The following is a 126,188-nucleotide window of genomic DNA, read 5'->3' as shown; positions in this document are numbered from 1 at the left end:
CATGTGTCTCTCAGCATCCCTGAATGTATTTTCAATAGCCTTTTGGCTTACTTGTCCACTCAGTCAGCCCTGCTCCAGAGAGACATGCCATCTTGCAGAGTTGCAATCATGTTGCTGATATTTTCCACTAAACTACGAGACTGGACTGATTTAAATGAGTTTGGTTAAAGTTTGATGCTGGCTCTGGGAGAAGGTCAGGGCAGACGGTGGGCGGGTCCCAAAGGCGGCTTCAGCCAATCAGAGAGCAGTGATTGATTGCTCAGCTGTCAAGCGTCCTTCAGTGCGGCGCTGTTGAACTTCGCTGACCGCAAAACAAGCGAGAAAAACTCCCTCACCGCGACGAGCCCCACCGCGCGTGGATTTTACAAGAGCGGGAGACTGTACGATCCTTGGCAGTGTTCTGAGACTGTACAGTCACTTTCGCCCTGCGAGTGGACTCTGCTGCATTTTTCACGACCAGTTTTGCCTCCTTTTCTGTGATTTAAAGCGAGCGTCTGCGGGGGTCTGGAGCGCGTCCCGTCTGCGCAGAGATCGCACTGCTGTTGACCTGCGGGAATAACGAGGGGACAGAGAGATGACAGCGGAGAAGGAGAAGAAGAGGTGAGTTTGCTGTGAGGAATGTATTCTTCTGTAGACAGCGCAGTTTGGGTTTAATGGAGCTGCAGCAACAAGTGGATCTGTGTGAAACTCAAACGCGCTGCGCACAGCCAGAGACACTTCACTGCGCACTCCGACTAACAAGAAAGAAAGACAGAAAGAAAGAAAAGTGTCCTATATTCTTTGTCATGTCGAGTCTGAGAATGGTGCATCTTGTTAATGTTATATAGTCTACTTTTAATTCGAAAATAATGAACGAATCAACTAATATAGGCTACATGAGTTACTGCACGAAGACTATTAGGCTACACATTTCCTTACTGAATATTGAAAGTATTCAAAGTAGCATAATAATAATTTGTAGGAATGTGAGAAAACGTCATAAGGTTTATTTATTTATATTATGTTATATTTATTCGTGGATCCTTTATTATTATTATTATTATTATTATTATTATTATTATTATTATTTCAGAGATAAATAGTATAGTCCTGTTCTGAAATCAGTTGAAATCATTTACCTGTGACTTTATTTTTAAAATGCAGGAGCATAAAATTCTGTTAATATTCTCCTTTTTTATATATATATATAAATTTGAACCTTTTATAATACTAATACTAATAATTATTATTATTAATTATTATTGTTGTTCTTGATTATTATTATTATTATTATTATTATTGTTATTATTATTATTATTATTATTATTATTATTATTATTATTTATTAAATCAATTTTGAAATTGTTAATAATAGTACATTGTAAATACTTATAAATATCTTCATCGTTACATTATTTTTTTTAAGTCAATTTAACATATATAATTTGTTTAATATCTACAAAATTGTATGAGTTTTCAGTGAATTGTCTTTATTAGTAATTAAACAGAATCTGGAATTTATGACTTTGGCGCCACTTTCAATTTCAATTTCAATTTTTAAGGTAGCACCACATTTAAGGTAGCAATTAGCTAAACTTATTTTAAAAGTTTATATTTAGTAGGTTAAAGTTTATTACAGTGAGCAGGATTTAAACACTATTTATCAGGCACCATGTTAATAGGCTATAAAATGAGCTATATATAGTCTGGAAAACTCTGGTAACTTGGAGATGTCATGTAGAAATATATCTGTGAAGATTAAAGACCATCTGAGTGCTAATGAGAGAATAATAGAGAATGTGTTTGTGTGCGTGTGCAACGGCTCTGAGAGCGCCTTGAAGTCTGCCTCATCCTCGTGACAATTGTTCCCTAACAAGCTTTCTGCCCTTTATCTAATGAATCTCAGAGTGGCAGAACATAACCAAACATTGCTACTAAACTCAGATCAAGAGAATGTGTCTCTACATTAGCGTGGCTGATTCAGAAAGAGTGCAAAATCTTTAACCTCAAGACACAAGACGGTGTGTGTGTGTATTTGTTTGTCTGTCTATAACGATCCCATATGTTTTAGTGGTTTACTGTTGGTAGGAGAGAGATTAGATCAACCCCGACATGTTTTATATAAATTTTGGCATGTTTTGTATTCATGCATGTTGTGTAAGATAGCCAGAGTCCCCTTTCTTGGCCTCATCTGCATTTCATAAGCTTCAGTAGATTGTAATGATCCACCGAAAGGAATTTTTACAGAAACTGTTTTCGTTAGAAACATTCACTTTTCAAAGTTTTCACAAAACAGAAAGTAGCATATAAAATAGCAGTTATTCTAAATGAATTAATAATCAGCGCTCAATGTGACAGTGTGCTGTGCCATCAAAGAAGTGCGAATTAAACCTCACCATTCCAGTCAACGGTTTTTGGCTCCCTGTCTCAACCAGATTCATTCAAAAGTTGGTGCATCACTGATATGTTTTATCAGAAGTGCTTTGTTGTTTGTAACTGAAAGTTGCAACAGAATTAAGCAGGACTCTAATGAAGTCATTAGTGAAGTAGTCATCAATGTTTAGACTGAGTGTAAAGTATTTGTGTGCTTGTCAGTAGGGCCGAATTGATTGTTGTAGCATTATAATTCACGCAGGGTGGCTTTTTAATGGTCATTCTGGCTATTTTGGCTCATCATTTGTTGTAGTTCTCTATTTCGTCAGCCTGAATCACCAGGCTTTGTCTCCCTGATTCATTCTGTGCCTGAATTCGGTGCAGTGGCTCATTTACGAAGAGAAAGGCTGTGTTTTGTGATGGGCTCTGTTAACTCCCTCATGCTGAGAGCTGGCCATTAGCCTGATCTAACTTGTGTACTCTTTCAGAGCATTGTTCTGTGCCCTGCTGCAACATAACCGCTTACCTGCACCTAGTTACCTAACCTGAGATTGGAGTCTGAGGGACGAATTTACTAAATCGGGCCAATTAGCATGAGACCACAATATGCTTTTTCATTGCAAATTTTTAATCCCAAAAGAGGGTTTTCGCACACAAGCTGTTAGGAAATCTGCCCCTAAAAATCTTCATTCCAAGAAGAAAGTTGCTGACCTTGTATTGACAACTTCCAAACCAGACTCATTGGAAAAAAGTGGCTGTGATGAAACTTCTGCAAAATGATCTTGCTTCTGCGTTTGAAAACATCGTACGACACACACACAAAACTCTACCCTTTAATTTGCTAGTGTGAGCAAAAGCAAATGTTAAATAAAAAGAAATAAGAACTTATTTGTTGAAGCAGCTGTCATTTTAGCTTGCTTCCACAAGTGTTTGAGCCCTTGTATCGTGACTCGTGTTTCACGGCACAAGTGCAGTGCTTTACCAGGTGCGCTTTCAAGCAAGTTTACTATGTTACAAAAACCATATGTATCTGATTGTGTGATGCAAACATCAAAGTGCATTTGTTTACAAATCATGCACACTGGTAAATGTGTTTTAAGGTTATAACTTCATATTGTCTTTATTATCTTATTATCTATATTAATCATAATTGGTATGAAAGGGAATTAAAGGTTAGTGGTGTTTTACTGCTGCTGGTGCTCATTTCAGCTGGAAACTGCAGTGAATTGTATGTAGTGGTATGATTTTGAAGTTTTCTGAAGTGTGTTCAGGAAATGTTTTTCCAAGAGCCTCAAAGGTTGGTTTTGTTCCATCACTTACAGTTTCTGTCAGCCTCTGGCCATCGCCTCGAGTAGCTTCAGGGGTCTCACAGTATTTTGCAATGATTTTGGCTTGTTCTGTGTGTGAACTTTCAGAATGGATTCAGACCATCTTAGAAATGTGTTGTTTATAACATCCTTTGTGATGTGATACAACATGCTTGCGATTTTAATAATATGAATATATTTAGCCATTGTTATTATTATACTAAACAAATGGTTTACAAATACAATGAGACACACTTGACCCTCTTCCTGCTGTCACCATATACTGTACATCAACTTATACGACATTCAAAAATCTGTGATTAGTATTTAAAAAAAATAATTGGTAGATTTTTGAACAATCACATTTTTGTATTTTTTACAACACTTTGTAGGTTTTTGAACAGTCTCTTATGCTGAACAAGCTTTTTTGTGGAAACATGATGCAATTTTGTTAAAAGGTTCATAAGAACAGAATTTATTAGAAATTTTGTTGTTGTTTCAGAACAATTTATACATAAAGGTTTTAATGCATTTTTTATTTTTATGCATCCATGTGAATTAAAGTATTCCTTAAAAAGCCACCCTAAGTTAAAAAAGTGTAGTTTTCATTTATATATATACTTTTTGTCCATAGAATTGTTTCGAGTTCTTAAGTATGATGCTTTCTTACATTCAAACTCTTGTTAGTGGACTCAAACTCTTTAGTGCCATTACTGAAAAAAAATCCTTACAGAAGCCTCAATATTTTTCATATCAGAATGTTTTTTTAAAAGTAGGTCTATATGTAGATAACTACCGCTGTTTTGTATCAGCTGCGTTTTATTCATGTTCTTTTTTTAGTGCATTGCCATGATTGTAACCAACAATATTTACAATACTGCAAAGATGGTTCCTCTGAAGAATCAACATTTAATCCCTTTCAAGAGCATTTATATTGACATATTTATCAGATATCATCAAAAGGCTGCAGGCTTTAGCGCATGCTTTCTATCTTTTCCTCTTTGTGTCATTTGTTGGTATCAGCGATGGGTATTTGAGTAGGACTGATGTGGGCATTTAAGACCTTTGTTTTCACAGGAGAATCCAAGATATGAGACTTTGCTGGAGACATTAAAAGAGCCTCCCAGCTGTAGGACTTGTCTAAACAGAAATGTGCAGTTTATTGTGACAGGATCTCTAGAGAGGGTCTGAATGGAGACTTCACCGTCCCACCCTCGGCTAACGGCAGGGGTGCGAGGCACTGCTCTCGGTCTGGGAGCTTATTTTCTCCTTCTCTTTTTCTTGTTTTTCTCCCTCTTACTCCAATGGCTCGGCTTGCCTCTGATTCCGTATCGCTCCCATCTCTTCTTTCTTAAGGCATACTGATCTTTACCAGTGTTTTTCCACTCTTTAGCTCCTCCAGACCACTGTCTCCTGTCGCTTCCTGTTAGCCAACCCCGTTCTTCCTCTTGCTGCATACTTCACTCACATCAATTTCTAACATCAGCTGCTTCCAGATGAACTTTACTCTCATTACCCTTGGTTGGTCCCCATCACTTAACTACGTCATCGGCAATCACAGTAAACTTTGGCCCCGATTTCCTATAATTGCGTAGAATTCCTGAAAATTTGATCTATGAGTGAACATGAGTGTGGCAGAATTGGAGGCTCGTCTGAATGATCCGTGTGTAGTCGGCTCTCTCATTTAACCTGATGTTTTTTGTGTGTATAAATTTGATATCAGGCGATATTGTTTATAAAAATCGATTTACATTTCCGTCATTCCGATTGACATTGTAGCCAACGATGTTTGAAAAGCCACAAAAAATGGAAGATGTAACATGCAGTAAAAATCTGTGGCATGGTGATAAAAAGCAATATAAATCTACATTCATTTTCATTAAAGCATTTCAATATATGAACAGTGTTATGATGCTGAAGAGTTTGATTCACTGAAACTCTTTTAACTAAATGCATCAGACTTTTAAACTATTTCACAAACCCTAAAGAAATAGAGTCGCTGAGGCAATATTTGCAATAAAGTCAACTTTTGATCAAAATGGTCCACTTCTCAAAATTCATTGAATTCCTGATTGACCAAATAAAGTCTAGGCCATCGTAAATAATCAGGTTTTGGAAATATTATAATTTATACATATATTTCTGTAATTTTAATTTATATAATTACATCTAGAACCATACAGATTATTTTAAAGATTAATTATATAACAATTATTATTATTATTATAATTATTTTATACTAAAATTGTGTAATTGTCCAATAACAAATATGAATAATGTTTCAATTCCTGATCAATTTTGATAATTATAAAAACATAATTAATAAATATGAATAGTTATGTATTTATGTGTGTGAATATATATGTATGTATGTATGTGTGTTTGTGTGTGTGTATGTGTGTATGTGTGTATGTGTGTGTGTGTGTGTGTGTGTGGGTGTATGTGTGTGTGTATGTGTGTGTGTGTGTGTGTGTGTGTGTGTGTGTGTGTGTGTGTGTGTGTATGTGTGTGTGTGTGTGTGTGTGTGTGTGTGTGTGGGTGTCCACTTATGTTTTGTTTTGTAATATAAATATTTTAAAATATATAAAAGACAAAAAAAAGTGTTGAACAAGAGCATCTACTCAGTAAAGTGGAAATATTTGTAGATGGATCTTATCAAAGCAACATAATTTCATATCCAGACACTTGCACTTGATTTTCATATTTAAAAAGTTTTTTTTAAATGCTTAAAATGATACACATTGGATGCTATTTTTAGAAATCTGCCAAATGATGTCATTTATTATTAATACACTGTATATGAATATTACAAATATTTGAGTATTGTTAATTCTGAATCCTCTGGAGTGATGGTGAATGGATAAGACTGATGACGCTGTATTATTGAACCATGCGTTCAGTCTGTATTGTGAAAAGTGCTGTAAAAATGCACATGAATTGAATTGAAGCGTGTCGCGGTGTGGGCTGTGTCTGTGTGCGTATGTAAGTGTTGCCATCAGCCAACGTGGACCCCATCCATGATCTTCTGTCTCTGGTGGAGAGGGTTGTGCCGGCGATGCTTGTTTGGTTGAGTTGGAGAACGTTCTGTTCCAGACGATCAGAGATTAGCCTGGACCACATTGTTCTCTGTTTGTGTTTAGCAAGATGCCAAAACGACAGGAAAGCAGACTGTAAGCAAGCTTTGGTGTTTGTCATTAGAATGAGTGGTCAGGCACCTGCGCTTCACTTCTGTGTTATACATTAACAAAGCCAGACTGGACTTGTGTTTACAGCACATGCTATATCTCCATTGATTGTACTGAATTGAAAAAGGTAGCAAAATGCCATCCATCATCCAAATAATGAAGTCCAAGCTGCTTGTTTCATTACATCGGGACCAGATCTCTTCACTGATGTATTTACAAACAAGTAAAGGAGAGAGAAGCCAGGACAAAGACTACTTCTTGTGTTACAGTTTAACTAGATGAATTAGATTTAGAAACTTAAAGCAATCGCCAAATAAATCAAATGTTAAATAAAGTTTTTTAAAAAATGTACTACAAAATATACAGTACAAATTAATTTCTATGTTTTACTAATACAAAAATATATGAATAAAATATAACAAAATATATATTTTTAAAATGCATAATATATCTGAAATTTGTTATTATTATGTGTATAGTGTCCAATAACCAATATGCAATTTGTTTTTGTTGTTCACTTTTTTTATTCATGATTTTGACACTGTAATAAATGATCTTAAGTCTGTCAGAGAATGTGCTGACAGAATATCTTCTTTTTTGTGGGACTAGAGTAGACTCTCCCTTTAAAAGGTGAAATGAGCTTGCAGCGCTGCACCTTGCACCCTGTTACCCATCCACTGTTTGCTCTGTTCACAAACACTCCAGGGCCTGGGGGTTTGTGTCTGGACTTTTAGCATCTGGCTGCTGTGTCCTAAAGCATGAGCTGTTTGTTATGAAAATAGTTATGTGACAGGACAGCAGATGGCTGCGGCGACACTTCTAGTTCTACCTGAGGCTACACTGACATATACTCCCAATATGATTCAAATCAAGCACTGAGACTGCTGTACTACAGTACAGACCTGTTGTGACATTCAGTCAAACTACTCTTTTTTTCACTCATAAATAAAACTTCTGTCATCATTTTCCCTCATTTGATATAAATACTATAATTTTTTTGTCATTTAAATTTTTTAAATGTTTTTTTTTATTATTTTTTATTAGTTGTTTCTATTATTTTATTTTATTTCAGTTATTTTAGTACTTAAATTTAAATAAATATTTTAGTAGTAAATCTAAATGAAATTTAGAAATGTTAGCTTAAATACAAACAATGTAAAAATGGTTTTAATATATTTTATTTCAGTTAATGTTATTTTGTTTGTAATAAAAAATATTTCTGGTTTTAATTTAAGTTCACAAATATTATTTAAAATTAAACTGCATGAAAATTAAATAATTATTTTTCCGTTTATGTCAGTGCACCAGTGTTGTTAGCATCTAAAACTATAAAAATACTTTCTGGTAATAAAAAAAAAACAAAACAAAAAAAACAATTATGGAATAAAATAAAATAAAAAAAACAAAACAAACAAAAACAAAAACTAAACCTGCACCACTTCTAAAAAATGTTTTATTACTGTTAGTTGATGGGGCAACATTTCTAAAATACATTTTATGAAATGTATTTTATATGAAAGTACTAAAATGTAAGTTATATGAAAGTACTAAAACTGCGATAAAAATAAAACTACATTAATTAAAGCACATAACAATATTACTACCACTGCAACATTAACTCATATGAAAACTGAAAATCTAAACAAATAAATGCTAAATTCATAATTTTGATAAATACTGCAATAGCATATAAAACACCACTGTGCACTTTCAAACCAGACATATCACAAGTTTGTATTATTCATGTTCATTGAGAATCTGAATCTTGAAGTGAATTATCACAGATCATGTCTTGAATTTGATATTTATTGGCTGGTCAGAGATGTGCAGAAGGCCAGCGGTTAGCACATATGATCTGATACAATGTCCCGTTCTGCCTCTCTTTCATCACGTCCTGTCTTCTACACTGTCACCTGTAATGCAGTGAACTTAAATAAAATGAAAACGATTAGTGAACTGCATCACTAATCATTAGTTTTTTTTTACCTGTTGTTGGTTGTATTCTTAACTCTGATGTAATGCGATGTAAACATTTGTTTCTGTTGAATGTCAATTGCCGCTAAGAAACATATGCATGGTGTGCTTTACAGGGATCATTTGAAGTTACGTCTCGCTTCAGTCATGCACCATTAGTGTCTTGCAACTTTGAGTTTCAAAGTATGTTCTGATGCTGACTAAGATATGGTTGAGGTGAAGGTTGTATAATACACTGTTATGCTGATGGGAGAATCAGTTTTATGCATCAGGTCTCACATATGAGGAGTGGATTGTGATGATTCATTGTGCAAGTCTAACACTGCATCACTGCTGGATTATCTCATGCTAGGATTTCCTTGAGAAAAGACCTGCATCCACAGACTCGAGGGGGATTACTGTGACAGCTGTTCCTTTAAACTGGTCTTATGGTTTATTCTCTGCTTTCAACACATACTTAACCATTTTTAGGTTTTTAGGAATTTAATTATCATTACAAAGCCTCCTCAGTTCAATCCATATGAATGTGTTGTATTATTTAATCGTCTGCAAAATAATTTTGTTTATTACCAAATTTGATTCTGATTTAATTACAGTGTATAAATATATGCACAAATGTTCAAAAGTTTAGGGTTTGTGGTTTGTTTATTTTAAGAAATTAAGACTTATTTAGCAAGGATTTGTTAAATTAATCAAAACTTACTGTAAAGACATTATAGCTACAAAAGAAATACATTTCAAATAAATGCTGTTATTTTTTATGCATTCATTATCTATTAATCAAAGAACCCTAAAAAAAAATGTATCAGAAATTTCCCCAAAAATATCAAGCAGCACAACTGTTTTGAACATTTGATGATAATAAATATTTATTGGAAAAAAAAAACAGCTTTGAATCATGGGAATAAATTACATTTTAAAATATATTCACTTTTTTAAAATTGGTCATATTTTACAATATAATTTTTTCAAATATAACATTTTAAATTAAATCAGTTTTAATTAACAATTCCTGAAAGTCAGAAATTACAGACATTATTTATTAATTTTTTAAGCATAATGATTAAGGAGGTCAGAGGATGCGTTAACTGAAAATTTCATTAATGGAATTTTTTTTAGTAGTGACGGAACTTTGTCAGATTACACTGAGAGTGATCTATCGTGATTAATAACTGTAGTTCCCACCCCTGTCCAGTTGGTGGCGAGGGATCAAGGGATCATCAGCTCCAAAACAAAAAGAAAACTTTCCCGATACGCTTGCTCTGCGTTTGATTACGCACAGGCGAGTAGACACTAGCAAAGCGAAGGAGATGATCAGCTCACGTGCACTGCTGCGTGTCTACAGCGATCCATCACACCGCATTAAAGAGCGGCAAAACGGTCATTGCTTGAATTTCCTAATAAAATAGACAGAATTTGAAATCTGAGACTTTGTTTCACATCAGAAGAAACAACATACAAAGCGTAGCCTATTGCGATTTATTGGACGGGAGGTGCACTATTCATTCATTCATCAACAGCATCTATCTATCCATATATTGATATTAAAATTGATCTTATATGTAAAATGTTTTATTACTTGATATAAAACCCTGTATTTATCTTGTATCAGTATTTATGTACAGTAGGTTGCTGTCACAGAAGCGGTCTGGACAGTGAAGGGCCCGCTCAGTGTGAGGCTGGAATAGCTGGGGGGACAGCGCTTAATTTAGTGCATTTCATGCAAGGCAAACGACCATTCTTCCAGTCATAAGGTCGCGTGTCATTGTTTGCATGCTTGAAAAGGTCAAGACTGCTTCGTCAGGTTTCGTGTTTGTTTATGGCTGCTTCCGTGCCGTGCGACTGTTTTATCATTAACCACATCTGTGAGCGCGGCCCACTGCTCCACCTGCTCCGCTCACCTGCTAAACATAGTTCAAGTCAGTCGCTCCGTTACGTTTGTTAATCTGTTTATTTGTGGCTTTGTTCGGATCTGAAAGTAGCTCACATTTCAGCTTCAGCTGCGTGACTTCAGGAATCTCATACAGTAGATCATTTGTCAAACTGAAATACAGTAGATAAGGTCCTCCTGACAGGTTGACGTTGTGCGTTAAGTGACTTTGAATTCTTGGTTTGGTCGGGACGGTTCAACAGCATGGGAATCTCACACAAATTTGGGAATAGTTAAGTTCACTGAACAAACTTTAATTGTGATTATTTAATTCAATAAGCATTTGCTTGCAAATAATACTTTTTTAATTTGACATTTGTAAATTATTTTATTTACTTTATAACGGTCTCTTCATTTCAAGCCGGGATAGTAGAAATGATTTAAACATCCTTTAAATATGTCCTCAACTTTAATTACGTTCTGACCGGCTGTGATTGATTTGCAAGCTGCTGCATTTTTGCTTTCAGTGTGAACAGACACAATACTTGTTGCTTCATGCCTGCTTAACGTTGTTCAGATTGACCAAAAATAAATAATGAAAATGTACTCACCCTCAGGCCATCCAAGATGTAGATAAATTAGTTTCTTCATGGGAAGAGATTAGGAGAAATTCAGCATTACATCACTTGCTCAGCAACGAATCCTCTGCAGTGAATGGGTGCCGTCAGAATGAGAGTAAAAACAGCTGATTACAATAATCCACTTGTGACTGCAGTTCATCAAATAACATCTTGTGAAGCAAAAAAACTGCATGTTTGTAAAACAACTCCAATCCAGATGTTTTAACTTCACAAAAATGATTCCAGCTAAAATATGTGTCTGTCTATCCATAATATTGCTTTCTTCAGTGAATAAGTCAACTAATCTGAATCAGGATAGAAATATGAACAAGTCCAAAACAGTTCTAAGAAAATATTGTGATGTTTTCATCAGCTGTTTGGACTCTCATTCTGACGGCACCCATTCACTGCAAAGAATCCTCTGGAGAGCAAGTTCTCAAATTTTCTCCAAATCTGTTCTGTTGAAGAAACACACTTATCATCTTGGATGAGTACATTTTCAGCAAACTGTGAACGGTTCCTTTAAGGTGCTGGTACCCTGTATAAAAAATATAAAAAAACATCTTTGTGCCTTCTGTTACCCACATGCTACATATAAGTTCCTTGAAGGTACATGTTAGTACCTAAAGATTACATATATTATTAGTATCTTTTGTAGGTCCCTATGATTTCTGAAATGTGGAAAGGCCGATGGAATCACAGAATCAAATCATTAAAATTTAATTTACTGTATATAAATATGTTTCATGATTTCAGTTAATTAGAAATGCTTTTTGATTAATACAATTTAATTTAACCATTAAGTTAGGGTCTATAAAAAAAAACAAAAAAAAACATTGAATTTGAATGGAAAAATGGAAAAATAACTAAAATTGAATTTGGAAAAAATAAATCAGGTTTCTTTTTTGATAGGGAACCACCACAGAATGTATTGAGAACCACAAACAATAGAGGATTTTCATTACGTTTAATTTAACCGCTGAAACCTGACATCTGGGAAAACAAGTAGGAAATTGAAACTTTCACACTTTCACCATTTGCCATATTTAGCAGTCGAGGCGGCGGGTTACATGTAATCTTTGGTGTGACAAAACCTCTGACAATAGCTATTCTTCAGGTCACAACCTGTTTTCCATTGCTGGTGGTGGTTTGGTCGTGTAGGGTTCAATCAGAGCCTGTAGACATCCGCGTCTGCTAAAGAGGGTTCACTAGACGGTTTCAGGCCCTGAATGAGCGCTAGATCTCCATTATTCAATGTCCTGCAGGATCCTCTGGCTCTGTGCACTAACAATGAAGCAGACTGTCTGGACTTCAGAGACCTCTGAAGGAGGGAATGAATGATGCTCAAGACATTAACTTTGAGTGCATATGATTGAATAATGAATGTATGGACTGCTTTTGTAAATGAGATTGTGTATGACACACTTGTGCTCGCAGCATCTGTTGAGTGGTGCATCGTGAGCTCTTGCTCCAGCTTTGGCTGAGTATGGATCATCTCATCCTGTACGGTTCTATGAAGAGAAACTTTTAGAAAAAAACTTCGGTCATTGAATCAACTATCAAAACAGTTAGAGTTATATATCTGAACATTTGACCTCTCTCTATATATATATATATATATATATATATAGCTTTTTTATTCCAAATTCAGAATGAATAATTTTCTTGTAGCTATTACATCACATGAAAGTTGTGGCAATAAATTCCACTGTCCGAAACCGTCCTAAAGGTCAATTCAAAGATTTATCACAACTTTGTAATAATATTTTGTTTTTATGTATCACAAGTTATGGAAATAAATTCCACTTGTCTTGGCTGTGTGACCGTGGATTGATGAAAGGGTGACTTCTGAACATCTGTAATCAGAGAGTTGACAGAGTTTCCAACATTCAACAAGATAAATTATAGCTCGTCATGGAACAGATGTGCTCTAATTTGGGACAGTATTTTTGTTTATTAAATCCAGGATGTAGCTATAAGTGATCATTCCCATAAGCACTTGAACCAGCCAGGAATGTCCCACTTGAGACCCGTCTGCTTTACTGACAGCATGGGCAGACGAGAATAAACCAAGCAATACGATGTTATAAGAGCGGCTTTTGCTGTGTCATTATTATTGGTTCATTCAGTTTAGCAGTTAAAGTTGATCAAGACACATAACTGTTTTGTTTTAAGACAAAATGCATTACTGAAAGGATATCTGTGTGCTTTTGTGTGTGTGTGTGTGTGTGTGTGGACTGATTCGCACCTGCCGGACACTGGCTCTTCTCCACTGGCTCAGTTTTTGGGCCTGATGTCTGAATCTGCAAGAGTGACTTGAGTTGAATGAGAATAAGAGAATAAGAAAGAGAGTTAAAGGCACAAAGAGACTGTTATTCTCTGAAACCTCACGAGAAATGGGTTGGGCATGTCTGTGTTTGTATACAGCAATGGAAAATATCAGGGTGAGTGTCCCAAAACTTGTCAACAGCATGTCAAGGTTAGCTGAAAATGACACTTACCATATTTTCCGGACTATAAGTCGCACTTTTTATCATAGTTTGGCTGGTCCTGCGACTTATTTATCAAAATTAATTTGACATGAACCAAGAGAAATAAACCAAGAGAAAATATTACCGTCTACAGCCGTGAGAGGGCGCTCTGTGCTGCTCAGTGCTACTGTAGTCTACACTGAAGACATAGAGCGCCCCCTCTCGTGGCTGTAGACGGTACAGTTTTTCTTGGTTCTTGGTTCTAAATAAATGCGACTTATAGTCCAATGCGACTTATATATTTTTTTCTCATCATGACGTATTTTTGGACTGATGCGACTTATACTCAGGTGCGACATATAGTCTGAAAAATACGGTAGTAATTATCGGTGAATCTCAAAAAAACAGATTTTTAGAAGGAAATACAAGAGTAAACGATGTATCTGTGTTTAGGTCTTTAAAAGCTTTTCTTTGCCATTTTGTCCACAAAATTTTTTATTTTTTATCTGTGGAAGTATCTGCATATTGCACAATTTCACTATTTTCTTTTCTTAGATTTTATAGACACAAGAAGTAAGTGTGATTAATTCAGCCGGTATTTCCCTGTTGTTGTGTGTTGTAGGTGCACCTCGGAGAGGCGTAAGGAGAAATCTCGAGACGCGGCGCGCTGCAGGCGCAGTAAGGAGACGGAGGTGTTTTATGAGCTGGCCCGCCAGCTGCCTCTCCCACACAGCGTCAGCTCACATCTGGATAAAGCCTCCATCATGAGACTGGCCATCAGCTACCTGCGGACACGCAAACTCCTCACCTCAGGTACACACTCACTCATCCACATCTGAACTGGACTGGATATTAAAAACACACACATGAAAATCTATTAGGTTATTACATTTAGAATACATGCAAAACTTTGAACATCACAGCATCGACAAAAACAACTGATTTCCGTTTTACTGCACTATTTTTGGTGATAAAATATTATAGATTTTCTATAAATCTGCCATTAAATCTAACGTTTATCAGCAAAATAATGATAATTTTATCTGCATTCATGTTAATTTTAACATTTTGTGCATCGCTAGTTATGAAGACTTTGAAATGTTTTTCTTTCACTATGTGGTCAAACTCATACAAACAAACGGTTAAAATAAAAATAAATAAATGAAATTATTATTATTACCATTTAATGTTATTATTATTATAGTATTGATTTGGCATTGACAAAATGTATCGATTTTAGTTTTAATAGGCATCACATTTGTACATTTTTAGTATCTTCTATTTATCAGTCAGCAGCCAAAACATGAAAAATAAAATGTATCTGTTTCAACCATAATTTAGTACTAGTACTGCAAATATTCTGAAAATGCTTTAAATTTACTATGTGTTACAACTTAACCACTAAATAATAATGATGATGATGATTACAACAATTATTATTATTCCAAAATTGCATGCATACAACTTTACATGCATAAATATTTATCTATACTGGTGATTTCAAGCATTTAGATTCAAAATGAATAGTATTAAGAAATCATTGAATTGTTAACATACACCTGTTATAATGTAGGATACATATATTGCTTTGTTATTTCATATCAGTAAAGTAAAATTTTCATAATCGAATCTGGTGGATCACAAAACATAGAGCAAAATCCTATTACTGCATTGACTGGTGCTGCTCATTCTGCTGTTTTTATAGAGTTATATGTGTAATTTGATAAAGGTTATCGCATGGTGACTCCTGTGTTAGTACAACATCACAAACCACGTCATGTCAAAGAAAGAGCCGTGTTGCAAATACACACTCAGCTGATAATCAAATTCTGAAGCTCTTGTTTGATCTCTTATCTGGGCTCACTGTCATTAGCACTGCACTGTTATGAGGAAATGTTTTACTCGTGATGTCAGGCTACATTAAAGTTACTGTTGTATTATACAAATGAGGAGGCGCTTTATGTTAGGACATAATTGCGTTAGTGAATATTGGACCTGCTGTAACCATGTCCGGCTTAATTATGTTTAGCTGTAGGTGCTAATATAACAATTCAAAGACAGCATGGGACAAATACAGCAATTTAATCAAAACCTACAGAGTATGTTTAATAATGGATACGGCAAGCTTCTAGAGATATGAATGTGTGTGAGTGTTAAAGGGATGGTTCACTTAAAAGTGATTCAAGTGTTATTATTTCTTTCCCTTATGTTTTCTTCTGGAAAATTATGGTTTGCAAATTATGGAATGCCAAGGGAGAAGTTAAGCATAATGTTGACAATGCTCTGGATTGTGATTCAAGCTGTAAAAGCACAGAAAAGCAACATAAAAGTATCATAAAGTAGTGCATAAAAATTGTGTGCCATTGGTATTTAAGTATCATTGATATACTATAGTTTTTCTTAATATTTTGAATTATTATATATATATATATACAAATTTTTTACTGTTATTTTAGTCATTTTATTTAGCACTTCAGGTTAAATTATATGTGAAGAGGTTTTTTTGTTTCCTAAATATTTTATTTTATTTAACATTTTTCAAGTAATGATTTGTAGTTATTTATATATTAATTCAATGATTTATTTAATACAAATATTTATTTATTTAGTTGCATTTATTTAGTTAATAAAAATAACTTAAAAATAATAATAATTTAATTTAGAATTTATTGCTGAAAATATTTCCCTCCTCTATAGCATTCAAATCTCATGAAAACATTATGCAAAATATTATTTTTTGTGGAAATCGTATTGGTTTTGGGCGACATGAGGGTGAGTATTTGATGAGCGAGTGCTCCACTCCAGTTCTTGTGAAAGTTTCTCAGACTGGAGCAGGTACAGCGAGAGTATGTGAGCGCGTTCGTGTTGTTTGTGTGTCTTTATTATAAAATTAGAATCTCCGGAAGCTGGACAAAGGAGGCTCTGCATTCAACATTCCATTTTGTGTTTGCACAGACACTAAAGAGGACAGGGAACACAATTAGTAACGCAGTTAGAACACAGAATAGACCTCAGTCCGGAGCAGTTGAAACACATTGCACCGTTGGACTTGAAGTGACTTGACAGTTCGAATGTTCATGCTACATGCAGAAATGTAAAGAGGGAGGGAGGGGAAAGAGACATTGAAAAGCAGCCCTGTCAGTACGAGATGGCACATCAGATAGTGTTATCAGCAGGTCTGTGAGCTGTGTGTTGGAAGCATGATTGGTGCTTTCTCTAAGACTGGCGCTCTCCATCTCAAGCCAGCCAAAACACAGGCCAACCCTGGCGCCACACATCCATCCCTCCTCCTCCTCCTCCCGCCATCACCCTACCTATGCTGAGGGTGCATGAGAAACACCTTTTACATAAGATCCCCAGTCACTATCCACTGATGCTTGCAACTGATTCGCTTTTTTTAGTTCATGGGCGGCTCGGAAAAAATGTTATGAAATAATCGATGTAATCTTGTTGAAATCAATGACTCAACGCTGATGCTGCAATTATGATACTTTACAGACTCATACAAATAGGCCAAAACAAAACATGATGGTTTCGTGTCATTGTGGACTGTATGTCATTTTAAGCTTGAAAACTATAGGCATGTTTACCAGTAAGACGCTCCAAGATACAGTTTCCTCCAGTTCATTCAGTTCAAAGTTCAGAGATCTGAGGTCTGTAGATGTATGTCAAAACAAGTTTCTGTAAGCTTTTTGTTTTGATTTGGTTTGGTTTTGTTGTTGCGTTTGGTTTTGGTTTCGTTAGTTTTTTTTGTTTAGTGTTTTTTTGTTTTGGGTTGTTTTGTTTTTTTGGATCAAGTGTTTTGTTTTCTGCTATTTTGTGTTATGTGTGTGATGTGTTTTGTTTTGGATGTTGTGTTTTGTTTTTTAGTCTTTAATGTGTGTTTTGTTTTGTGTGTTTATGTTTTGTGGGTTTTTGTTTGTTTTTAATGTGTTTTGTTTTGGATTGTGCTTTTAGCTTTTGTTTTGTTTTTCTGTTGTGTTGTGTTTTTTAGTTTGTTTGTTTTTGTTTCATTGTGCTTTACATTATTAATAACACCCATTACTTTTAGCACATATTATGTAAAGCAGAACATCCTGTAATCTTGATGGGCAAAAGTGTTGCCAGATGTTCTGCATGACCTTGAGATATCAGTAGTCATTATTAAAGCAATAAGCCCGTGAATCTATGGTTTACAGTGAATTTATAACAGCTAAGGGGCGTTGGTTATGCACAATAGAAAGCGGCTTATTGCTTTTATAAAACGGTTATTCCATATATGTAGTAAGGTTTCAAAGACTAAAACAGAGCAAATAAAATGTAATGATATTAATAAAAACAGTATTCTTCCACCAAACAATGTAGTTCCTCAGAAACAGCTGTGGGTTCCAACAAAGTGGTTGCCGAGCAACGCATAGAAGTAAACAAAGGTGGATGTTTCTTGTGTAATTTAGAACAGCTTTGAACCAATCAGAATCAAGGACCGGAACGATCTGTTTTATAACAATATTTCTAGCTCAGGTGATCACATGTGCTTGTAGATGCATGTCTATCAGCAGCAGTTTTATTCAGATTAGTAGACTTCTCTTCCACATTATCAATTTCTGAAAACCAAAATTTGGGTGCAGTTTTGTTTCATCTCAGAATAAAAGCCACAGGGCAAGAACCCTTCAAAGACGTAACTCTTAATTCTCCTGGGACCGTGGTCTCTAGGCTCGGCCCAAATCCAGCCCTGGGCTCTCAATGGGCCTTGAGAAAGTTTCTTATCTGGAGGAAGCACACTGGAGCAATCACAGGCTTCCGACCCCCCAGCGTGGAGCCGCTCTGTTCTCCATGTCCTTGTCCAGTCCACCTCCCTCCTGAAGCTCTGCCAGATCTACTGCAGGACTCGACCGAAGTCTGGCACCCCCTCCATATTTCAGTGTGGCATCACCAACCGAGTGGGGATTTTGGTTTTTCCAAATGCTCACTTGACTTAATCAACTATTTGGTTTATTCTGCAATAATTATTTTACTACTTGAACGTAATGTGGTTTCAATCTTTCAGACCCCACTTTATTATTCAATGCTTTATGCATCAGAAGTTGAACATGCATGCATTAAACTGTATCTTTACATTGCCTTGCATAAGTTTATGTATTTTTCCATAAGAGCATGTGATCTTCATAGAAGCCTGACCAAAAATATTGGCCCCTTCCCATATGTTTCTCACAGATGTGTTTTTTCCACATAACAGCTGGCATTTGTTTCTTTAAATTGAAAGAGTGCACAGATTTAGTGCCGTCAAACAGCAGGGCATTGTGGGTGTCTGTGTGTCACTATATGTGGGTATGTAGTGTGTGACAGAAGGGAGGTCAGTGTTGTTGGGAGGGTTCAGAGTAGCAGGATGAAGTTGCTGTTGTTTATTTTGGACATCCGCCAGGGACTTAAGAGCCAGAACAAGACTAGCGAGTGTGTGCACACTCACATGCACACATGCATTCTCAAACTCTGGTGTTTGTGTCCCATTGCAGCTTGTGCTACTGCCACAGAGACGACAGACGGAGACAGACTGATGGACAGTTGGTATCTGAAATCACTGGGCGGCTTCATTAGCGTGGTAACATCAGACGGAGACATGGTCTTCTTGTCAGAGAACATCAACAAATTCATTGGTCTCACACAGGTGAGTACGAACACGGGCCCAGTAATGTACGCAGTGAAAGAATCACTATCCAGACAGATACTCACCTTTAGTCCTGTTATTATTAGCTGTTTGTCTATTTAGCACATGTTTTCTCTAGGTTCACTTAATCATAGGCAGACAAGATGCCATTATTAACCATAGCACAAGCCCGTTTCCTTCAAGCACTGTATGGGAGGAAGGATGTGTCACTTTTTTTGTACCCTTGCAGAAGCTCTTGGACTTATCTCATGCCTGCCAATTGCTTCCTTACACATGGCTGCGGTTTTGTAAAACTGTGGCCTGTTATCTATTTGTTATCTGATAAATTGCTGTTATGATAAAGATTAAAGATCCATAGCCTTTGTGAATCACAAGAACTTGTCCAGGTCACATTTTACTACAAAAAAATAATACAAAAGTGCATTTATGAAATGCTAAATATCATCAGTAATGGAATATTATATAAAAAAATAAATATTGGGAATTTTGGAGAAAATAATGTAAATTGTTTCTTTAAATCAGGATTTGTTTTCTTTATGCAAAATATAATTCATCTTATTTGCACAATTATTCAAACATTTGGGGTTGGTAAAAAATATATATATACTTGAAGTAAGTCTCTTATGCTCACCAAAGATGCAAAAAAAAGTAAGTAAAAATAAAAACCATATTTTTGCAATCTAATATAACTGTTTTCTATTTTAATATATTTAACATTTTCAGTGTCACATGATCCTTGAGAAATCATTCTAATATGCTGTTTTTCTGCTCAAGATATATTATTGTTATTATATTAAGTACTTTGAAGAAACTATGATGATTAAATAAGCAGCATTTATTTGAAATAGAACTCTTTTGTAACATTATGAAAGTCTTTACTGTCACTTCTGATCAATTTAATGCATTCTTGCTAAATAAAAGTATTCATTTCTTTAAACAAAAACAAATGTAATGCACATGTAATGCAGTGACAGCAGCTGCATGTGTTTCTCTGTAGGTGGAACTCACAGGGCACAGCATCTTTGATTTCACTCACCCCTGCGACCACGAGGAGATCCGCGAGAACCTCAGCCTCAAAGCCGGTACGTCACTTGTGTGTATTCAGCTTCACCAGCTTCAAATCCTGCTATATGTAGACAAAGCCTGTGAGAATGCCAGAGAACAGCCTAGAGAAAAACAGAGGAATCTGATATATTGCTCTGATGTTTTCGAGGGAAAGCCTGCATTTTAAAATGTGTTACACAGCTGAAAACATGATCACGCTAACAATTGAGTGCATGTACGACGTGAACCACAAGTTCCAATTGAAACTCTGAATTGCCTTGAAAAAGCATGCACAAGCATTTAACATTCATAACTCAGTTCAGCATGGTGTAAAGTGAAGATGAATTGGACTGTAGTGGATTTAGCCTTCGAGAAAGAGGAGATAGAGCCTCTCAAGAAATGTTCATATCGCTTCTACAAACAGACTTTCAGAAATACCAAACAAGTATGTGAGGCCTAATGTAAAGAAAACACATGGCTTCATAAGAGGAGGATTGGTTATTTGAAGAAATAACTGTCATGCCTTCAAAAACATGTACCCATAACCCCTTCTGCTTTCATTCTGCATCTCCTTTATTTGACCTCCACACTTTCAAATCTGCCTCTTTTAACCTCTGACCTCTTAAGGTCAAGTTTCATTGTGTTATTTCAGGTGGTTTCCTCCTTCACTGTAATAAAACGAGCTGCAGAGAGGGTCAGGTGGGCACCTGTGTCATGTGTCCGAAATAAGACTCACATAATGGTCTATATTCGGAATTGTTACATATTCATTTGATTGCATTTTAAAACATTATTAAAATAGTAATGTTTATTTGATAACCATCGTTTTTGATGAGAAATATGTATTAAATCATAAATCTGGAAAAAATTACGATGAAGAAAACATTTCCTATATATATATATATATATATATATATATATATATATATATATATATATATATATATATCTTTTTTTTTTTTTTTTTTTTTTTTTTATTAAACTTTAATAATATCCATTGAAACAGACGAGAAAAAATAAAAAGCATAATTTAGGAAAAAATCTAATGTATTTTTGAGGGCCCTATAAATGTAATTTTTCATTAATAATTTGTTAAATTTTATATGTTTAATGATTTCAATTTTTTAGACATGCTTTTTGATTATTTAAATTGAATGAAACCATTAAAATGGAATCTCCCTCAAAAAATTACAATAGGAACTGAAATCTTTAAATGATTTACAATTATTTTAAATAAATAAAAGTATTTTAATAAGGCCCTATTAATTAGTTGTATTAAATTGTTGTTAAATGATATGTTTTTTACTTTTTGATGACTTAAATTCAAATTAAACCATTACAATGGAATAAAAAATGCTCCGACTCTGTCATAAAAACTTTTTTTTATAAAATATTGAATTTAAAGTTAAGGCTTACCCAAAAATGAAAATTGATCCTCCTTTACCCAACCTCATGTCGTTTCAGTCCTGAATGACTTCCTTTCTTCCGTGGAACACAAACTGTTCTTTGAACGCTTGTCACTTCTGTGCAGAACATGAGGGAAAGCCTAATGGCAAACTGCTCGCTGAGAACAAGGCATGCATTAACTGTTCAAACACTCATGTTTTACTTCAGCTTGTAATTCTGCTTGGTTTTAGCTCACACGTTTATTTTTATAAAAGCGATCATATTGAAAGCTGAAAGTGCTGCAAGATCTTTTGGAATTTGATAACCCAAGAAAAATATTTGTGTTGAGTTTAGGCTTCCGTTTGCACGGAAGGAGAATGCTAGGAATGTTTTCCTGGGATTTTTGGCCCATGTCTAAACTGAGACACTCTTTACGTTTGTGTGTGTGTGTGTGTGTGTGAATCTGCAGGCATGGGAAAGAAGGGCAAGGAGCTGAGCACAGAGAGGGATTTCTTCATGAGAATGAAATGCACAGTCACAAATCGCGGGCGCACAGTCAACCTCAAGTCAGCCAACTGGAAGGTGAATAGGCTGTCTTTACCATAAGTGCTGACCTGGAGTGAGACGTCGGTCGTGTGGCTAATAACGGTGTGGGTTGTTCTTTCAGGTGCTGCACTGCACAGGGCACCTGAAGGTGTGTAACGGCTGTCCCGCACGAGTGCTGTGTGGATTCAAAGAGCCCCCGCTCGCCTGTGTGGTCATGATGTGTGAGCCCATCGCCCATCCATCAAACATCGACACACCCCTCGACAGCAAGACCTTCCTGAGTCGCCACAGCATGGACATGAAGTTTACTTACTGTGATGACAGGTACAAACACACAAACCCCTGGGGCTTCAGCAGGAGAACAATGATGACACTCATTAACATCGAACCTGTTGACAGTTCTGCTACTAAACGCCATCAATAGAGGGATAGGAATTACATTCATTGACACAAGTCAAGTTAAGTCAAGTTAAGTTAAGTCAAGTTAAGTTAAGTCAAGTTAAGTCAAGTTAAGTCAAGTCAAGTCAAGTCAAGTCAAGTTAAGCTTGTTTATTTTATTTTCAGTTTATATGAGATAATATATTTGAAACTCTGTATGCTCAATCATTTAAAATCCCTGTTTTGACGTTTTATTTTTTATAAATAAACATTAAATAAATTAAAATGATTAAAAGTAAGCAAAATATTAATGTATTGTTTTATTTACATCAAATAAAAATGGCAAATAAAAATAAAGCATTTTTTATGTTATTCCATATAATTTCATAGCATAACATTTTCAACATTTAACTAAATAAATAAATAATATATTAATAAACAAACCCTCTATAGATAGATAGATATATAGATAGATAGATAGATAGATAGATAGATAGATAGATAGATAGATAGATAGATAGATAGATAGATAGATAGATAGCTAGATAGATAGATAGCAGTTATTAATAATTTGAATTAACCTTTATATTAATTTTCATTTAAAGTTTAGTATATTTTTCATGTGCTTTTGCAATTTGTATTATTGTATTGTTATTATTTAATAGTTATATATATATATATATATATATATATATTTATTTTTTTTTTTTTTTTTTTTTAGTCATTTTACTTTGACCTTAACTTATTTTATTTCAGTTAGTTGCCAAGAAAACATTTACATTACATTTTATAATGTATATTTTATTTTATTTCAGCTTTATTTCAATTTAAAAGCTAAAAGGCTTAGTTAACAATAACAACACTAGTAGTAGGAAGAAAATGTCTTTAAAGCAAATGAGCCAAAATATAAAGGTCAGCAGCAGCAGCAGAAGGGTGAATATGTGAATGGGCACCACTTGAAATGACACTTAATTGGGCAAATAAAATGTGGTTGACACTCCATGCCCAAACAAACAGTGGCGCAGTGGAAATGTGTGACTCCCAGTGGCATCATTAAACCATCATTTACACCGTAACATTTCCTCTTGTCTCCTCTGACAAAGAGCTCGCTGTTCTCCACACAGTACACACACGGTTCAAAGTGTTCTCCGTCATGTTTTCTGTGATTAATGTCTCCACCCAGTGATCTCCAGGCCAGACCACAGCGCTAAACCTGCTTCCCTGCTAATCAAGTTACAGCACCAGAGATTCAGAATAAAATACTTACTATATTAGGATCCGAATAATATACACATTAAATGTCAAATATATTTAATATAAAATGAATATGAAATAAATGATAGTTAAAAAATTGTGAGAACCACTCCAAACACTTTTTTTTTAAGTAACACTGTTTTTAATGTTAAATTTAACTGATAATTGATATCAGAAATATAGTGCCACATCATTAACCTGCATACATGGCTAATGGCATGGCTAAGCTAGCATGAGAAACTGGAATAAAGGGAAAAACATTACATTAAAGTCCAGATGAGAAGTGTTTAATGGACATAATGATTGCTAAAATGCTGTCCTCAGTAGATGTTGAAAGCGTGCCCTGCTTTCTTCAAGAGACTTATGTCACCTTGAAGAATAAGAGAAAAGTAGAGTCATTTAATGTATTCCAGCTCCCATCTAATGGTAATTATGGTCATTATTGTGATGTCAGCTCACACAGATTCAGAGAAGATTGGTCTGAATCATGATTATTTCATTTTTGGAGCAGAGCGTCTATGGAAAGATCTAAGATCCAAGGCCTTCATTAAACAACCTCTGTGTATTTCAGAATTGTGTTTGTTCAGTTTTTCTCATTTTCTCAATGGTTTTTCTTTTTTTTCTCAAAAAAATAAAATAAAAAAACTGCCTTTTGATCAGTGCAGACTTTGCTCAGCCATTGGCTCAGATCCACCCCAGCCCCTAAACTGTGTGTGTGTGTGTGTGTGTGTGTGTGTGTGTGTGTGTGTGTGTGTGTGTGTGTGTGTCAGAGGTGGTTAGTTCAGTGACTGGTGAATAGAAGGCTCTTTAATGAACAGAGTCCTGCACACACACACACACACACACACACACACTCCTGCATACAGAGTCAGTGATCTGCAGCTGTCTGCTGTTATGTAACTTCAGTACAAGGATCAACTCAATGCACTAAACACACACTTTCAGAACTAACTAATACTGATGTAACATTCATTACACAAAAACACATAACATGACACAAATGACACATTATCACAGAAACTACAAATGTAATGTAGAAATATGTTATTTTTACATAACGAGAAAACATTTTCATAGTTGTTGTTGTTGTTGTTATTATTATTAGCAATGACTAACAATTTAACAATGTTTCTGTCAAAGCTACAAAAAGATTTTATTAAAAATAATAAATTGTATTATTTTATATCGATTTAATTGGATATTTATAGGATAGTTATGATAGCTGTTAGTATAGAGCTCACGTTCACTTCAGCATGTTTAATTTAATATTTAAAGTCGTCACAATTAACTACAATTATTCTGTACAATAATAAAATGTATTCATTATATGAAATGAATTCAATTTCAGTAAAGCGGCTGTAGGGGAGGATAGCATCAATATGGTTTGGTCTACATTTTTTTCAGCTAAATTGATTGTATTACTAAATATTGTAAATTTAAAAAGTGCCAGATTTTAAATATATAATTTTATGTTATGGCTCATAAGTTCTAATTATTCTCCCTCCGAAAACACGAGGTCTCTGAAACTCTTGATATCAGCCAAACAAATCACATGAAATGGATCATTATTAAATTGGCTTAAAAAATACTAAGCTTGTGCAGATTAAAGAACATAGCTGAGAGATTTGTACAAATGTGCGTGTGTGTGTATGTTTGTGTGTGTGTGTGCGTGTGTGTGTGTTTTAATGTTATTTGCTTCTCACCTCTTCCAGAGTCACTGAGTTGATGGGTTACAGTCCTGAAGATCTTCTGGGCCGATCGGCATATGAGTTCTATCATGCTCTGGACTCCGACAGCGTCACCAAAAGCCACCAGAACCGTACGTGTCTTTCATTTGCCCTCTTGTGTAAGAAAACCGGAAACCTTTCTTTCTTTCACGCTTCAAGCATGTGTTATTGGGAAATAATTGACCATATTTAAGAAAAGAAAATCACATCCACATGTATAATCATATGACTGCTACACACAACACACACTCCCAACATCACCTTGAATGCATAAAGATAGTGACCTCTTTACCCAGTGCTCTCATAATAATCTGAAGCCCATTCATTGTCTAATTGAACATCTTGTTGAAAAGCAGTTTAATCAGAATAACATGCATTAACTGTTCCTACTACATGACAGATATTACTGAAATAAGTGTCCAGATAGATTGTAAAACATAAAATAAAAACTTTCTTAGCCAATCCGAAATTGGCTTTGTCTAGCTTTGATCACAGGAATAACATTCATTTGAAAATATATTCAAATAAAAATATAATAATTATGTAATTATAATAATAATATGATTTTTTTGTTTTGTTTTTTGGTTGGATTTGGATTTAGTTTTTTGCATATTAAATATGTTTCTAAAAAATTAGAGAAAAGTATTTGTTTCCACAGTTTAGAATTATTTAACTCAACATAAATAGAATAGGAATTTTGCATTGACAAAAACTATTAAAGAAATAAAATCGTTATATTTTACCTTGTAATATATATTAGCACTTGTTTGCTGTTTTTCCTTCGTTATCCACTGATTATATTTAAAACACACTGCAAGCAGTATTTTTAGTTAATTAATATGAATAATAATAATAATAAATTATATTATATATTATTATTATTATATCCCAATATTACAATGAATTTAACATAACATAACAAACTTTAACACAAAGTATATATACATCAGTCATGATTGCTCTCCTCTCACTTTTTTTTTTTACCATCAACACACTGCTTGTACCTAATTGCTTTTTAGCTTTCATTTATCTGTCTCTTTCTTGTTAAGCAGAGGTGAAACCTAATATCTGTTGACGTCCACAAACACAGACTTGCCCACACACAGCAAACAACAATATATATATAAATATATATACTGAGGTCGCCTGCCCCCCTGAGTCAAATTGCATTTGAGACAAATTGCATTTCGCATGCATGTTTGAGTTATGAATACGATTCAAAAGAGCCTTATTGGATTGGTTCTATTAAGGATGAGCGGAGCAGCCATTAGGACATCTTGAACCCCATTAGGGGTGACAGAGGAGATAAGAACGCAGCTACGGTGCTCCTCAGCCGGGCCAGGTGTCCCAGATTGCTCCCTAATCAGATGCTGGATGTGGAGTGGCTTCTGTCCACCGTGACGCTAACATGTAATTAGACTCTTTTCAAAGTGTGTAGAGGAGAAAGAAGTGTTGATCTGGATTAGGCTTGTTGAGAGTGGAGCTGCCTCGTGACTGCATTCACCACTTATTTGTCTCTTTCTTTTCGAATCACTTGAACTTTTCTAAGAGCTTCCATCATTTATCAAACGACCATAAAAAATTACAAAAATAAAAAAAACATTTCCATATTTAAAGACACAGTCTTATAGATTGTATATTTCTCAGAGTGAACATGCACTCTTTGTTTAAGTGATTTTCTGCTCCCACTAACTGATGAGATACACTTTATTCTGCATTCATTTTATTACAAAATGTGCACCTGGTTACATCTACACTGCAACCCCCCCTCCCCTTTTTTGTCATATATGAAAGCAAAGAAGCAAGAAAAACAATAAACTAATAATACTAAGCACAAAAGTTTTAATGCTAAACACCTTCCCAAACTCTTTCTGTGTGCCAAGATCATCAAACATTTGTGCATTGTGTTGTGCAAAGCAAACTTCACTAATGGTGAATGCTTAGAGTTTAGTTGGCAATATGAACCTGCTCTATTAGTAGCATATCTATTGCTTCATAAATTAAAATAACAAGCATGTCAAGTCACTTTTACTTCTATAGCGCTTTATACAATAGAGACTGTGTCAAAGCAGCTTCACAGACGTAAACAGGAACAATAGCAGAATCAGTTATAGAAACTCGACTGCGGAGACAGTTTGTATTCTGCTGTACAGCAGCTCTGGAAGACAATAGTGTCAATATTTAGCTCAAGGCGGTTCAGGATGTACAGTACCATTCAACATTGTGGATTTTTTAAATCCTTTTATTCTGTAAGCATGCACTGAATTGATCAAATGTGACAATAAACAGTAAATATACATAAATTTAAATTTATGCATTTAGCAGACGCTTTTATCCAAAGCGACTTAAAGTGCATTCAGGCTATCAATTTTTACATATCATGTGTTCCCGGGAATCAAACCCACAACCTCTACCAGTTGAGCTACAGGACATTTTATTAAGATTTATATTTCAAATAAATGCTGTTCTTTTTAACAATATTTCTCAAAGAATCCTGAATAATAATTTTCTGCATGGTTTCGACAAAAATATTAATCAGCATAACAACATTTTCAACATTAAAAATAATAAGCAGCGAATCAGCATGATTTCTGAAGGATCACATGACTTGAAGACTGAGGTAATGATGCGGAAAATTCTGCTTTGCATTACAGAAATAAATCACATTTTAAAATATATTAAACTATTTAAGATAGTTTATTATTTCACAAGATTACTGTTTTTATTTTGCCTAGATGAGGTCTTTTAGAAACATCATGCAGATCCAACTTTTGAACAGTAGTGGATGTATAAAAATATCTTCCCACTATTAAAAAAAAAAGTGCATAAATATGAGAAAACATGGACTCTGTAGGAAGGAATACATGCAAATGTTTGAAATCGTTAGCGGGGCCTTTGAAAAGACCAAGCTTGTCGACACAAGGACACTGGCCTCGTCTAGAACCTGCGACTTCCTTTCCGACCGCTCGTATAAAGTCGCGAGGCTTTCTACCACAACGTGGCCGTCCTGCAGAGCAGCGCATGCACAGGCTGAGAGTGAACCGCTTGACCCCAAACCAATGCTTTCCCACGGCAGATCTGGACCGAGTCCAGGGCGAACGTGCCATGGAGACAGACTGTCAAAACTCAGATCAGCAATCCCTCATTGTCTGCGTCTCTCTGTTTGTCCTGTTGCTTATGTTAGCTTTCCCTTGATGGGTCCGGCTGTCTGTCCCAGTTTATGTTATAGCTACCCAAGACCCTCTTAGAGACCTTCAAAACAACATGTATAATGGCTGAGAAAACATTTGGAACGGCCGTTAAATCAAAATGTCAGTACAAAAGTCAGTTTTAGGAAATGCATGTGTTCTCAAGACCTTATTTTCTCTTTTTTCCCTCACTAGTGTGCACTAAGGGCCAGGCAGTGAGCGGTCAGTACAGGATGTTGGCTAAGAATGGAGGCTATGTGTGGGTGGAGACCCAGGGTACCGTCATCTACAACAGTCGCAACTCTCAGCCCCAGTGCATTGTGTGCGTGAACTACGTGCTGAGGTAAGGCGAAAAAAATGCAAGGTGACAGAGCTTGCGATGTGATGTTTGTACTGCATCTGCAGTCTGGAACTTTCTGTTCACTGCTCATCGACGCTTGTGATCCAATTAAAGACAAAAAATACAACTTAATGGGATAGTTCATCCAAAAATGTAGTCACCCTCGTGTCGTTCCAAACCATTTATGCCGTCATGTTTTCTGTGGGACACAAAGAGGAAACTGATGGATGTTCGCACAGCTCATGACTTTCTCTCTCAGCAGTGTTGTGTGTACAGCCATCAGTCGTACTCAACAGTCTCTCTTTTCTTAGTGATGTTGAGGAGAAGTCTATGATCTTCTCTGTGGACCAGACCGAGTCTCTGTTCAAGCCTCGGCACTTGAACTGTTTCTTCAGTCCATGCAAAGGAGGCCTGGGCAGTGAGCCAGGAGAAGTGCTCTTCACCAAACTCAAAGAGGAGCCTGAGGATCTCACCCAGCTGGCACCTACACCTGGTGACACCATCATCTCTCTTGACTTTGGTGAGAACGCTCGTCTTTTTTGTAGTTTGGACCGATATGTACCATTAAGGCCCGTTCACACCACCGAACGATATTGTCTGTGTATTCTAAGCGGACGCGCGTCTGCTACTTTAAATCCTCGAGCTCATTACAGCAGGATTGATTCTGATTGGTTGGCAATGTTTTTATCGTTCATCGAAAAAAAAAAAATAGTTCTGAAAGTGATTCCAACGATATCGTTTCTCTGTGCCTTTATCGTTATAGTTGTGGTGTGGACTCCGCTTTTATTTAATATTGATATTTTAGAGCTATATCTTTATCGTTATCTTTATAGTTATCGTGGTTGGTGTGAACGGGCCTTAAGTAAAAATATCTATGGAGCAGGGTGGAAGAAAGGAAATAAGACGTACACAACAGTTGAAAAGTGAAGGAACATACTGCAGTTTTCTTTTGTAGCGTTGTTTTATAGATGTATTTTTTTTCTTTTTCTCAAAGTCAAATGAAAATATAAACACTTAAACCACATAAAAACCACATTAAATTCATCGAAAGTGACAGGAAAGACATTTATATTGTTACAAAGGATTTCCATGTCAAATGCTGTTCGTATGAAATATGAAGCATATTACAGTTTCTTTAGCTGTAAATCAACACATTCAAATGGGTTTTCCTCTTTCTTTCAGGTAACCCCCAGTATGAGGAGCACCCGATGTACAGCAAAGTGTCTGCTGTCTCTCGCTCTGTTCATGATGGCCACAAGACGAGCTTCGCTGGAGACATGGCCAAGATGAGCAGCACTTTCTCTGTGCCTCAGGCTCCGCCGGCCAGCAGCTCAACTCCCAGCCTCAGCAGCTGCTCTACAGTAAATACAAATACTACATCTGCTCATTGCTACATTTTGTTTGCATAAACATTGATTACTGTACAGTATGTGGTCATAGAGTGTGTTATATATTGAACAGCCCAGCAGTCCTGGAGATTACTACACCTCAGTGGACAGTGACCTGAAGGTGGAGCTGACCGAGAAACTGTTTTCCTTGGACACACAAGAGACAAAGACTCCCTGCAACCAAGAGGTTTGCAAATATTCAAACTGTAACATCAAGAACGCTTTTATATTTCATATGAAGTACGTAGTACCTCTTTATATTTATATATACACATCTCACTGAAATTACAACTGGTTAAAATCTCTAAGAATTCTTAAATATGACAAGACAAATATTATTATTATAATTATTTTAATTGTCTGAATATACATATATAATATAATTATATAAGTGTTCCCACACAGAGCACTTGTTGGCGGCCTTTTCTTAATCCAGTCTCATCCATTAAATGAAATAATTTTATTGAATTAAAAAAATTATTATTATTATTTGCCTGCCAAAATTTCAAGCAAAGTTATGATAAGATCATGAGAAATGTAAATGCAGTCAAATATATATAAACACGTTTAAACACATACATATTTAATCAAATAAGAGTTTTTTTGTTTAGTTTTTTGTTTCAAAAAGTTTTTTTTTGTTTGATTTTTGTTTTGTTTTGTGTTTTGTTTTGTTTTCCTTTTTGTTTAAAAAAACTCCCTTTTTTGAAGGTCTTTTATCTTATCCAGAGATATTTTGTTTCCTCATGATCCTTTTAATGTCAACTGAAAAAGACCAGATCAGGTGTTGCATGCAGAATCCAGACTTGCTGACCTTTGACCTCTCTCTGTGACCTTCCAGACCGACCTGAGTGATCTGGACTTGGAGACTCTGGCCCCCTACATCCCCATGGATGGTGAGGACTTCCAGCTCAATCCCATCTGCCCGGAGGAGCCGTCATCTGAGATCGGGGCCCTGGGAACCAACCCGAAGAGCTTCAGCAACATCACAAGCCTCTTGCAGCCCTTGAGTTCCTCATCAGCAGCCCACTTCCAGCCCAACATGAGTTCAGGAGGAGACAAGCAGAGCATCAGCGGAGGCTCTGTGGAGTCCTGGCCATCTGTACCCTACAGCAGGGGTCCCATGCAGATGCCTCCCTACCATGATCCCGCCAGCACCCCGCTGTCCTCTATGGGAGGCCGTCAGAATCTGCAGTGGCCGCCTGACCCTCCGTTACACAGCAAGGCTGGGATGATGGATCCTTTAGCTGCAAAGCGCTCTTGCCAAACTGTGCCAGCAAATCGAATGCCGTCTTACATGCAAAGGTGATTCTGCGTATTACCGGGTGTTTCTCTTGGTTCGGTCTTATAAAATATCATTCGATATGCTGCAGTCTTTAGATTTGCATTGGATGACTCCTGTCTTTGTTTCACAGGCCCATGGAGAACTTTGTGCAGGACTACAGAGATATAAGTCCAGCTCGACTTGCTCTCGCTAACAGTTTCAAGCGCTCGTTCACACAGATGACAATGGTTTGTTCATATTCAACATTATTTTTAATTTTGATTTCTGAATGATCGTGTGACACTGGAGTAATGATGCTGAAAATTCAGTTTTGCATCACAGGAATAAGTTACGTTTAAAATATATTAAACAAGATGACATTATTTTAAATTGTAATGATATTTTGCAGCATTGTTGTTGCATTTATTGTATTTGTGATCAATAAATGCAGCTTTGGTGAGCATAAGAGACTTGATCGGTATAAATTATTAATCTTAACATTAATATATAATTATTGATTATATATAACAAAGGAAACTTGGTTGGTTCATTTGGATATTTTTTTTAGCATTTTACCAACCTAATGGTGAAGTACCTAATGTGAAGGTAATTGTATTACAATAATATTTTTTTAAATTAAAATCCAATAAGCAAAAAAATAAAAAGAAAGAAAGAGCTAGAGAAATCAAAAATATTTTCTGCTTACTGTCCGGAAAATAATGATCTATTAAATAAATAAAACGACATGGTTTGCTTATTTTTTCAAAGGCACACTTCCAGTCAAAACTTTGAATACTGCTTATTTTTTGTTAAATACTATTTTAGTAGTATTAATTTTTATTAGTACTTTATTTAGTACCGCATATGTTTAGCAAACATTTCGAATTTATAGTTTTACCTTTTTATTTTGGGTGATATTTATGTTTAAATTATAAGTGACCACATGCTCTCTGTATGTTTTAGAACGAGCCGCCTCCCACAAAATCCCAACACACAGTGTGGAAGAGACCTCATAACGAGAGCTGTGTCATGATGGACAGAAAATCACTCAGCACCAGCGCTTTGTCAGGTATGCTTTATTATTATTATTTCCCGATGGGAAGAAAAGTTTGGCCCATGGTTTTGCAGGGAAATCTACACCAATCAGAGCCAATCATGCCAAAAGAACACTTTGGCACCCACCAACAATCAATGCCTAGCATCTGTATTGCAGACAAAACCAATATCAATTGCTAATCAGATGAATTTATGTCTAGACAAAGGCATGGACCACGAGCACAGGAAGACCCAGTATTCAGGGAATTCAGCTGGACAAGTGACAAAGCGCTTTAGAGAAGAATGTTGTAACTACAGAGAGTTCAACATGCAGCCTTCCTCCAAGATGAATGGTGAGCTCTGAACCGACACAGACACACATCTGCTTTTACATACGTCATGCTCTGTGGATGCTGATTCTCAGAGCCGCTTGTGTTTGCAGGAATCGCCAGTCGTCTTATCGGGTCCTCCTTCGGGACCTACTCTCTGCCTGAACTGACGCGTTACGACTGCGAGGTCAACGTCCCGTTGCAAGGAAATCTTCATTTGCTGCAGGGTAGTGACCTCCTAAGAGCATTAGACCAGGCCACTTAGACCGGTTTCTACACAGAAATGCAGTCCCACTTTCCCCCCGACCCTAGCGCTCATCTCACACTCACCATCCCGACAATAAGCATCCCAGCTTCAGCACATCCCACAAACACCCTCTCACAGTCCTATCTACCTGAGCGCAAACATGACAAATGTAGCTTTGACTCTATTTTTATTGTCTACATCTTCATAAATTATACACATGTACTATTTTTTGTTTAGTTACAAGGTGGTTTCGGAATGAATTCAAGTATTTTTGGAGGAGTTGAAATGATGTTGCGTTGTGTCTCTGCTTGTCAGATCATTTCGGCGAAGCTGTTTTCAACATACTCTCCGCTTTTTTTCTCTCTCTCTCTATCAATGTCAGGACAAAAAAAGAAAAAGACAAAAAAAAAAGACTCTACTGTAAGCTACTTGTTTTAAAATGTTCTAATTTCTTTCATTTGTTCTAACTTTCCTACCTCTGACACATCATCAAAGACCCCATGAAATCAAAAGGCTAGTTTTGAGCTCATTTCTACACTAATGCAGTGGCTCCCAAAGACGTTTTATTAAATAATTCAATCAGCATTAACAATAGCTGCTCTTCATACATGTGCTGCTGTCTTTCCACTCGCACAAACACGTTCGCTCTGCATGAAGGGTTGCCAGATTTTACCAAAAAAAAACAAAAAGAACCTGGACTAATACAATGACCAAAACAAACCCTTTTAAAATGAATATGATATGCAGACATGGCAAAACAAATGTGAGAAAAATCAATTCAATTCAATTCGGTTACACTTTACTGAAAGCCCTTTATGTATAATGCATTATAAAAGTATCTTTAATGCATTAATTATACCTTGTAATGCACCTTGTGAAATCAAATGAATAATTGTAAGCACAGTTAAGACATTATAACACTTTCGGTTGTAATTATTTTCAACAAGATGTAATGTATTACAATGCACATTAACAATGCATTATACATTTTATAACCCTTTGTGATGCATTATGCATAAAGGCTTTAAGTAACGTGTTACCTTGAATTCTACTAAATAAAAAAGCAATTCAATTTATAACGAATGAATAAAATATTATTGAAAAAAGCAATAAAATGACATTGCATTATTATAATTTAACACATCAATTAGTTTTGCTTTTGATTAAAGTTTAATGATGCTTTGTTTAATTACACCTGTGCTGGCAACCAATGTGCTAGTGTACTCCTAAAAGCTAACAAAATGAATATTTGTCTTGTCACACATACTTTAAAATGATAATGCATTTAATGTTTTAATATTTGTTCAGTCAAATTATGAAATGAAAATGTCATTTTCTCTGCAGTCATTGTTGTAAATCATGATTAGCCTTTTAAAAAATCTAAAATAAATATGTGAAAGGATATAAAAAAACAATTTCATGGGGTCTTTATGCCTTGTCCTCACTGACCACTTTCAGTGTTCATGTTATTCATGTGCCTTTCTTTGTTTGATTAGTGGCAATACTGTGTTTCTGTCTCTGATCTCTGTTTATTGCCTTTTTGTGGAGACCACTTTAAAAACATATATATTTTTGTCAATTTAGCTGTAAGCATACATATTTAAAGAAAGATGCTCGAAGATTTCTACTATAGATTTCTACTTTGATGATAAAGTTAAGCATTTATCTGTCCTGGTACTTTGTCTTGTCTACTCAGTAGATGTGAATCAGAGTCCTTATCGAGTCTGCAGTGCTGGTGTCCTGAGCTCTTTCTTGGTGGCATTTTTTTTTCTTTTCTGGAAATATGCACAAATGCATATTACAATTATTGGCAGGCCAGTAGAGTTGGTTAAAAAATTGCAGTTTTTTTTTTTTTTTTTTTAATACAACAAAATTGTTTTAGATATGTTATGTAGCATATTGGATCTTTAAAAAGAGTTTAATCTTAGTGATTTTTAGCGTTGTTTAAAGATGGTGCTTCATGCATTCTGACCCATATGATTACTTGGATAATAACATTAACTCTCTTTTTATTTGAATTGCCTTTGAGGTTGTCTTTAAAGTTGAATCCTAAAGGATCTAAATAATTTCTTAAGGCTATTAGTTAAAACTGTGGCAATATGTAGTAATGTAGCGAAAACTGTGGATGACGATTCTTCTGCTTAAACACATATTCGCACTTTAGATCGGTTGAATTTTAATGTAAATCTTAACCCCTGGTGAAAAAAAAGATTAAAAGGTACAAAGATGAGGTCTGGCACACAGTCCAGTTTGTGAAGTGATGGTGTGTTTTGTGAGCAGACTGGAGATGTGTTGTCTAATGCTGGAGCCGCTGTGTGAGATGCTGTCGGACAGAGAGAGGCTGTGTACAACTAAGCAAAGCTAATTCAGCATAAGAGTAAATGCCACAAAACATGTCCAGGCCATATTTCACTTCAGAGGAAATTGAATCAAATTATATCCTAGGATAATAAGACAATTATGCATATTTTCAGCACTATTAAAATCTTATAGTGTTACTTTTGTTACAGTTACCCCCAAAACTCAAAACAAAAAAGACAAAAAATACCTAAAAATGGTGGTTTTATACGTAATTTTTAGTTTTGTTATTTAATATTTTATTATTTTGTTATATGAATTTAAATAAATACAGTTAAAAAAAACATTGTATTACAACAATGAGAGTAAGTAAAAAATTGAGACAATTATTTATTTTTATTGGTCACGTTTTACCTCCAAATAATATATATATATATATATATATATATATATATATATATATCTATATATCTATAGATATATATATATATATATATATATATATATATATATATATATATATATATATATATATATATATATATATATATATATATATATATAATTTTTATTTTGGGGTAAAATGTGACCAATGAAACAACAAGCATATATACACATATAATATATGATAAAGGTAAAAAAGCTTATTTTTATTTGTCACATTTACAAAATAAAATATATTTTGAATTTGTTATTGTAATTCTGTATAAAATTATAACAAATGTGGCAAATAAACACACACACAATATAATTTCTTTTTATTTTTATCTTGTGTGACTTTAATATTATCTACAGCAAATTTTAGCGCAACCGTCTTAACATGTCTTTTCTAAGTGTTTTAACTCCTTGAACAAACCAGATGTGAGAGAGAGGCACAGATTTCAAACTAGATCTCACAGACATTTCAATGCTTTCTATAGCTTTCGGTTTTAGTAAATGGCAATAATCCCATATTTAAACTCTTACAGGTGCCTTAACACCAGCAAATCTAGGTCACTGCCCATTGACTCATGTAGCATTCAACACTAAACTATAAAGCAATGCAGTTCTCCACTTATTCCTTGAATGTCCCGATGTTAATGCCAAAGGAGGAAATGGTGAACCCATATCGTTGTCAAAGCAGTGCAGCCATATGAAGATGTTTCCGTGAGAGTTGTGCATCTGAATGTGCAGAAAGCGCTGGTTCATGTATGTCTGTCTAATATCTACTGCTATGAAGGTCACTGACCAGACCAAGCCCCTGAACCCACTGAATTTCAGATAACGCTGCCCTTTTGTGCACCATTTTGTGGTTTTCTTCAACTTTAAAGACAACATTAGATAAATGCATAAAATTGGCAGTTTTTTATAAAACAAAAAATAAAGCAAGTACGTACTTATTTTAATATGTTAAAAGTATAGTGACATTATTATGATTATTGTTGACATTACTGTATGGGAAATTTTACCCAATAAAAGTTGTATCTCTGCACTGATATCATATTAAAGCTTATCAATCTTCTGCTGATGGTTTCTTGGTTTTCATTCATCACTTGTTTGTCTCTTCAACCTTACATACAAGTACAGTGCCGGTACCATGGTACAGTAATGGTATCAGCTGGTAATACTATGGTACTCCACAGTACAGGGGTCACCAAACTCAGTTTCAATTTTGCCTAGTAAGACCTTGATTAGCTGCTTCAGCTGTGTTTAATGAGGGTTGGAGCTCAAATCTGCAGGACACTGGCCCTCCAGGACCGATTTTGGTGTCCCCTGCCAGACAAAAAACTGGTATTACCCACATTTTGGTCTGTTTTTGCATAGCAATATTATTATATGTTTTACTGTGATTTTACCATGTTCTTAGGCAGAAGGCATAAAACTGATCCAATTACGTTTTACTCATAAGGTACAGGGCCTACTGTATTTTATTGATTACATTTTTTATTTTAAACCCAGATTTTCTTTTTTAACATTTTTAGAATGTAAGCTACTAATGATCAATAGTTAAACCGCTTTATATACAGTACAGACCAAAAGTTTGGAAACATTTCTATTTTTAATGTTTTTGAAAGAAGCTTCTTCTGCTCATCAAGCCTGCATTTATTTGATCAAAAATACAGAAAAACTGTAATATTGTTAAATATTATTACAACTTAATAATAGTTTTCTATTTGAATATACTTTTAAAAAAAAAAATATTCCTGTGATGCAAAGCTGAATTTTCAGCATCATTACTCCAGCCTTCAGTGTCACGTGTAACATCCAGTCTATCACATGATCATTTAGAAATCATTCTAATATTCTGATTTATTGGAGTGTTGGAAATAGTTCTGCTGTCTTATATATTTGATGAATAAAAGGTTAAAAAGAACTGCATTTATTAAAAAAAAAAAAAAAAATTCTAATAATATATTTTCTTTACTATCACTTTTTATCAATTTAACACATCCTTGCTGAATAAAAGTATTGATTTTATTTTAAAATAAGAAAGAAAAAAAATTACTGACCCAAAATTACTGACCAGTAGTGTATATTGTTATTACAAAATATTTATATTTTAAAAACATAGTTTCTTTTTTTTTTACTTTTCATTCATCAAAGTATCCTAAAAAAGTATCACATGTTCTGAAAAAATATTAAGCAGCAGAACTGTTTCCAACTTTGATAATGAATCATCATATTAGAATGATTTCTAAAGGATCATGTGATAATGATCCTAAAAATTCAGCTTTGCATCGCAGAAATAAATGATAATATAAATGATAATTTAAAGTATAATCAATTTAAAAACAATTATTTTAAATTGTAATAATATATCACAATATAACATTTTTTCTGTATTTTTGATCAAATAAATGCAGGCTTGATTTCATATTATGTATTTTTAAGTTAAGTTCATAGTTGAATTTTTGAGTGTGTAAGATACCAATGTTCAATAGACACATTTATTATTAATAATAAGCAACAAACAGTAATATAGTTTGTAAACTGTTTGCAGTCCCCGGAAACTCTAGCAACCTTTTTAAAAGACTTTTATTTTAATAATATTTATATAGTGTTATAGTATTTATTCATATTTAGAATTCTTTTATTTATATATTTTCATTCGCATTTTAGTTTGTTTTATTAATTTATTTTTATTAATTTATTAATTGTTTTTATTATTTATAATTTATTTGTCATTTTAGTCACATATTTCTCATTTTTGTTTTTCATTAATTTTTTCAACATTTTATTCCTTTATTTCGATTAATGAAAACACTTTTAATTGCTTTAGTTTTAGCTATTAGACAATAACGACTCTTCTTGAACGTGTCTCATCTCATTTCGAATTTAACGTCAGATCTTTTTCATCAAACCACCTTTTAGAAAAGACTCAACTCTCAGCCAACTATAACATGTACACACGTGTTAATGAAGTATAAAAGCCTTCAGTCCTTTCAATAAAGGGCCTCTGGCTTCTAAACAAATCTGCAGCTCAGCTATTCTAACAACAAACACGCCATCAATCAATCACCATTAAGCTGCGTGCGTTCGGCTCTGTCAGAGCGCAGCAGTATGTTATTTCTATCATCTCTATGGCATGTCATGGCTAAACCTGTTCAATTTTTGAAATAATGACAGGTGGACACACTTCCCCTCTTCTCAGAAATGACACAACATACAGCTATTAAAGTAACAGAGAATGTCAGACAAGTTTCATTAAAGTGCTGAGTCGATGGAGTTGGGAAAACTAGGCAAACCGCGTAACTCTTGGACCATGAAATGCAGGGGGGGAAACTGAAAAAGCCTGTTCTAAATGTCCCCACAAGCCCAGGAAAATGTCCTAACAGCCTCAGGACGTTTGCCAGTACAGACATGCTAATTAAAGGAACTTTCCATTAGCAAATTCTGTCCCTCTCGGCCATTACAACCAAAAGAGGCAGGGTTGAAGCCAAAGGGCATGATGGAGACTTTGTAAAAACCGCAGACAGAGAATGCAGATTAGATGCACAAGTTTTGTAACAGTAACCATCAGTAATGATCCTGTCAACCACTGCGGGATGCCAAAACAGATCGGAAGGCCAGTGCCAAACCAGTCGGTGTCCCTGGCTAACCCGCAAACGTTATCAGGCACACAAACACACCGAATGTCCCCCTCTTTCACCGCCTGTGGAGTCCCTTCTGTACTGAGATGTTTGCTGGACGTTCGCCTAGCCAAACCTCTCTCATTTATTTGTTATTGTCCTTGTTATTTCTGTTTGGAATATGACGCACATCCCTTCCTGGCTCTCCATCTTCCACAGACAAATGGACACAAATGGAGGCGGCCTCACGCAGCTTCCCGTCTTTGCACAGGTACTGCATCTGAGGCGGTGTATTAGCAAACACAAAATGTGGCAGAAAGAAGTCAACCTGAAATGTCTGTAATGGCAAATACATTAAGAACACCTCGCTTAATGTCCATCGATCCAGAATACACATGCAGAGAGCTGCCCCCTTCGATTTCACAGTTTCAAACCTCTGTGTGTGGACTTTTGCTGTTTATCCGAGAAAATGTTTTTGAAACTAGATTTGCGGTATTTTTCGAAGGATATTATAGTGTTTGCAAAGCAGCAAAGGAAATAATGTTCAAATGTTTTGGAGAAGCTTGTATTTTAAGCTAAATTAAATGTTAAGACGCTCAATATGCACTTTGTTTTCTGTGTATGTGAATTAACCTGCATTATGAAAACATCTTTGAAATGTAAATGAGGTTGCATGGTTAAAAAGATGCACAATGTGCAAATAGATGTAAGCAAAAATAATTCAGTGTGCAAATAGGGGATCATTGCTGGTGGGCAGAATTTTTGAGATTATTTTTTTTCTAGCTTTAAATCAGGCTCCTATCAGAGTAAAACCAAATTAAATGCACACCTCAGGTCAAATGTGTGCTATAATTATGAGTTTGTCCTTCACCAAGATTGCATTTATTTATTAAAAATTTTCTTCTAATTACTAATCACTAATATTGTGAAATATGACAAAAAATTTAAATAACTGTTTTCTATGTTAAATGCTTTTAAAATATAATTTATTCATGCAATTGCAAATCTGACATTGGTTTTATTTTTGTTTAGTTTTTTGACCCCAAGAATAAATTACATTTTAAAATATATTAAAAATAGAAAACAGTTATTTAAAAATCGTTACATTGCACAATATTGCTGTTTTTACTGCATCACATAAATGCAGCCTTGGTGAGCATAAGACAATTATTATTGAAAAAACATTTTTTTTTTTTTTTTTTTTTTATTATTTTACACTTTTGATCTGTATTGTATGTTTAGAATAAGGTACCATGTTATTACCATGGTAAAGTGTAGGCATCAGATGGTGGTAATACCAGTGTGATCTGATATACACCGTGATACTCTTTGATTACCACAATGTGATTTATTATATTAATGTATAAATACCCATTCGTTTTATGGTAGATCTCGAAAAAACCATGGTAAATACATTTGGTGAGTGTGAGATTGATTTCTTGTTTTTGGGAGAAACAGTGCAGGTCAGGCTTTGTGAAGGCTCTTATCTGGACACTGGCTTCAGTTGAAGGACACACACTGTAATGAGAGCAAACCCATGCTTAATCATTATTTATTCTGGAAACAATCACAGGCCAAAAGAAAAACACATGGGGGAAATTACAGAAAACAAGCAAAACAGCTTGGTGATGAGAGACTACTCTTCCTCTGCGTCTTCCCCGAGTCATTTTTTCCAGTGATGTGTTTCGGCGGTGCCACTGTTTAGAGCACAGACGCGAGCCCAAACTTCACCCTCCTCAGGTGCAAACGGGTGCATCTCAATCATAACAATCCCCTCCTGGAGGCTTTGTGTGTCTCTTCCTTCCCATGGACACAGGACCAGACTCCTTACGAAAGCCAGACTTCCACTCTTTCCCCAACTACAAAGATTTCATTTTTGGATCAGTTGATTCAGAGTTTTCTGATCCTATAGTGCACGAGAAAACAAAGTGCAGGAAAATGGGAGGGTCTGCCAATTCAGGCCATGGGACTTCCTCTTTCTTTAACAGTCCACAGCGGTGGCTACCAATAGTATTGCACATATGGCTGAGAAATAAGCCTTTTAATAAAGGTCATTTTCACACGCACACACCCAACCACGCACAAATTTCCAGTCAATTCACCTTAGTGGACTTAACAGTTACGCAAAGCATGGTTCATAGCATCATAGCTTTACTGTATTTAAGAACACCTTCATGCTGTTTCTGTCAAGGCACAAAATGGTAGCAAGGACCTTGTTAAAGTAGTGCATGTGACATTAGTGGTTCGACCTTATCAAACCACTTGAACCAATTGTTTAATAATGTCTTTATTAAACAATTTAGTACAGTGGAAGAGAAGAAATTGTTGAATAAAGTCATTATTTTTGTTTTCTTACTGTTGAAAAAGTTGTCACATAAACTATTTTAATGACATCCTTACTACCTTTCCGGGCCTTGAACGTGTCAGTTTTCCGAAGATGAGCGAAGGTCTTATTGTTTTGGAATGACATGAGGGTGAGTAATTAATGACAATTTTGTGGTGAACTATCCCTTTAAATTTCAGTCATTATTATGATTTGGAATATAGCATATAGACAAATTTTACGATAATTTTATTTATATTTTTTTATTATTATTCATTATAGCTGAGGGAAATGGGAAATTTTATTTCAATGCAATTTTAAAATCTAACATTTTCAAACTATAAATCTTACATTTCTAAAATGAATAAATAAAAGGAGTACTTTAAATATCAAATAGCAAATTAAAAGTCTTATTGTTTAAACCTCTTGACACACTGGCTCAACCAGTGGCATGAGTATATCTGTTTGTCCACACAATATCAGACACACCGTAAGTAAGAAATCCAAAGAAAAATGGATAACGTCAAGGCAGAAAATTACCAATATTTCTGTAAATTTACAGACATTTCCTTTAACCCTAAAACATTACACAATGGAATGTGTAATTCAACATTTTAGTAATACAGGCATTTCCTTCATATTAATACAGTACACTGGTCTGTCTTTTTATGAACTTTTCTTCAGAATACCTCAAACTACTCAGAAATGTCAAATCACAAGCATTTTTGTGAACTCAACAACCTCTCCTCTCTGACTGAGCTTTTACTAAGCTGTCTATCTTGTGTAATTGGACCATTACAAATAGTGCAGTCAGCTGGAGCGGTGTTAGCGGTGTTTGCCAGCATGTTGAGACACTGATAATTAGCTTAAGCAAGACGCCGAATTCCCTGTGCTCATTTGCAATGCAGTGTAATGGGTTTGGATTTATATAGAGCACTGTACCTAGTTCCACTTGTTACCATCTGCCCTGTTCTACCAGTGTTCAGAACACTCTGTCAGATGACTGGATGTGGAGGTGAAAGCATTGCTGAAATCACATATATAATTGTGTTAACAGTACCCTGTTGTAGTCCTTCTGGCATTTAGATCTGACGCCCAGTCAGCAGCACTGTATGCCACAAGTTTAAGTTTAAGTCCATCACTTTTCTTGTAAAATAGTTTGTGATCAATTGTCCCTTTCAAGTACCTCATTACATGTTTAACTGTAGATCAGTGTTGTTCGTTTAGGTCAGACTAATATTGAGACAGTTTATGACAACCCAACATAGATCAGGTCTAGTCAAGTCAAGTTCCCTTTATTTATATAGCGCTTTAAACAAAATACATTGCGTCAAAGCAACTGAACAACACTCATTAGGAAAACAGTGTGTCAATAATGCAAAATGATAGTTAAAGGCAGTTCATCATTTAATTTTTTGATGTCTTCTCTGTTCAGTTTAAATAGTATCTGTGCATTTATTTGCAATCAAGTCAATGATATCGCTGTAGATGAAGTGACCCCAACTAAGCAAGCCAGAGGCGACAGCGGCAAGGAACCGAAACTCCATCGGTGACAGAATGGAGAAAAAAAACCTTGGGAGAAACCAGGCTCAGTTGGGCGGCCAGTTCTCCTCTGACCAGAAGAAACCATTAGTTCAATTCCAGGCTGCAGCAGATTGTGCAGAAGAATCATCTGTTTCCTGTGGTCTTGTCCCGGTGCTCCTCTGAGACAAGGTCTTTACAGGGGATCTGTATCTGGGGCTCTAGTTGTCCTGGTCTCCACTGTCTTTCAGGGATGTCGAGGTGCTTACTAGGTGCTGATCCACCATCTGGTCTGGACACGTACTGGATCCGGGTGACTGCAGTGTCCCTCTGATCTGGACACAGACTGGATCTCATGGCCACGGTGACCTCGGAATAAGAGAGAAACAGACTAATATTAGCGTAGATGCCATTCTTCTAATGATGTAGCAAGTACATCGGGTGTTATGGGAAGTGTTCCCGGTTCCGGTTTACCTAATTAATGCAGCCTAAAAATCCTTTTATGGATTTGGATATTAAAAGCATATTAGTACGTTATGTGTAAGCCAGGTCAAAGAGATGGGTCTTTAATCTAGATTTAAACTGCAAGAGTGTGTCTGCCTCCCGAACAATGTTAGGTAGGTTAGTCCAGAGTTTAGGCGCCAAATAGGAAAAGGATCTAGTACATATCATCGGATGGATCAAACTACCTGCTCCCTCACAGTACCTCTTAGGATCAGCAGAATCACTATCACTGTTGTAATCCAGCTTTTGCTCACATGGTGTCGACCTGGGTTTACAATCTGACATACTGAATCTCTCCTCAAAATACACCTTTTCTGGTTCATTTTTACAGTTTACAGACTAGTTTATCACCACGTCTGACTTCACTTCAAATCCTTCTGGCTGTTCTGTGTAAATCTCACAGTCAACTGGAGCATGCAAGTAAGCCATTTTTTAAGTCATTTGGTGGTGGGCAAGATCATATTGAGCTGCCATTTGCATTAAGGCTCGTATTGAAGTCATATTTGCTGTTGGGGAGAAAGTCTCTTTTTAATCTACACCCATCACTTGACTTGAATGACTTGGTCTCATCTATATTCTTTTTTATAACATAGATGCATCTACCCCCTCACTGCACGTGTGGCTTATGGTAGAGTAGTTAGGGTAAATGTATCATTTTCTTGATGAGAGTTAATTTCCTCTTCCATGGCCTTAGTCCACATCTGTGACTCGTTTGAACTCATAGCTTCCTTGAATGTTTGTGGTACATCACACTCTGTAACAGCATTAAACATTAGTTAGAATGTGATCATCAAACTAAACATCATATTCATAATCTGTCAAATACTGATCAAGATCTGTAATGATATGCAATATCACACCATCAGTCCCTCCCACTGTATCTTGTAGGATTTGTAGTCACTTGCTTTAAAGACAAATGTGTGTCTGTCATTGTCATCTTTATCAGTGGGTTGTTTAACATTTTCTCTCTTTTTGCGCCTGCAGTTTTCATCTCTGTGCATTGAGCTTTTCCGATTTGAGGTCAGACACGCTTTATGACCTTTTTGGCCACAGTTGTAGCACATAATGTCTGAACATGCGATCTGTTCTCTTGCCCTCCGTGCCGGGGTCGAGGCATTCGCTCTGATCACATTATCTTCACAGGTGCTGTAGCAGAAGTTTTCGGTACTTTAAAAATTTCTAAACTTGGTTTTGAACTCTGCAAATGTTGTGTCTACATCACTTTGTGTGATATGTACAGTGAACGAGTCCAGCAGTCCTTTCAAAAGGCTTATTTTTCACAGCTTTCCATCACCAGCATAGTAGGCCCTCAATATCCATAGAGCTTTCCAACCGTTGTCTGTGGCATCTCTCATGATAAGAGACAAACTTTTGTCTTCTAGGTACTGAATACGCTCAGCATATGCCTCCCTGTTTTTGTTGGCAGCATCTTCATCTTCTTCTTCATCACCATGCTGTGTCTTTCAGTCCTAGTAAACGCATGTGACCTATACATTTTGTTTACCAAAGTTCATAGTTTTTTTCATCTCCGTCAACATACAGACTATTCCATCGTTACCCGCTGCTCTCCTGGGCCCAAGGCCAGTTGGCGCAGCCTTTTTTTGCATACAATAACTGGAAAATTATATTTAATTATACAGAGGAAAAAAATGCTTACTACTCTGTATTTTGATGAATCAGAACTGCCTTTATTTGCATATGTCCTTTTTTGGAAGACAGGTCACATGACATGAGCAGTGTGAGGGTACACCCAATACAAACCTTAACAGTGTGCTTATATCAGAAAAATATTAGCATCAGCATATTTCAAAATTGTTACTTTCTTTGTAAAATATATCATCAAATTCTTATATTAGTGCTACCAGTATTACAACATCAATATTGTAACTTATTTTTTTACATTTTTACACTTTTTATAACTGATGGTTTAAAACACACGATTCCAGCACAATATACATGATAATCAAAATCAAAAACATGTTTTTTAGCAGAGCATCTGAGGAACGAGCCGTAAAGGCACAACCCTATTCTGGAGAAGGGGCGGGGAGCAACAGCTCATTAAAGACACATGCACGAAAACAGTGTGTTTCTGCTTCCACTCAAAATAGGCATTTTCAAAATGATATGGGGTATTTTGAGCTGAGACTAAAATTACATATTGTAAAAAGGGACATAATAGGTCTCTTTTTGATATGCATCATACACTAAACAACTGAGGATCACACACTAGCAGACTTCACAAACACAACACATTCATTCAGAAACATGTTGCTAGAATACACATGACAAATGCATTCTAAAATCGTGCTCAATTATGTTTCATATCTGGATGGAGTCACAGTCTAAAGATAAAAAATTCATCTGGAAATCCTAAAAACATCTATGCCCTTCATACACTATGCAATTTTCTGCAAAAACTATCAACTGCCCAAAATGTGCAGACTGGCTCTGACTAGCATCAACTCATCCAGAATGTAAATTGGGGCAAAAATCTGGGCAAAAGTCATGTAGCTTATTCCAACCTTAAATTACGTGGAAAAACAACTAAATACTCCACATTATCATTTACAGATTTATGCTCCAATGCTATTTCTCTCCATTTTAAGCAAACTTGACCTTATTTTTGTCAACAAAATGTGTTTAAATTAGCAGGACTTTGACATGAGCAAGAGTGACTTTTGTTACAGTTAACATCTCTCAGCTGCGTGAACACATGCCAACAGCCAATCAGAAAGGAGGGCCTTGATCCTCTTCTGAGTGCAGTCAGTGGGCTGTTTAACTCTTCATGGTGTTACATCTCCTGCTGGGTTTCACAGGGCTTATGGGATTGCCTTGTGTCCCCCAGCATCACCTCGTGTCCACCGAGGCCCCCCTGTCCCAGACCCACAGTGCTTAGTGTCCCAGAAAACCCAGTGGTCTGTGGGCGACTCTGTCCTCATCCTCAATGAGAGCCAGTGTGTCCACTGAGAGTTTTCCAGTTTGAAACAAGCAGGGCGTCAGTAATTTAATTGGTCCTTATAAAGATGGCGTGGAGGGGCGAAGCACATTGGAGCATAGGGCTTTTAATTAATGTCAGCCTACAATGATGTCACAATTCATCTCCTCTCTAGGTTATATGCATTAGATACATCTAACTAAGTATCTAAGTCTCTTATTCTCACCAAGGCTGCATTTATTTGGTCAAAAACACAGTATAAACTAGTCATATTTTTTATAAACTAATATTTTTTTTAAAATAAAGTGCTACCATAATTTCTTATCAATGCGAAAAACGTAATATATTTTTGCGGAAACGGTGATACTTTTTTTTTTTTTTTTAAGATTCTTTGATTACACTACAAGTTTTTTTTTTGCACTCTGTGAGTCATATCCAAAGTTTGACAGAACACATTAGTCTTAATTAATGTGTATCCACTAATTGTTTTCACCGAGCAGCACAAAGAAATTATATAAGGCCGCCTACACCCTGTGCCTTCTTTCTCCAGTGCTCAGGCCTGTGTTTCAGGAAGAGGCCAAATATAAGTGACGAAAGCCAAAAGGTTACGCTCTATCAGTATAAAAACAGAAGAACGCAGAGAGGGAGGATATCCGCAAGGGATGAAAACGAAACAGATAGAAAAGAAAGACCTACAAAGATAACAAAATACACCATTTGTTTAAATGTATGAGAAAATGGCTCCCTTCCCATTTTGTCTAGTGGTTGTTACATAAGCAGCTGTCCGGTTAAAGAACAGACACAGACGGACAGTATCCCCTCAATGTTACCCTGTTTGCCACCTCCTCTTCCCTAAACTATCCTCAGTCAAAGTTCTGGACCCTCGAATGATGCCACTTCTCTCAGATATTGCAGATATTACCATCCATCATGTCCTCGGTTACTACACTCAGAAAGAAGAAACAGTAAATAGCATGAAGGAAATGGAAGAAAAAACTCAACTGAAGGCCTTTGGACATTCCTCACACTTCTGTGTCACTTTTCTGACGTGTGTAAAATCAGCCGAGACTTCCGTTCCAGAATCAGCACTTCCCCGACCTGTACTTTTGGCCTTGTCTCTGGACTCACCCTCGCCTCCTCTGCTATCCTCACCGAGGATCATCATTCACAATGCATTCCCACACAATGCTGACACAGACTTGTCATCTATTTATTCCTAATCTTGTTTAAGACTATCTAGGCAGAAACAAAAAGTCATCCTGTGACACCAGCTCCATATGCACTTCTTTTAAAGATACATATTTTTTTATTTTTGGTTTTCATTTTAATTATAAAGCTTTGGTATTTATTTCATTTTTATGTTATTTTACATTTGGTTAAAGAAAGTGAGAAATGCTATTAGCTACAATAAAATATGTTTATGGTTTTTAAGATTGCAAGTAACAATTTGTTTTTTAGTAGTTTTTAGTTGAACTTGAATTGAACTTGCAATCGACTGAACCCTAGTGAATAATAAATATACTAAAATTACATTTATTTCGTGCTAAGTATACTACTAATTCATTTACATATTATATACTTAATAAAAACACCCAATTTAAATTATGGTAGACTAAGCTGGTATACTTAAAGTTTGCTAAGTTGTAATTTTGTGCTTAATGCATTTTAACTGTGTGGAAATAGTGCTGAGGTACAATACTATATATATATATATATATATATATATATATATATATATATATATATATATATATATATATATATATATATATATATAGTATAATAAGTAAAGTATAGTTGATATGTATTAATATATTTAGACTATTTAGATATATATAGCCTATACAGCCTGTCTTCCTTCCATTTAAACCTGATAACATCCATTCATGTGTCCCAAATAATAGAAGGGCCACTTACTCCTAGGGCTCAACTAAAATAAGAGTTCTGTCCTGAGGCACTACTATCTTAAATCTAGAAAAATCTAAACTAAATCCATGCAGCCAACCTGTCTGCTATGATCTGCCTCCTCTGGTCTGCTAGCTCCCCCATCTGTCCACATGATTCATTTATGCCTTGCTCATGTCCAAAAGTATTCCCATTTTCCCCCCTCAGCAGAGAAATACACTCACCAATCATACAAGAACATAATCTTTAGTTCTTTAAGGCTAAAGATTAATTTATTCAGGGTTCACCTCCTCTGAGACACTAATCTAGTATGAAAAAACAATCCACAATCCCCTCATTTGGGCTGTACTCTATGCAAACAAATCTGAAATACTTGCTTAATGTGCCTTAAAAATGAATTTGACATTGTTTTTTTTTTTTTTTTTTTTTTTTTTTAAGCAAACAAAATCTAATCAGTTTGTTTTCAAAACAAGACATAACATGACATAATTTGGCATATTAGTAAGCTGTCAGTAACAAATTTTGTCCAGTAATTGTAATGGCACATGTGCAGCTATAAAATGTAAAAACAATTATAAACATTGTTTTCGCACATAGGCTACAATATCAGCTCTCAGAATCATTTTGGTATGTATTTTGTACCACTGAAGTTTTACGATCTTAATAGCAGGTTTACTTTTTGAAATGTTCACCAATGGTTTAAACAGATCTGGGGGGTTTTGTTGTGTTGTTGTTTTAGTTTAGTTTTTTAGTTTCTTTTGGAATATACCTAAGTAAAGCACAGAAAACCCCCATTGGGAAAAAAGACATTTAAAAAGGTCTACTGAAGTTGCATGCTGTTGTTGTTGTTGTAATAGTCTCTGGGTATAAACTGCAAAGTTTCACTTTTTAATGTGTGATACTCAGAGAGAGTTCAGAAAACAAAACACCCAGAATACTTAGAAATGATTAATGACTTGTTGGACCCAAAATGGTTCATTTTGTGAACTCAGAGACCTCTGTGAGAGCTTGTTCTGAACTGTCTATCTAATGTAAGTGGACCATTACAAATAGTGCCGTCAGATGGAGCGATCTCAGGTGTGTTTGCCAGCATTAGGACACTGGAAATAAGTCCATAAGAACCATATGGACCATAAGAAAGACACTAAATGTGAACATTTGTTAAGCAGTTTAATTATTTTCATAGACCACTGAACCTATTAATCTATCGATATTTTATAGTTTTGTATTGCTTTATTATGATGCCATTTTGAAACACGACTTATCGTGATACAGCTTAAAGTTAGTTTCAAAATATAATATTTCGATTAAAAAAAAAACGCAAACAAAATAAAACCATAAAATAAAACAAAAGCAAAACTGTTCGCCAGAAATCAAGTTTTTATTTTGTTACACGCTAGACTTTTATTTTGAAACATACATCATGCTTCCTGTCGAAACTCCTTTTGCTGCTGATTGCGGTTTTCTTTTTTCAAATAACTTGTATTTTTTTCTTAACTGTCTGTACTCACACCCTATACTGTGTACTTATAGTATGTTTAGTGTGTCCTAACTCATGTCTGGTGGCTGTGTTTCTATATTTAAAATGTTTATTTATACTTTATACTTATATCTTGATATTGCCTGATTTAAAGGGATACTTCACTCCAAATATATATATATTTAAAGATACTTTGAAGATTGACGATAACCAAATAACTGATGGTAGCCATTATGCTAAAATACTATGGAAGTCTATGGCTACCGTCAACTGTATGGTAAATGACGGCAGAATTAAAATTTAATTTATGACCGTGAAACCTTCTGAAGGATTTTTGGTTGTAAAATATAAATTAAATTATAAAAATAATTCATATTAATATAAACATTTCACAATATTTATATATATTAGAGTTTTTCTTAAATATTTATTAACAGTCCAAGACGGCTTGTTTTAGATGTAGTGAGTGTTAATGAATATCAATGCAAATATAATTATGTTAAAATAAAGAGAACATTAGATTAAATGGTGCATTTGAGCACATATTCTAGGGATCATTGTTTGTTGAAGTCTGGAAAATGTGCTGTTTTCAAAACTATTTATAAGATGTTTTATCCCATCTCTTCTGGACAGCGAGTGGTTTTGGACACTAGTAATATATGAAATTGTTCATTGGTTGGTTTAAGTACGTGTTGTTTTAGACTCTTGGGTAAAATCAATATTTTAGGAAATAAAAAAACACTCTTTTGTTTTTCAGTCCCTCACAGGCCAACCTGAAGTCTCCTAACATAAAGCTGATGCAGTCAGGACAGTGCACAGATTCCTTTGAACTGGTGTGTAAGATGTTTTATGTGAATGTGTATGAAACATGCCATGTTTTATTTATGTGAGATATCCTCAGGAGAAGAATAAGCTCACTAGTAAAGGAGCTGTGAAGATGCAGCCTAAAGATGCCCTCTGACACCCCTACACACACACATACACACAGACACCTCACCCCTCCTCATCACTACATCTGACTGATTTATTATTTATTTACAACAAGCAGAAAACCGTAAACTTGTTATTACATGCACTACTGTTCATCCAGAAACACAGAGTAATCCATTTGCACATTGTAATATTTTCTATGCACTTTACTGTCCATTGCAATAGTGTAAATGTTCATATGTTCATAGTTCTGCCTATAGTGTATACACTTTTACATAATCCATCTGTATAGTATGTTCATAGTACTATTGAAAATCTGTAAATTATGTCCATAATACTTAACTGTTGTACATATTGTAGACCTTGTATATTCTGCACTTACTGCTTATTGCACTTCTGGTTAGATGCTACCTGCATTTCGTTGCCTCGTACCTTACATGTGCAGTGGCAATAAAGTTGAATCTAATCTAATCTAATCTAATGCAGAGGAGCTGTGCTTCATGACCTGGACACATACACCCCACATCTGTCAACTTCTCCGTAACCATCTCGCCTAAACTACATCCACTCTGACTTGGCATCTAAATATGTATTTATTACTGAAAAAGCGTGTTTGATTTCACAGACATTTCCTAAAACGCAGAGTCCATACTGGACTATTATAGAAACAAGACAGCACGTGCATGAATCTTGAATGAGAGTATGAATTGTGCCAAATTAAAAAAGACAGGTATTGTGTATTTTGAATTAACTTCTATTATAATGTGGGACTACTATGAAAAGTCATATTTTTGCTAAAAGATGCAATATCAAGTGTATTTAAAAATAAATAAACAAACTGGGTCAAAAATAATGATTTTTTTTTTAATTAAACATTCTCCACAGTTATATTTGGGCAAATGATTCTAATGCGTTAACATATTTTTTTTGGAAATTTTAACATTTTACAGTTGTCTCATTACATGACTGCATTTTTTGGATAATGCTATTATGGTATTCATCTCAAAAAAATATAATTTGTAAAAAAAATTACAGGCTTTTTTTCTATTAGATGACATTAAAATGTATTATTACAAGCAAACCTTAATGTCAATTTGAACTTTAAGTAGTAATTGTGTTAGTGTAGGATTTATGACAGATATCCCCAACTAAAACAGAAAGCACAGTAGAAACACCATATCATGGTCTTAGAAGCAGTACATTATGTTGACCATCCAACCTTCAGCTATCAGCTGTTGTAAGAGTAAGCTTCACATGCTGATGTAGTTTCATAGCACTGAGAATGTGAAGCGTGTTGTGTGCGTGTACGTCTCTCCTTGCTTCAGCAGAGCATCAGGAAAATGAGGCTGAGAAGAGACAGAGACCTCTCATTAAGACACACTGTGAAAATCACATATGTAACAGTAAGACACTAAGTGATTATATTTTATGCATCTCGAAGTGTTCAAGAAAGTGTTCATTCAGAAACATTAGCTTTTTTATAAAGCAAAAACAGCTAGATAGATAGATATACAGACAAGTACACAGATATGGTCTGTATATGGTATAATGTATACTACAATTCAAAAGGTCTGGGTTTGAATGATTTTTTAATGTTTTACTAATTTACATCTCTTATGCACACCAAGGTTCTATTTATTTGACCGAAAATACAGTAAATTTTTTAAGCATTATTACAATTTAAAATACCTGTTTTCTATTTGAATATATTTTTAAATGTAATTTATTCCAGTGATGCAAAGCTGAATTTCCAGGATCATTACTCCAGTCTTCAGTGTCACATGATCCTTCAGAAATCATTCTAATATTCTGATTTGCTGCTCAAGACACATTTCCTGTTATTAATGCTTCATATTTCTGTGGAAGCCGTTACACAATTTTCAGGATTTTCTGACTTATAAAAAATTCAAAAGAACATTTTGCAACGTTTTATTTACTGTCAACTCTGGTAACCCAACAGAATAGCAGTATTAAAAATAATAACTTACGGACCTCAAACTTTTGAATAGTGTACATCTGAATTAAAATGCACTTTTATTTATTGTGTTCCCGTGGTTCAGTGGTTGGGCATTGCATTAGCAGCGCAAAAGTTTGTGGGTTCAATTCCCAGGGAACAGAAATACTGGTAGAAAATATAAATAGACTGAATGCACTGGAAGTCACACAAGTGTTTAATTTAATTTAATTTATTTTATTTATTTAATAATGTATTGAATTTACAGTACCTGGTTCACAGCGTCTGGCCAGTTTTGGGTCTCTAAACAGAAGGCACTGTGTTTGGAGTAAGCAGCTCCACCCTTTCCTTTCAACGTCCCGTCCAGGAAGTTAGAGGTGTAGAACTGAACCCCAGGCTGTGTAGTGCTCACCTCCAGAACACGACCTGTCCCAGGATGCACCACTCTACACAGACCAACACGTGCAGTAATATCAAGACACATCTAGAGTAATCACGCAGACTCAATAATCCAACTGGAACAGCAGGTTACCGAGCACATTTTCGTTCCAGTGGTGGATCCCCAGGTGAACACAGACAGAAGTTGTGATCAAAGCCTGGACCAGGCAGCTCTTTCAGTCTAGAGCCCAGGAGGACAGGCTTTCTCAGGTCAAACAGGGTCTTCTCCACAGGTTTCACCTCCCCTGTACAAAACAACACAAGACCATGCCTGACAGATTCTGGCTTTATAAGTTTAAAAGATCTCATTTTCTTTCAAATAATGTGATAACATACCTGTGGGGATCATCGTATCATCCACAGGCAGGTACGACTCTGCTGAGATGGTCACCTCATGGTCGTAAATGTCTGGAGTCCCCTGCAGATATGACAAAGCATTCATTAAGAGTATGAATACACCTGTTGTGTCCACACAGTGGAAGTGGAGGTTTATAAACTGCCGTGCCTGTCCAGCCAGGTTGAAGTATGAATGGTTGGTGAGGTTGATGGGTGTCGTACGGTCAGTCTGTGCGTGGTACTGCACACTCAGTGTGTTCTTCTCCAGCCTGTAGGTGACCGAGGCCTTTAGGTTCCCAGGATAACCCTCGTCACCATCTGGACTGAAGTGACTCAGCTTCACGCCGTTATCCACCGCCTCTGTGGTCCACACGGCCTACAACACACAAACCTCCTTCAAGAAGAGAAGTCTGCTGACGCACGATATCAAAGATTGTTTTGAGGAATGAGGATAGAGATGGTTTTCATTTCAGACTGACCTTATCAAAGCCATTCAGTCCTCCATGTAAAGCATTGGGTCCATTGTTAACAGCCAGTTCATATTCTTTCTCATCCACCACGAAGCGGCCCTTTGCAATGCGGTTTGCCACCCGGCCTATCACAGCTCCAAAGTAGCGAGGGTTTGAGAGATAACCTAGAGTGGAACAAAGGGAATTAAGCATTCAATATCTCTACAGTTAGGTCTAGTGATAGATATCATCGGCCCTTGAGTGACCATGTCTGCTTGGCTGATTACAGCAGTGCTTCTCATCCTTTGACTGCAACAATACACAAAGACAACACTCTCATGTCACGATTTCCCTGTGTCAGGCCACTTTATTACACAGAACTTAAATTCTGAACTTATTTGTTTTTTTTTTCTTTGTATGTATATATTACTTGGGTTGTTGTAACCAGCATCTGGTGAAGCTTTCAAGTCAACAGCACCTTTAGAAATATATGTATTGAGAAAAATGGTGACGTGTTCAATACTTATTTTACCCGCTGTACACTAAATCATTAAGTACAAATGATGTCTCCTACATCCCCTTGAGTGAAACAAGTAAATAAGCTTTAAGGAGAATCTGGTGACAAATGTCTTGACCACATACTGAAAAGTTTTACTAACAGGATGTTTAAAAATGTATTTATTTTTAAAATCTGAACTACAAAACCTTCCTTTGTTCTCCTTGTAATCGAATTGCTGTTTAAGAAAACCATCCGAGAAATTAAATAATCATTATTGGCCACATCTGGCAGGAAATAGTTAGAAAAGTAAAGAAATCATTCCTGGGGTCTCTAATCATCAAACACCAGTCACAAACACCTGCCATTCACAATAATTCAACTCTTTCCAACTCTGTTTTCCCAGAGACTGAGACTCGCCTTCTCCGTCATCGTATCCTAACACTATATCCGCAGTTTGTCCGCTGTGATCTGGTGTCCTGATGGACTGGATCACGCAGCCCAGAGAGAGGATCTCCACACTCACAGCGCCGGAGCGCAGGCTCCATCTCTCCGCCGGACCCTGCGCTGCGCCCCGCTCCTCTTTACACACCTCCGTCATTCCCAAACAAGCGTTCACTGCTCCAACACTCAAATCAGAGTCACAAGACGGGAGCACAGACGACTACACTTTGAGTTAATAAACTACAAAGTACCGCCCACAGTGTCAGAATCCCTTCCCTTCTGTCGGATTTTGAGTGTTATACTGCCACCCTCCGGATTGGGGCAGTACTGCGCATTTATAAACGTGGAAGTGTTTGGCCAGTGGTGCTGTGCTATGAGATAGTAATATGCATTTTAAAATGCTTTGTTAAACATAGAAGTAAAAATTCATTACTTAAATCTTTAATCAAATTTAGCACATTGCACATGAACAAAACAAAATTTAAAATTCTTCCGTCTTTATTTGACCCTCTAACTTTTGCACTCACTATTCTACACTATTCTATTCTATAAAAAAAACGATCTTTCTTATCTTTTTGTATTATATTTTCTTTTCATTTATTATACAACTATAAAAAACACTTATAACACTAGCTTGCTCTATTCTTTTTTCTTTTTATTTATTATATTATTTAAAAGCCCTTGCTATGTGTACTGCGTTTAAGACTGTGTACTTGTTATAGCACTTATATATATCATTGCTCTTTTGTTGTTTTTGATTGCTTCCATTGTCCTCATTTGTAAGTCGCTTTGGATAAAAGTGTCTGCTAAATGACTAAATGTAAATGTAAATATAAAAATAGATATTGCAAAACAAAAAATGTTCATCGCAAAATCAATTCCACAATAAATTATCTGTTGTCTTATAGAACTTGTCTAGATTGCAACAGTGATAGTACAAAATAAAGCAATATTTGTTGGAATCAGGACTTAAGACTGAAGATCTAATAATATCGGCTATTGATCTGGAATACTAATTATGATACGTTATAATATAACTACAATACAATAATAAAATGTTATTAATAATTATTAATTATTGCAATACAATTGCTATTTTATTCATATATAAATAAATAAATATATATTTATTATTCATTTGCTGACAGCTTTGTTAGTTCATATTCTCGTGAATTTCTATGCATTAGTCATTTATTAAGAATTATTTTGTGGCATTCTGACCCGAGAGTTATAAAACGGGTAACATGCAGATGGATTTTAAATGTGTCAGTCTAAAAATAGACCAGTCCTAGATATGCTGTGCCTCTGAGAGTCGCTCCTTTAAATCTTCACACCCTTTTTTGTTTCATACAGTTTAGTTTCTCTAGGAAAAATTGCATTATGGCATAAATCTAAGATCACTATAAATGTTTTTTTTTGTTTGTTTGTTTTTGTGAACTCCACACATAAAGACAGTTTTCTCCAAAACGACCCAAAGAGCATTCTGTTCTTCACTGCAAGAAATCTGACCATCTGAATTAAACTAGCTTGCTTTGTAAATGTTGGAATATTAGTCTTTTAAAACACAAATTTGGCTAACAATTACTGTAGGCTTTTTTTTTTTTTTTTTTTTTTGCAGATTTCCTATTGTAGTAGGCACAGTTGACGCGGTTTAATACATGACTATGATGTAGAACATTTATAATCAGATTCTAGTAATGGCTTTAGCCTACTGTACTGCATAGTGCATAGTGCTAAGTTCACTCTAAAGTTTTTTGAAGAGTGACATAAAGTGCAGAATATTCCTTCTTACGTAGACCTAGTTTTTGGTTTATATGTTTTTTTTTTTTTTGTACGAACTGTAGTTCTTTTTTGTTTTGTTATCAACATTGACAAACATCGCTGATATCTGGCTCAGCATGAGGGAAACTGGGGCTGTGTGACGTCACAGCAAAGTTTGAACAGAACCAAGATGGCGGAAGACAGCGGACCGAGGAATCGGCATTTCTCAGCGACGAAGCGTAAATACCACAACTTTGCTGAAGGTGACAACCTCGTTTCATATCGTGTGTGATCGGACAGCCGTTCTTCACAAACTCATTTAGTTTTACGAGTGCCTGTCTGTTAGTTTGCGTTCGTATGTGTTGTAACGACCGGTTAAAAGTTAAACGCGGTACTTGAGCTTGTGTTATATCTGTTCACGGTCAAACTCGAGCCAGTGGGAATCGGTTCACGGCAGAAAGCGGATCTCCTGGAGCAGTGAGAGCTGAAACAGAGTTTGAGTTTGAGACATTTAGCTGTTGTTGACTTGCGTCTCTGGCGTTAAAAGCCTCGTGCGAGTTCCGATACGTTACCTGTCACTGACGCCATAACGGTTTATGTGTGATATAAGTTACACACTCAGTGCGTTTATTGTTAAACGGCAGTGTTCTCGGTGAGTGTTTAACATTTTTATGCTTGCTATTATTAGATGGCTTGATTTACGACCTTGCAAACTTTGGAGCCAGGCTTTCTAAATGTCTCATTTTTTTTCATGGTCGTTCAGTGTGCGTTATGCAGTAAAATCCAATTCCAATGCTGTTTGTGAGTTGAAATGTTTTGGTAACTTAACATTACATTAAATAGCATAATTTCAGTATTTCACTGAATTCGCCAGCTGCTCTGTGATTGACGACTCCGCGCGCGGTCGGGTTTTCAAAGATCTCGCGCGCTGCTGCAAACTAATGACACTTTATCTACATTCACATCAAATGAGTTGTGCTTCGTGTATGCTCTCTTGAGCTTTTGGGTGGTGGATGTCCTGGACGCCTGTGTGTTTAGTCTCAGAACTCACCAGAGTAATTTGCCATGTAAATTTACTTTTACTTAGGGCTAGGCTGTTCCGTCCAGTAAATCAACATGTGGTGATGTCTAAGTTCACAGGGAGTTTATATAAAGGTATCTTTTATCTCTGCAATTATATTAGTCAGTTTATGAACTGATAAGATTTAAGCAAGTGGTTATTGTGTTAGATGTTCGTGTCTAATATATATAAATGCGCATACTATCTGCTAAATGAATAAATGTATGTGTGTGTGAGTGTGTATATTTATATACATCATATATATATATTTACACATATTTACACATTTCTAATCATACAATTTATATTGTACATAAATCTATTATAAACATTTTTCTATTCCTATTCGTTTTTAAAAATGGCAACATTTTGACATTGGAATTCTTAAAAAGGGTCATATTATGCTCTTTTACAAACTCTTGATTTTGTTTTGGGCGTGTACTAGAACATGCTCTCCTGTTTTGTGGTTTGAAAACACATTATTTTTCACATCATTTACATTATTGCAATACTTTTCACCCGATCACTAGCAATTATTTTCGGGTTTGATGAAGGCCTTCCTTCCGAAAGACGAAATGTGCTGTAATTGGTTAGCTGTCCTAGTGTGTTGGGATTGGTTAGCTGTCCCAGCGTTTTGTGATTGGTTAGCTGTCCCAGCGTGTTGTGATTGGTTAGCTGTCCCAGTGTGTTGCCATTAGGGCTGCACGTTCTCAAGTTTTTCATTAACCGTTAACCGAGGCCCTTAGCGGTTAATACTCGGTTAACCATAGTGTGCCATAGTAACCATAACCATAGTAATTTCCGGACATTGGCCGAGAAAAAAAAGGAATGTCCGACAAAATTTAATCTCTCCGGTCAAATTGTCCTATTAAAACTGTCTAATAATGCCGCCCATTAACACAATCTGAATTTGAGAATAAGCCTAAAATGTATAAGGCAAAAAGGTAACAAGCAGACTCCGCGGCCGCCTCGCTAAGGCTATGACTATGTTTGACACGTACAATATTTGAAAAGCGATAATTATTTATTTATTTATTTAAATTACATTTATATCTGAATTTATGTCAACCTATAGACTTTCAAATATCAAAATGTCATGAATTAATATGTATTTTTGTACAAAATGACATATAAACATTTTTCCTATTATACTTTGCCTGGAAACGCTTCCAACAAGGCGTCGGTTCTATTTCTAGCATGCACGCGTCGAGCCGCGCCTGAGCCGCGCGTCTCACGCAGGCAGTCGGCAAGCTATAACCTGTTAACATGAGAGCCGAATTAAAAACAGACACGCCACGCAGCTGAGATGCTTTCACGCATCCAGTGTGTCCTGACCGGCCTAATGATGCGCGGGTGTTGGCTGTTGAGATTACAACAACGAGGTTGTACTTGAAGTATATCTAAGCACTGTATTGCAATACTTGCATTTTGCCCCGTCACTCGTATTAGCCCGCTTCATATTAGAAAAATGACTTCTTCTTGTGGACATTACAAATGTCTGGGAGCGCTCTGGCGGTCTCTGGTGGTGCAAAAATGTATTACAACTAAATTCAATGCACGCCATTGACGTCACTTAACCGAGCAAAATGTTTCACTCGGTTACTTAATTTTTAACGGTTAATCGGTTAACCGGTTAACCATGGACACCCCTAGTTGCCATTGGTTAGCTGTCCCAGCGTGCTGTGATTAGCGAACAGATTAGAAAGTGTTTCAGTACTAGGGCTGTCACTTTTAGTTTGAAAATCAATTGCACAATCGATCGGACACAAAACAAAAAAAGTTTTGAAAACGAAAATAGGGAATCGATTAAAAACCAAATATGTGCAGTATTAATTTTAAAATAATTAAACTATAAAAAATATAGTGTAACTAAACTCACAAACAAGCAGAAAAAGAAAATAAAGAATTCCGAAAGTGCAGTATGCCTTGCGAAAGCTAGACAGAAACTACCAGCAATTTTACGTGCCTATAAGACCTCTTATGCTGCGTTGCGTTCACACCAAACGTGAATAGAGCGTCTGGCGCGAATGATTCAATGAACAGACGCGTTTTACGCACATCTGGAGGTCTCACGGCGTGGTAGACGCGAATTTGCGTCATTCGCGCATCTAGTTACAGGAAATTCTGAGTTATGAAAAGGCTGTTGCAAGCTGACAGCGACCGGCTTTTGTGATGGAAAATTGGCAGTAATACCCCCACCTTGCGCAGCTGTACTTGAGTGTCCCTGGGACATCAGTGCGGTCGGAGCGTGTCTTCTCGACAGCTGGACATATAGTGAATAGAAAAAAAACTGCTCTGGACCCCGAAAATGTTGATCGACTTGTTTTCCTGTCCAGTAAATTTGTAATGGCACTAGCCTTTTTGTGCATTTTATTATGCCTGCCTATTGCCGCCTAGCCTCAGTGTCGGTTACGTTTCATAAAAAAAAGTCAATTTAAAGTTGCAATTATTTTTTTATTTTTTTTAACAGTTGTTTGAAATGGATTGAATCATTATTTAAAATAATCTTGGAGATTTTTGAATTGCCTTAATCATAAATGCAGCCGGGTTGAAGCCTGCAGTGATGTTTTTCTTTTGTTATAGCAGCACTCCGATTCAATGAACAATTATGTCTTAAAAATCGAAAATGAATCTAAAATGATTTTTGATGCCCTATTCAGTACTGCCCCGCCCTTTGCCAAAGCAGCAATTTCCATCTGCTCTGGTATAGTTGTCGTCAGTATTGCCCAATCAATTGAGAGTTATTTCAGTAGATGACATTATTGTACTGTCAACAATTTATCATAAAAACGTTCTAATGGGCCACTTTGTGATATCACAAAATGGGAAAACAATGCTGTTGTCCAAAACAAGCCATTCATTTTAGTTCTTGAAAAGGGATAAAAAAAAAAAAAGAAATATCTCCCTCTAAAGTAGACTTTTATGCAAACTCACACAAAAAAAGAAAAAGCATAATAAGGCCCATTTAAGAATAAACAAAAAACAATATGACAGAATTATGTATGTTAGTAGCACCTTCAAGGAAAGGTTCACCCTGAAAATGTAAATCAGGTCATTAATCGCTCACCCTCATTTAGGGATGGGTATCATTAACATTTTACCGATACTGGTACTTGTCGATATTGTTACAATATCGATATTGATACAGTTGCTGGTTTTCCTACTATTAAATCAATGGGGACCAGCAGCTGTTTGGTTACCCACATTCATAAAAATATTTAACTGGCAAGGCTTTAAAGCGTGAGTAAATAATGTACTTTTGTGATTGCGAATAAGTGCAGTGTCTCGTGAGTGTAACTCTACCACTGAATCAACATTTGTTGTGAATGTGTCTCGTGAGTTGCATTTGGACCTGGAGTCTAATTATTATTATTTTTTTGGCAAGGCCAGTGAAAATGTTGGCAGGGCAAGGAAAAATGTAAACCACTGGCTCGACCGGGGTACACCGTAGCAGTACATCTCCCGGGCCAGTAGAGAAAATCCTCAGCATTGATCCCTGCTCATGTTAGCCAGTGCATTCACTAACAAATGCAGCCATGTTGTCCTATATCACTTTATGTCCTGACATAAGAAGTTAGTTTTAAAATTATAGTTTACTATAAACTATAATTTAATATTATAGTATTTTTAGTTGGCTCCTCTTTCTATACTTTACTCTTTGAGTTTAACAACATCACACAAACTCCTGTGAGTTGTATATCATCATGTAGTCATGCAACTTTTTAATGTATTATATCAATTATGGAGTGTAATCTAAGACAAAATCTGGATTGCTTATCAGATTCCAGAAATTAAGCACTTGTGAATTGATTACATATTGAAATGCTCATAATCAGATGACTGTTACTTTTTATGGATTACATATTCAGACAGTAGCAATATATTATGTTCATAATGTATTGATTTTCCTAATTCCCCCGTTTTTTCTTAAAAATGTTCTGTCTAAATGTACCTACCACTTATATACATGAGACTAATAATTATGCAACACTGCTGATGCATAGCTGTGAAATAATGTCTTCATCATATCCTGTGATCTTCATTAAATAGTCCTATTGGATGTCTGGACAAAAATATTTAAAACCTGGAAGACTTCAGTCATGTTTTCATGTTTACTAATGTTTGTTAATGTAATGCAGGGATTCCTAAATGTGTGTGTGTGTGTGTGTGTGAGAACAGAACCACTTTGGCCCATTTATAATTTATATTTAAACTCAGTATTATTCGGTCTGGCCAATACGAGTGTGGCACAAATCTGTATTGGCCTGTGCTTGAAGCAATTTTGATTGGACTATACCCTCTCCAGTGTGTCCTTGGTGTGTGTTTGCTCACACTGACACTTCTGCTCGGCTGGCCATGAGCCTGAGACCAGAGTGAAGGGGGAAAGAGTGTTTGTTTTGTAACATTGGTCTTAACCAGAGAACAAAAATGACCAAATTTAGCCCTGTGGCTGAAAGGATCTAGGATTATCGCAGCTCATGAATAAAGTGCATGGGGTTAAAACAGAGTCCCACACTCCTGGAACAGAAAGTGACCGCAGTAATGAGCTGCAGTTTTAGTTTTGGTTCAGTTTTTTTCAGTTAGTAATTATGATTCTTCAATTTAAACTAAATAGAAAATTAGAGAGTGAAATCTGAAAGTTTCAGAAAAAAACATTTTTTTTTATTGTGGCTTTATTGCAGTTATCAAAATGTTTGTAATAGTTGCGGCCAGTTAAATACCTTACAAATGACCCTGTTTTTCCCCTTCAGATATGACCGGTGTGGAAGATGTTCCTCTGTGCCGCCCCGTTGAGGCGTTGCGCTCACTGGAGGAGTTCAGCTCTGATACTAATGGAGTGGCACCGTGTGCTGTAGCAGAAGAGCTTGAGCCGGAGGACGACCCAGTCCCTGAGGGGGCTCGACCCATCCAAATTGTGGTTGCGAATGAGGATGATCATAAGTTTGAGTTGGATGCCGCTGCATTGGAAAAAATCCTGATGCAGGAACATGTGAAGGATCTTAATGTGGTTGTGGTGTCTGTCGCCGGGGCCTTTCGCAAGGGGAAGTCCTTCCTGCTGGACTTCATGCTGCGTTACATGCATAAAAAGGTAAGAACAAATACCCTTCCACTGATCTAATTAGTAGTTAATAATTGGACATAATTTACTTTTTTAAAATAAAATGTGTATATTTATAAAAGAGAAATACAACATCCCCATTTTATTCAAATGTTTAATCTACTTTACAGTGTCATGAAACCCCTCACGTTTCAGCACTGGTTTTTCATACCTTAGGTCTGAAAAAGACTCCAGAAATGGGCACGTAAATCTGGAAAATTAGGAATGTAGAGGTTGGGAAGAGGGGAGAAAACAACCAATAAAACACAGACCTACTACAACACACTCATTATACAGAGGAAGGAATATTAAGATCTCAGAAAAAAACAGAAAGAATAAAGGCAGTCACTTTTTAGTTACGCTTCTTTAAGTTTTCGGTCTACATATCATTCATTGTTTGCTGTGTGTCATAGTAATCCGTTGTGTCATGATCAGACACAGCGCTGTATCACCGCCCTTATTCGCGCACATTTAATTTGTAAAAGACTTGATTAGAGATCAACCGATAAGTGTTTTTAGACTGCTGATGCCGATATCTTGGAAAGCAAAAATGTATTTAAAATTTTGAATTATAATATATTTTAAAAGGAAGTAAACACTGTAACCAACAGGGCACTCAGTATTCTGGCAAGTTTGCGTACATTGAGAATTATATTTTTGAAAATTACATGAATATGACCGTGGGCAAATGCATAAATGTTTAAAGTTTAAAGCATTCAATTCTCTTCGACCGACCGTCACAGAGAACACACGGTCATGCTGGATAAAAATGCAAACTACACAGCTGGAGTCGACTAAGTTTGCGAGGTTTGTGAAATGAAATGTCGATTAGCCATTCAAAGATTTGTTTAAATTATATAAATGTGTATTTGCTTAATGCTGACGGCAAATGAGAAAGTATTATAATGTTTGCCTTTCTACTACTAATAATATAAAAGCAATCATTATAATACTTTGTATACATTAATTCCTTTGTTTAACAGTTCTGTCTGATTATTAGAAAGACTTCTATCCATATTAGACAGAAGTATTAACGACGACCGTGAACAAGAGAGAGAATGTGAGCTGTGTGTGCTTAAGCGCTGCCTTTCTCACTGCCGTCAAAATCAAAGTCCTACCTCGAACACATCGGCCCAGCAGAAAAACGTATTGGCTGATGCCGATATTTGAAAAATGCCAAACATCAGCCGATATATCGGTTGACCACTTTGACATATGTACGTGTATACGGTGAAAATGAAATCCACGCAATGAGTGTTGTTAAACTCAACTCATTCTCGCAGAAACTGCTCTCTCATGCAACTCGTATGCATATAAATATGTGAGGCACTAGAGCTTTCACATATCTGTTAAAAATAAGTCTATCAGAATTCCTGATGACTCCTATCATTGACATGTCTTTACTTGAGGGCCGCATCCTGCATGTATAAAACCAGCTAGGTCACATGGATATGAGCTTGCATGCTTTATTAAGTACATTTCAGAACCTTCACAAGAACAATGTCTTTTGTCTCTGTGTCTTTATAGTCTTCTGAGTCATGGATGGGAGGAGACGATGAGCCACTGACTGGTTTCTCTTGGAGGGGAGGCTGTGAGAGAGAGACTACAGGAATCCAGGCCTGGAATGAGGTGTTTGTTGTGGAAAAGGAAGATGGAACGAAGGTGGATGGGCGTTTACTTGAAACATTGTGAATTATCTCACTGTGAAGATATGTTGACCGTGTGATAAGACTCATCTGTGTGTGTGTCTGAAGGTGGCTGTTCTGCTGGTGGACACTCAGGGAGCCTTTGACAGTCAGTCCACCATCAAAGACTGTGCAACGGTTTTTGCTTTGAGCACCATGACCAGCTCTGTGCAGGTTTGTTAAAGCACATTAGTGATGCTCTGGACTTTAAATAATAATTTTAGCATGTTAAGCAACCTAACAATCTTGTTTGTTTTAGGTTTATAATCTTTCTCAGAATATCCAGGAAGATGATTTGCAACATCTCCAGGTAGCAGCTTTCTTTGTTGGTGTGCACTTTTAGTTAGTGTTAATAGTGTATGGGATCATAACCTCATTTGTCTCTCTTTTTTTTATAGCTGTTCACAGAATATGGTCGACTTGCAATGGAGGAGATATATGAGAAACCATTTCAGGTATAAAAGCTGATAATTTTCATACTGAGTACACAACATGGCTGCAAATCAACCCGTGCTTGGGACAAAAATTTACACCCATACCCCAGATATTAAAGGGATAGTTACCCATAAAGGTTTATCTGCTTACCCCCATGGCTTCCTAGATGTAGTTGTTTAGTTGTTTATTTGGATCCCCATTAGCCACTACCAAGGTAAAAGTACTGTACCATTAAATATTTCTTTGGTAGGTGACTGTTTCTTCAGTAGAACACAACCAAGATTTTTTACTCAAACCGTTGCAGTTTATCAGTCTTATAATGTAGGCAAGTGTTTTGTAACAGCAGAATGGAATGCAAATAGCATAAATTCACCTGAACTGAGATTTCTTTGCAAAAAAATATGCAATTATACAACCATTCGTTTAAAAGCAGAAGTCCAGTCAAGCTGCTGGCAGATACAATAACGTTTCTCGCCACTGTGGACTAAACCATTAAAATAAAAATAATAATAAAATCCCGTGTCAAGGGATTTTTTTCTTTTCTTCTTTTTTTTTTTGCCATGCATTGGTAATAGAGCTCATTGAAGCGGTGCCTCAGGTGTTGAGATATATTTGTTATACATTATACAGGTTCACACATACTCTGTCTGAAATGTGTAGTGTTACGCCCGTCTAGGGGTAAAGGCATAACATAAAAAGATATACAGTATGTGTATATGGTGCAGAATAAGCAGCGAGAGCGCATTATTGTAATGCAGACGCACATTAAAATAATGTTTGAATATATCTGCTCCCACGCAGATTTCCTTTGCTCTGTCACAACACAATGTGCACATGCTCGGATACACGCTGCTCTCTCACCGGAGTGCGTGCACTTTAAATGTGTCTCCTCTCTCTCTAACTGCGTCTTGTGCACTGACACGACTCTCTCTATGCTCATGTGCTACAGCAAAAGGAGTGCAACATTCTCAAAAAAATATATATGCAGAGGGGACGAAATCTCCAAGATTATTTTAAATAATGATTTAATCCATTTCAAACAACTGTTCAAAAAATGAAAGCTAGGCAGCACTAGGCAGGCATAATGAAATGCTCAAAAAGGCTAGGGCCTTTACAAATTTATTGGACAGGAAAACAAGTCGATCAACATTTTCGGGGTCCAGATGAGAGCGTTTTTTATTGACTATATTGATATGTCCAGCTGTTGAGAAGACGTGCTCCAACCGCACTGATGTCCCAGGTACAGCACTCAGGTACAGCTGCGAAAGGTGGGGGTATTACTGCCAATTTTCCATCAAAAAAGCCAGTTGCTGTAAGCTTGCAATGGTCTTTCATAACTCAGCATCTCCTGTAGCTAGATGCGCGAATGAGGCGAGTTCGCGTCTACCTCACCGCGAGACCTCCAGATGCGTCTTTGCATTGACTTAACATTTAAATAATTCGCGCCAGATGCTCTATTCTCGTTTGGTGTGAACGCAGCATAAGAGGTCGCTTTCGACGTCAATGGGTCTTATAGGCGCGTAAAATTGCTGGTATTTTCTGTGTAGCTCTCGCAACGCATACTGCACTTTTGGAATTCTTTATTTTCTTTTTCTGCTTGTTTGTGAGTTTTGTTACATCTATATTTTTAATTGTTATATTCTTTTAAAATTAATAGTGTACATATTTGGTTAAAATCGATGGCCTATTTTCATTTTCAAAACTTTTTTGGTTGGTCCGATCGATTGTGCAATCGATTTTCAAACTAAAATTGACAGCCCTATCACAGACAGTGTGTGAACCTGGAGTTACGTAGGCATATGCCCAGTCTGTTCTGTTCTCTCGCTCCATTTAGGCGCGCTGCATTGTGATTGGATCAGATAGCATACTGCGGGAGGTCGGGCCACAGAAAATCGTGCTATAAAGCAGTTTCGAAAGAGGCATGCTCAAATCGTGATTTTTAATCGCACAGCTCCAGTGTAAAGTTTGATGTGATTAAGCAATACATTTTTCTTAAAAGACTTATTAAATACTGTTGATACTGAGGGATCGAACGCTTCTCTGAAAACACGAATGAGCTGTTATCTGAATAAATTTTCACACTATTTTCAGTAAAAGAGCTCATTTAGGCATTTTGTTTAAAGGGTTTATTCATGTCTTTTGTTTTTCTAATTTGAGGGGAATACCTTAACTTTTCTTCTTTACTGTCTTCTAGAAACTAATGTTTCTGATAAGAGACTGGTGTTATCCCTATGAGCATGGATATGGGCTCAAAGGAGGGAACCGCTTCTTGGAACGGAGACTACAGGTGAGATGAAGCACAGAACAGATAAAGACTGATTCAGCATGTTGAACGGAGGATGAGTTTTGTATTATTTGTTCTGTATAGGTGAAACAGAATCAACATGAAGAGCTGCAGAACGTTAGGAAACATATTCACAGCTGTTTCTCCAGCATAGGCTGCTTTCTGCTGCCACATCCAGGTCTGAAGGTGGCCACCAACCCTCACTTTGATGGCAGACTGCGAGGTCGGTACAGTTTTTCCTCTCAGACACAGACATGCGCATGCACGTTTAAACTGTAGGCCCCTCATGTCATTATTTTACTTTTGCAGACATTGATGATGAGTTCAAGAAAGAGCTGCAGAAGCTAGTGCCTTTACTTCTGGCACCAGAGAACCTGGTAGAGAAAGAGATCGGTGGAGCTAAAGTCACGTGCAGAGACCTGCTGGAGTATTTCAAGGTCAGATTTTATAGCTGCAATGAGAGCTGTAAACACAAATCAGGTCAGGTGTTAATTGTGAGGATTGAAGCTGAAGAGGCTCTATACAAGTGTTCCTGTAGATTTAGTGCAGCAAATGATTCAGGTCTTTATTGCTACTAGAGCAATAAACTTATTTTTTCATCAAGTCAATTATTAATCACACTAAACAATAATTATGTCTATAAATATTGCCTGGCAATGGTCTGTTTGCAGTTGTCAAACAACATCAACATAGAATTGAGTTGTGAGATCACTGGTGTACTTTTTAAAGTGTCATCATTGAACATGTTTCATTCAATCAGATTGTATTTCCAGAACATCTTAAGGGCTGGTTGATTGCGATTTCACTTTTTTAACTTTAGTTACTGTGTAATGTTGCTGTTTGAGCATGAACAATATCTGCAAAGTTAAAAAGCTGAACGTTCAGTGCAAACGGAGATATTGTCTTTTTTTTTTTTTATTCTGGCAGTTTAATGCCTACAAAAACAGCTCGTAGAGACTACAAACGAGTTACTTCCCGGGTTTGTTACATCACAAACCCAGATAAACACTGCCCCCGGGAAAAGGCAGCAAAGGGGCCGAGGCCATGTTGTGCTGCTTTAGAGAAGAAGAGAAAACTAGAGGTTCAAGTAAAATATCAGTAATATCCTCTGCTTCTCAATGGGGCTCAAAATAAGCGATATTAATAATGCTGTTGTTTACAAAACAAAAAGAGCACATGCTGCTGAAGTGAGGGGTGGGATGTTTAGACGCTCACTAGAGGTGGTTTAGCCAATCACAACTCACTGGGCTAGCTAGCCAATCAGAGCCCATCGCCTGTTTCTGAGGGGGAGGGTCTTAATAAAAGCAGGAAATGATCAACGCGTTTATAAGAAGGACAAAGCGGTGTAGAACAAAGGTAAATTTTATGAAAAAATTTTTTAACACATGTTAGACTGCAGTCAACCACCCCTTTACTGCTTTATGAACATCCAAATGTTCTTTCCCCCCTGTTTTCAGGCATATATTAACATCTATCAAGGGGAGGAGCTTCCACATCCTAAATCCATGTTACAGGTGTGTTGCCCTCAATCTTTAATGTCAAAAACAGTAATATTATGAAACATTTAAAATGACTATGATATATTTTCTATTTGAATGTATTCTAAAATGTATTTTATTCCTATGGCAAACCTAAATTCAGCATCATTACTCCAGATTTCTGTCACATGTCAGAAATCATTTTAATATTTGTTGCTCGAGAAACATTTTTTGTTATCACTGGTGAAAACAATTGTACAGCTTTTGTGGAATCTGAACATTTTTCATGATTCTTTTGAATAGACAGAAAAAAATAGCAGCATTATATATATTTTTTAAAAACATGTCTGTCAAAGTGTAAATTACAAAAAAAAATGCTATTGCACGGTAGTCTATATCAAAGTGTTAAGTGCCAACTGTGCCTCTTTTACTCAGGCAACTGCTGAAGCGAACAACTTGACGGCTGTCGCTGGAGCGAAAGACACTTATAACAGAACCATGGAGCAGGTAGAGTTACTCTGAGCTGCTAATTTTGCATCTGCTTGACAGAAACATGCATGTAGACAAATTGCAAGTGGTGTGAGCAAAATGCATCCTGCATTTCAAGGTTCTTTATTTTCTAAATAGATCTTGGATGGAGAGGGACCTCATTTCTCTTTAAATATAGCAGGAGCGTGACGTGAGATGAGCTAGCCTATATAACTGAAAATAACTTGAGGCCATTGCTCTAAAATAGTAGGTTTGGCCTAGATAACTCAAAATACAGAGATGCCTGTAATGGTTTAATCATTTCTAGAATACATGCATCTGGCGATTAGGAAATGATTTTGAGCTTATGTTTTTGTTGCGTGTATGTCGCAGGTATGTGGAGGTGACAAGCCATACATCGCCCCTGTTGACCTTCAGCGCTATCACGAAGAGTTTAAGAAAACCTCCGTGCAACAGTTTAACGCGGTGAAGAAAATGGGCGGCGTGGAGTTCAGTCAGCGCTACCAGCAACATTTAGAGACGGAGCTGGATGAAGTGTACACGAATTTCGTGAAACACAATGAAAGCAAGAACATTTTCTATGCAGCAAGAACTCCAGCCACCTTGTTTGCCGTCATGTTTGTTACCTATATGGTCTCCACCGTAGCAGGGTTCATTGGGCTGTCAGTAATCTCGGCTCTGACCAGTCTGGTGATGGGGGTGTCGCTGCTGTCGTTGTGTGCCTGGGCTTATGTCAGATACTCAGGAGAGTATCGTGAAGTGGGTGTGGCCATAGACCTCATAGCAGAGGCCCTGTGGGAACAGGTGAGTTACGCTTCCTTGGATGGCTGGGCCAATTCTACAATATTGTTGTTTCAGTTGCTTTCCTGTGGACTTTTGTGTTCATCCTGTCCTATAAACCTTTCACTTCTAGTCCTGTCATAACCCACTTTTTCTAAAGCTGAGGAAGTCATTTGACTCCCTGTTGATAGCAGTTGTAAAGAGGGCAGCATTGTCCTGGGCCCTGACACAATGGGGGCCCATTAAACTCCTCTGTAGTATATCTTACTCATGGAGTCCAGACAAGAAAAGGCCCACCCAAAAAAACAAAAAACAGGCCCAGGACCTTTGCATTTTAGAACAAACCTTGATTCTAACGCCAGGTTTTCTTCCTGTTTCCTAATGGGAGTGTCAAGATTTAGCTTAATTTATATATTCTCAACTACGGTGCTTTGAGACCGCATTAGTCTTGCTATTAGACTTTAATAGTATGTTGAGATTTGTTTTTTGATTAACTTTTTGTATTACTATTGCTCTTACTTGGGGTTAAAGGGTTAGTTCGCCCACAACAGAAAACTGTTATTAACTAATTTACCCTCATGTCATTTCAAACCCATAAGATCTTTGAATAAGAAATGAGAAATAGTGATGGGTGCTTTCGAAGCACTGCTTTAATGATTCATTAAAAATCGTCATATAATAGTTGCAAATGACTGGAAAAGACATGAACATTCAAAACTTTGTGTGTTTGAAGTGAAGTTACTTCAATCAAGCTTTGATGAAGGTTAAAGGAGGTGTAAAAATATCCAGTCCATTCATGGGAAAGCCATATCTATGGATTTGTCTCCTGTGACCTGTAAACATTCACTCAGAACACACTAGCAACCACTTTGGCTACTGGCTAAAACCTGTTCAAGCCCCATTAAAGTTTTTGTTGTTTTTCCCAGGTGCTGAAGCCACTCACTGAGCAATACATGGAAGAAAATGTCCGACAGACTGTTGTGAACTCTATAAGAGCCACACTAACAGATCAGGTGACACAAGCTACAAAGTTGAAGACCAACTGACAGTTTGCTGTGCCTTATCTCCCCTCTGTTTGAACAATCACTGCTTTTATGTTTTTGTAGTTTCTGTGATATTTGGTCATGTAGACTCTAACCAAAGTTTACAGCATACTTTACCCTGACCAGTATACACACCGACAGGCTGACTGACACTGTAACAGCAACGGACTTAAGTACAGATGCTTAGAAATTCAGGTTTAAACATCAGGTATTACATGCAGCGTTGGATTTCTCTAGCTTTTAGGGATTATTGAGGGAGGCACTACAAATGTTTTACAATCTGAAAGTGAATTTCAACAGTAGATGTTTAAACGCTTATGTGCTTAACGGTTGATTTACTGCTCTCAGTGGATGATCCGTAGCATTTTCCATTTTTGCCTTCTAGCACAGTTAGTGTGAAAACGTAATCGCATTTTGCTGGATTTCTTGTGAGGTATTTTTTAGAGCCTTTAAGGAATGCTGAAGTTTTAAATCCATCCAAGACACCCCTCTATTGGGCCTCTTTTTGTACAGTGTTGTTTTTAGACCGTATCATAGCCTCATGCATGTCAATCATTGTACAAATATCAGCTGTAGAGCACAAGAATTTAATTTCCAATGTTTTGAGATGAGAATGAATGTGATTCTGTATTTGCCTTTTGTTGTGCTTCAGAGCACCTTCCATTGTGCACAGTCTTCTGACACAAGGCAGTGCTCACGGAAGACTTGATTTGTCAGTCTTTTAAGGTTATGCCATGTAATTTATTTTTTAAACAATTAAAATATGAAAAAAATTGTCTTTCTGGTTCCTTAAGAATTATTTAGGAAGCAATTGATTGTGTGGTTTATTAAAACTGCAAAAAAATAAACACTTCAGTAAGCTTTTATATGTTAATGTATAGATGTATAATTCTTTTTATTATCAAATTTGAATTTTAAATGAATGTAATCATGAATTTGGAATACACTGTAGTATATTTAACTATTAACATTTTTTTTTTCTATTTGAAAATAACTTTGGCACAAAATGCATTCAGTGATTGCATCTTTCACATTATGAAAGTTATTTTTTTCTCAGAAACAACCACCACCAAAACCGCCAATTTGCTATGCTACATTTCTACAGAAATACTGAAATCTATTACAAATCTAAAAATGAAATTCTATCAAAACTGATTTAGCCGAACACAGGTGTTACTCTTAATTACCGTTTATACAAAGGGGGAAAACTTAAGAACAATTTTGTACTGTAATATCAATATGGACCATGAAACATATGGTTGATTTTAGGCGTACGACATTTTTGGTAGTTTTAGTTCATTTTGTAATGAGACATTTACTGTTGGCCGAGATGAAAGTTGGTAAGTAACTGAAGAGTTTTGAAAAAGTGACCTACATTACGTATTCAGAAATAGGTCCTAGCGATTATAATAATAAATCAATTCCATATGAGTATTGTGTCATCCTGATGCATAAACTTATTCTCCCTTATCATAGTGTTAACTAAAAATGTTTATTAAATAAAACTGCACAATTCTAACCAATGGTGTGTGAGCGTATATATATATATATGTATTTGTCTTCGTTTTGTTTTTTTTATTGGATGGTTCATTAATTTTATTAAGTTTCCCAGGACAAACCAAAACTGCTGGCCAAGTTTGAGTTGAGCCTCAGTAGTGTGATAATAGCTGCTTTTGTTCTGGCGACGCAAACGTTACAGTCACTCAAGCAGAACCGGTTCGGTTCAAAACCATTTTTATAACGTCTTTTCCCAAGTGCTTACCGTTGCCAGCATTGGTACTGTTACTATGACGACAGACTTTTTAAAACGTTTTGAACAATGGGGATTGAGTGGCACAGTAGGCTTCCGTTGCAGTCCGTTTGGATGCTGGGGAGTAATGCAAGTAAGGTAAGGGCTCATTTAACATTTCATTTCAACATCTATTAACTGCTTATTTGAAGTAAATCTCGAACACCATTGCTTAAATTATTTGTCTGGATTTTTTACAGTCCAGACAAACTCCAATCACATGGAGCCAGACGTTAAACAGACTAGAAGATGTGTGCACAAGTGTAAACTTGACCGCATTCAAGACACGCAGCAGGACTGGGACAGACCAGCTCCTGATAAGTTGGACACCCATCAGCCAGAAGCCATCAGCAGTGAAATGCAATCAAATGACAAAGAGCTGCTTTTTAGTCGATGGAAGAAAGGAAAACATCTCGCTGCTAAATCCAAGCATGCTGCAGTGGATACAATAGAAAACAGGTTCTTGAAAGTGCGACAGAGTTTACTGCGAAACACCAATGAAAATGTCAGTCAAGATTTTAATGAGCAGGCAATTGAATCCCTGCAAACAATTCTAGCAGGAGCAGATCTGCTGCAAAAAGAAGAGGCTACGATGAGTGTCCTCGGGTCAAAATATGATTTCCACATGGATCATAAAGCCTTACATCTGCCCTTTGGTTACTTTATCAAGTCCAATTCAACAAGACCTGTTGAACGTTCCTCAAACCCATCCAAAGCCGTTTTGAAGGAAATATCAAAGAGCAGAGAAAGAAGCAGAGCTGATAAAAGTCCATCTTTGAAGATTAAACATCTTGACTTCTTTGAAGTCGTGAAGGAACAACTCCAGCAGAAGGACTTGGAGAATCAGCATCTTGTCCATTTGTTGTTGGTCAAGCGACAAGAACTGAAAGATATGAAAGAGACGTCCAAGCAAAAAGAGAAGGAAACCCAACTCATCACTGAAAAGCTGAAGTGTGAGGAACAGAAAAACACAGAAATCACCACCAGGTTTGAGCAAACCTCTGAAGATTTGAAGAAGGAACTCGCTGAAGCCAAAAGTAACAACAAAACGTCTATGAAGCAGCTTAAAGCACTGATGGAGAAATACGAGCGCCTCAAAACGCGCGCTAACACCATGAAGGACCAACTCAACGTGGAGCTCAGTGAGAAAAAGAGCTGTCAGAAATCACTGAGGAAGCTCCAGCAGATGTCTCAGGAGCTGCTGACCAAGCAGAAACTTCTGGAGGAGCAAAGAGATGTAGCAGATCGAGATCTGGTGTTGTGTAAAGAGACGCTGCAGATGATGGACGCCGAACACAAGAAGAACATCAGCATTCATCAGAGACTCGAGGAGGAGATATCAGCCACGAGAAGTGAATCTGCAAACCTCAGAGAACATTTACGTAAAGCTCAGGAGAAGAACAAGGAGCTCATGCAGGCGGCTCGTTCCAAAGAGTCTGACAATAAGAACAACGTGAAGGAATTTCAGGAGATGATTGAAAAACTGAACACGGAGTTGAAAAACTGCAAAACAGAAAGAGACCAAGCACTTCAACAAGTGGAGGCTGTGAAATATGAATCCAAACTGATTCACAACAAGCAGAGAGTGGAGATACTTCAGCTGCAGGAGCAGCAGAAAGCCTGTCTGCAGCAGTCTGACGGTTTGAGAAGGGAGTGCGAGACCTTGATGCAGATGGTCAGTAAACTCAAGAGAGACCAGCAAGTCTTGACAGAGAAGTTGGAAAGCGTTCATGAAGAAAAGATGGCAAGCACGAAGGAGGCAGCACGACTCAAAGAGGCCATCCGACTGTTGGAGCGAGAGAGAGAGGTGCTGTTAGCGGAGATGGAGGACTTGCGTAAGGATTACCTCGGCCTCAGCGACAAGATCACACAGAAAATGGTACACATGGATGCAGCTGATCCTCCCATGACCATCACGGACATCATTACAAGCCATCAGAGAGATGCTCAGAAGTTCTCACACACCGATGATGGAATGATTCCTGATGATGGTATGAGACCTGTGACTTACTAGTGAAATTCATGATGGTTTGCAGTTTTTATGCTTTAATGCTTAGTTTATTCAAATAATATTCTATTGGTGCCAAGATGAAAAATGAATGTATTTTTTAGCATTTTATTATTTGTTTTGGCCCTTTAATTACAGCAGCACTCATGCTGCATGAACTCTATTCTGAAATCTAACACTTTCTCAGTGTCACAAACTTGGGGAACAAATGGGCACCACCATTCAAAAGTTTGAGGATAGCAAGACTTTGACAAGAATGCATTAAATGAATCAAAAGGAGTCTTTCACTGGAGTAATGCTGGTGGAAACTCAGCTTTAAAGGGATAGTTCACCCAAAAATGAAAATGCTGTCATTAATTGCTCACCGTCATGTCAAGTCCTTTGTTCATCTTCAGAACACAAATGAAGATATTTCTGATGAAATTTGAGTTTTCAGATCCTGTGTAGACAGCAACACAACTGACAAGTTCAAGTTTCAGCCCAGAAAGGTAGTAAATACAGTTAAAATAGTCCATGTGACACACATACCACATGCTTGTATCATGATACTCTCCTGAATGCACAGCAAAAACTGACCCAGAAGAGAAAACATTATTTTTGTTCTTTGCACACAAAAAGTATACTAGTAGCTTCATAAAATTACCATTGAACCACCCATGTGACATGGACCATTTTAACAATATTCTTACTTCATTTCTGGGCCTTGAATGTGGTATTGCATTGCTGTCTATGGAGGGTTAGAAAGCTCTTGATTCCATTAAAAATCTTAAAGGAACAATATGAGGGTGAGTATTATGAATTGTTTTTATTTGTAAATAAATTAAATATTTCTATATTATGACATGGAATAAATGTTAATTTGATCAAGTGACTGCAGTATTGCTGCGTATGAGGATTTCTTTATTTTTACCAACCTCAATTTTTGAATGGAAGTGTACATATCTATTAGGTCACATGAAGGCATTCATTATAACTGCATGCATCCTGTCTTTGGAATGAAAATATAATCTTGCGGTTTTCTTCCCTGCAGTGATTCGGGACATAAGAAGAAAACTAGAAGAGGAGAACCAGCAAAAATGAAATTAATTGTTTATCTACCACCAGCTATTCACAACACTTTCTCCTGTAACGCCGTAATATTGCTGCATCAAGTTATTTGAAATGCAAAATTATAGACCATATTTAAATAAAAACCATCTGATGCTGTATAGACAATATTTATTATATTTTGAAAACATGAAACATAAAACAAAGCTTGTTCTACAGTATTCTAGAATGTCAAAGTGCTTTGAAGCGGTTTACATGTGCAATTCCTATTCAGTCAACTACATGTGAAATGTACAACAGTATTTACAAAGTAGCCAAAATGTGGTATTCCTGTTTTTTTGTGCTAATCCCCCCAAAAAAACTGACATGGGATTGAAAAAACAAAACGACATGTTAAATCTGATTAAAATCATAACCAAGGATGGACTTGTTAAAAGCAGCAGTGGTCAACCTAAAAGTCTAAAATAGAAAAGATTGAATAGAACCAGCAGGCAGCTTTTGGACCAGTTAATGTTGCTTGATCAGTCTGGCAATGATAAGTCAACTTTGGCCTAATGGCAGATTTCAAGTATCTATGCCCTCAAGACAGACTGATGTCACCACTATCATCTTTGGTCTCAATAACTTTAAACACACCGTCCTTCTCTCGTTTAACACGCTTCTTGGCTTGATCTGAAAAGGGAGATTTGATTCACATGAGGGGTTTTAAAATGTCAAAGCATTACTATGAAAATCAATATGCACTGGAACCTACATATTACAAAGACACATTGAGATCGGAGACAAAAAGAGCACTTACTCATTAAATCACTACGGTCCAGCAGGATTTCCAGATCTTTGTCACTGATGACCTTTCCTTTAGTGCCTTTCACTGCCCTGCAACAGCATGAAATCACATCAGAACAGTCATTGTGATGCAACTTACTACACAGAATTTAGCAATACTTTGTAATGGATTACAGTCTTGTGACAGTCAGATATACAGTATAATTATCTGTACCCGTCATAGTCTCTAGACTTCAGTAGTTCCACAAGCTCATTTACATCCACACAGCTCTTGGTCTGTTTGAGCTCTGCTTTAGAACCTTTAAACTTATCTAGAAAGACAAATGTAATGAGAAAAAGTCAATGGAGAGTCACAGCAAAAAAAAAAAAAGCAGGTCTTTTTTTTTTCTAATCAATTCATTAAATCTAAAGGTTGGTAATGTGGGATTTTCTGCAACAGCTACGTACTTTTGTGAATGACCATCTTCTCTAGCTTTCTCTTGGCAGAGGCTCTCTCCAGGATTTTCTCATCAATGGTGTTAGCTGTAATGAGGCGGTAAACCATCACAGGCTTCGTTTGTCCAATACGGTGACACCGATCCTGTGCCTGCAAATCTGCCTGGGGATTCTGAAGATGAAATCCATAAAATGTATGCTGATAATGAGGCTTTTCATTCAAATCGAGGCTTTATCCAACTCCACTTATTTTGCTTTTAAAGCCAACCAATTTAAAGTGGCCACAAATTAAGAATTCTTCCCATGGTTTAACTAAAACAATGGAACAAATTCTTAATTTCATCACCATAATAAATGCTTTTTTTTTTTTTATAATAAATACTTTGACTGTATATAATGTATGGGGCTTTATAACAAGTCACATATGAACAGGTTGCACAACTAAATTCATACCCAGTCACTGTCAAATATGATGACTGTGTCAGCAGCTGTGAGGTTGATCCCAAGACCACCAGCTCGAGTGCTCAGGAGGAAGAGGAACACCTCCGGGTCAGAAGAAAACTTCTTCATCTGCATGAAACAAATAAAAATCGTGTCAAATGAAGACTTGCACAAACTGTAAAGTAATGGCAATGTGTATAAACCAACAAACTGCAGCTCACATTCTCATCTCGGTCTGTGTAGCTCATTGACCCATCCAGTCGGCTGTATTCATAACCGCGGAGATAACAATAATCCATCAGAACATCTAATATAGAGGTCATCTGGCTGAAAATCAGCACCTTAAAAAAAAAAAAAAAAAAGATAATGGGTGAAATTAATAATAAAAATTAATTTTTTCAGTGTATTGTTCTGCCCCAAATATAACCATACATACAGATGTGTTATGCAGGCAATTAAATGAGAGAAAAAATTGGCTTATAACCACAGTGGAGTTTGACACTCACTGATAGAGCTGTTAATCATTCAAATGTATGCATAAGAGATTGTGAACTTTACCTTGTGCCCTCTTTTCTTCAGTTCAGGAAGCATTCGGTCCAGGATAAGAAACTTCCCTGATGCTTCCACTAACTGCTCATCAATCTGTAACATTGGGCTGATTACTGAACATGTTCTGTCGCCAATACCTTCATACCAAATCAGATCATTCCAACTATGTGTGAAGTACCTTAAATTCCCCAGTGGCAGGGTCCAGAGGATACTCTATCAAGTAAGCATGGTTGCAGCACCTCTTCAGCAGCATTAGTATGTTCTGCAGTTTCAGGTTGACTTGAGCATCAACTGGCATGGAAACATCCACCACTGGGCTGGAGCTAAGGAGAGAGTAACCACGTCACATCAAAAAACTCACAGCTGAGTTTAAAGCAAAGGTTAAACTGATAAATACAACAAGAGAGACAGACCTTGACTGACTTTCCATGTCTTTCTGAACCTTCTCTAGGTACCGCTCAAGATCTTTCACAGAGTCAGTGTTCGACTCAGAATAGTCCACCACCTTCCTGGTCCTGCGCTTTGGTCGGCCACTGGATGTGAGCGGCACAGGTGCCAAATCATCCTTGAGGAAGCGTCAAAAGATGATAATAATGAATAAATACTTCAACCACACTCCTCCTGCTATAACTTAATATCTTGGTCACACCAAGACAAATATCCAACGTGATAAACAGCAATTTGAATGAAAAGAATGTATCTGTTTTTATTTGGTTAACGCATCTTGTATTTGGTGCCATTTGATGAACACCAGACCAGATACAAAAATCTGAACAGCAGTAAATACTACATGTTGTTAGATCCTTCTTCATGACAAGCAGGTGTCAGAAAGTTAAGTTGCCCAGCGCTTTGCGTATAACAGTAGCTGGTATTTTTCTTTTAGATTAGTGCAACATACTGGTAAATAAACTGCATTTACATTTTTATTCAGGCCATCTGCCATTTTTACACACATTGATCTAAAGTTTTATGCAAAACATTTGTGTTGGTGCAAATAGGCCAGTCACCTTCTCCTGACCCAGCAGCTTTGCTATGGTCTTGTTAACAATGGCCATGTAAAAGGCCTCCTGTTTGTTGGTGAGGGGTGCGTACACTACGATCTCTTTCTTAGGTGGGACCTCCAGTGTGACGTCTGACTTCAGTCTTCTCAGAAGAAAGGGTGTGAGGATCTGAAAACATTAAATGTCATTAAAACCAAAAGCAGAGAAACAAATGCTTATAATACTCAGCCTATATCTAGCCAAATACCACTTAAATAAATTTGGAAAATGTATACAAAATAGTTACGTGATGAAGATACCTGATGAAGCATGTGAAGGATATTCTGTTCGCGCTCATTAGCCACAATGTTTTCTGCATCTGAAGTGATGGTGCTTATGTCAAACCATGACTCAAAACTGAGGGGAGAAAGAAAAATTTTTTTTTTAAAGAAAATCCTTTGTTCTTAAGACAAAATCAGTATAATATCCTCCCTTTGCATGTGCCTTCTTACCTCTTCAGGTCATCAAACACATCTGGGAGGAGGAAGTTGAGGAGAGACCACAGCTCGGACAGGTTATTCTGCAGAGGGGTTCCTGTCAGCAGCAGTTTGTTGTCGGTCATCAGCATCTTCAGTTCTTGCACCAGCCGACAGTTCAAGTTTTTAATCCTGTGGCCCTCATCCACAATCATATAGTTCCAGTGGAAACGCTGAGGAGAAAAACATGACAACAATCCATTCATGCACTTCAAAACTTGCTTTGTGCTTATCAGGATTAAATCTGATGTCTTTGCTTAAGTGGCTGAACTGGCACCATGCAATATTTGGATGAAAGGGTGAACATACAAAAACTATTTTCCTGATGAACTGCGCACAAGACAAGTAAAACAATACAACACCAGATCTGTTTACCTGTAGAAGCTTCCTGTCTCTCATGGCTATTTCAAAGGATGTCACAACCACAGGGCACATTTTGAGAGGACCCTGCACTTGACGGATCTTCTTCACCAGGTCCATCCTCTCTTTTTGGGGACCATGATACAGCAGGACCGACAGCTTAAACACAGAGCAAGAACAAAACTGTAGGAAACAGACTTAAATCATTAATTTCAATGAAGATGAACAAACGTTATTGTGTCACACCTCTGGGGTGAAGCGCTTGAATTCGGAGATCCAGTTGGGAAGAGTGGACAAAGGAGCCACAACTAGGAAGGGCCCAAGGACCTTCTTCTCAACCATCATCGCAATATGAGCGATGCACTGTATGGTTTTCCCAAGACCCATCTCATCAGCCAGGATACCATTGATACCATTCTCCCACAGCATCTGCAAAGCATACACAGCCATTCATTAGCTATTATACAAACAATACATTCACACAACATCCATGTTTGCAACTCACAAGTATTAGAGCATAAGACAGATGGGTGTTTGCTTATCCCTTTTTAGACAGTTCAGAGCATGCACACAACATTAAGAAAACAGAAATCCTGCTCTAATTCCAGACAATGTAGAGAATAAATATACTGCCCTCATTAGGTCATGTGTTTATTCGGATCTCACTCACCCTGAGCCACTCAATGCCTTCCACCTGGTACCACCTCATCACACCCCCAGTGAAGAGTTCGGGCTGCTGTGCGGGCACAGGCTGGCCATTCACGGTTCTCTCGGGATCCAGCATCTGCTTGCTGTTTTCCCGCAAAGTCTCAGACAGTCGGCCTTTAATATCGGAGTTGGTGTCACTCATCTTCTCTATATCCTCAGCTTCCAGTTTTACTGAGGAATGAGCCTCCTTCAGAAAAGAGGTCAAATCAAGTATTAAAACTTGAATGTTCAATAATTACATTATTAGATATTACAACAATAAACTGGAATGTAACTAAATCTTATTAAAGAGATTGAGTTCACCCAAAAATGATAATTCTGTCATGAATTACTCGCCCTCATGTCAAATAAAGTCATTATTTTTGTTTTCTTTGTGCACAAAAAGTAATTAGTAGCATCATAAAATTATGGTAGAACCACCAATGTCACATGCACTGTTTTAACGATGTATATGGTTGTCCAGACATGTAGCAACTTGGCATTAATAAAGAACATGAGCTTACATGTGTTTTATCAGCATTTTACAACAGTGTCAATACAGACAATACTGATTTCACAATGTCTGAAAGCACAATATACAAAGCAAAAAAAAAAAAAAAACACTTTACCTCTTCCAATTTAGGTTTTTTGGCTTTTGAAAGAATTTCCTAACAGAGAGAGAAATACATACAAGTTACACAACAGATATTAATTGTGTCGTTGGGAAAATAAATAAATTGAAGGCTCACCTCTTTGGTCATAACATCTGCGATTTTGTAATCCTCTTCCCTTTCACGCTTCTTTCTTTCAACTTCACAAAAAAAATGCGAAAAAAAAAAAGAAAGAAAAAGATCAGTATTATTGATTGCACATCAGACACATTTCTTATTTTAATATAACAGCATCATAATTAATACACTGTTGACATGCAATCTGTGAATCCTACCTTTTACAGTCTTTTTATCATTTCCCTGTAGAAAATAATACACAGAGAAATTTGATATAATACAACTTTTATTCATATTTTTCTACATGAAGATGTGATGGTGATAAAAGCATGAACCCAAACTTACCTTTTGCTTCTGACTAGCAGCTTTCTTTTCCAGTCTCTCTTTTTTTATTTTTTCCTGTAATAATAAATTGTAAAATATACATATCTATATATACACACACACATATTTTCTAACATTAATAAAGCACAGATTGAGAGCATGCTGCAACTGTCTATCACACATTAGATTTACAAAAAACATTGGATTTTGTAGCATTTGATTCATAACCCTCTGGCCACTAACATCTGCTTCCGTGCCACTTCACCGGGTTATAATTCATATCAGACCAAACATTCAAGAAAGAGTTACATCCGGAAATGATAAATCTCCTGGTAAGGCGGCTCTTTCCTGTCTTTCAAACACAATACTCACATCTTGCTGCTGCTGTTCCATCTTTGTGAGCAGAAACTTTGAGTAAATGTTGCTTTTCTCCAAAAGGTGCTGAAGTCGTCTGAAACGCATTTCTTGAGAATCCTTCTCCCTCGACTGTCTGGCCTGTTACACAGCATTCAGTATTAATAAACTGAATTCCAGACTCCATTACAAATTACATTTAATTTATAAAACTATTTTGTAAAACAATTTTACAAAAATAATGTATTACTTTTCCATAGTTATTACTGGCTAAAGATACAATTACATTTTGCAGTGATTGCATACATAAAGAACTAAGTTTTGCCTTATGGTTTTTCATGCATGTGAAAAAGCAGTACCTCTTCCATCATTTCTCTTTCTTTCTTCTCTCCCTCCTCCAATAAATGCTTCTCCTCCTCCTCCATCTCTTTTGTAATGACAATCTCTCCATGCTGGTTATTTTCTGTAACATGCAGGAGATTACTGAAGTTAAACTGAAGGTTGCATGGACTTGCACAGGCAGGCCTGCCATCATTTAACTTACGGTGAACACTTTTGACCTACCAATAGTGGTCTCCTCCATAGCAGTACCTTCTGGTTCTTCAGATTCGTTGGGTTTGGGGCAGTGAGGAGAAACACTGCGTGTCTCTTCTTTGACAATGCTGCAACATGTGAATGTGAAGTTAATAAAAGCATACGGCTCTGCAAACACCTCGTGGCTAATGCACATTAAAAACACTTACCCACTCATTTCTGTTGCGTTGTGTGTAACGTTAAACCGGCTGTAGAATTAAACGCTTTCGTGCACTTCTCTCAAACCTTATCAAACGTCTGCAGTGTAGTAGTGTGTTTAACTAAAGACGCAAACAGCTAACACACATTCATAGACACACGTGTTTTGTAACAGCGGAACGGAAGGCAAATAACATAAATGCACTGGAACTGAGATTATTTCTTTGCAAAAAAATAAACAATTATACAACCACTCGTTTAAAAGCAGAGGTCCAGTCACACTACCGGCAGATACAACAACCTCGCGCTTGTAACGTGAAACTTCTCTGTAGAGCGCGAGGCGTTTCGCGCCACTGTGGACTAAACCATTACAGCGAAAGTTTAAAGGGGCGCACGTTTAACTGTGTTCGTTTAACGATTCTTCTTATTACAGTAACATGTAAACATATTTATTAAGACCGTTAAATATCAATAGTTTTATAACAATGAAGGCTTCTCCTCACAAATATCTTTGCAAACTAGTCGAAAGGTTTGAGTACCATTAACATCCACCCCTTAAACTACGGTGCGTATGCAAAATGCCTAGTTGATATTTCCCGCGAAAGTATAGTTCATTCAGTTCAACAAAGTGGGGTTCTTTGATCTTTCCGCCACGTACGCGCGCACACACACACACACACAACACCCTAGCATTTGGGGTTAACGGGACTCTCCACGGGCTAAATGGTTTTTGTACTGTACAAGTTGTATTTTGTATCGCCCTACACGGAGTGGCGCCCCCAGAAAATTAACATAACTTACCCCTTACAGAAAACTACCGGCAATTTTGCATTTCATAAAACACCGAATTCTCTTTTGTTTCTTTTGTTTCACGGGGACACAGGGAGTTTCTTCATAAACCATGTTTACGTTGTAATACCCATAACATTATACACACATTTGTGTCCTCGACATAAGTACAAGCCAGTAAACACACACACACACACAGACAGAGAGAGAGAGAGAGTAGAGCTCGATGTACTGTTAACTTACCTGAATCACGTTATGTCAGCTCTCGCATTTCTCTCATCAGCTTTACTATAACGTACAAATGTAACTGATATAAGGAGAGCATGGCAAAGTATAATTAATTAGAGCAAAGAGTTGACACACCTTCCTCAAGTATAAAAATCACTGTTATGTACCGGTATGTCCCATTAACAGTCAATTTAATTTATAATAAATTATTGTTCCTCCCTTAATTTGTATATTCCAACGTAGTGATGACGTGAAGTGGGGTCATAAAATAATCTTATCCAATCAAAATTAAGAGTTGGGATTATTTATTGATTCATTTTAATAAAACTTATACATGTACAAATACACAAATAAGACACAAAATACAATTACAAAATAAAATAAAAAACAACTAGTATAAAAATTATACAAATCCGCTGTTGTGGAGTGCGAATTACATGACAGTTTACTAGCATGTGTGTGGATCTGAAGGCATTTGCGTGCGGATCAGCAAGGCGGAAAATTTGTGCCAAAAGTCACGTGACTGTTTTTCGTACTTGTAGAATTTTGTTTTGTACTTGAAGGATTTTGTTTTGTACTTGAAGGATTTTGTTTTGTACTTGAAGGATTTTGTTTTGTATTTGAAGGATTTTGTTTTGTACTTGAAAGATTTAAGTTTGTACTTGGAAGATATTTTTGTCATTGAAGACATACGTTTCTTTGTATATGTAAAACGTACTGTATTTGTTTGATAGCTACGTTTTTTATTTGCAGAACAAAATGCATTAGTTTGTGAGTGATGTTTTGTATTTGCAAACCACACTGAGTTTGTTTGTGAATTGTTGGGTGTGAGTAAAACACATTTTGTGTGTGTGTGAGGTTTTGGCATAAATCTCACTCGATATATTTACAGTTTAATGGATACGAATAAGTAAAATATATTTGTAAAATATAGCACTATAAATGGAGTAAGAAGGGCATTGAGAGATTGCAGAGGGGCTGAACTATCTGATTTTTTAATGTGTATCATATGTCTGAATGCTATGATCTGAACGAACCACAAGGTGTCAGCAAAGAGCTGCTTTTCTGTCATTTTTTGGTTCATATGACTAGTCGAGTTTAAATTAGGTGAAGCTTGGCTCTGCTATTGGCTACTGAACCCATGTGATGTGTACTGCATTGGACGTTTGTACAAGAAATACTATTATAAACATACTACTTATACTTCAGTTGTTTTATAATCTAATTAATTGTCTACACTTCTCATCTGTATTAATCGCAGGCTTTATTATTTTATTACCTATATTAATACTAGGCTACTCTACTTCTCACAACAGTTGTATTCAGGCATAATTTGAAGACTGTGCTTTACAATGTGCACTAAAGTGTGGATTTGGCTAATAAACATTACTTTATTCATTAGGTTAAATAATCATTTAAAAAATGCCATCTTAGTAATTCGTGATCAATGACTATAATTGAGCTTTGCTGAAAAACATGTCAGCTCATGCATTATGGCGTTTAATTTGATTTCGAGGGCACACTCGGTGGATTCTGAGCATAAGCCAGCAGCAGTGAAACAAAGGTGGCTCTGAAATTCTTCACGCTTGATAAGAGCAGATCCATTTACAAAACAGCTTTTCGTCAAAGGACAGGACTCCTGCGCACTGTCCCAGAGCACTCTTATCTTTGCTTTGGGAGAGTGTGTGCTCTGCGTCAAGTGTCTTCCTTCCTTCCTTTCTTTCTTCCATCTTGAAGAATGAACCGCTGCAGAAGCCACAAGAGCCTGAGGCCAGATCTGCCCAAATTATGCTTGAAATCCAATAGCCCCACATCCAGTAACGGAAAAGAATGTGTATGGGAACGTCTTTTATTCATTCAGCTCATTGCAAAATGTCAAAGACATCAAATAAATTACCTTAGGCATGGGGCTTTTAATCAGTTTACATTTCCCTTAACAGAAATCACCTTACAACAAGGTGTAGCATTACTTGATGCTTTAGCTAACACAAACTAACAATGAGCAGTCTATTTTTATACTCATTAATCTTTGTTAATAAAGATATACTTGTTCAACTTTTAATCATTTATCACTGAGGTTATCTAAGATTAGTAAGTGCTGTAAAGTAAAAAAAAAATTGTTTGTGTTAACTATAATGTTAACAAATGAAACCTGGTTGTAAAGTGTTTAAAAAAAAAAAAAAAACATTCTGAAAAACCATCTTTATTAAGAATAAAAACCAGTAGGTTTTTGGTGAGAGAACCATATTTGAAGATTTTTTTTGTGATGATATTGTCCTAACCAAACAAAGACAGATAAGATGTGTTATAAATAAAACTTAATTCGATAACTCAATATTGAAATAACTGAAATTTCAATATTCACTGAACAAACATGATTTATATATTTTGCTGTAAAAGAACTTGACAGTGTTGGAATATGTCTATGTTCACCTTAGCAAATGACTGACTTAAATATGCAGGAGTGCTGATAACAAAGAGGAGACTTTTCACTATAAATTATTTCATAATAACATGTATGGGTTGAAAAGCGGTGGTCATACATGTGCAGGGTGTGTTAAGGATACATCCGGGGTTATCAGGAAGGTTATCATGGACAGCTGTCTGCCTGTAAACATATGGAAATGACCTATTAACCCAGTTCCTCCATTGCAGCTCTCCGTCTGTTTAGGCTTTTAAGTGTGCCATATTATTTTACACTTCACTCACTGACATGTGTAATCATGACCTGTAATGTAACAATCTTTTTTCCTAACAGAAAAGTTCACTCAAAAAATTTACTCATCCCTGGACCGTTCTAAATGTACATGAGTTTGTTTATTCACAGCAGCAAATTTGGAGAAATTTAGTATAGATCACTTGCTCACCATTGGATCTGCAGCAGTGAATGGGTGCCGTCAGAATGAGAGTCCAAACATCTGCTAAAACATCACAATGATCCACACCACTCCAGTCCATCACTTAATGTATTGTGGAGTGAAAAGCTATGTTTTTGTAAGAAACAAATCCGTTATTAAAACATTTTTAACTTTAAACCATTGTTTCCAGAAAATACAAGTCCTGGAGTGTTTTCCTCAGTAAGAATATGCACAGATCAAAAATGAGATCAGAAATGGCACTTTAAAGTTAAAAATGGATTACTTGTGGATCATTGTGATGTTTTTATCAGTTGTTTGGACTCTCATTCTGACGGCACCCATTCACTGCAAAGGATCCATTGATGAACAAGTGACTAATTTCTCCAAATCTTTATTGTTGTTTGAAAATGTGGAGGTGTGGACCCACTGTAAGCTCACTTTGTTCCCTGTATTCTTTTTTCTACTCTATTGTCCCCTGCCCACATTGTTCTTCATTTTGTGGCAACAGTGAAGGAGTTCACATGAGGGAACCTGTCTGAGTCTTTGTCACAAACACTTCAAGGTTTCCTGTACTCATCATAAATCATCCTGCTTAAAGACCGGCTGTATTGTAGAGATACAAGATAAATATAGGTTTGTTCACTGTGTAACAGAGACATGTGTTGATGCTTGAGAAAATCCCCAGAGAATAAACATCCCACAGGTGTAGCCAGTGATGTCATCATTTTAAATCTGCAAAGACAGCGGGGAGATTTTCAGACAGAAGATATATTTTTATTTCTCCTCTCTTTGTTTTGTGAATGGGATATTGGAAAAACAGCTGCTCCTTCCTCATTCACATTCGGTGCTGTTGCCAACAAGGCTCAGCTTGTTACCTGATAAAAGCTTAAAAGTCCTGACAAACAGATGCTAATAAGAACTTTTTTTTTTCATCAGATAAAGACCCCCTAGAAATCGAGATTGAAGTTTTGAGGTCCAGTTCTCCTCTGAAAATAGACCAGACAAACAACAAACAGTGTGCTGTTCTGAACAGAATTGAGAATGTTTTTAAATTAGATTTAAATTCTTTAATTTAAATCAATCTAAACTTGAATTGAGGCATCAAACAGGATGCAATATTACAGTTCTGTGCTTATAACTGTCATTTTAAAGTAAAAAGTCTATACTTAATTTAAACTTTGAATGTCGGGTTCGAAAGTTTTAAAAAATGTTTAAAAAGCTTTGAAGTGTGAAGGTTTATGGCCTTACAAACCAACAGATGTACACATTTAAAAAAAAAATATGTACTTTTTATGCCTGTTTAAAAGGGTTTTATTTTATTATTTATTTTATTACTTTTAAAACGGTTGCACAATAAACCTTTCATTCAATGCAGTACGTCTTAAAAAACGTAAAATGATTAAATTATTTATATTAACAGCTAAAAATAAATTGGATGTAGAGAGTGGCACTGTCTCTGTCTAATTTAATCGTGTGGAAAAGAGCAGCTTGGACATTTTCTTTTGGTTTCCACCAAAAAAGAAAGTCTTACAGGTTTGACACGACATGAGGGTATACAAAAATGTCAACAAACAAATAAACAGCTAAGCAATGGTGAAAATCAGGATTATTATTATTATTATTATTAATAATAATAATCAAATATGTTTTCAGCATTTTCTCAGCTTTAAAGGTGCCATGTGTCATGTCTGGCAAAAAAATCAAGTCATACTCCAAATTCCATACGCGGTTGTTTCCCTGTAGCGGGTGGTGGTCTCTTGCCAAGGGCTTCAGCCATCCTTCCGCTCTCTTCCCTGAACTGAAATGAAGTACTGGGCTGTACTTTCCACATGACTGACATCAGGTTCAAGTACACGCCCACAAGCCTTGCGAGTTATAAGTGTATTGCAGGTAGGCTGGTGGTTATGTTGCCCGCATACCGCCTCCGAAACTGGTATTACGACACCTTTCGGGCCGTGGCCAGTAATGCTAATGCTAATTAAGGTTGATATCTCTGCAGCACTATAACTTGACATTTTTTTAATGACATCATCGCTCTTATTTCTTCTCATTCTTTTGATGCGTGTAGGTCATTTTTGGGATTTTTTACCTCAATTTTTACTCATGGCACCTTTAACAGAGACCTCTCAGTTTGGGGAGAATCTGTTTTTCAGTTTTTCCAGCGATGCACCCTGGAATGAAGAATTTAATGTCAAAGGTTTGGAAAACCTAATATGGTTTTACCCAGTCAAACACCATCAGAAAGGCATGCAGTCACATTTATTAAAAGTGCTCAGTGTTACTTAAGATAACATGAAGAATAATTTAATAACTAAGGTCAGAGATATCTGACAGAGTGTGTGAAGCCCCCACCCCTTCCAAGTCTGACCCAGTTCCTGCAGTACTCATGTAAACACTGACCTGAAGTAAAGTCAACACCTCTATATGGAGGAAAAGCCAAATGTAATCATTTCTGATTTAGGATGGCAGAAACACTGATAGCGCATGTGATTTTCTTAGGAAAAAACATCAAAACAACTATATTCCAGATCACACACAGTGTCAGGTCTTCTGGAAGTTACTACTACAAATGACTACTAATTTGGTTTTATTCTTGGTTTAGGCAACATCCACTTCTCTTTAATGTCAAGCACTTACACACGAATTGGACTGATCTGAGAAGTAGATAAGCATATAAACGGATGCCTACCCACAAAATAATAAAAAGGAAAACCCCAAATCTTGTAAACAAATCTCCAAAAAAGAAAAATGCCTCCTCTGAAGGACATGTCACTCGATGTAGGGAAAAATCCACTTTCAACTGATGCTCGCTTTTCTTTTGATGTCTTTGTTGCACGTCCTCAATTTGCGGAAATGAGATTAGGGAAAATGTTTGGGGAGTTTTGGGAAAATGGTGTTTGGGGTGTGACGGGGGGTCCGTCCGGCTTCACTGCAGCTGCAGGCTGAAAATACACTGCTCTGGCTGATCTCATCAAGGAAATTATGATTTTAAATCACGTGAGTGACAGAATATCAAACCGGGGGTGCTCTGGGGCTTGGTGACTGCAGGCTGTACGGATGTTGTTGTGGAACGTATATCTCTGGTTTTCATCAGAACCGCAGGGAACACCTCAGCCTCAACCATCAAAACCATCTGATATAAGACTAGAAAAATGGCAGTGTGTCAAACAGAATAAAAATGTGGACATCTGAACCAGATATGCCCTTACTATCAGCAAAAGTATTAATTCAAAAGATCTTTGTACGACTGGAAACCCATATGGTTCTGCTTACTTCAAATCGGCTTGGACTGTAATATTTAATAAATATGCCAAGATATACAGCTCTCCAGTCATTAATAAACATCTCTGCCAGTTTTGCTCCCTGAGATGTTAGTATCCCAGGAGAAGGACGGTCTTATACATGTGAGACGTGCATGATTTGGACAGAGAGATTATAATTTATGAGGACAAAATCCCAATTTAACGAAAATATATCAGTTAAAAAAATAAATAAATAAATGAACCAATGACCCATTCTCATAATGAAATGCTTATAAACATTTTGGTTCTTTGTTAGTACTAATAAAGCACATATTTTGCATTATTCTAAAAATCCTAATCCACCCAATACCTAAATTAAACAAGTAATAAGCAACAAATTAGGAGTTTATTGTGACAAAAATCGTAGTTAATATGTTTGTTATAAGTGAGAATCAACCCTTTAAATAAAGTCTGACCAGAACACAAAGGTAGGTTATTAAAAACTATAAAACTATTTTCAATTATTTCTTGTCTTACTATTAAGAGCTATTTTATGATGTCATATTAAGGTTATACACCTTACTGACAGAAATCATTAAAACAGTTCATAAAAATATAAAAACCACAGCATTTCAATGGATCACAAATTAGTTAAAAAGATAAAAAATAGTGAAAAACAGTACAATTACGACAAGCTATTTACAAAATTGGACTTTCGCTAAATTAATGCTTCATGAAAAAGAGAAGTTATCTTCATGAATTCTGTAATTTGCATTAACGCAGTTCTGTATGAAAATGTAAATGCTGTATTGTGAATATCAAAAGTCACTTCCTAAATTAAAAAAACATATATATACATTAAGGACACAAACATTCATTACAATTCTGAAGTAAATCTATTAAATATCTTTACAGAAAGTTATGTAAAAAGAAAAATCTATGCATATGTATATATAAGATATGAATAGGCTTTATGTTTTGCATCATAGTTCTTACTATATCTATACTATATAATATATACTACGACCCTGTATTGACCATCAGCATTTATTTGATACTTTTATATTTACTTATCGTCACACCTGCATATGAGTTGAACACAAAAGAAGATATTTTGAAGAATGTGTGTGATTTTGTATTTTTTTCATACTAGAAGTCAGTGGGGATCAACAACTCTTTGGCTTCCAACATTTCTCAAAAAAAATCTTCTTTTGTGTTCAGCAGAAGAAAGAAATTCATACAGGTTTGGAATAACACAAAGGTGAGAAAATGATGAACTATCCCTTAAAGTTTTACAGGGTTTGATTCAGAGGGGTTTTCAGGGTGGCTGGGCATGTTGAAACAAGAATTAAAGCTGACACTGACCCTCCCCTATAATTTGTAGCTCGCTCCCCCCTACAATCCACTGACCCATTTTCTCTCCCCCCTGTGATTACTCCAATAATAAGCATAATTCTAAAACAATGGGATCACACCTGTATCATGTATCGTCTTGTGATTTTCACATGATTTAGGAATCAGTGAATCAATGTTAGTGACATCACCATGGAAGCAAAACCAACAACTAAAGAAAATATTCAACACGTCACTGCCGCAGATCTGGAAATGATTAACTTCTCATTCTTCCACATGAACTTTATTCTACAGCAAACAATGGTATGAAAGTTACCAGAAATAAAGAACATATGTTGTTTATATGAATCTATTTATATTCATCTTCCGTTGAAGTTCATATTATGCCAAAACGCAAGAGAAATTCAGACAGCTGACCACTTGTGTATAGAATCTGAAGTGAAATTCAATATCGTTAATTGTGGAATGATACCTTAGCATTACCTAATCGCTGTGCCCTTCCTGGCTTTGAAAGGGCCCACCTGTTCACACTTTAGTTTCCATTAGGGAAATCTCACTCCTCTGCATATTTAAACTCCAAATAGATGACGTAACAAGATCACTGTTAAAACATTCCTCTCGTTTTCTTTTCAGTTCTCATTTACAAACTCTCTCTCAAGTGGACTGCTCCTGTACCTCCTTATGAGCCTTTGCGAAACTATGCGAAACACCCATGAAGCTCCAAAGCAGCATGAAATGTTCCACTACGATGCTTTTCAAAGGCAAGAGTTATATAACGATAAGAGATGCAGAACTTTAAATCTGGAGAGACAGGTGTCTGCACAATCCAAGACAAACAAGACATTGTAAAAATCACATCGGAGGTTCCCAAGTAAGCACCTTTGGCCAACCTTTCCTCATTGTTGTCCGTCCTATCTGTGTGTGCTTTCAAAAAACAACCAGATGTGTTTGTGCACAGTCTGCAGGGAACATCTCACTTGTGACTTTTCAGAGACGTGTTCCCATCATAGAACTGTTAGTAGTAGTAGTAGTAGTCATTTTATTTTATTTTAATATAGTTTAACATTTAGACATTACAATTTAATTAATTAAAATATAACACTTTATAGCAATGTAGTGTTATTTAAAAAAGTATTTCTAAAATTTGAAATGTTACACCGGGGAAAATGGTAACTGAAAAGTAACATATAAATGAACTAGTATTAAGTCAAGAAACAAAAACAACAACAAAATTTTTTATCACCAAATCTACTTTAAATTGGTTAAATCTTGTAATATTATGTATTTTAAAAAGCTATTTTAAGACCTTATTAACTGAGAAATCCTGGATTATTTGTGTTTAAAAATTATTCTGGTTTCGTTGTTGCAGTTGTTTCAGGGACTCTGCGTGGGGTCGGGAACTAAAAACAACATGTATACAGTTAAAAGTCAGATTTTGTGTGAAAGCATAACAAAGGTTTCTTGCAATCGAGTGGCAACTATGTAATCATATTCAACAGGCATCGCAAATCCAGGGAACCTGAGGCTTTCATGCTCTTCATTTGGTTTACAATGAGACCTCAGCATTGTCCAGGCCTGTTTGAGGTAATTACCAATTCTTAGCTTCATCTTCTAGCCCGGAGCCATCCCTAACCACTCGATAGTGTCTGTCTCCTCACTAATGTCCTCACCTGCTCTTTACCAAAACAACAGAGAACCAGAATGGCATCAGATGTCAGCAGTGTCTCAAAAAAACACACTGTATCTGTCCTCAGAGATATAATTAGGCCGTAATAAACATTAGAAAAACAAGTAAATGTGACAAATTACTGCATTGTTTTTTCCCCTCAGAACAATGGGACGCTTCATCCAATGTGTGTTACTTTTCAATCTTGCGTTCCCTCCCACGTCTGAACTGAGGAGCGGCTGAGAAAGTCTTGCACTGTGACCGTGAAAGCTGTAGTGTGTGGGTGCATCTGAATTCCATCTCTTTCAATGAACTGAAATATTTGTGCACTTTATTATTAAACAATGAAACATGAGCTTTTTGGTTTTTAATAAAAGGATACTGGGGTTAAAAGGTCTACGATTAATATATCTGTTTTGAGAGCTATTTGTTTTTGTTTTTTAGGTAAATCAGTTGTCTTTCATCTCAATGTCTGTAATATGCCTGGATTTGTTTGTCTGTTAGTGAGAAGATTTTATCAATTCCATACATTTATTTTCTTTTGGCATTGTCTCAAGACAATCTTTAAATGTTGGCTGACAAAATCTTGTCTAAAAGAAGTCCACTTTATACTTTTAAAAAGGATAATGCTTGCTTAACTGAGTGATATTTTCAGACGCTTAATACTTGTAAACTGCAATTAAATAAAAATGTATTATATTAAAATCTATACTGTGCAATTAGCTAAACTTTAAGGGATCCACTTACCGTAGTTTTTACCGTAGTCGCATCAGTCCAAAAATACGTCATGATGAGGAAAAAAAAAACATATGAGTCGCACTGGACTAAAGTCGCATTTATTTAGAACCAAGAACCAAGAGAAAACATTACCGTCTACAGCCGCGAGAGGGCGCTCTATGTCTTCAGTGTAGACTACAGGAGACTTGAGCAGCATACAGCGCCCTCTCGTGGCTGGAGACGGTAATGTTTTCTCTTAGTTAATTTATCTTGGTTCATGTCAAATTCATTTTGATAAATAAGTCCCACCTGACTATAAGTCGCAGGACCAGCCAAACTATGAAAAAAAGTGTGACTTATAGTCCGAAAAATACGGTAATAGGACATAAGTAATTTTTTATATGTAATTTCCTGATGACTTCCTGATGAATAATAATATTATTATTTAAATATGGTAAAAGAGTATTTCCGAATGTACTGATTATCATTTATGGTAAACTAAAATATACTTTAATGCCGTTTCTATTAAAACTTGTAAGTCATCTATTTAAATATTTATAATTACACATTTTTAATCATAATTTTGCAATTTAAAATATATTTGAATTTATATGTAATATGAAATAACACAGATAAATTGTAATAAAATATTTTTAGATGCGCTTTAGTATGTTAGTCAGCACATCAAAATAAATGTACTTTAAAAATGTCAAAGGATTATCAAATGTAATATACTTTCAAATTGAAATGATTGTAAAGTGCACTTAAGTGTGTTAAGAAACACACAGCTACATAAAAATGTCTCTCTAAGTATGGTTTGGTGGCTATTTATTTCATAAAATTATCTGCCAAAGCACTACAAGTGCACATTCAATACAATTAAGTACAAATCTTTTCATGAAAATAAGGCTAAATAAATATATAGAAAAAAAAGTCAGACTTTTGTACAAGGAGAATGGGGATTGAGTTTCTTCAGGAATTCTGATTGTAACTTTAGGAAAGCTACTATATGTCAAATTTAAAATAACAGAACAGAGTTTGGTGGATATAGTTTGACCTCAAACCCAAGTTTGTTCAGTGACAGTATGTTGGCTTTTAATGAGGTGGATTCCTCAAGGAATGCATTCTGAGAAGAACTTCTTATTCTCTGGCAAAACACATTTTCCAACATCTCCCACTATCTCTCTCCCCCTCTCTCTACACACAAAGGTTTTCTCCGAAGTCTTTCCCCTCCCTCTATCTGTCGATCCGTCACCCCTCCTCCAGCTGCTGATGGTCCTGCTGTAGGCAGTCTGCTCGTTCTCCTCAGTGTGAGGACAGCACACACTCCTTCACAACCAGCCTCTGTCTCTCTCACACACTCCTGAACTATTCTGACAACATGCTTAAAACTGGATATACTCCAAGCAGCACACCTTTGTGGAGCATTTGAACTAATTGAGCACTTTATTCAGCAGAAAAAACAGATCAATCAGCACTAAGGTATGAGGTGTGTTTGAATAAGCCAACAAGGAGGGTTTCTTCTTCTTGATACTGAAAACGACTGAAGTTTTGGACGTCCACCATGAGTCTTAAGAGGAGGAAACCAAGCACGGTGTTCAGCTGGCACAAGTCTTTCACCATCCTTGCCCCGTGGAGAAAAGGTAAGTGTTGTGACTCAGTCTTCTGCTTTGGATGCATGGAGTCATATTGCTTCACCGGCGCAGCTCTATGCAACACCTGGATGTGCAGCACAGGTAGTAATTTGTCTGGGGGATATTTAGAAACCTGCAATTATACTCTGAGGCGTCATCTGTTTGGTTGAACAGGGCCGGGTTATCTTCAAAAACAGTCATTTAAGCATCATCTTCACAGTTGAACTGATGTCATTTCTGTAAAGTTAGCTCACAAAGCTGAGCTCATATAGAAAACCCACAAACTTCATCCGCAAACTTTATTACATATACACAGAATGCTGTTTTTAAACTACAGTTGTTTGTGTTGCTTTGGTGTTAACTAGAAAAACATGTGGCAGAGAGCTAGGGCAGATTTGCATTTAATTAGTAAGAAATTCAAATCAAACGTCAGCTTAATGAGAGACAATTCATGAGCCATTTGGTTTGTTTTATTGTAAAAAGACAGCTGCATTTTTAGACTTCATCTTGTGCAATTGTCAAGAAACAGATTGCTCAATCAGTGGATGGTTCTTGTATATAAAAAAAAAAAAATACAAATAATAATAATGGATAAAAAAATAGTTTTTTGATAGTATGTAAGGTAGTTGTTGTAGTATGATCATGCATTAATATGTGCTTCATAAGTATTAATAAACTGCCAATTATCAAGTAATAAGCAACTGTTGAATAATGGGTTGTAACAAACACACTATAACGCATATAGCAATGGACATGATTTCTCATGTGTATAATCAGTCACACTTTATTTTAGGGTCCAATTCACACTATTAACTAACCATTGACTATACTTTTTGCCTCGATTAACTCATTATTTGATGCTAACTTATAGTTTATAAGGTAGTTGTTAAGTTTAGGGAACTGGGGAGGATTATGGATGTCATGCATTATATGTACTTTATAAGCACTAATAAACAGCCAATATGTTAATAATAGACATGCTAATGAGCAACTAGTTATCAGTTTGACTTGGATCCTATACTAAAATGTTACTGTATAATCTTTAGTACAGACTGAATTAGGTCAATAAGTGGGTGTGATTCTTCATAACTGCCAGTTTAGATGATTAGTATGTGTGTTATAGTGATGGAAGACAATGGGAGGAGAGTGTCACGGGTGATTCATCTTCAAGTGAGAGCATCATAAGAAACAGAGTGATACTAGAAGTGAATGTTTAAGTGGTGACAGCTTCATGAGTGAGACTCTTCTCCTCTTCTTGAGTTATATTATACGTGACTCATAACTGTAAACAGGCACAGCTGCAAATTCTTCATGCGTGAGATCAGCCAGTGTGTGAAATCAGTGACACGTGACTCAGGTAACACGGATGTGAAACTGACCTGAAGGGACAGGATGAGAGATATCGTCATTTTGAAATTGACATTCAGACTGACAAAAACAGATGAATCGTCACTTTCAGGTTTGTAGTACTTGTGCCTTTATTATGGTCACGAGTGGAACATTTTAAGTAGATCTAAGTAATCTTAATCTCCAAAAAAAAAAGTAGAAAAAAAGAAAAGAAAATCATCAGTTTCCTCAGAAATCTACAATTTCATGGGTATTTTTCAAAGCAAATGGAGGGAGAAGAGTGGGGTGAGTCTGGCTGAAGACTTGACTGATGTTACTGCTCCCGCACATTCTTGTCTTATCCTAATGGTGTTAGATAATGAAAGACCGGCCCGTTCAGTTCACATTGATAATGCGCTTCTGGAAAGACTCCTTGGGGTCAAAACCATTGCCCTGCTGGAGCACAGAAAGAGTGCAGGGAAAATGAGAGAGACAGAGAGGTGTGAGGCACTAAAGGTCTGCTGGCTTTAGATTAGGAAGAAGGGAGAGAAAAAGGTGCACGGCTGTATTTCGCACCTCATCAAACCTGACATCTGGCCTTTGTCACCTCCTTCAGCAAAGAGGAAGAATGTTAAAGGATTGCACTTTTATTTACATTCTCATTGGAAAGCCTTTGGGTTTCCCTGTAAATAATATATATATATATATATTTTTAGTTTTTGGGTGGTTGAAGGGTAATTATAGTTAACATAATAATAATAATTAGTTGAAATAAATAATTGTTCTTGTTTAATATGATTTACTAAAATAACTTTAAATAAATATATTTATATATTTAAAAACAGATAAAAATGACAAAATCATGAAATCAATTTTGTAAAGTAAATGCAGGAAATAAAAAATAATTTAAATATAATTTATTTAAATTATATTGAATAATACAAATAATACAAATAAAAAAAAAGTTTCTCTGCAAAAATAAATAAATAAAATAAATGAAACTTCAATGCAATGTTAAAACAGCAAACATATGCTCTCGGGGACGTTCAGTCTGGCCACCCAAGTGTGATCAGGGTACTGACATTCTCCTGGCTGTAAAAATAGAAGACCTGCTCTGACCTCTCCAGCCACAGCCACACTCACAAACACCTACAAACAACTAAATCAAGCAGCTTAAAATCATTTGAAAAGCTAATGCCAGAACCAAAAGAGTCTGTGCTGTTGTTGTTGTTCACAGATGGCCAGTTTCCTATTCACAACTCAACTTCTATCTCCCGTTCACTAAGTTATAGTACATTAGAGGTCGACTAAATGCTTGTGTTCCTGGAAGTATAATTTATGGCTTTAATGGTTTTGGGTGTACAGGTTAGATGGAAAAATGATGGTATTACTGAAACAACCTGCTCACTGATCATGTCAGTTAAAGAGAGTATGACACTAATTTTGTGAAGTAAAGCCAAACTCACAAACACAGCAGTGCTGAAATGTGGTAAACATGAGTGGGTGAGGCCATATGGAGTAAACATGTTCTGGTTCAAGCTTGTGAAATCCTCACATTTCATCCCTTTGAATGTTTCTATCGATGGCCCTTAATGATCCTCACATTCTTCATCTCAAATGAATAACAGCAACATTTGGTAATTCAAGCAGACTTTCTTCTCCCTTTAAGGACAGATAATTGACAAAATATGTTTAGAGCAGTTAAGTCTCCCAGAAATTCCTCAAATTAAATATTTATTAGACTAGCCTTGAAAACATCGCCATGCCCACCTGGGACATATCAGTGTGTTTTACCAAATGTATGTGCAGCTGTAAAATACACCGGAGCAGATGACTCCAGGATTCTTGAATGTGAACAGAGTATTTTATCAGCTCAAAAATGTGAGGCACTTGCCAGTTGTAGACAGTGAAAAATATTCTCTGCTGGCCCTGAAGAAAAACACTACTGCAGGTGTGACGTGACTAACAGTGCTGCCTAAAAATGACAAATAATAAATACATTCATAAATCTGCTATATAAGAAAAATAAATCATGCTTTTATTTAAAATTATTACATGAAGTGTCAAAGTTGAGTGACAAAAATGATAAATTACTGCATTAAAAACTATGAGATACCGAGCCATAATTATGAGTAAATTTGAGATAATAATTAATTATGAGATAAAAATACTAAATTTTGACAGGAATATGAAAATTATGACATAAAGTCATAATTATGAGATGAAGTCGATTATGACATAGTAGGTAATAATTATGAGATAAAAGTCAGTTACCACATACTACAATAATTATGACAGTAAAAGGAAATTTTTTAAATAAAAATCTAAATTTACTTACTATTACATAATTATGAGATAAAAAGTAAAAATTATATAAAAAGTAAAAATTATAACACACTAATTCATTAATTATGAGGTAAAGTCAATTATGATATAATGTCATAATTCTAAGACAAAATGTCAAAATTATGACATAGTAATTAAAAATTATGATATAAAAATACAAAATCCTGAGATAAAAATAATAAAAAAAATGATCTGAATTTTCAAAATTACAACAAGTGAAGTAATTAATTATGAGATAGTCCAAACTGGCAAACTGATTAATATGAATTTATAATTAACAAAATTGACAAAATGCAGAATTAGAAATTAGAAAAAAAAGTCTTATGACATAAAATTATAATCATATGACATGTAAAAATAGACGTTTTAATGCCATTATGACTTTATCTCATAAATTAGTTATTTTGTATGTAATCATTTTGACTTATGTCACCATTCTGTTTTACCAAGGCAGTACAGAAGATTGACAGTTTGTAGATGTGTAGGGATTTTTGTAGTGTTGTACCTGTATTTTACTCCTGAAATAATTCCCAGTACAAATTTGCAGACTCCATAGTGATAAAGACCAGAAATATGTGGGGTTTGATTCCCGCCAACACTATCATTGACCTGTTTTTATTGTGAATGCATTATACTCTGCAGCATGAAGGACCTTAGCATTACTTACATTCCTAGCTGCCAGGGGCTAGTGAAGGCTTTTTGATCTCTCTTTAAAAGCGGCCATGTCTGAGCGATGTTAATTGAAAATCCAGGGGGATTTCGATGCAGACTACTTGCTCCTACTGAGTGGCATCAAAAATATCCCACCATCAGCAGTTCTGTAGTCTCGGCTGGAGAGCACTGCTGTATGAAAGACTGACCCAATGGGTCGGTCTAATTGACCTGTAGAAGTAAATTAGCTAAATTATGATCAGAGGGCTCATGTAGAGGGCTCCAATTACTGTATGCTTGGCTTTCATGCTGGGACCGTTTGTATGTAATCATTGGAAAGTATCTAAGATTATGTATTTAATAGTGCTGAATGGACATTATATATATGTATTATGCTTAATATTTAAATGGCATCATGTCCACTACAGATATGTTACAGAAATTAGATATATTTCTTTTTTAAAATATTTTTCTTATGTAATTTTGCTTTCGTTATGAACAAACACAATATTGTTTCTAGAAAACGTGTTGAATTACACCTGGTTAGCACGAAAGAATTAGGTTAAAATCAACATCACAGCTTGATGCCTTACGAGGGAAACTTTTTCATTTAGATAAAATTGAACAATGAAGTCTATCTGAAATAGATCTTGAAAAGGTTTGTACTGGAGTCCAGGTGTTGTGTACACATGGTCCATGAGAAAGGACTGCAAAAACACAGGCACTGTTTTGAATGAGGGGGAAAACCCCTGGAGCAGCAGCAGATCTCACATAATTGAAATGCTATCAGTGTTTGCACAGTCACTATCGGATCTGGGGGAAAAATCATCACAAATTAAGTTCTAACAAAAAACATGGGTATGTTTATCATTAATAAAAGTGACATACAAAAACATAATTTAGACCTTACGAGAGAGCTGGGAATGGCTAGAGTTGTTACTATTGTTATATTTTTCAAAGCTTCATGACGTGATATTTCAGTGTATTTCATTTTCTAATTTCACGTTGTATCCCTGTGATGAATCTGTGAAGACTAAAAGCTATTTAGAAATCTTGTTAATGTCCTCACAGTATGTAAATGAATGAAAGCATTTCCTCTAAACATATTCTGAATGAATATCCTGTGAATCATCTACTTAACCATTTATTTCCATCCCACGGCAAGTTTCTCTTCACACCTCCTCCTGACAATCATGTTCACCATTGTTTAGCACTGTACATAAGCAAAATAATCATAATCATAAGCAAAGAGAGATTTGTGCAGGATTGTGTTCAGAAGTCCTTAATCAACATTATTTGAATTTGAAAGTGCAAGCACAGACTCTTACAATGGAGAGTGAGATTTGAAGTGAATGACACCTGAAATGTATCAGATTTCCAGTACACTGAAAGAGCTGAGCCTCATAATAGCATTAAGATAAAGCACAGCTCAAAGTTCAGAGCAAGACATGACTTTATGACTCTATAGCCCCTTTCACACTGCCATTCCGGCAAATACAGGCGTAAAGTGTTCCTGCAATTGGTCCCTGGTCACTAGATTTTGCACTTTCACACTGCCAGTGATGACCCGGTATGTGTGCGTGCTTTCACACACAACCCTTGAAGATCCCGTAACGACACGTGACATCAGCGCGTGACGTGTAATGTACGAGTTGACAACGCTAGGCACGTTATACTTTCACTGAAGCAAGCAAACAATCTCTGCATCAGCGAGGAAAGTGAAGAACTAACTGATCTCTGCTTCATTACAGTTTGCACATATGTTTTCGTCGCAAATGTTGATCTTCCTTCAAAACAGCCGGTAAAAGAGTCGCGCGATAACTCGCGTCATCACTTCGACACGGAATTAGATCTGGCTTTTGTTCACACAGCGCTCATCCCGGGTCGAACCCCCCAATGTTACTAGGTCCCCGACCCGGGTTCAATTCGGTAATCAATTCCGGGACGTGGTTGCTTTCTCACAGAAGGCGACCCGGCAATGTTCCGGAAATATTGCGGGTCCGACGTGTGAAAGGGGCTTTTGTGGACTACTGATGTTAAAGAATGTTTATAGTGAGATAAGCACTCTTCTTTTGGTACAGGGAAGTATGTCTGCATACAGATGCTTTTATAAAATTTGAATAATGAGAGCTAAAATATGCAATAGAAATTTAGATTTACTACTGCAGTCTGTAATTTGTTTGTGATTTGAAAATATTTTACATATCCCAGTTCAATGATTAGACACAATTATAAATCCAGAAGTTGGCTGATTTCCCAGGGAAGTGGAAACATTGTTGCTCTTGTGGTGATATGAAAATATAAACCAGTTTGAAAATAAAAATTATTTTCGCAACTCCATCTGGTGGTAGTTGCACAGAAAATATACAGTTCAAATAAATACATTTTTGAACAAATTTATGATTTGAAAATTACATGTTCCTGTGGCTCGGTGGTAGAGCATTGTGTTGACAGCACAAAAGGTAATGGGTTCAACTCCCAGGGAACACACATACTGATAAAAATAAATAAACTAAATAATAGCCTGAATGCACTGTAAGTCGCTTAGGATCATAGTGTCTGCTAAATGTACATTTTATATTGTGAAAGTATAAAATGACTCAGATCTCTTTCTGTTTGTTCTGCAGGCAAAGGGGATATTGTTTTGGATAATGATGTTGTGCTGACAAAAATGAAGCTCCTCAACAATGTCCCTGAGAAACTGCTTAATGTTGAGGATTCCATTTCAACCATCTCCATTTCAATGTCTGAGCAGGATAACACAGAACCTCTCCAAGCTGATGAGGTGATCTCTGTCCACAGCACTGCTCCTGAGACAACTGTGCCTGAACCAAAAACAGACTATCTATCTTCTATATTTGCAGATTCTGAACTTCCAAGATTGTATAAATTTGAATCTGAGGACTCTGGGGTAGAAATGACAAGTGGGGCAACGTCTCCATCCACCCCAACTGGTTCAGAGCAAAGCTTTGTGGTCCACAGTAGGGAGTCTTCATGTGACTCTGGCAACCTGAACTCTCTTGTACCTGCTGACAATCCTCTTGAAGACAGTTCAGTCTTCTTAGAAACTGAACAAACGTCTTTTAAGTGTGCTAAACAAGACACTCTTACCATCCTGGGAGACAGAACAGAGGAAGAGAATGTTGATAATGATTTAATAGACATCACAGCAGATTCAGAGAGGTCCAAGGACAGAACCCTGAGGAATACCATGGAGAACTGTAAAGATGCCATTGAAATCATGGAAGCACAGGAGGAAATAACAGACACTGCAATGGCTGAGGACACAATGTCAAGGAGTCAGTGTTCTATAGAAGCTTATGATGGCAAAACAGGACCTGAATTTCATCAACGGCCTTTGAGGAAAAGTACAACTAGCGACAGTCTGGATGAGTACATGGAAGAGTGCTGCAGGCTAAGTGAGGTAATCAACAGTTTACATTCTTTTGTTGTTATTTACTTGACGTCATAGTGTTACATCTGCTTTTATATAAACAACAATGGTCAGTCTTATTGCAAATATTTAAATGTGATATAAACAAGAACATTATTATGTTTTTTCCTCACTTCTATGCATCACACAGCATTTATTGGAATGGCAACATTAATAAAAATAAAAAAATCATAATGAAAAAATATCAAAAACAAGGCACGCACTATATATATATATATAAATCATTTTCTAAATCTGTACTTTACATATTTGGTATATTAAAATATATATGATTTTATTTTATTTTTTTAAAATCTTTTTTAATGACTTTATCCAAGTTTATGCATAAAATAAGAAAAAAACATGCAACTGATATGTAGAAATGTATATAAAATCGAAGTAAACATTTCACAGAATGTTTACCTATTTTTAATGGAAAGCGAGGCCAAAATGCTGATCAATACCTGTTTATATTTTTGCAGTGCGATCAAGAGACAAGCAGTGTAAATAGTAACTTTGAAATTAAGTTTCAGAGATACATTTCTAAATATATGAGTGAAATACTCTTCCTGTCGATAAAAATCACAATGATTGTTTACCAATATTAAACATAGCATAATCTAAAAAACACCAATAGAAAAAGCTTATTAAAGATTGAGAAATATGCAGGATTTTTTATTTTTTATTTATCCTAATTGCATTAAGAGATGTCTTAGAGTGTCAGACTGAAACACACATTGTCAACCTGGTAAAATTAATAGCTTCTGTTTACAGTTTAGAAGAACACACACATCCTTTCTCATTAGTTATAATGACGGTCTTTCTGCAACTTGACGTCATCAGCTCATCACTGAATGTCCATACAGTGACTAAAAAGGAAAACAGGATAAATGTTTTCCTGTGAGCAATGCTTCCGTAGTTTATCCCCCCTAAAGAAATGGCTTCTTTCAGCTTTTTGCCTCTGAAATGAAAATGCACATGGAACACCTCAGCTTGCTGCCAAGCAGCAAACCGTTTTAATATTTATATGAATATTTTTGACATATCTCATCATGCTTTCCATTTTAGAATACTGATCCAGGTAATAAGTAGTTTATAAATATTAATTATTTGTAATACTTGAGTCATTACTTGCCTTTTGTTTTGGAGCTATCTTCTCATATGATCTTCTCATGAGGCAAACAGGAAGTAAACTGCTCTGGTCATGTGTCAGTTTGCACTAAACATGTGAAACTGCATATAATTGAGTCCCTTTATTTTTGTTCTTCCATTTTTGCAGAAAATGCACTATAACACAGGCAGTCAATTTTTTTTTACAGCTTTAGACATGAAAACCTTGTTTACCGTCACTATTGTGGCCAGTGGGATTAAATTTAATTATACATTATGCATAATTTGCATTAATTACAACCTGTATATAGCAGCAAAAAAGTAGTTACTGATTAGCTAATAGTGAACTACCACGTTCAACTGTGCACTATTGATTTCTAAATCATTAATCAGAGTTTCTTGTTATTCAATAGTAGAATGTTAAAAGTGCATTAGTCATTTGTTCCTATGTAATTATTTTTTAACGATGGAGCAGTATTCTAAAGTGTTACCCATATTTTAACAAACTATTGTTTCTGTCCAAAATACAAGTTCTTTTGGATTTGAATAAAGAATATTATGAAATATAAATAAATACTGAGTTCATTAAAATGTAATGAATTATGTTCAGACCATGCTGCTTTGTTTTAGAGATACTCAAATCAAAAGCTTGTGTTTGCATTTTCAGTGTTTGGTTTCTAAATGTGTCTTAAATTCCTTTTAAACTCCGAGCAGCCAACAATTCACCACACAAACACGCTGTGGTTGGCATAAACCATGTTTATCCTTGTTACATGGGAACAAGTATTTAACATAGTCTGAGTCACATTTTACCTTTATAGTTTTTTCCCATGGGTTTTAATGATGAAGGCACAACACTGGCAAGTAGGCCTATGTAGTCATCATAGCATTTTTTTCTCTTATGCTTTCTGCTAGCCAATAATAACCCATCTTTAATTTTTGTGTCACACACCAGTTGAGAACTGTTTCGTTTGTATTAACAAATACAGTTCATGCTTTGAATGCAATCTTTTAGGGACTGTGGCATCTATGTGGTGCATCTAATTATGTAATTGCTGATAACCACTGCAGCCATAAAAGCTCAATGAGTGAGATTGTGTGTTGGAGTACAGTATACTGAGAGATCAGAGGATGTAGAGCGGGATACGCTACAGATCTCTTCCCTTTTAACGTGGCCGCCACATCACACAGCACCTGTTCATCTGTGTTGAGAGAGCATGCAGATGGCAGCAGCGATTACAGCTGGAACAGCCAATGCCTCTCATCTGGACTGTGTCCCTCGGTCCGCCATACTCGTCCAAGCCTCCCTGGATGCATCAAACAGGTGTCAAATAGCTCAAATTACTCACATATTTAGCCAAATAATGCCTCTTTGATAGCTCCTAGGTCTTATGGTGGTCAGTGACTGGACGTTTTTTGACGAATGGTGGACTTTATGGGAGCTACGATGACAGGTTGCCGGTGCGGTAAACTCGGCCATCATCATCACCTGTCACCAAAGCTAATAAGCAAATTCCCTCGCCTGTTAAATGGAGCTCTGTGGCCTGAGGAAGAGGATATTGAAAAGGGACCATGAGCTTTTTTCCCATCCGCTTCAAACATGGTGACTTCAAAGGACCTCTCTCCCTCTCATTTCTAATCTGATGTGTTCCCAACTTATGAGGGTAGGAAGATTTAAATGTACAGCAGGCGTATGCCAATCATAACAGACTGATTGAATACTCTTTTTTTCATAACTTCTGTATTGATTTGTGGGGGAAAATCTATAGAATGGATTCAGAGTAAATGTGTTAAATGGAGCTGAGAGTACTATGTTTTGTAAGAAGATAGTTAGTCTAAATTCGTTTATCATTTACCTACCACCATGAAACACAAAAGATTTAAAAAATGTTTAATTATGTATTTTGGACTCCATTGAAGAGAGTCATATCCCTGTTAAAAAAAAAGCATATGCAGTTGCTGGCTTGAGCTGTTCACAAAAATAAAAAATGTTCTTTGTAAATTTTGTTTCAAACTAAACATTGAATAGAAACAGATACATATTCACACACTTATTACTTTTTACAGACTTAATATACTTACATTTAAGAATATTTAAGTGTAAAAGTCTAAGAATATGCAAACTATATATATTTCCAGACAATATATATTTCCAGACATGTTATTTGAAAATGTTATTATTTTCTTGTTATTATTCTTGTTAAATGCAGTTAGTTGAATAATTTTCCCCTATTTTAGTAGGATTTAAGTACATTATATATATATATAGCATTCATGGTAAACTAAAACAGTTTGTCATTTGTATTCATGTCATGATTATATTTGTAATTAAAGATTTAATATTTTCTTTGATTGTAATTTTGATACTCTACAGTTAAAATTATAAGTAATTTCCATGTACTTCGGTATGATAGACAACACATCAAAATATGTGTACTTTATAGTCTGACAAAATATTATTAAAATATAGTAATTTAGTTTAAAATAATACTTTTAATTTGACATTATAATGAAAAGGACTTTTTAAAAGTCTACTTAAGTGTGTTAAGAAACCATTATGAAAGTCACGTTTTAAGTATACATTATATAACATTATCTGCAAGTACATTTTGTTTTAAATATACTTTTAAGATTTGATGTACACTACAAGTTCACATTGAGTACGATTAAACTCGAATCTTTTACACACAGGCAGGGATGAAAAGCTTTCCGTTGACAGGACTTTTTTCAGTTAGATTTTTTTCTTCATTAGACAAAGTAAACTGACTGAACAATATTATAGAGGCTAATGTCTCCAGCCACCACACCACACATTTCGAGCAGATGCCGAAACATGTCATGGTTGCAGTTCATAACTCCTTTGTACAGCCATTTCTCAGAACTCTTTTAATTTATTATTGATTGATGAAAGCTCAATCAAATTAGTCAAAATGGGCCTGAACAGTCAGATACTGGTCAGTGAATAAGCAGACTGTAGAAATGTAGCCTATAACAGGCTCATTCGCAATATTTAAAAATGGATTTGGAATTCTACAAAAAAACATTTGAGTGTTAATCAAATGCATGTGCTTGGCTGGTTGTCAGCTAGCCTGCATATGTGAGTCACTCTATAAGTGGGTCTATGAGACTTTAAAAGCATTTTTGAGTCCGAGTTGATGGATGCGAAGCAGAGGAAAATATGGTGTCAGGGAGGAATGAAAACTGCGTAATTGCTGTTGCCCTTATTGCCCCCCTCAGCAACCCCCAGGACGGCTAGAGTTGAATTCCTCAGCTGTAACAAGTAAACAGTCATAAAGTGAATATTTCAAGAGTGTGAGGCTTTAATCTAGTGATAGATGAGGCATGAAGACCGACGCTGTGTGCACCATATCCAGCCTCAAACATTTGGCTGACACCCCGAAATGTGATGTAACGGGTCGTGACACTTGAACGATTTTCAATGGCTTTTAGATACACAGAAAAACACAGAATATCAACACATCTTCTTGGTCTAGCAGGACATCTTTGGATAAATACACAAAGCTTGTTTTCATATCAGCCAACAATATTAGTTCTCAGTTTTGCATTAGGCTTATAACTGCCAGTACAATAAATGAAACGTTAGTGCTAACTTCAAGAAGAACACAAGCTCTGTTTCTCTCCCAGGGTCACCTGAGGTCAAAGTGTGGGGTGATAATAGGACAAATTTGGAGTAATCGACTGAATCTAAAGAAATCTTTGTGTTTTGTGTTGTCTTACAGTGATGCGATATTTTTTTTTTAGCAATTCTAATATATATAAAAGAATAAAAAAGGTGTCAAGGTGTATAAATAGCACACAAAGAAGAAGATGAATGTAAACGGTTTTTAATCAATCCACACAGAAAGTATCCAAAGAAGGCAGGCAGGTAACACACGCATGACTCAACATTAACACTGGATGAGGGAACACAGGACAGAATAGAACTAAATACACAGGCAAACGAGGAAAAACTAACAAGACACAGGTGAGATTAATGACACAATCAGACATGGGGGGAAACTAGGTCATGAGGGAAGAAAACACAACAAACAGTCCTGGGATGTGACAAAGGGTTCGTTCTAACTAAACATAAAATGAAAATGGGAAAAATATAAATAAATACACAAAATAAATATCACAATATGAATACATTCTACATGAATATATAAAAAAAAACGGATGTAGCACTGCAATGATGGCATATAGGGCTAAGTGATATATAAAATATTCCTAATATCTTTGAGGATAATAAGGTTGAAAATTGTTTGATACTGTCTTCATGTCTCTGGTCTGCCATGGTTTTAAAATCATGGCAGACCCCCCCACCCCCCACCCCATGTAAAGCCCTTTGAGTACCAAGAAAAACGCAATATACATGTAACATTATTATTAGGTTTTCAGAGGAGTTATACATAATTTGTTAAGCACATAAAATGTGTAAATGCATACATACATTTATTGAAAATGCATTAAAACCTTATGTTATAGGCACCATTTTTAATGTTCTTGTCAGCATTTAAGACGATAGAAATTCCTCTATAAAACACCTTTTCCTATATCTATAAATACAGCCCACATATGGTTCCTCATTCCTCTCCACTAAGTCATGCTTTATAACTCACCCAGTGAATATTTCAAATAATACAGGATTATTTTCTCAGACACGCCTGAATGGCTTTATAATATATTCCCTCACATTTGGAAATACAGAGCTTATGTAATTAGAAAAATATTGTTCTTGCAATTCAACCCAGAGGCATATGCATAATTGTTTTCCTCAGTTTATTTTGATCTTCAGTGTTTGGTTGAAAAACCACATCCTCACAGCATAGAGAGCTAAAATCCACCCACCCACACCATCAATTCAATATCAATAACCACAATGTCACATGTAAGTGTTAACAGCTTTATAGAAAATGATCTCCATGTTTTCTTTTTTTGTATAGGACAACATTCCCCACTTTGTTTCTGTGTCTGTGAAGAAATGCACGTGAGAAACCCAGGTTCTTTCACATTGAGGGGAGAAGGAGGGGGAGGAAGGGAGTGGGGCTTTCCCAAACTTTTGTGTCTTCCCTTCTCCTGGGTCACTGGGGATCCTAGGCAGAGGAAGCAGATAAGATCTGGCATGTTTCTGCATTCATAAAGGCCTAACAAAGATTCTTTCCTCTAGTTACCCAACATCAAGCTGGTAGTCGTTTTATGAGATAACACCTGGTATGTGCCACCTGTCCAGCTTCCAATAAATGAGAGAAAGACTAGTTCATTCACATGATCTAAACAATTCTAAGCCTGAAAGAGCCTCAAAGGGGTTTCTTACCAAACAAGCATCTCGCTTACACACAGAGATGTATAGTAACGAAGTAGAACTACTTCGCTACTGTACTTAAGTACTAAAAGGCGGTATCTGTACTTTTCTAGAGTATTATTTTTTTCTCCTACTTCCACTTTTACTTCGGTACATATTTTCGCTGAGTTTAATACTTTTACTCCGATATTTTTTTTATGTGCGGCATCGTTACTCGTTACAATTATAATAATGTTACGAATCATTCCATTACAAACCACTGCCAGAACTGTAGATGGCAGGTTTGATGAAGCTGGCACTGAGCGAATCAAGCGACACTGCGCGTGCTGACTGAACTGCTGTGAAGAGAGAGATGAACACCGAGCCGAGCCAGATAATGACTCGTTCACGAGTCAAGAACCGGTTGCATCGGTTTTCGGATGACCAGTAACGTTAGTTCTTTCTGACAGTTCGATTCAATAAACCAGTTGAAGAAAACAGTTCACCGATTCTTTTGCGCTCGATGCAATGGCGTCATTGGCGTTGACTGCACATGGGCTCATAACATTAACACAGAATCAGTTCAGAATCAATCACCAAAAGAAAACAGTTCGGTTCCAGACGCTCTGTGTGTCGGTTTGCTTCACGCTAAATCACGCATGCGCAGTATCATCAGCTCCTCGGTTCACGAATCGGACGCGTCTGACACAAACGGTTCTTGACTCGTGAACGAGTCATTATCTGGCTCGGCTCGGTGTTCATCTTCAGTTCTCTCTTCACATCAGTTCAGTCAGTGTACTGTTTGAGTCAATGAATTACTCCGGGATATTGGTTTGTTTTAACTCCGAGGGAGTGTCAGACACATTAAACAAGTTAACGTCTTAATTCATCTGTGGATTAATGCGTATTGGAGACGCGAACTGTTTAAAACGATTCAGTTCGATTTGATGAACTGTTTCAAAAAGATCCGGTTACATCGAATGATTCGTTCGCGAACCAGATATCACAAACTGCTTTGTTTTTAACTGTCTTAAAACAGACACGGAAGAGAAGACAATGCTGAATAAAGTCATAGTTTTTGCTATTTTTGGACCAAAATGTATTTTCGATGCTTCAAAAAATTCTAAATGACCCTCTGAGGTCTTATGGGTTTGAAACAACATGAGGGTAAGTTATTAATGACATCATTTTGCAAATTGGGCTAACTAACCCTAGTAACCGTTTTTTGTTTACAAGAAGTTACAGTCAAAGGAATTGTGATTGTCCTTTAGGTTAATCATTTGAAATAGTAAAAACAATATGTTCAAACTTTTGACTACTTTCTTTAATAGCTACATAACACAATACTTCTACTTTTACTTTCAGTACTTGAGTAGTAAATTTTAAAATAGACTACTTGCAATACTTAAGTACAAAAAATGTTGAATACTTTAGTACTTCTACTTAAGTGTGGTGCTTAAAGAGCACTTCTACTTCTACTCAAGTCACTTTTTTGATAGAGCACTTGTACTTTTACTCAAGTATGGTTCTCTAGTACTTTATACATCTCTGCTTACACAGCATTTTTTGTTTTTTATTATTGACAGAAGTAAAGAAAGTATATGCAATTCTTGGTCAAATCCAATACGGATTAGCTTTTTTCTTATAGCGTACTATAACTTTCCTTACTCAACATATGAATAATCCCAATGTCAGAGAATGGCTTTACTTTTAACAAAGCCCTTCTATCATTTTTTTGTATATGTTTTGTGAGTTGGACATCAGGATTAGGGATGTCAACGATTAATCGATGATCGATTAATTGTCGATAAGAGATGCAATCGATTAAGGCTATCGATGGTCGGTTAACCGATTCAATGTTGGGCTGCGTGCGGCTCATGCGCACTCAACACGTGCGAGCTGCTGTGAGTGACGGTGACGATATATAAAAGCATCATCATTCATTCACAATGTACAAATTAAGCTTTTAATGTGATTTAAACTTTAAAGTACATTAAAATAGAAACAACATAAAAGTTCTTCAACATTAAATGCAATAGAAATGTAGTTACTAATCATTTCATCAGATAACTGTTTTATATCGTGCGCTTTGCAGGGCTGCGGGACACAGTGACAGGACAGGTAGTCTATTCATTCCTACAACTTGTTAATTCATTCCTACGAATTATTAATGTGGCAATTGTCCATGTTTCATTAATTTTGTTCCCTAAATAACCCATGATTTAAGTGAAATAAGGGATCAAATTAATAAATCGAACGAATTCTTAATTCATGAAATCTTTAATTTCCCTTCCCATGTTGACCACAGTAAGAGATGCGAAAACAGTTATTAAAAGCGAAAGATAATCAAATAAACCTGGGAAATTAGAGGGTTAGACTATGAAGATTTAGGAAAAGAAACGATGCCTAAATATACTGAATTTGTGGAAATTCTTGACCAACCGGCAAACCAGAACAAAGCCGCGTAAATGAAGACTATGGGGTCCAAAAGCATGGTCGCGAGCTAACATTTTCCAGTTAACCTATTATTCCTCTAATAAACAAAGCTTTTATACCACACTTGTCATAATCAAATCTTATCATTTCTAAATAAATAATTGCTGAATTCAAAACAGCGATTAATAGGCGCTGTGACCGACACATTCCTGGAGCATTCACTGCTGTCACTAAACGGTGACGCCGAGCATCGTTCACAAGTTTCTGCATGGACCTGACTAGGGCACAGGTTCTAAGCCCTGGGACAAAATGGGATGCTTTAAGGAAAATTTATAGCCTACTAAGTAATAGGCCCAACATAAAAATAACAATTTGTTTTCATGTTTTTTTTTTTTTTTTTTTAAATAGGCTATGCGAAATATATCCGACTTAAATAGGCTAATTAAGATTAACGGATTTAAAACAGAAGTGTGGGCGCTCCATAAGTTCACAAAAAAAAAAAAAAAAAAAGGATGACAACGCATTCTGTTTGTTTGCTTTATTTTACAAGAGCACAAATCTTCTTTTTTTATTGTGAGTGTGCACAAATGAAAGTAAACACTTTTGCGGAAAATATATATATATATTTTAATGTCTCAGCTGTTTCGATCGCCCCGGAGCCTGCTGCACACGTATATTCTAGCGATTCAAACTTACATCGCAGTCTGTTCATTATCAAAATAAAATGTCAACTAAACATTAAAAGGTTACACTGGTCAGTTTAAATAGACCGTAGTATACCGGTCCACTCTGCTGTTCCAAGGACGTTTTTGCTCATATGAAGAGGATCATCTTTTCCGTCTATATGCGAATGCGTGTTAAGTACAAGCCTAGTTTACATTATAAATAATAGTTTAACATTCAAATACATTGCGAATATGGAAACATTTCGATTTGTGCCGAATGAGACATGAGCAATAACCTCCAAATAAATCTAGACAAAGCAGCGCTCGCTCATCCTCGTGTGCACGCATGCACTGTCACGATCTAATGCGCTGTATGCCGGATTTTTAAAAATCTGACATTTTCTAGGACAGAATCCAGCAGGATCAAATTAATGTGAGCAACTGTGTTTTGGCGCAGCAGCGCCGATGTAGTTCACTTAATGTGCAGCGCAGTCACACGCGCTCCACATTTCGGATAATTTTATACGATAATGTCAGTTGAAAACATTGCAATTGTGCTTTAAAATACAACAACGAGCACCACAAAACCATTTAAAGAGGCGCGTTCAGCGTTCTCCGTGCGGGATTGGAAACTGTCAACAAAGTAAAATGACCTCAAAAGTATGGCGCGCTCTCTTCATTTTATCAAATGATCATAATCGCATCTATTCATTTTATAATCCTGCTACTAGCATTTTATTCAGACTAAAACCTCTTTAATTCAAGTGAGAAAGCGTTTTGTGTGTGTGTGTGGCTTTTGCACATCCTGTCATACCGCTGACTGCGTGCCTGCAATAGACGCATTTTGCAGTATTATGGTTAACGATTAATCGATTAATTGATCGTTAATTTAAACGACGATCGATCATGGAAATAATCGAAATTTGACATCCCTAATCAGGATAAAATTAAATAAAATAAAGAATCATCTTATATGACCCATTTAAAGCAATAATGGAAGTTTGATGGAAGTGCAAGGTCAGAAAAGCATGAGAAAAGCTCACGGTCAAGTGACCTGCCGAGGATCTCACACTCTGTGTGAGGAAGTGAGTGATGTCAGCTCCTAGTATTTCTTCTCTCCGTCATGTCCTCTATTGTTCAGCTTCTGGGTTTCCCTTAATGCTGGGCTTTGGGACTGGATTGGATGTAAGTGGCACGGAAAAGCTTTCGGAGGGAAAAAGCCAGAGACCTGAACTCACATCCTGCTTTTGTTGGGACACTTTTAGGAATGTTGATGATTGTATAAATATTTGTTCAAAATTTCCTTTGGATCTTTTGAAAAACGTGAGCATCTGCAGCTTTACAACCAAAGATGGAGGATGATTCAACAAATAAACTATAGCACCTAACACGTTTCCCACCAATCATTCACGCCTTCAAACAGCTAATCTTCATTTTCTAATGCAGTTTGTCAAGCTTTCATTTGAAAAATTGGGGTGCAAGCATACAAGACTATATTTGAATTTTGGGATTTGTTTTTATAAATCAAATACATTACATAACAGTATTAGTCTTGGTTGAAATAAATGATGTACAGTGGTCTAATGATATCTGATTTCCAAGAATGCGTCAGATTGTTTAATGAAAGGCAGCGGAGTAGTTGGCAAACTGCATTGTCTAATGTGTTTCGAGAGAAGTAATAAATCCCATTAAGACTTCCAGAGAGATGGTAAAAATACTTGTAGTGTTAAATGACGGGAGGAGATCATGGTGCTGCCACCATTAGTTTGTGAACCTCAGATCCACCTGAACACATGCTGTCATGCTCCTGGAATGAACTGTAAGAGCCTTGGCTTTGCTCTGTGCTCATTAGCACGTCAAATGAGTCATTGGCTTTCAAACAATAGGATGCAGTTCACACTGTTCTTGTTGGCTTGATCCACAAACATTGCTTAACCCCCTATGGTGTACATAAACATCTCCAGTAATCCCTTTATTTAGAACCAACCTATTGTCCAGAGAGGGGTGGGGGTCTTTCCCCAAGGGTGCAGTCCCAGTGTCAAGTGTGAATGTTTACAGCCCCGTTTGTTTGGTGTTATTGTGAAAACTAAAATGATTTTGTCTCTGTTTTGTCTCGACAACCAGGTGAACCAAGCCAATCAGTCCAACCCTCTGGGCTCTGGACTGGGGTACCTAGAGCACATCTGCCAACTTATAGAGAAGATCGGACAGCTACAGGAACACAACCTTCGACTACAGAAACTGATCTGTGGCCTGCAGAAGGAAGGCCGAGTGATCAAGACTAAAGAGGTATCAATCCCAGCATTAGTCTTTATGAGTTTACCTCAAGGATGTCCAGTCCTACTCCTGAGTGCTGCAGAGTTTAGCTCCAGTACTGTTGAAACACACCTGAATCAGCTAAACAAGTTGTTCAGGAGCACTAGAAATATTTAGTTAAGTAGGTTGTAGCTACATTCTGCAGAAAAGTGGTCCTCCAGAAGGAGGTATGGGAGCCCCGGCTTACCTGATTCATATACTTATGTAGATGAAGATTTGGAAACACATCATAATTCTGAATCTGAAATTGATTAAAGGCACTGATGTAGGTCTGAGTATGAAAGATGACGTCTTGGATTTATGATTTGTTGTGGGTTAAGCCCTATATTGATGCCTAGGGCCAGGGATTATTGGTTCATACTGTGTCAGTTTAAATCCAGCTGGTTTTAATGGGGTTTAGTGGTTTTTGATAAATAATAAATAGATTAATAAAAAGATAATTTAATAAATAGAGCTGCAGGGTTCAGCCGTTTCCGACCTGTACGCAGATGGGGTATTCATTTCAAAGAACGTGATGTCCCCTCACATGGATTTTGTTTGTTTTTATGTGTCCCGTGTTGACACTATTCAGGACAAAAGTCTTTTCCTGTGTCTTTGTTTTGTAGGTCATTGAGAGAAAATCACTCAGGCATGAAATATATTTTGGTTATAGATGGGATTGAAAAGCAGATGGACATTGACATATACTTAACAAAAATAAATATGCAAAAATAAAAATGCTGGTAAGCAGAAATGATTATGTCATTTAGTTACTGCAAAATGCCAAAATGAGAAGGAATTCTGGTTAATCATAAAGTTGTTCAGATTCGGTTAACAACGTGCAACCCATAAAAATCTGAACTCAGCACTGCGTCTTTGTTTTCCCATCTGAGAACAAGACGGTCCATCTGGCTTGAATGTTATCAGCCCTAAACCACAGGAAAAATAAAAACATGTTTTACAATGTTTTGTGGAGTCATGGGTGTTTTTTCTAATGTGACCTTTGTTTTTCCCTTTGGATTTGAACAGCTCCAAAATTAGAAATTCCAAAATGTTGAGGCTAAAGGGAACTTATCTTTGTTAAAAGCGGATACAGGTAAAAAAAAAACGGACAGGTTACTCTTAGAACACTTATCATTTCTATTAAAGTTCACTGAAAACGCCCTCAAATTTATTAACATTCAGTTATTAAGCTAAAGTTAAGTATTGTCATGTAAAATCAGTATTAAAACAGGCTTCTTTGAAGAACTATTCACTGAAAGTTTCTTTTGGGGAACTTGGGGAAGAATAGTTCTAATATTGCACAAATTCCTTTTTGGAATCTTTATTTTTAATATCATTTTTGGAACCTATATTTTAAGTAATGCAGCTGTCCATTTGCCCGTCTTCTGCCCCAGTTCTCCCGCTGCTCTTGTCCTTTGCTTACTGACTAAAGGCTGTGGAATTATATTGTGTAGACATCTTCCTGGCCTCTGGTCTCTGTGCTGTTGAATGAGAACAGTTTTGTTCATGGTTTTTCAGAGTCATCTCTAAACTGGCTCTGTCAGTTCGGGCCCTGGGGCCGGAAAAGACTTCCACGGTCACAGTGAGTGAGCTCAGTGGGAGCCTGCTTTTCAAAGTTATCAAAGAAAGCAAGAGAGAAAGACTTTTTCACAGAAACCAAACATAGGTTCTGAATAAGAACTGAGTGTATTCATTTAAAATACTGGAAGTGAATGATTCTGACAACATTCAGTCCTGTAACACTATGCAAGCATGACAGTAAAGACAATAAATAGACAAGACAACTTTATATTGCGCTGTCCCCAGAGGTTACACACGACAAACATACAGCGTATAAAGATCCAACACAGTTTCACGACAGTGTAAAAACATTTTGATTTGTTGCAAATTCAAATGAATTTGTATGTATCTGCTCTCAACCTCTAGGGGAGCTTTAAACAACGATTGTATTCAAATCATGTATTTTATTTTTATAAAATTGCACACTTTAGTTTGAGATCAGGTTTATAAAATCTCTTCAGGTTGATAAAATCTTAAAATGAATGATCTCTTAGAATCAGACAAAAAATACAGAAATAATTTTTAATGTAATCGTTGAGCGAAAAAAAAAAAAAGATCAGTGGATCCAGTATGTTGAATCATTTATTCCTTATAATTCCAAACAGAAAAACTATGACACATAGGAATATTCTGTGGACCACCCTTCTTGAACTCCCTGGGTCTTTTAAAGATTCTCTGGGCTGTGTGTGTCTTTGGAGAAAGAGCAACAGGCAGCAACATGCTGTTACACACATCAAAAGGCAGGGAAACTCCTGAAACATGCCCAAGTCTCCACTATAATGAACCAAGCTGTCTCGCCAGTCTCCTCCATGACTGTTTTACCCACCCGCCCCAAACCCTCACAGCACGCTTTCATCTGTACTCATAAAAAGCATTCAGAACTCAGACAATATGCAGTTACCACCACTGTAGTGTCCTCTGTCTCTCTTGTTAGCTCTACACCCTGATCTCCTCAGTTATCAGCCACGACCGATCCAATGAACAGATACGCTCCATCACATCAGGTCAAAGCATCTGGTGTTCTGGGACATTTAAGATGAATTCTTTCATCTTCAGTCCATGTTCAGAGAATATGCTTCTTTCTATTCAAAAACATCAAGAATCTTTACGATGCTTTCAAAGAAAAACTGTTGCAACAACAACATAAAATCCTTAACAAACAGCATCCGCATTGGCATCATCACCTCATCAGTCAGACAGTGTTTACCACGCAGATACTAATGTAATGGAACTAAGAGGACAATCTTGGATAAACAGAGATTTGGTTAGCGTCTTATCACTCTGACTGACAAGAAACACTGCCATGTTATTTCCAAAGGTCAGGGCAACTTTTAAAGTGCATTTTAATACACAGTATTCAAAATACAAGTCATATCTACTACACTCTACATTTGGTTGGGAGGCGAATAGTGCCACAACAACAAGAATAATTGGTGGAAATGACACTAGCAGATTTCAGCTGTTCAGGTGGTCCGAGCGATGATGTGTGATACATGAGGAAAAAGCTTAAAATAGTGACCCAGATAAAGACTGAATTTCCCACTGGAAAAGCAATTGAGGGTCGTTTTGATTTTGTCTCGATTATAATTGAGTTAAATGTTCCCCACAGGAATGAAAAATCACTGTGTGTTTATTATTTGAATTGTTTGTCCTAGAGAACAACAGAATAAAATAGAGAGCAAATGAGGACTCTTGCTTCTTAATATGAACTCAAACCTTCTCATTTTTTAAATACCTAATTATCCGAGTTGCTATCTGCACTAATAATTCCAACTAACTTTTTCAGGACTTCTTCATGCAGCACTGTAGCTGTGGAGCAGCTAGCTTGGCCTTCCAAGAGCTCAAGAGACACTTTCGCAGTGACCACTACAGCCTGACGGCATCAAGCGGCACACTGTCTGACCTCAGCACGATCCCTGAGGTCACGCGCACCCCCCTCAGGGCAGCCACGAGAGGTCAGTGCGCAAACACACCTGCAGTCACACACTTAGTGCTAAGATTAATCTGTGTTTACACTGGCTGGAGCCCCTATTGAAAAAAACCCTACTGTTTGTAAGGCATGGAGCAGGCTTATCTGATAAGGGAATGAATTTTATAAGCACATAATAAAAAATAAAAAAATGAATTCAAGTTCAAGACAAACTTTGAATGTTGGTTTTAAAAAAAGCCATGCCTGAACGTTGAAAAATGTTTTCAAGTTTGAAGAGTATATGAGAATATATAAATAGACAGACAGAACAATCAATAGATGGATAGACAGATAAACAGATTAACCCCTTACTGCGTTGCACGTAGACATGTTTTTCCTGGTTGCTTTTCTTCATCTCATGTTCCATCAGGTGGGTGGGCAACCAAACATTAGTCTCTGGAGAAATGGGAAATTAATCCTTCAGCTATAAGGCGGAATTTCTGGAATTCCATATAGAGAGAGGAAACATATCTCAGGGATTTTTGGTGGGCAGTGTACAGTGTGTATACAAACCACACCCCTCAGAGAGTCTAGAGTTTAGTCATGGATAAGATAACACATTTATAATAGTTTATGAACACTCCTCACAGTGTCTTTTGATGATAACAAAACGGCATCTTTTATTTTGGACAGATGGGGATGACATGGGCTGCCAACCTGCTCTTCCTGTTTGGAGGAGGGGTCTGAATCGAAGGAGCTACACAGAGGGAGAGGCCAAGTACCTGAGTGACAGCGCAGAGGTCCTCTCCGCTCCTCACAGACAGGTGGGTCAATCAAATATCAACTCTCAGAGGAAGCAGAATTACAGCCAATGTTTGGTCAAGCCTCTCTGTCTCACACATCACAATACATTTACTCATCACATTATTCTAAATTCCTTGAAGCTGACTCAAAAGAAAATGAAAAATGAAGCTGTCAGGAATGGAATAAGACTGTTAGTCATATTATTAGGTTACGATTATGATTATTCAGCTGGCAAAATATTCCACTCGACAAAGAAACTCTAAACTTTGCATATACTAATAATCATATAGTCATCCATTTTTTGGATGAGACGTTAAACCGTGGTCCTGACTCTCTGTGGTCATTAAAAATCCCAGGATGTCCTTCGAAAAAGAGTAGGGGTGTAACCCTTCATCCTGGCCAAAATTACCCATTGGGCTTTGACCATCATGTCCTCCTAACAATCCCAATACACTGATTGGCTTCATAATTATGGGAACACACTTTATTTTAAGATTCAATTCTTGCTATTAAATAAAAAAAAAAAAAAACATTATGACTTTGCAATTATGACAAAAAAATTAACAAGAAACAATTATTTAAATGTAAAGGCATCAAATTTTAAGTTTTATGTAAGGAATTGAGTGAATGTCAATTTTATAGCTTTTTACTGAAAAATACAAGATTACTTATTCTTTTTCACTTAAAAACTGCACAATTAACAGTATTTATTACAGTTTTTTTTTACTGTTTAAGGAAATTTACTTTAACATTTACATTTACTCATTTTGCTTTCATGCAAAGCAACTTACAAATGAGGTTGATGTTCATAAAAATAAATTAAACTAACCAATTATTATACGGTAGTATTCTTACACGTGAAAAATTACAATAATTTTTACAGTGTAACTTTGTGTATCTCAGTTGAGTGAGAACTATACATGGGGAAGGGTGAAGGAACTGGTGAAGAAGACCAAACTGAGGAACCAGAGCCGGCTGGGACTGTCTTCATGCTCCCTGAAGAGATCCTGTCCACAGCTTTACCGGTACTCCATCCAGCTTTTCACAATCGTTCATAAAAGTTTTAGATCACTAGCACTCAAAACAACACTCAGATTTAATCTCCCTCTGAAGGCTCATTGAATGTTTTATTATTATTCTTTTTTAATAGAATATTTATATCTAAAAGTCAAGTTTCGATATTAAAAATGAATCAGAAAGGAAAAGTTTTAAAGCTTTAGCACTCCGCCCTGAAGTCGTGTGGTTCCAGTGGGAGCACGTACAGTAACTTCTGGGAAGCCGTATCATAAACACAAGTACTACTAATGGCTCTGCTCTTTTGATGTTATGACTCACTATGTGTCCATGTGATGCAAGATAAGACTCTCATCACAACCGCACGCTGTAACGCTAAACTGCAGGGCGTCCTAATCTGGCCTGTACGCTGCCTCCTCTTAAATACCTCAGCACTGGGCTCATGTGGTAGTCAGTGACTAGCACCACATTGTATGAATGAGCGGAGAGCAGGACACTGATTAGCTATTGGATCTCATTCAGTCTAGTATTGTTTTAGTTTTTTAAATACTATTAAAGTATTTATTTATATTTTGGAATATCTTATTTGATATATTTTTATTAGTGCCGTCAAACGATTAATCGTGATTAATCGCATACAAAATAAACATTTTTAATTGTATAATATATGTGTGTTCTGTGTATATTTATTACTGATATATACTGTATTGTATCTATCTATCTATCTATCTATCTATCTATCTATCTATCTATCTATCTATCTATCTATCTATCTATCTATGTATATATATTATATATACACAGACACACACACACACACACACACACACACACAAATATACATTATTTTCCTATAATTTATATTATAAATAAAGATAATTTATATATAAACATACAATTTTTCTGAAATATGAGAATGCATGTTTGTGTATTTATATATACATAATACAGCACACATACATATATTATGTTAACAAAAGCTTGGATGATTTTGGATGCGATTAATCACGATTAACCGTCTGACGGCACAAATTTTTATATTTTACATATATGAATATTAGTTTACGTTTTATTAAATTTGTTGTGTGCTTTTGTGATTTTCATTAGCCTCAACATAAGTTTAAAGAACTAACAATAAACAATATGCTCACACTTCATTTTAAGGTCTAATTCTCACTATTAATGGACCATTAACTATGACTTTTGCCTCAAAAAACTCCTAATTTTCTGCTTATTAATAGTTAGTAAGGTAGTTGTTAAATATATGTATAGGGTAGGATTATGGATATAGAAAATGGTCATGCAGAACATGTGCTTTATAAGTGCTAATAAACAACCAATATGTTAATAAAAGGCATGCTAATAATTAGAATTGATCTTTATACTGAAGTGTTATCAACAATTCTGCAGCATTTATTAATCTAATGTTAATGTTAATCTCATCGTTTAGTATTTTTAAGCCCAAACATTGTATGGTAGCATTAGCTAACGCAAATTAGCCTTTATTTGTAACGTGCTCAATTTATTTTTTATATTAAAATCTTAGTTTAAGTCATTTTACTACTTCGACTTATTTTATTTTATTTAGTTGGCAAGGAACATTTTCTAATTCACTTGGCTTATTAATTTTTTTAAGTTTAAGGTTTTCGAATTATTATTTTTAGTTTATTTAACTAACAAAATAGATTTTTTGTTTTAGTTTATAGCAATTCTGACTCACTAAAGTATCATGGGTTTTGTGGACATCACTAGTAATTGATCTATATGTTAATAAATCAGTTTATACTGTGACACTGTTCAGTTCTTTATTCTGATTGGATGAAAAGGCTAGAGACTAGTTCCAGGTTTGATGAGTGAATTGCAACATCGCCTCCACATTCTTTCTGAACTAATTACAGACACTTCATCTGTGAAGAGCATTTTAGGGACATAGTCTTGAAAAATGTATTTTCTTTCAATAAAAAACAACAACTTGATCCTCAACCTATTCCACTAGTGAGCTGCGTTCCCACACACATGTTGGCACGGACTCAGATGAATAGTTGAGGGCTGCAGTGTCAGGTCGGAGGTATGCTGGTGGGAGTAGGCGAATTCCCCGTGTATTTCACTCATTAGATGAGATATGGGAGCTATGCTGAATGCACTCTCCTCCCGAGAGCAGATACATTTTCTGAGAAATATATCCATACGGACCAGTGACCACATGCATACTCGGACTTTATGAGACAGTATGTGATTCATGTCTCTGTTTTCTCATACCGTAATAATCAGTGTGTTGCATAAGTGAAAAATCAATTTGAACAATCAGGTCAGACTGTCTTCCATTAGTTCAGACGAACTTAATGGGGCATTCAAAATTCTCATTGGTGCTATCTGGAAAAGGATCAAGTATTACATGTTTGAAATATTTTAAAGCAATGTCCCAGTGTTTAGCATGATATGGAAAGCATTCAAATCCACACCTAACATACACAATGAATTTGTTCACTGCTACTAAGATTGCTAAAACGGTGTCTGTGTTCCACACAGCCCGGATGTGATGTCAGCAGAACGTCCCAGGACAAACAGAAACTCCATGATCGCTCTGGGACATCAGAAACTGGACTATCTGTGGCCACAGTAGTATTACTCAGGTAGGCTGAAAAATACATTCTCTGCCAATTCCTACAACAATAACTATGGAAATTATGATCAAAATCTGACACCAAGACTTATATTTTAGTCTTGGGTGTAATGCATTTTTAGTAATTAATTGCTTTAAATTCAGTAATTGTCCTTAAAAAAGAGATTGATCCACAGTTATTGATGCAATTGCAAATTGTTTAAAACAATTTCCATATAAACCAACAGTGGATCTAACAATTTTTTTTTTTTACATGTATATATATTTAACCTTCTGCCTTTAAATCAGTGCTCTCAAACTCAATTCCTGGAGGGCCACAGCTCTGCATAGTTTAGCTCCAACCAGATCCAACTCACATCTGCTTGGAAGTTTCTAGTGATCCTGAAGACCTTGATTAGGTGTGTTTGATTAGGGTTGGAGCTAAACTGTGCAGAGCTGTGGCCCTCCAGGAACTGAGTTTGATCCCACTGCTTTAAATATTTCAGTCAGTTCAGTTTTACATTATTTATTAGAAAAAAAAAATGTTTCATATTTATCCTTGTATTGTTCAAGTTGTTGAGGTTGATATGGGAATTATAATACAATTCATAGAGCGTAATTAGTAAAGTATAATTGCATTTTTTAAGATACAATTAGTAGCTAGCATTTAATTGCTCATTAGAACTTGCTCAACACTGCTAATAACTGCTGACTAGTTAAGTAAATTAAAATAAAAATGCATCCTTTAGTCACTTTATGTAAGATAAAGAATCTCAGTGACATCAAGTATTGCATTAAAAAACAGCAGAAGTATGATTTTAATGCCAAATCTCAAATGTTTAAGTTACCAAAGGAACCTAAAGATCCAAGATGGTCTAAGTTGGAGCCCCCTAAGCTGCTCATAGTGCTATTTAAACACCATTAATCGTTGAGCCAGATTTCATAACTTTTTACCGTAGGGTTATATATGGGCTGTCATTGACTCCCATGCAAGAAGAAAAAGAGGTCAGAACTGAAACATTATAAAACAGAAACAACATAACGTTCAGCGCTCGGTCCCCAATGATGTCCATGGTTTGTGTTCCAGGTCAGTTGTTGTTTTAGCACTGTTTGGACACTACGGCTCTATCTCTCAGCAGTGTTGTTTCAGTACAACTGATATCATGCACACAGGGAATGAGCAGAATGTTAACTCTCAGCTTTTGTTTTCTCATCAGACATTGAGCAGATGGCCTGCAATGGGGCAGCTTTTCCAAAAAGCAAAGGACAAAGTGGTATTTTTTGCCATTTGCAGATGGTTTTCCAGATTGAGGAACAAGATGGGAGAGAAATGCACAAGAAAACAATGAATAGGATTGGAGATATGATAGAAAAGAGTTGGTATATATAATACCAAGAGAGATGCTTAAATGTTGATTAAAGTGTTAAGTTGACCTGTTGATGGAGCTTGTTTTGTGTGACATGGCATTTCTGTAAATGTCATTAATTCAGATGAAGCACTCATTAGATTAGTCAGCTAATGAGGTACTGTTAAAGACAATATAAACGTGGACATGATTTACAGAATGTGAACAGACCAAGGGAATTACAAAAAATCCTTATGTATAGTCTAATGTAAATTTCTTGGAGGACAATTTATCAGATGCTGTCCTAATTGTAAAATACTTGAAATACATCCACATGATAACAAATGTTGAACATGCATGCTTTATCTTTTTATAGATCATTTTGTACCACTATTATAATAATTGCCATGTGTAAGTGTGTATACAGATATATAACAAATATGCATGTATGCATCCATGATGCATGGATCATATGTGAAGATGACAGTGGATAAGAGACGTTCCCACATCTGAAATCCTCTATCTAGAGACATATATCGCTGTGATGATGGGGCTTATGATAACATGTAAATGACTTCTGTCAGGTCTGTACGCAGCTCGCCTCTCTGATGTTATATAATGTGTGACTTTCCGCCTCTTTAAAACTTAAGCATGCCTTAAGTTTGAACCTGAAATATCGTCCTTAAATATGAATTGAAAATATGAATTGAAATGGGCTTCCTGTCAAGTTCAAAGACATAAACGCAGAATAAAATGCTGTAAAATGGTCATGAAACTTTACTAGAGTTTACCTCAGGGAGAAAACGTAAATAAAAGATGTATGAATTGACCCCTTTAAATTAATAAAGTGTATTAAAACACAACCTCCGTATAATACTGTCTTTTGATGTACACTTGACTTAATTCATAGTCACTGTATACTGTGGTGATTTACTGGGTGTTTAACTGAGCTGAAGTATGGCAGTGTGTTTGTTTTGACAGAAGACAAGACCAAGAGATTTTGTACTTATCTTGTGCTGTAGTGTACCAAATGGACGGAATAATTCAATATGCATATTGCATTGTTATTCAGATGTATTTTTTAATAAATATGATCTTTCTAAATAACCTCAGATAGTTTAAATGTGTCTTTCATGAAAGATTTGTTTCAATAGCACTTAAAAAGAGACCTTATTCTTCTGTCAGGGACTCTTAAGGGAGGATGAATGCGAGGGCAAAATCATATTTTAAAGTTTTCATGTTCTCTTGCAAAAACCTTTGAGTTCCTTTCTCTGATAAACACATAGAAACTGCATTCTCTCACTCAATATTTGCACTCACTTGCAGAGTTTATACAGATACACTACCATAAAAGTTTTGCTAATGAATGAAAGTTTCTTTGAGGAAACTCAAAAGCATTTAATTTTTCCTTCAGTCTCAGTGTTACCTAAAGGAGCACTG

General features: G+C 36.2%; 6 protein-coding genes across 7 annotated transcripts; 4 read left to right on the top strand and 2 right to left on the bottom strand.

Moving 5' to 3' along the window:
- The first annotated feature begins 270 nt into the window (after positions 1 to 270).
- LOC113057223 (endothelial PAS domain-containing protein 1-like) lies at positions 271 to 36,081 on the top strand. Its single transcript, XM_026224452.1, has 16 exons — positions 271 to 600; positions 14,402 to 14,592; positions 19,272 to 19,423; positions 20,421 to 20,505; positions 22,323 to 22,435; positions 22,521 to 22,723; positions 25,744 to 25,850; positions 29,142 to 29,289; positions 29,598 to 29,806; positions 30,469 to 30,647; positions 30,748 to 30,861; positions 31,513 to 31,976; positions 32,087 to 32,183; positions 32,899 to 33,004; positions 33,192 to 33,323; positions 33,413 to 36,081. Exons 1-16 carry the CDS (start codon positions 575 to 577, stop codon positions 33,562 to 33,564), a joined length of 2,478 nt encoding a protein of 825 aa, XP_026080237.1. The 5' UTR covers positions 271 to 574; the 3' UTR covers positions 33,565 to 36,081.
- A 16,260-nt stretch (positions 36,082 to 52,341) lies between these two features.
- galm (galactose mutarotase) lies at positions 52,342 to 55,860 on the bottom strand. The gene is made up of 7 exons (XM_026224451.1): positions 55,585 to 55,860; positions 54,699 to 54,853; positions 54,389 to 54,595; positions 54,220 to 54,301; positions 53,978 to 54,128; positions 53,717 to 53,891; positions 52,342 to 52,837 (listed from the first exon to the last, which is right to left on the bottom strand). Exons 1-7 carry the CDS (start codon positions 55,763 to 55,765, stop codon positions 52,760 to 52,762), a joined length of 1,029 nt encoding a protein of 342 aa, XP_026080236.1. The 5' UTR covers positions 55,766 to 55,860; the 3' UTR covers positions 52,342 to 52,759.
- Positions 55,861 to 57,511: 1,651 nt separating this feature from the next.
- Positions 57,512 to 72,499, top strand: atl2 (atlastin GTPase 2). 2 transcript variants are annotated; one of them, XM_026224448.1, is made up of 13 exons: positions 57,512 to 57,632; positions 63,181 to 63,518; positions 65,055 to 65,189; positions 65,282 to 65,386; positions 65,472 to 65,522; positions 65,611 to 65,667; positions 67,842 to 67,934; positions 68,016 to 68,154; positions 68,241 to 68,368; positions 69,389 to 69,445; positions 69,845 to 69,916; positions 70,271 to 70,702; positions 71,605 to 72,499. In XM_026224448.1, exons 1-13 carry the CDS (start codon positions 57,560 to 57,562, stop codon positions 71,722 to 71,724), a joined length of 1,800 nt encoding a protein of 599 aa, XP_026080233.1. In that variant the 5' UTR covers positions 57,512 to 57,559; the 3' UTR covers positions 71,725 to 72,499. The 2 variants fall into 2 exon arrangements, with proteins under 2 accessions (XP_026080233.1, XP_026080235.1); XM_026224450.1 differs by lacking the exon at positions 57,512 to 57,632 and adding an exon at positions 57,681 to 58,021 and having other exon boundaries at positions 71,605 to 71,840.
- An 807-nt stretch (positions 72,500 to 73,306) lies between these two features.
- Positions 73,307 to 76,952, top strand: cccdc110 (coiled-coil domain 110 molecular ruler complex subunit). Its single transcript, XM_026224447.1, has 3 exons — positions 73,307 to 73,609; positions 73,711 to 75,501; positions 76,549 to 76,952. Exons 2-3 carry the CDS (start codon positions 73,731 to 73,733, stop codon positions 76,596 to 76,598), a joined length of 1,821 nt encoding a protein of 606 aa, XP_026080232.1. The 5' UTR covers positions 73,307 to 73,609; positions 73,711 to 73,730; the 3' UTR covers positions 76,599 to 76,952.
- Positions 76,722 to 83,797, bottom strand: hells (helicase, lymphoid specific). Its single transcript, XM_026224446.1, has 23 exons — positions 83,489 to 83,797; positions 83,310 to 83,407; positions 83,105 to 83,208; positions 82,764 to 82,886; positions 82,413 to 82,466; positions 82,286 to 82,310; positions 82,089 to 82,150; positions 81,969 to 82,007; positions 81,323 to 81,547; positions 80,899 to 81,081; positions 80,668 to 80,811; positions 80,269 to 80,465; positions 80,077 to 80,173; positions 79,784 to 79,945; positions 79,190 to 79,341; positions 78,955 to 79,099; positions 78,786 to 78,869; positions 78,449 to 78,568; positions 78,240 to 78,356; positions 77,799 to 77,958; positions 77,566 to 77,662; positions 77,365 to 77,441; positions 76,722 to 77,237 (listed from the first exon to the last, which is right to left on the bottom strand). Exons 1-23 carry the CDS (start codon positions 83,494 to 83,496, stop codon positions 77,146 to 77,148), a joined length of 2,565 nt encoding a protein of 854 aa, XP_026080231.1. The 5' UTR covers positions 83,497 to 83,797; the 3' UTR covers positions 76,722 to 77,145.
- An 11,796-nt stretch (positions 83,798 to 95,593) lies between these two features.
- Positions 95,594 to 125,854, top strand: LOC113057218 (uncharacterized). The gene is made up of 8 exons (XM_026224445.1): positions 95,594 to 95,973; positions 102,915 to 103,711; positions 115,340 to 115,504; positions 118,860 to 119,028; positions 119,676 to 119,806; positions 120,690 to 120,811; positions 123,330 to 123,433; positions 124,620 to 125,854. Exons 1-7 carry the CDS (start codon positions 95,895 to 95,897, stop codon positions 123,421 to 123,423), a joined length of 1,557 nt encoding a protein of 518 aa, XP_026080230.1. The 5' UTR covers positions 95,594 to 95,894; the 3' UTR covers positions 123,424 to 123,433; positions 124,620 to 125,854.
- The last annotated feature ends 334 nt before the right edge of the window (positions 125,855 to 126,188 follow it).

The sequence above is a fragment of the Carassius auratus genome, chromosome 38 (genome assembly GCF_003368295.1).
Source record: "Carassius auratus strain Wakin chromosome 38, ASM336829v1, whole genome shotgun sequence".
Taxonomy (NCBI): domain Eukaryota; kingdom Metazoa; phylum Chordata; class Actinopteri; order Cypriniformes; family Cyprinidae; genus Carassius; species Carassius auratus.
The sequence above is the reverse complement of the archived record's forward strand: the minus strand, read 5'-3'. Positions and strand labels throughout refer to the sequence as shown.

Bases quoted from the DNA above. Each gene is read 5' to 3' on its own strand.
- cccdc110 (XM_026224447.1), top strand. From the start codon at position 73,731: ATGGAGCCAGACGTTAAACAGACTAGAAGATGTGTGCACAAGTGTAAA. The intron at 75,502-76,548 runs GTATGAGACCTG...TCTTCCCTGCAG, and splicing joins TGGAATGATTCCTGATGATG to TGATTCGGGACATAAGAAGA.
- LOC113057218 (XM_026224445.1), top strand. From the start codon at position 95,895: ATGAGTCTTAAGAGGAGGAAACCAAGCACGGTGTTCAGCTGGCACAAG. The intron at 119,029-119,675 runs GTCAGTGCGCAA...TATTTTGGACAG, and splicing joins CCTCAGGGCAGCCACGAGAG to ATGGGGATGACATGGGCTGC. The intron at 119,807-120,689 runs GTGGGTCAATCA...TGTGTATCTCAG, and splicing joins TCTCCGCTCCTCACAGACAG to TTGAGTGAGAACTATACATG.
- galm (XM_026224451.1), bottom strand. From the start codon at position 55,765: ATGACGGAGGTGTGTAAAGAGGAGCGGGGCGCAGCGCAGGGTCCGGCG. The intron at 54,596-54,698 runs GTCAGTCTGAAA...TGTGTGTTGTAG, and splicing joins GACTGAATGGCTTTGATAAG to GCCGTGTGGACCACAGAGGC. The intron at 54,302-54,388 runs GCACGGCAGTTT...TCATATCTGCAG, and splicing joins ACTTCAACCTGGCTGGACAG to GGGACTCCAGACATTTACGA.
- LOC113057223 (XM_026224452.1), top strand. From the start codon at position 575: ATGACAGCGGAGAAGGAGAAGAAGAG. The intron at 601-14,401 runs GTGAGTTTGCTG...TGTGTGTTGTAG, and splicing joins GCGGAGAAGGAGAAGAAGAG to GTGCACCTCGGAGAGGCGTA. The intron at 33,005-33,191 runs GTATGCTTTATT...ATTTATGTCTAG, and splicing joins CAGCACCAGCGCTTTGTCAG to ACAAAGGCATGGACCACGAG.
- atl2 (XM_026224448.1), top strand. From the start codon at position 57,560: ATGGCGGAAGACAGCGGACCGAGGAATCGGCATTTCTCAGCGACGAAG. The intron at 67,935-68,015 runs GTGAGATGAAGC...TGTTCTGTATAG, and splicing joins TCTTGGAACGGAGACTACAG to GTGAAACAGAATCAACATGA. The intron at 70,703-71,604 runs GTGAGTTACGCT...TGTTTTTCCCAG, and splicing joins CAGAGGCCCTGTGGGAACAG to GTGCTGAAGCCACTCACTGA.
- hells (XM_026224446.1), bottom strand. The intron at 83,209-83,309 runs GTAGGTCAAAAG...TGCATGTTACAG, and splicing joins TATGGAGGAGACCACTATTG to AAAATAACCAGCATGGAGAG. The intron at 78,569-78,785 runs GTAAAGTTCACA...TTTTTTTTTAAG, and splicing joins TGAAGAAAAGAGGGCACAAG to GTGCTGATTTTCAGCCAGAT.